Raw genomic sequence first — 130,451 nt, forward strand, 5'->3', positions numbered from 1 at the left:
AGGCCCTGATGAGGCCAGTCCATACAGCTGTGCTTGTCTATGGAAATAAGCTGTGTCCCCCTGCAAGAAAAGCTGGGCACTATTGGTATAAGGCATTTAGCTGAAATTCAGAAGACCTAGATTCCAAACTACTGAAAATTTCTGTGGTTCTTTGGTAGACTGCACGATGTATGCACCTCATTTATTTGTCAGATATCTCCTTTTCCTACCCTTCCTCTGTCTTGTTTATTTACATTCTCTTATTTATATTCTCTGTTGTCTGGACAACAGCTTGTATAGTACAACCTTGATGTCTGCCTGTAAGCACTGCTGTAACATAAATAGATAATACATGGTGAGAAATAATGGTAATAATATGCAAGAAGAGGAAAAATCCCAATAAAAATGAAGTGTAATAGCAAGACAGCCAATATTATCTACCCACGTATTGGAAAATAAGGTTTCTGTATGTTAGGTTAATTACTTTCTTGTTAATATGTAGAATTCTAAAGGATATCCTTATATAATGCCTAAGGGTTCCTGTTGAGAAAATGGTAAAGCTGGTGTTTTTTCTTGAAGTTTTATCAGTTGGTTCTGTAAGTAAATATTTGTTGCTTTTGCTGCAATGGTGTAATTCTATCTATCTACTTTATTTTTAAGGAAATGAGTTTTTAGCCATCTGATAATAGTGATACACAATGCCTGATCAGGGCAAAAAGTTGAAGAGCACAGAAAAAGCAACAGACAAAAGACCTCATGGGATCTGTATGAGGTATAGTATCTGACGTCTTTCTTTGAACTTCAGCAGGACCCATGTGGAATTTGCACTAGCTGCCAAAGCAGAATGCTTTAATTTGAAATGCAGTATAAACATGACAACTGTTACTCTGGTCACAAAGTTTATTTACACCTTTGTTGATTTAAGGCATTCTGGAGAAGCTATAAATTCTTCTCTATGCAAAATGGGGACTCTAGGCAACATTAGAAAACTTTATTTTCTGTCAGTAGCATTGTTGCTTGTTGACCTTCTTTACTCTGACGAAAGTACTTTTATGTAACTATTAACACATATATTTATGCTATTGTGTTTTATCCTAGGGATTATTCTGATCTTAAAAGACTTCAGTCTCTCTTAAATGTTCAGTCAAGCAACGAACAGGTATTTTTTAATAACTATTATTTTTCAATAACTATTAAACATGCTGTAGAATTGTATAATTATAAGTAATGGTGATTATGGATTGTGGCAGTTACGTAGGTTATTGTGTTCCATTATGATTAAACATGTTAGCAAAATCTTGTGTAGTGGATGTGGTGTCGCTTTTTAAAAATTTTTTTTTTTAATTGTTTCATATAGTCAAGTAGCCTAACAGATTTCTTTTCTTCCATGCTGTTCCACAATGTCATGAGGAGGTAGGCTTAGAGGTGTATTACTTACAACATGGTGAAGAGTGGTAAAGAATATAAAATTAAAAAATCAGCATTTTAACTTTAAACAATTTGTCTCTGGAGAGTAACGCTTCAGTTAAAAATCTTCAGGGCATAAGTATCAATGCATGAAACTTACAGGACACAGTAAAATTTCCTTCACCTCAAGTCACTTAGTGAAGCTTGTGTTTGCCATTTGAAGCAAAGAAAACCAGCACATGATGATGTTTGTGAGTCCTTGAGAATGCCTTTCTATCCTGTAAAAAGATATGACAAAATGACGTAGGGAATTGTCCATGTGAGATAGGAGTTACGCACTCCCTTCCTGGATAGAGGCATGGAGTGCTTTTGAGCAGAAAGCTGAAACATCTGAGTTCTACAGCCTAAAAAGAATATGAAGGCTGTGCAATTGTAGAAGTGGGACAGGTAAGAAGCATAGCTAATGAACGTGTGTTGCAGATTCTATTGAGCTTTACTATTATAAATTTTAAAAGACACTGTTCTTCACATTTTATATATCTCCATGTCCTTGTTTTCCAGCCTTGCTTTACATCAGTTTTCTACCATGTCAGTTTTGTTTTGCATGGGGTGTGTGTATATTTAATAATGGCAGATTATAGGTACAAAGTTCAAGTCAGAACTTGAGAAAAGGTACTTTTGCTTCATAACGTTCTTATAAAACTTAAAATGCAGTGTTTGATTCATTAGTACTATCCCTTTACTTCTTAGCTTCCAGCTATACATTTTGAAAGTGGTCAAACCAGTGTGACAAGAGCCCAGCAAAATGTCAAAAGCAGTGAACAAAAACCCCAGGGTCAATGGCAAGAATCAACAGAAGCTGTTGAGCTTGAAAACTTTAGGTAAAAAAAAAAAGAGCTAATATGATGACACTGTGTTGTATCTCTGAACATATCTTAAGCTTCTTGAGGTGTTTAAGGCATTTATATTTGTACTTAAGTGTGTTACTTGTACTTTCTTGTTAACCCACTGTCAGAGATATGAATTATGTATTTTTAACTTTCTAAACCTAACTGTGAATGTTCCTGCCTTTGTAAGTTTCAGACACGTGCTCCCACTCAGCAGAGTGTACTGTTGAGGGTTAATATAGTCAATTTAAATAAAGTAAAGGTTTCTTTATTTGGAAAGCTTATACTATACCATTATAGTAGTCCCAAATTATGCATGAGACAGACTGTTCTTCCATGCTGTTAATGTCTGGAAAACTGAAGTTGTGTTATTCCATTGTAACCGCTGATATGACATTTCTTAATTTTTCTTGCTAATGTTAAGTTTTGGCAATCTAAAATTCTGTTGTGGCAAGATAATCAGCAATTCAGCATTTTTCTTTTTTTTCCTTATTAGCGTGACCTACAAGAATGAGAGAAATTTTAGCAAACATCCCAAACATAAGCTGTTTCAAGAGATCTTTACAGCTTTAGTTAAGAACAGACTTACCTGCAGGTCAGTAAATTGAACACACTCATATCCAAGGAGGGTCACTCTTTCTTGCCTTAAGCGAAGAACCAAGATGCATGGATAATGTTTCATACTGTTTCAACAATATATATGGCATATATGTTTCAACAATAGACCTCTGTGTGGAAACTGCCAGCTTCACATCTCTGCATCATCTCAGTTTTAAATAATCATCACTTCTGTTTTGGCTTTGAAGATTGAATGCTTGGGTTACTGGGACGGAAAAACGAAGGCCTGGGTGTATAATAAAATTTGGATGACCAAAATTCTAACATCTGCTATGTTTCCTTGATCATTTGTCCATATCTCGTATCTGTAATCTATGGTTTGCTTTTCTAATTTCATTTTTATTTTACTGATTTTACTTGTATTTTATGGACTGCTGCCTATATATAGAAAGATCAGTGGCTTTCATAAAATTCAGATAAGTTTATGCTACTGTTCATATTTATTTGTATTAGTGTATATAACAGGATTAAAAAGGGAAAACTCTTTCTTATGCTGCTGTCATTTAAGCAAGGAAGAAGTGCAAGACCTTAAAAAAATAGGGGGAATAGAAAAAGATTATCGCTATACACCACTGCAATGTGTTGTATTTTTCCTTTTTAAAGCTCAAGTACATTTTCTGAAAAATCTTAAGTGGTACAGAAGCTTAAAGGAAGAATCCTAGAGCATTTAAAAGTATTAATGTGTAACTGCTAGAACTTACAGAAGTACCGAAAAACCACCAAAAAAATCACATAGTTTGCTTAGACCCTTTTTCAGAACTAAGTAGGGAACTAGGGATCTCATCTTTGATTATCTAAATAGCAGTGAGTTTAAGACAGATCATTTAAGTGATTTGTAAATCTGGTACCTCTTTTTTTGTAAGTGAACTTTATCATCTCAGTACCCACCCAGTGGGATGTCAGTGGCTCAGCTTCATTTGCCAAAAATCTAAGAATAACTTGCATTGTGTCTTCCCAAGTTCTGTTTATACATTGTGCCTTACCTCGTTCATATTTTGGTTTTTGTTTTCTTTGGTACTTCTTGATGATGATATAGCAAAACCAGCTTTGTGTTATAAATGAAAGCACTCAAGTAAGGTTAATGAAACAAGCAAATATTAGTAGGTATGTTAACCCCATAAGGTAAAGTGCAGTTACAAAGGTGATTTAGTTGCCCTTTATAAATATTTTACTATGGCTGTGATGGTGTCCTCTCTTTGGAACTACTGCCATTGCATTGTGTCAGAGCCTTAGAAACTGTCACCCTCATCTGCATTATGCCACTTCTGCTGGCATAACTATGTTCATTGGGGTGCAAGAAAAAATCACACCCACTTATTGGCATCACTGTGTCGGCAGAAGTCCTAGTTGGAGCTAGTTCTGTTGACAGAAAGCTGTGATCAGCTTAGCTTAAGTAGTTTGGATAAGAAGTATAACTAAGCAGGCAGAAAAAAGCCTGCTGGCATATGCTGGATATACACTACTAGATACTAGATACACACTACTAGGTTATCTAGTAATGTGTATTGTAAGCCTATCTATCATAGAAGAGGCTTTCAAACATTAACCAGGCTCAGAGAATTACCGTCCCTGCTAATGGAAATGTGACAGATGCGTTGCTCCATTAAACTTCTGTCAAGAGTCAAAACTTTTTGAAAGAAGAACTTTGTAGAACCATCGTGGTAGTGATCTTCAGGCCACTTTAAAATCTGACCTACAAATTTTGCCTACCAGTATATGGTTGCTGTTTTCTTTCCACGGAAGTTTTGTGCCATTCTGAAGTGGCCAATTATGGAAGCATACTGAAAAATAGTATTACTTTGGGCAGAATATTCGCATAGAAGGGCTGAGGTTTTGTTAGTATCTATTTGCAAAACATTTATTTTTATCAAAATATTTTTAGCCACTGGCATTGTTCCCAACTGCAAATGATAAAAAGGGAAGAGAACTGCCACGTCTCATAGACTTCTTCCATTCCTTGGAAACTTGCCCAGATACTACAGATTCTATCCTCTCAGTTAAAACAACAACAAAAAAACCCACTGCAAAGATGTCCAATTTTAGGTTTATTGTAAATAGGAAAATGGGGACGTATACCTTCAACAGACAATGGAAATAGTGATTCCATTACGGGTATTTTATGCAGGATTGGATGCTTTGGATGCTTTGTGCAAATCTGAGTTGTGTTTTCTGCCAAGTCTAGTCCTGGGGAATTGCATGGAGAAATATAAAAGAGGAAGTTCTATTTGAAAATATAATCCTTTGTCAAGAACATTTAAACTAAATAACAAGTTATTCCAAGGACTAATGGTATTAGAGTTTTTAAAACCCAGGATAAATTATGATAATTCAAAAAATTATTTCAAATCTAGCTATTTTTATTTCTGTAGCACCCATGTGTTTTTTTAAAATATTTTTATATAAGTTTATTTTGTGCACTGAAGTTTGATATGTGGTTTCTCAGTGATTTTGCCTTTTTGGGCCTTGATCCAAACACTTCAAGTAAGTTTATATCAAAGCATGATCAGTTTATGCTTAGAGATAAGCATGTACTTTCCTGCATCAGTTCAGTGATAATAAGTGATAGCTGTCAATGTTCATATAATGAAATAAATTTATTTAAAGCTGTTACTATGTTTGAATATAAATCGTATTAAAAGTTCTGTAGTATAGTATGTTGTACAGCTGTTGTAGGTCACTAATCTTCTAGTTGATTGATTCCTGAATCAAAGTGTTTTATCTAAGTTTTAAGACTTTAAAATTGTATTTGGTTTATGTTTTGAATATTTCTTTCACAGCGACTGGGTTAATCAAGCTCCGTCCATCCATTTTCTTAGAGTATTAATCTGCCTGAGATTACTAATAAGGGATCCATGCTATCAGGTCAGTATGCCAATATACTGTTTCTTGCTTGGATGAGAGATCATGCTTGGATGCATATAATCATCATGCATATGAGTTGTTTTGATGCATGTGTATAAAAACGTGCATTCTTATGGATGCATACTTATTATATGTATGTACTTATATTTCTATATGTGAAGATGTGATTTGCAAACAAACAGATTCCAAGAGTGAATTTGCACTGTTACTGCATAACTTGCTAAATTTGTGGTATTTCTTATGTAGCGCCTGTTGTTGCTAACCCTAACAAAGAACCGGTAACTCTCCATAACAGATGGCTTGGTCATTGCTGTGAGCCCTAGACTCCGTACTTGACTTTGTCATATAGATATGTAAAATTCCCATAATGTAGTAAGTGAAGAAAACTGAAAGCTGCCTATTCCTCCTAGCAGCCCAATGCTCTGAACTACAAAGAACTAGATTTTAATTTTATTCCGGCTATTATAGTTGTTATTCATAGGACTAAGCCTCAGACATCTCTTAAGATTTTTTTTTTGCATGTATTTCTTTTCTGTATGTTCCAAAGCTTATGCTGGTTCTCCAGTTTTAGAACCTTTAAAAATTTCACTTTTGTGTTTTTATTAGTCTACTTGTAAGTAATTCTGAACTTTGAAGGTGCTAAGCATCTCCAGAATCCATTGACTTCGACCACCAGAGTTAAGGTTTCTCAACATTCATAACAAACAGAGCATTTATATTCTAGTGTTCTCTCATTCTAGTGTTTTCTGTATTTTGACTCAATTTTTTTTTATTTTTTATTTTCTTCTAGGAAATGCTCCACAGCTTGGGTGGGATTGAAAATCTAGCTCAGGTAGAATTCCTCATAGTACTTTTGTCCATTATGTTGCATGTCAGTGTATTATGATTAGAATGAAATACACTGTAAAAAGCAGTGTACATATATTCTTGGTTTATGGAAAGAAGCGAGTCTATTCCTCTGTTTGCGCATAAGCAGTTGGTGTGGTTTTTTTTCACTGGTGCACAAAGCAGCTCTCCTTATAATCTAGCAGCATTTAACCCAGGATTTTTAGTTAGGAGGCTTAACAAATGCCTCCTGAAGTGGGAGAATGATTAGAAAAGTCAGCACAATTGGTTCAGTCAAAAGAAACCATAGGCTTTTGAAGGAAGATGAGTAAAGTCACCTTGAACTGTAGCAAATGACTTTTCAAAGGTAAAAGCATAGTGATAGAATGTTGAACAGGTTTAAATTGGGGGACTACAGTACTATTGCATTACAAAACATTATTGATAACTGACTGCTGTATTGTTATTGCTCTGTATAAATACTGCTTTACTCCTGGGTTTTTAATACTTGTTCATCAGTGCCAATTTAGCAGTGAGATATGACATATCTTGAATATTTTTGAAATCGTTGGGAGTTTTCTTTCTGGAAAAAAAATCAGAATTTTTATAACAAATGTATCTTTCTAGAATGCAGTCATCGTTCATTAATATTTATGGAGCCACCTGTATTTCAAAGAACCAATAGTGTGCTATAAGCCCTTTGGTCAGACAATCAGCTGTTTGAAATGTCCCTAAAGTTGCAGGAGTTAAAGATTCTTAATTTCTAATGGATATGGTTCCCAGAGGAACTGCTTGGCATTTTCCAACGCTTGCATGTCATTAACGCTTAGCCCTACTTTTTGAAGAGCTTGCACAATGAAAAGTGCAATGGCCTGCTGAGACATTGGCAACATCTGCAAGTGGAGTCCTCTGCGGCAGGAATCCAAATTGTATAATTGATAATAATTTTTACTATGCATGTGTTGCTGGCATAGAGAATTTAAAAAGTCATGAGATGCAATTTTTATGATTTCTGAACTTCTGGGGAACTTAATCTTTTGTGTCCTTTGCAGCAAGATAAAATTGTTAAATGGGTTTCCAGCACTTTGAAATGCAGTTTGAAAAAAGTTATAGCCGAGACTTTAAAAAATCCCTCAGAAATTTGGAAGGTGACAGTTATTTCAAGGTGAATTGTGCATCCAAATCTTCTTGTCAAATCACAAGTCTAAAGTCCTCCATTAGACTATTTTATACAGCATTAAAAACATATTTTTTAATTTTTTTGGGCAGTTTCAGATAAAAAACTGTTCTCATTTTTAAGTGTTCTGGGGTGTTTCAGTAGAAAACACTAATAAAATTATTATTACCAATATTACTTTGCATAGTAGTGTCCTCCTTGTGTGAGTTTTCTTTCTAAATTGTGTGCTACTACTGTAGTTCTAGCCTCTCTGTACCCTCTGCTTGAAACTGCTGTAGTTTCCCTATACAGTGTTCTCAAAATTTCAAAATGCCACCATATGTAAGATCAATATATAAGTGATGCCACGAATCATAGCATGATTTTATGTACTAACAAATATTACATCCTTGTGATAATTCTCGTTTCCTGGAAAAATATGTTTGACCAGGTAGTTATTAGGGTTTTTAAAAAAGATTGGCCACCATTTCCCACCAGTTGGCTATGTCCAAAAAAAAAACAAAGAAAGAAACGCCCCCCCGCAGTTGTGTAGGTTTTGTAGAGTCTGAGCCTGTCAGCTGTGTGGATTAAAGATCCATCTGGCTGTTCCAAGCAGTGGCCCAATAGTAGATGCTGAGGGAAAAGTTTGAGAGCAGAAACATGAAGTGATAATTCCCCAGAAAACTCTTATCAGCCTCTAGTAGCTAGCAAAGAAGGGAATTTTGGCCCTAGAAGTAGGGTCGTTGTATTTGATAGTCTTCAGTGGATTTTCCTATTGTGGAATTTTACACTTGCTTTTTGAATTCTCATACTTCCAAGATCTCTTCTGTTCCCTGACAAGTTTTACAGCAAAAGTATGCGGGATGTTGCAGGCTTACCTTTTTCGTGAAACAGACGCACCACCTACAGGCTATTTCTGTGCATAACACGTTAGGTTTCTGAATTCTTAAAACTATTTTTAATGGTATCCTTTATTTTTTCCCCTCTACTTGTAGTACATGGAAACAGTAGCAAATGGCTATCTTGATTACGGAGAAGAGCAGCATAATGTAGACAAGTTGGTCAACATGACATGTAAGTGTTATAGCTGATAACAAATTATCACTTAGAACTTTATGGATGAGGCTTAAAATGTTTAAAATACTTGAGATGGTCATGAAGTAAGATATTACTAGATTCATTGTAGGCATCATCACACAAGTGAAAACTGAAATTGCTGTGGAGAAGCACATCTTCGTTTTGTACATAAGTAATATTTCCTTAGGAAATTAATACCTCTTTATGCACTGAAATAGCAGAGTAAAATGAGCTAGTCATGGTTCAGAGAACTTATCCAGTGTTTTGCTTTATTATCTGATTAGTAAAATGAAAAATATTAAGTGATAAAGCTTCAGTTTATGTGACTTCCTTTGTTCCATAGACATTTTCCAAAAGCTTGCTGCTGTTAAAGATCAAAGAGAATGGGTTATAGCAAGCGGAGCACATAAAGTAAGTCCTTTATGAAACTGCTAATTATAACCAATTAGCTACTTAACTGAATGACTTATGCTTTTCAGATTTGATCTAGGTGGGATTAGGTTCCTTACCTTGTCAAGCTTGTAAAGTAAGATAATCTCAGTTCTGTGTTTTACAGTATTAGTAGTATCATAAAAATTATTTCTTGTATGTAAGTTAATTGGCCTGATGCATGGTTATTGGTTCTTTGAGATAAATAGGTCTTAAATGTTTGGACTAAACTCGTTCATGTAAAAATTAGTACTCACACTGTCCTGAGCTACATGTTACTATGACATAAATTGTTTTATATAATTTTTTAATATAAATATATTTTTTATTTACATTTTTTGTGTAAATTTCTGCTATGATTTTTCAGTTATAAAGTGTTCTATGTCTAAATGGAACAGTGTCAACCTAGACAGTGACAAGCTGGATATCCCTTGCTATACATTACCTCCAGTTTAAGCATCTATACTTAACCACTGCTGATTTGTGGCCAAACTGAGAAATAGTAGAGATCAAGATCAGTATAACTCGTGCTTTGTGATTCTATTATGCTGCAGTAAAGCATTGGCAATTGTGATCAGATAGTATCGGACAACACATTTTTAGAGAATCTAGATAAATATGAAATTTACTTTGATATAAGTCATTAACAGAATATATGCAGGGCCTTAAATTACATACTGTATTGTTAAAATATAAGCTGAAAATTAACTTTTTGCTTCAGGAGGCCTTGATTTAGAGTTCTGAAGTGTTTTACACAGGAACAGATTTTTACAATGGTATATTAAGTTGGACAGATGATTTAGCAGTAAAGAGAGATGCTAATTGCAGTTTGAGAAGAAGCATCCTTGCTTGTCCAACGTCTGGGTGTATATTTAAGTGTACTTAAACTGTACTTTAAATGTGCCTAAGACTTTTAGTGTATTGTGTAAGGATTTGGTATCTTAATTTTGACTTTTCAATAAATATATGTGTTTGGGTCATAAAATAAAAGAATATAATTTATATTTATTTATCTTGTTTCATGTTTCATTTTCCAGACCTTAGTAAATTTGTTATCTGCCAGAGACAGCAATGTGCTTTTGGGTGCCCTCCTTGCTCTGACTAGCCTAGTAGAAAGGTAGGTTCAACTTAATGTGCTATAGTTCACAATAATCATTTTAATGTTCTCTCTTAATACAATATTAAAACTGCTGTTTATGAGGAAGATCTTTTTTTCAAAATAAGGGCCTTGTTCTGTGAAGGTCTATGAAGTGTGCTTAATTTTATATTGAAGCAGTAGAAACTAAGTAGAAACTTTGGTCCTTGCAGCAGACTTCTTGCTCATGTGGAGAACTTTGCAAGACTGGAGTCATAGAATCTCTCTGCAATCCCTATGCAGGATTCTGTAATTCTTATTGACTTCCTGCATATAAAAATTTTTTATGCTGAGCTTAATATAACAATGCCTCACAATAACCAGCAAGAATATTGTTGAGAGTAGTAAATTATGAAAGCATACACTTAAATCCATGTATATGTATCCCCTCTTCACTAATGACCATTTTAAATAAAGATAAGACTTTTTTTTCCCGGTGTAGAGGGAAAAAAAGGAAAAGGAAGATACAGCATCTTTCATCCTTAATAGTTTTATAGAAGAATAGCTGCTGCTTCTGCATTATTGTTCTGCTGACTTCCACACTTGTATAACAATTTTATCTTTTAAATGAAAAATTATAAGGAAAATTACAAAACTGAAGAGAATAGATACAATTCCTTGAGATCAGTAGAAATTTATTTACTAAGATTTCTCTGGATTTTCTCTTTTCCCAAATTAATTCTATTTCAGTTTAATCTTTTTAAATATCAGTATTAATTTAAATTATGTTATACATACATTTTCAACTTCCATTTAACTTTCTTCACAGAATTAAATGTGTTACATTTGGGCTGGGCAATAGTGTTTGCAGTATATTACAAATATTCATGGAAATTGTATTTGATTCTAAAAATGTACCTAATGTGCTTAATTTCTAGTATGAAACAAATGAAATAAATTTGTATCTTTACTTTTATGCATTCACATGTACTGTTTTTGTACTGGGAAAATTGGAAATTGTTGCAGTGTCGCTCTTGAGCTAGCAGGTTTTTGTGGCTTTAAATATTTGTGTGCATAATATGATATTATTACTTAAGACTTGAGAAAAAAATAATTAGTCAAATGTATGAGGAGGGAGGCTAAAGAGAAATGTGTTTTTTCATATAATTTAATTTGATAGAAATGCCAGGAATAATCAATTTGTAGTCCAGAATGTAGGGAGAAGATAAGTGAGCTCACCATTGTTGAGAACTTGCTGGTGATATTACATGAATACGATTTGCTTTCTAAAAGGTGAGACTTCGCTTGTAGATTAATTGTATTAAAATGTATTTTGACGTCTTCATTTAGGGACTTGTTTATTTAGAGGAATTAGATAATGTGCCACTTTAATATACTTAAGGTGAAGTTCTGATACCTATGCATTTTCAGTCAGATATTGATACAGGAAAATATTTTCTGGTAGTTTTGTTATAAGCTGTCTCCTCTCTCTCCACTGATGGCCTACAGCGAGGTGCAAATAATTTGCAATGTTACCATAAAGTGACAGCAGTCGCTTTTCTTGGTGCATGTCCTCTTTGCTTCTGGCAAACCTGAGTGGTTAGATGGAAAGCACACTGAACTCTGACAGTTCCTGGGATGCCCAATATAAACTAGTAAAAAATTGCAAGAAATATAGCTGTTGTAGTTTATGCCAGAGGCTGGGTGAGACCCCATATCCCTTCAATCAGAAAATCATAAAGGTTCCTTCAGTTCTTTAAATGTCCTTTCATCCCAGCTAAGCCTGCTAGTTGAGCATAGTATATCTGCATTTCAGTAAGAAACCAGAAGACTCTCAAATTTGATGATATGTCACTTAGACACATTTAAAATTCTGAAGACATTTTTTAAATTTCATGCTTAATTATTTCACATGTAAATTATTTTGCATATGACTAAAGATAAAGAAATTGAATATGCCAAAAGGTTTTATTTAGTTTCTGGGTTTGCGATTATTTAGATTATAAGGAAACCAAAAGTTTGTTATAAAAACTGGAATTTGAATGTAATGGGAAGCTGATGAAGTTCAGTGTTAGTTAAGAATAATTTTAAATTCAGATATGAATCTGAATTCATATGTTTCGTCAAACACACATGCAGCTTTTTTGCCTCAAGTGGAAATGGAAATTCCTAACCGTATTTTCTATAGAAAGTCCACCTTAATTGGAGTGAAGTTAATGAAAATCTTGTACAAAACTTTTAAATGAGCTATCCAATCCCTTTTGTAAACATAATATTCAAACCATACTGGAGAAGAATCACGATTATTTGTGGAGTTATTCTGATTTCACAGTTGGACTTTACAAGTTCATGCAGTCAGTGCTACTTGTAGTACTAATGCCATTAAACAAGAAGGTGGTACCGTGGATGACTGCAGTCCACCTGGCCACCTCCATCCTGGCTGTGTATGCTTGGCTGCCTATGCTGATAGTCAAACTCAATATGAATATAACTTCATCCTTTGTGCAAATTTGGACCTCCTCCTCTTTCTTTTTTTTAAACAGTGACTTTAACCAGTTTACAGTGACTTTAAGCAGTTTTCTTTAATTTCTTTTTTTATAGGAGGTCTCTGTTCTTTCTTAAACATTTGCTGTGGTTTTTTTCCCTTTACTAACTGACAATGCAAAGTAATGATGGAGTTATTGTTAAAATTTCTTGCTGGTTTTTTTTATTTTTAGGCTCACAGCAGAGTTGCTACGTCTCCTCTGTGCCGAGTCACAAGTCAAAGAGCAAATAAAAATGTATGAAGGAGTTCCAGTCTTGCTCAGTTTACTCCATTCTGATCATATCAAACTTCTATGGAGTATAGTCTGGATTCTGGTACAGCTTTGTGAAGACCCTGAGGCTAGTGTGGAAATCCGAATTTGGGGTGGAATCAAGCAGCTCCTTCATATATTACAGGGGTAGGTTTTCAGTCCTCAACATTGTGGCAATTATATGAGACTGTTTCATATTTTAAGATATATTTGACCAAGCCCTGTTTTATCAAATAGCATCTTTGTTTTGTTCAGCTGTATGTGATGTCTGCAGGAATTAAAAGGCTATTTAGAACATAATGAATAAGCAGTATTTTTTTTCAGCTCTGCATATTTGTCATGGTTTAACCCCAGCCAGCAACTAAGCACCACACAGCCGCTCGCTCACTCCCCCTCTGGTGGGATGGGGATGAGAATCAGAAGAGTGAAAGTGAGAAAACTCATGGGTTGAGATAAAGACAGTTTAATAGGGAAAGCAAAAGCCGTGCATGCAAGCAAAGCAAAACAAGGAATTCATTCACTGCTTCCCATTGGCAAGGCAGGTGTTCAGCCATCTCCAGGAAAGCAGGGCTCCATCACGCGTAACAGTTACTCAGGAAGACAAACACCATCACTCCAAACATCCCCCCCTTCCTTCTTCTTCCCCCAGCTTTACATGCTGAGCATGAAGTCATATGGTATGGAATATCCCTTTGATCAATTGGGGTCAGCTGTCCCACTTTGTTGTACCCCCCTCCCAGCTTCTTGTGCACCCTCAGCCTACTTGCTGGTGGGGTGGTGTGAGAAGCAGAAAAGGCCTTGGCTCTGTGTAAGCACTGCTCAGCAATAACTAAAACGTCCCTGTGTTATCAACACTGTTTTCAGCACAAATCCAAAACATAGCTCCATACTAGCTACTATGAAGAAAATTAACTCTACCCCAGCCCAAACAATATTTCATTGTTATCTTAAGGTGTTTTTTATATTTTCAGTGTATAAACTAAATAATGAATAGATTATAAATACGTCATTGCTGTCTACTTATTTTCCCTATTAATCATACATCCATTTGGTGAGCTAGAATTGTGAATATAATTGATGAACGTGATAAAGGAATTTTCTGTTTAAAGGCTTGTTTGCTTTTTCAAAGTGTATTAGTGAAAATACTAATTTCACTAATTCAGTGAAAAACATACAAATTTTCAGAGCATCAGAAATGGTTAACAAAGATATGTTAAGCCATTTTTTTACACTGTAATTTGATTTTATTGTTTTTCAGGGAAAGAAATCTTGTTTCCGATCGCTCTTCAATTGGAAGTTTATCTAGTGCGAACGCAGCAGGGAGAATCCAACATCTTTATTTGTCAGATGATTTGAGTCCTGATGAGATGCAAGAAAATATTTTCTCACTTCAAGCAGGTAGGTTTATAAAGCCTAATCCTCTGTTACGTGTTTACTTACACTTGCACAAAGGGATTAAAAATATTTCAAAACTGAAATTGTAAACTTTTATACCTGCTTTAGGGAGTGGGAGCACCAAGTCAGCTGTGTTTATTTCTAAATGTGCAAGACCAGTACATATTTTCAAAAAGCACACTTTTTTAGAAAGAAGCAAAGGTTAAAGTATTATGTACATGGGAATCATATATATTTCTTCCACCTCTAAAAACATCTCATTTTTTTTACTTTTGTTTTTAGACTGAGATTATTTTTATTTGATCATATTTTTTCCCTCCATTCAAATTTACTATGGTAGATCAATCATGAAGTGGTTATGATGGAACTCTTTCAAAGTAGTATTTTAAAGATTACCAGTCAGGCGAGAATTTCTCAGTAGTTATGAAGAGAATCCCTTTTAGAGGAGATTTCTCAATAAGACGTCAACTGTCAATTCTGAAATGCCTTCTGGAGGATCATGTCTTTTTCCAGTCACTATAGAAGGACAATGCAAAATATCATACTAGGATTACATGACCCTTTGCAGCATCTTCCTGAAAGCTGTAACATAATACATGAGTTGAATACATTGAATACTTCATCATGAACGTTACCTCTGAAGAGCTGGTAATGTGAAATAAATTGCAGTACCAAAAGTATTGCCAGTGTGCAGCATATTGCCGGGTTACTTCCGCCTTCCTTAAGAACTCCTAAGAAAGAGCAAGCACTGAACTTACAGAGGTATTTTTTAGTTCTGACTGAGTACTTGTTTTTATTTTTAGCCTTCTGTATTGGGTGTGGGCGGCAAGGTTTTGTTAGCAGGGGGCTTGCAGAGGTGGCTTCTGTGGGAAGAAGTGAGGGTTTGCCCTGTGCTGGACACAGCTGGTTCCAGCTGGCTTCACAACAGACCCACTGCTTGCTAAAGCTCAGCCCATAAGCGAAGCTGGTTGTGCATCTGTGAAAACATTGTTAAGAAAGGGCAAAAATGCTGGGTGAGCAGAGGAGGAGAAGAAAAAAAAATAAAGGGGTGAGAAACAGCAGTGCAAACACCAAGGTTAGAGAAGAAGGAGGGGGAGGAGATGCTTTAGGCACTAGAGCAGATTCCCCTGCAGCCCACGGGAGAGACCTCGGTGGAGCAGGTATTCATGCTGCAGTGTGTGGATAGGACCCATGCTGGAGCAGGGCAGAAGTAGAAAGGAGCAGCAGAGTGGAACTGTACTGACTGTAACCCTCATCCACTACCCTCCAGCGCTGCAGGAGGAGAGGGTAAAGGAGTTGGGAGTGAAGGAGTGAAGATGAGTCTGAAGGGAAAAAAGAGGATGGTATGGGGGAAGGTGTTTTTTTTTAATGTTTTGTCTTTGGTTTTTTTGCTATCAAAATTATTTTGATAATTGGCAATAAATTAAATTATTTTTCCCCAAGTCAAGTCTGTTTTGCCTGTGATGTAACTGGTAAGCGACCTCCCTGTCTTTATCTTGACCCACGAGCTTTTCCATCCTATTTTCTCTCTCTGTCCTGTTAAGGAGGGGGAGTGAATGAGCAGCTGGATGGGTATTTGGCCCTTAGCTAAGGTTAACCCACCATGCTATCTGAATATCTTTATGAATCTGGCCATAAATGTTACATCTGAATTTTTATTCTAGCTTGTTGTGCTGCAATTACTGAACTGATGCTCAGTGAGACTAACGCTTACCAGGTAGTACAGGTAGGAAGACTTTATTCAGTTAAGTAAGGCATTATAGTTTATAATTTGACTTAATTGTTCTTATTTGTCACTATCATTCAATTAATAAACAAAATGCATTTGAAAGGGATTGGAAAATATGCCGTTATATAACTGTAGTATCTTTGTTTCTTTATATATTTACACACAGAGACATATACACAAAGATATCAACATATGTATGTAGTTGTCTGGGAGAATAAACAGCTTTATTCAGACAGGGTTCCTTTTGGTTGGTATCGCTTGCCATGCTTTTGCCATATTCAGAATAGGATAGTAAATAAGAGTAATCACGGAATTAACTGAGAAATACAAATTCTGAATTTCATGAAGTTTATTAAAACAAACTCTGTGCAGCTTAATATTGGTGCGTTGTTGTTTCACAAACAATTTCTCTTTTCCTCAAGTTTGGTATTTCTGAGATAACTTCCTGGCATTCCATCCCCAGGGTTGTGTTTCTAAACTGCATTTTAAAATGTAATATTTAAATCAGCTAGAATCTATGGTTCTGAAAACCATTCTTAAAATCCCTGGTGTGTACTCCAGATATAGTCAAAGACACAAATATTTAGGACGTTAATACCAGCTAAAAGCGGTAGCCGGCTCTTATACTCTAAATGTTAAGTCAGTGATCAAAGCCTTCAAGTTAGCTTAAAACCCAACTAGAGGTATTCCTAGAGGAATCAAGAGAACAAAGAGCCTTAAATATGACTGGGAAAGAAGTTTGTGTATATTTCAAAACTATTGGTTAAGAGGAAAGGAATGGAAGTAAGTCTAGAAAAAAAAAAATTTCTATGTATATTAAGTACTGAAATTGCCAATAAACCATACTGATTTAGACAACATTTTATCTGAAAAATATAACTACGTACGTTTTAGGCTGAGTCTGGTTTCATCAAAATAAAATATCACTTATTTAAATTGGATATATTTTGAAAACAGTGTAACTCCTCTTGGACTTGGGAAATAAAAGGCTGATTTTAACATAGAGTTTTCCTGCATTGCACTAGCAGTGTATGATAACTGTGGTGTCAGTAAATTGCTTAAAAATTGATGGGACGCTGTGCAGGTTCAAGCTTAACTTCTTCCCCCACTCATCCTGTTAAAAGACAATGACCTCTCCCTTTGTCAAAACACCAGCCAATGCCCCCCTTTCAGATCAGGACATAGCTTCAAGCATGTTCATTTCAAGTGGTGTTCCACCCTACAACAGCCTCTTTCATTTTAAATCCTGCTTCTTTCTCTGTGCTAATATAACTGAGAGTTGCATGGTGAACAAGATGAAGGAACTCACTTAGGTTAAAAACAGATAAAGGAAGAAGATTTGCAGCTCTTTCAGTTATGCGCTGAGAAAGTCAAGCTAAGTGACCTCTAAAGGTTTATCTCATTCAGTGGTAAAGACCTCTTGGTTCAGGCAATTGAGAACCATTTACTTCTGCCGTAGCTGCCCTCTACCTGTCCATTCTGTCTCCTTGTCTCAACTTACAGCCTCGATAGCAGTTCTGGTAGCAGGCCAGAATGTGTTTATGACTCAATGGCTCTACTGCACAGCCTAAAACTTAGCTCAACTCTACCTTCATGAACAGTTTAAACAAACATGTCAGGAACTGCAGCAGAGCCTCTGCAGAGCTGACACATATTCCCTTCAACTCTGCTAGAGAGGAGAGTAGTATCCAACAGGGAGCTTGCCAAGTAACTGAGAGCAGTACTGTAACTAAATCTAGCAGTGCCCATCTATCAAACCAACGCGATGGATACATTAATGGAGGACACAAGTATGGTTACATGAAAATGGAAGCTGAAATACAGTATGGTTTTTACAAAATCCTACTGAAGACACAGATGTACTCCTCAGACTATCCCTTCTGGTGTTTCTCCAGTTTATTTTTATTGTGACTGGATTTTTGGTTCCTGACAGTTCAAGATATCCACATGGTGACGGGAGATCTGTTGCTGCAATTTCCTACACCTCTAGAGATAGAAGCATTGCTTCATTATCTGTTCGTAAGCTCTCTTTGCAGTATCAGTTTAAATGTTAACAATGATTTCATTCTTATGTACATTTAAGTCATTTGAGCTTATAATTTACGTGTGCAGTAGGATGTTGAGAACTTGTCAATTGGTATTAGCTTCTGATTTATCTGAAGTAACATTGGTTTTTATTTGTGGTTTCTATGCAAAGGAGTGCTGTTAATATTGACCTTTCTCTGTTTCCAGGCAAATGGAATATATATAATAGCAAAGCTGATTTTACCAAACAAAGAAAGGAATGCTGAAAAAGCTAATTTATTACAGGTAGCTCCCTTTATTATCATTGCACACTGAAAGCCCCAAACAGTCCCTGAGAATTTTTTATAATTTTAAAGTTTATTTTAAAGTGCAGTAAAAAAATCTTACTCAAAGGGGAAAAACCCCCCACCAAAACAAAACCAGGAATAACAAATGGTCCAGGAACTAAAAGTTAAATAGTGACTCAATTTCTGGTGTTCTGATCAACTTTGTTTCTGACACGACATATAGTGTAAAGGAAAATGAGTGGTTTTTTTGTGATAATCTCTCCTCCACTTTTTCAGGCTGCCCAGCATCTTTTTAGTGCCTTGTTATTCACTAAAACTCACTGTAGATTTGATACTGTACTATCTGTTTCTTTCTGGAGCATCTTACTGTGGCTGTTAAATAAAATACAGGAAAACATCATGTGAAGTAGAGCAAATTTAAATGTAGGATAAATACAGAGCTAATAAGCGTAGAATGGCTCTTGTTTTTGCATGTCAATACCCCCACAAATGTACTGGTTTGAGTCAACTTAGGCTAAAAGTTATCAGTAGTAACTAATTATCTATAGCTCTTCTCCAGCCTCTGTGAAATGGTATTGGTGTCTCTCTAAGCTATAGGAAAGTCGTGGTCTGGGGTTCGGGGATGAACACAACTGCTGCTGCTCCAGTTGCTCTTCTGTGGGCAAGTGTGAGGAGGTCCTTGGCACAGGTGAATGCAGTCAGGATCCTGTCTTTGTTTTGGCATAGCCCTACACTAACATGGCTATGTAGCTACTCAACTATCTAATCAGGTAGACATGCCTGGATAACGAGGGAAGGCATTTCCACAAAAAAAAAAAATTAATTGTAGTGTCATCTTTCTCATCACAGTTCTTCTAGATTGGGTTTGGAGTGCAGATTCAGTGCAGTAGGTACCTTTCTTCTGCAACAAGGTTTTATAGTGCACTTCAGTTAGATCAGCTTAAGGGTGAGATAGATAAAAATATTCCTAGAGGGTATATGAAACTAACATGGAGTCTAATAAACTCGAGCATATGCTCAGTACAGTTGCCTTATACAACTGTAAGGAGCTTAATTTATGCCCACTGAGATTTTTAGATTCCAGCAGAATGTGTTGGAAATAACTCACAAGAGATACTAAGCAACTGTAGTTGTGTTAAACATGAAGCCATGTGAATTAGTAATGGAGTTAATGATCATATATGAAAACTAAATCTCTTTCAGGCAAACAATAAGAAACATATTTTTTTAGGAAACCTTGTTCAGATTCTCACACTATCTGTATTGCCTTTATCATTGTTACTGCTATGCAATACAGTTGCAGCTATTGGAATACCCTTTTTGAATTTCATAGGCATTTTTCATAGAACTCTTGCAATACTGGTCTGGTTTTGTTACTGCTCTATTGTCTGTGTTTTCAATGCTTAAATTTTCAGCTGCTTTCTACCATACTATCTTAGTGATCTTACTCCATTAGTTCAAGGGTGCAGTGATATCAGTCATTTATTCTGCATACATACCATACGTAAAAATCATCATGCCTTAGCTGAAGAATATCACAAATGTTAAATATTAATCTCACAATACTAGTGTGAGAAAGACAAATATTAGTGCCATTTAAAATATCTATTTATCTCATTATTAATCTATTATCATGTCCCTTCACTGATGGGCTTTCTACAGTAAGGTCTATGTATAGTCTCTAAAATGAAAAACTTTCAAGGTAGCAACTATGGCCCAGCCGATCAGGGTTATTTTGTACAGCTAAGTTGTGACTGTGATTCTCAGTGGAATGTTAGACGTCTCCTGTGGTGGGACGTTTACTTTGGACTGAGAAGAAGCATTGTCTGTAAAAGAGACAGCTTCTTAGCAGCATTAATATATGTTCCTTTTCTGTGAAATTTCAAGTATCCTGCTTCCTTCAAAAGTAGCATTTGGCCTTTACTTTCTTCATTTAATGCATTGTCTATATATTGAAAGATTTGTTTTTAACATGGAGATTAATTCTGCAGTTATCACTAAGACACAGTTACCATTGTCTAAATAGGGATTATCACTCAGACGCAGCTACCAGTGTCTAAATAGGGATTATCACACACTAATGTTTTAGTCACTGATGCAATAAAGTAATTCTAAATTATGTTAAAGACATTTACTATTTGCAGTGTTTCAGATATCAATACCTTATTTTCCCTTTGGCTTACTTTATGTAATCATCTTTCTTTGGTTAGCCACATATTTGCCATATTATTGACTCTTGATAAACGGAATTAAAGATGAGTTGCATAAAAGCATACATATTAACTACCTGCCAGTGGCTGTTTTAAAAATAAACTTTCTTCAGTAGAGATCATATCGAAACCGAAGATAGAAACTGAGGTACATAAAGATCTCTGTAACTATGATGAACTTAGTAGTAAAAAAAAAAAAGTTGACCATTCTCTCTTTCTCACTTTTCTTTTTTGTTCCCTGTTAGAACTTATGGTGTTCTACACTGCATTTTTCAGAAAAAATGCAAAATGCTGTTTCTACTGCATCGTTACAAAACCACTGATTACATTTACCTTTTTCAACATTGGAGAAGAGAACAGGTCTCAAGTCTTGAGCTATCTGCAAATAAAAAGAGATGATTAAGACTTAAATGTTCCTCAGTGTGTACTATAGCTATAGTCACCCACTTCTTTTTTTTACTTTTTTTTCCTTAAATGGTCCTGTCTACTTTTAAAATACAGGAGGAACTTAATATATTTTTACGTTCTTCATTATCAGGTTAATAATCGATTAGTCATTTAAGTACAAAGTTTACTGATGTGTAAAGTCAAGGGGAATCTTTGACATTTATCAGTGGCTTTTCCGTTTGTGTATAAATTTGTCATTCATTTAAGTATTTTTCCTGCTGTAGTGTTATGCTTTCAGAGCCCTGAGATTTCTCTTCAGTATGGAAAGAAATCGACATATCTTTAAAAGGTATGTTAACAAAATGTTTTGAGAAACTCCCTTAGGATAGCTTTCAAAAGTCTTCAATCAGAAAGACAGGTTTTTAAACTGTCATTTATTTTCAACAAGAAGAAATAGTAATGGGCAACTTCTGTCCTGTCTACAGCTACGAATAGCCATTCCTGCACTGCATCAGTGCCAGCCTACAAGATTTAGATTTTCAGTGTGGGGACTTTGACTGTATGCATGCCAGAGAATCTGGCTCTGAGGGGCTCCTTCCTCCCCCGTGAATCAACATTTTAAATATGTTGAGGACAGATTTAATACTGTTGGAGATAAACCATACTTTTATCCTGAAGATTAGCAGATGCAAGTTACAGGCCTGGATAGTAGCAAGTAACTGGGAGCAGTAAGTGTTTTCTCTGAGCCCTCCAATCCTTCACATGGGAATGACTGTATCAAGCTGGTTTACTTAGAAGTGTTGCTGAAAGATTTGGATCAATAAGGAGAAAATGTCTTTCATCAATTACCCATTTTTACTAGTAAGATGACAGTTTCACCAGGTTGGCCACAAAGCCCATGTAAAACGTAACAGTTTGATTTGTGGGATTGGGATAGTAATTACACTGCCTAGGAGGTCTGCCTGTCAGTAGTCACATAATGCATTACAAGAAGGAACTCAGATAAAGTGACGACAAGCATAACATAAAATACTATTAGAAAAAAATAGGAAAATGACTGGAAACTCAGGAGGTGCATTGACTTTAAAGAGGCTTATATTTGTTTGGAGAACTGGCATTTATATTAATACCCAACCCATGGAGGCTGAAGTCTGACTTTTGAAAGATCCTTTAACTCCTATGTATGTAATGTTAGAGGGTTAATATCTAAATAGATTAGTAAAAAATAAGTGTATTATTTAGAAGGTTCTCAAGTAAGTTTTAACAACAAATGTTGAAAAGTCTCTGCTGTAGATTAATAGCTACTGTGTACACTGTTTCTAAAATTTAATCAAAATTTCAACCTTTGTAGACTTTTCCCTACTGACTTGTTTGAAATCTTCATTGATATTGGACATTATGTGCGTGATATCAGTGCTTATAAAGAGTTGGTATCAAAGCTAAATTTATTAAAGGTAAGTAAAAACCTGCATAGCTTTAAGAAGCTGTATTCTTAGCACAAGAAAGGCATGAAATATTTTATATTTTTTTACTTGTCATTTAATTTATAACCAGGAAGATGAATTGAAGCAAATTGCTGAAAGTATTGAGAACATGAATCAGAGTAAGGCACCTACAAAACATATAGGCAATTACGCAATTTTAGAGCACCTTGGCAGTGGAGCTTTTGGAAGTGTATATAAGGTAAACTTCCCTTTTGATATTAATTTACAGGTGTGAGGGGAGGCTTCATGAAGGGGGTCTAATACCTATTTTAGGCACTACCGTCCTTTGAATTTCAGTAGGGGAATGCAGGTCCAAAAGGGCCTTTATGGATCTGGGCTTGTTGTTAGTATTTACTGTGATTTTGTTTGTCCCCTCTTGTATTTATAAGATTGACCAGCGTATCTCTTTTACTTTCTTTTAATTCCTTTCCACAAACAGCATTTCTGTCTATTGCAAAGGCTAACAAATCTGTGTAAAACCACAGAAATTCGAGCTTGTTTTATCTGAAAAGCAACACTGGGCACAGTGTTACTTCAAACACTGTGGCAAGTTCAGCAGTGTACTGCTAACCTGTATTGTGGGGCTCCAGTTCTTTTGACTAATCACATCATACACAGAAAAAGCTATGATTCTAGCTTTTGTGAGACAGATTTGGACTTTGATAACTAATCTGATAGCCATAATAATATCCTTTCTATCCCCATCCTATATTAATTTTACAAGGGTTTTATCTTTTTCATAGGTTAGAAAACATAATGGACAAAATCTCCTGGCAATGAAAGAAGTCAATTTACACAATCCAGCATTCGGAAAGGACAAAAAAGACAGAGACAGGAGTGTGAAAAATATTGTTTCTGAATTAACCATCATCAAAGAGCAGGTATGTCTCATGGACTTTAGTATGGGCATTCTGCTGTTAGCATTATTAACTGTGAGTTCTCATACAGCAGGGCTTGCAGCTGCTGTTACTATTTTTGTCTGATCAGTACAATATTGTCCCCTTTTACCTGAATGCTGCCAATATTGAAAACCTTCTTACCTGTGGTGTTAGCAGCAGTGCAAATGCTTGATAGTAAAGATTCTTACTTTCTGTGGTGGCAGTATTTGAACTTTTTTCAGGGATTCTGTAAATTAAGATTGTGATAGAAAACTCATGAGTTCCATTTAATGAATTCTTGGGTTTAAAATACAGTAAGAAGATAGTCTTTTTTTGTAATTGAAAATTAAAAAACCAGACTGATCATTAGTGTTCTTATGCTAAGAAAGCCAATACTTTGATGCAGGCATAATTGCCCATCTTCAAACTTCATTTACTTTCTTTCAATTATTAAGGGCAGAGTGGATAGGAATCATGCTGTATTTTCCTCCTGGTTTGCTCTAGTAATGTGCAACACCTCTGTGTTTGGGGTAGCAGTGAAGGTCTACTGCACTGCAGTTTGTAAGCAAGTTTGTGGAATCCTTGTGGAATCCTTCCTTCCAATGTGTAGCTAAATATTATAAATACTGTGCCATCAGTTTAACTATTCTAAACATCCAAATTTCTTTCCTCATTGTAGCTTTGTCATCCAAATGTTGTACGGTATTATAGAACATTCTTGGAAAGTAAGTATAAATGCAGAGAATTACCACATTGTACATAATGAAGAAATAGAAATACATAATAAAAGCACTTACAGCTTGGAAGGAATGCATCAAATTTGAGCAATAAATGGTAGTGATTTCTTCAAGAACTGTTGAGTTCAGACAGGCTTATATTTCTTTAAAATTGAAAAAATGATGAGAAATAATATTTATATTTGTTTATCTATCAGTAAAACTAGATGCAATGTAAACATGTAGAAAGCATCATTCTCATCCTATAGAGTTAAGGATCCAACATTTACAACTGGAACGCTAAGAGGGGAGAAAAGCTATAGTGACTAGTAGAGTGAATGATATAGATAGCTCAGCCATATTGCTTTAATTTTCTTTGTTATAAAGAATTAGCTACATACACCTACCCACTGAGTGAATTCCTTATGCTGCTGTGATATAAATTGCGGAAAAAATAGAATAACAAGGAGTAGAACTACGATTAAAATGTATTTGTCTGTACAAATAAATTTTTAAAAAGTGAAAAATAACGGCTTGTAAAATATATTTTAACCTCAGATACTCTATTTTCAAATGCCTTCTGTATAAATGTAATGTTCTACTAATTCATTTTCTTTTATGTAGATGACAGATTGTACATAGTCATGGAGCTCATAGAGGGAGTGCCATTGGGAGAATACTTTCACTCTTTGAAGCAAAAGCAACAACAGTTTACAGAAGAAAGAATATGGCATATATTTATCCAAGTAAGGGCCTCCATTTTTTTTGTTACCAGGACTTTCCTGCATGTAATTAGTAGCACCGTTCATGTTTGTTAGGCTAATAAATGACAAAGTAATGCTTATTATGTTAAGCACTAATATCAATTATGAATTTAATTTTTTGTGCCATTATTAAGGTTGTAGTTAAGAATCTTTGTAAGGCTCTTTCTGTTTGTTTTTAAGCTTTGTCTAGCTCTTCGTTATTTGCATAAAGACAAAAGGATTGTTCATCGAGATCTCACTCCAAACAATGTCATGCTGGGGGATAAAGACAAAGTTACAATTAGTAAGTAGAACTACTTTACTTGAAGAGAATTTCCCATGATGTACGTGAGTAGAATTTCTTTACTGAAACTCTCAGAAGGTTTCAGATTCCCGGGTGTTGGTCACCATACTTGGAATAATATATAAATTATTATACTGTTGTGTAAAATGATTGCTAATGCAGATTTTGTGATCATTGCCACCAGGTGTCATCAGCCATGACTATATTTTTTGCAACTATGTATGTCAAATATGACAGAGGAGATGATTTAGCCCTAAAAAATTGAACTATAGTTATGCTTCAAAGCGTGTTTTTATTTAAATCAGCAAGAATATCGAGATAACCAGATTAGATAACAAGTGCTAATGAATGTATAAAGTACAACAGCTGTCTGTTCTACTCCGGTTGCAATTGTTTAGTACCCATCAGTTGTTCCCAGTGATCAGCTGCAGTGAGGTACTATTTGTCTAAGCCTGTAGTAGTGAATATTCTTGATGTATACTTCTATAATCTCCACAGTGTGGAGGAAGAAGCCTAGGCAGGTTTCAGGATAGGCTTTGAAAGCAGTATATGTGTGAACAGTACTCCAAAGTATGACAAAGTTTTACTCTTTCAGTGAATTAATACAATCTGGTACACACAGCAAGCCTTAAAGGCAATTCAGATACTGTAGTTTTTAAAGTTCTCAGAGAACTACTGCATGCTTTCTTACAGAACTAAATAAACAATTTGAATACTGCAAAATTGTTGTGAGAAGTCTTGGTGCAAAAACCAATCTCTCTTCTTTAAAAATAACACGGAAGTGTAGACATATGCACACACCCAACCACAAAACACTCAGCTACAATAGGCAAATATATTTAGCAACTGTTACTTTATAGTAAATATTTATACCTGATGATGTACGTACTTAAATTCATTCATTATTAAATTGTATGTGCTAAAAAGCTCTGATTCTTAGGAATGATATAATTTTGAAAGAAGGTGATTTAATGGAGCATTTGTCCCTGAGTGATGAAAATAAATATTCAGAATATTATTTTAAAGTATCATATAGTTGTATTTTATATCAATATACTGCCACTGAGGGGCACTCTTGTCTTGTTTTAACACCTTTGCCTTACTTCAGGTCCAACCTAGATACATAGATGTGTAAATATACTTTCAAATGTAAGCTCAAAATTGCCCTTCAAAAGCATTTCTATTTCTGTCAAAGGTTTACAGGAGTTGAGGAAAATCGGAAAAACTGAAACTTACTTTGACCATTTCTACAGTGATTGGTTCAAAATTATTGCAATATTTAAACAAACACTTACTTTATTTAGTACTTTAATTAGTGCCAGTGTATATTGAATTTTCGGAGGGTGCTGAAGAAGTTTTATCTATTACGTCTGAATTTTACTGAGCCTTGTTGTTTTACAACCTTAATGAAATTAAGAATAATTTACTTTCTTTCCAGTGATAGTAAATATGTACTGTATCGGTGCATGCTGTGGTATTATGCCTAACTCATACAGTCCATGTATGCCAAAGACTGGAGCATTTGCAATCTTGATAATTATATCTCACAGTATTTGTGGATAAGAGTACTATCCATCTGAGAATTTCAAGTGGTTCTAGATGAAAGTTAATGCAAGATGTCAGGTGAAGGTGGAAGCGTCTGCTCAAATATTGAGGAACCTTAAATCTGCCTCTGCAGTGAATTTAACCTGTCAGCTTTTATAAAAGGAGAAGGTCTGCTCTAAGATCTACTCAGAACTGTAGTTCCATGTTTACAAGCTGCACAGTCATCCTGAAGAGAGAGTGTTCAATTTTCTGGAGTCTTTCAAATCTCAAAACTGTGCAAAACTTGTCTCGATCTAACTAGAGTAATATTCCTGTGGGAGCAGTGTTGTGTGACTATGTCATTGAGATATGGCCTCTGGTGGTCAAATCATTTTGCTTCATAAAAGAAGCTTGTATATCTCATAATACTGCTCTCTTTTCTTTTCCTCAATCAGTCCTTCTGGAAATAGTAACTCTTGTTAATCTTTTGCTATGAGAATCTGCAGACTGACAAAGACAGTTTATTCCTCTGTAACTAACGTTATTCAAATATGTTGTCTTTAGAGAGGTGCCTTAGTTTTGGACTCTCATGGTAGATTTTGATTAAAAAAAAGAATAAAGTGAGCAATACACTGGAGCAAAGTGCTTCTGTAGGCTGACTTTCATTCTGTGCTGTGCATGGCTATGCAGCAGCCCCAACAATGAACTACTTCAAGAAAGTTCTGGGACTCACAGGTAGGCATTTCTCACCATGCATGTGAGAACTGAGCCACTCATGTTCCAAATAGTGTGGGAGACATTCCCACCTTGCTGTCAGCACAGCAAAAAATAAACCTGCTAAAGAATTACGCTTCCTTGTCCTGAAGTCATGGAGAAATTGCTACACACAGGTGGCCCTTGTAGAACAATTCCAGCAGAACTTGGTAGGCAGGAACCTATGGTGAAAGGTGGCTGAAAACTAGAATTCATACAGGCAAAGAACTCTGCTACCGGCCTGGTACAATGTAATATTAAGCTATGAGGGGCCTTTTCTAGAAATGGTCTCTGAATATCATCTCTATAGGTTTTACTGAAAAAAGAATACCTGATGTAATAGTGGGAAGAATTTTTAATCTGTATATTCACACTGTATTTTCTTTTTCTTAAATATTGAGTGTGATCAGACACTATCCTTATCCAGGTCTTTGTTTATTGTTTTGTTTTTGAACTTATGCAATATACAAATGAAAGTCCTAAGCCCAGGAGGTGCTTCATTCTAATGTGAAGATTATATAACTTACTTTGCATTTCCTGTGACATCTTTTACACATATCAATTAAATCTGAATTATCCCAAGCTTTTTCAGGCTCTTTTAAGTCATTTGTTGTTGCAAATGGAAACAGACATTTACAATCTGATCCTAGCCAGGCTAGTGGTGATATAAAATCTCTGTTTCTGACTGTAGAGAACTTTAAGCATGCTATTGTTATGTAGTCTCTGGAACTGCCCAGCCTACTCATTTGTTCTGTTTCATCTCTGACATAAATTTGATAGGAAGGGGACCATAACTACCATCTCTTATATGTTGGTACAGCATTTAATCATAATTGGTTGAGCTACAAATGCTATGAAAATACAAATATTAAATCATGCTAATCTGCAATTTCATAAAACTTCTCCTTCTAAATTGGTAGAAAAGTGTTACTGAAATTGGACATCTCTGATCAGGTTGAATGTCTGATTTATAATTTCTGACACAAAAAAAACAGTAGAATTTTAGGCACAACCTGAATGAAAACTGTTTTGTATAGGGTTTTAGAGATTCATTGAACCAATATTATCTGTGGCTTTCAGTTTAATTTGCCCAGCTTTTTCATATAAGACTGAGAAGTTACATTTTTCCGAATTTAAAATGTGACTGCTCTTATTACAGGTATTTTTTACTGCAGCTGCATTTTGTTTCTAGCACAGCATATTTCTGTCTAGAGCTCCATAGCTGCATCTGTTTGTAGGACAAAACAGAAGACTGTATATCATCACTTTTCCTCAATGTCATCTAGTTGCAGTAAGGTTTAGATCTTGATGGTCAAAGAGGGCCATGTGGAGTCACTTTGACATCTTTCAGGTCTGATATCAAGGAGAGTTGTGAAGGGTTCCACACGCTCTTTTTGGTGGCATGGTCTGTTAAATGTTTAGTACACATGATACAATAGTAGCAGAAAGGATCTGTATGGAACTGAAACCTAGGTTTATATAGCAGCAGAATACTAGTTTTGAGGCAACTCACCTGTCTGATATACTTCTAATCATAGGAAGCAGCCATGAACTGTCAGAACGGTGAAGCGAATGAGTCTTGAAAAGTTCAAATAGTTGCTGTATGCTGGAAGAAAGCTACCTGTTAATTTTGTAATTTAGAATACTTGCTTGTTGAGTGCACTTTTTAAAAGACACATTGCCTCCTCATTCTGTGCCATGCCCAGAGAAGCAGTGGCTGTGAGATAAAGTAGATATAACTAGTGTCTGTTGTGTGTTAGTTTTCAGATTCACTTTGATCAGTGCTAGTTTTTTTGCAGATTATATGGCTCATTTAACCAGTTTTCATCATCAGAATTGCTACCCTTCATATCAAGATTCAAGGAAATGCTTGTAGTACTGGACACTATTGATGGATTAATAGCACAGTCGCATCTCTCCTCAAATCTCAGTTCTAGATGTGGACCAATGCTAAAGTTTTTAGTGCAGAAGTTACAAGCTTCACAAAACTGACAGGTAGTAGACTGCGTTTATGAAGCATTGATATTAGCACACAGAAAGGAGAATGATAGAAGAGTTAGAAAGGTGTATTTGGGAACGATGAGAAATTAATTCTGTTCCCATTCTATTGATGGAAGAGAGTAGAATAAGTATGTACTACTGTTGATTAAATTGCAGATTATCTTGATTTTAGGGTATGCTTTTATGGAAAATAAAATTAAAGTTCTATTTTTATCTTCCAGATCACTGTAACTCAGTAAGTTGCTGATAAACTTTCTTCATTACAGTTGCAAACTTGCTGAAGAGAAACAAAATGATTTTGTCTCATCCTGAGCCTTTCAGGGTAGAAGAAGAAACTGTTCAATGAGGATACAGTGAAAATCTGACCTGAGTAGGTCTGAAGTTCACATATGTCATGAATTTGATACTCCATTCATCCTCCTTTTTTGCTTTCTTTTGGTCTGTGTGCATATTTGATTTTAGGAAAAATTAATGGCATTTTCAAATAGGGTTCAAATATAAATTAAGGCAACAAATGTGCAAATATGAGATCACTGTTGTTAAGGTGTAACATCTGGAAAATTTTCCTGTTGTTTTTACTGTAGAAGATCAATCTACTAGGTGAAATCTTTGGGAAATAAAATGGCAAATGAAAAAACAGTTTCTGTCAATAAAAGGAGAAAAAAACATTGCACGTACCTAAAATGCTCATTTAAAGAGACTGCTAAGATTTAGAAAGTTTTTGTAATTCAGCTATTATGAAAGAGATCATTCTGTAGGAGGTTAAGATACTAGTGAAGTCAGCCTACTCATTTTTTCATAGTTCTCTCTTCCCTTCATGTCCTCTTCCCCAGCATGTTAATGTTTTCTAAAACAATCTTACTTCATTATCACTTACTCTGCTATCCTAAGCACAATGTAAACAAGTGAAAACAAATGAAGAAGGGTGTTTCAGAATCTAAAGGATTATGACTGTATCATTTTGTGTTAATTTTTCTTCCTATTTGAGGACTGTCTTGCATGGTTGGTTGACTATCTTTTAACGAATTAAAAAAAAACCTCAAAACCGTTTAGTTTTCTGGATTCCTGATATACAGAGGAAAAAACCCTCAAGGCTTAATGTTTACAATCACAGTACAAAATCTAGTCATATATAATAATACCATGGAGAAATATGACTATTGGTAATGAATTGTTGGTGAAATTGCCTGTCTAGTCGTAGTTTATAAAGATCCATCTAATGGTGAAAGTTTGTTAGTTTTTTTTTATTGTCTCTGAACAGACTTAAAAATAATCTTCATCTTCAATGAAGGTTGTCAAGCTTCCAACCATTAGAGAAATTAGCTGTAAAGAAATTATGTCAGTTGAGATTGCACAGTAGACAAAGCACCAAAAACTATTACCATGGAAATTTTATTTTATAAAACTTGTTTGCTAGATTGGTGTACCTACCTACCATTCCCCTCAGTTTACAAACTGTCATGTATTAGGACGGTACAATAAATTGTAGTGGTGATATGCATGTAATTCACATGAACCTGAAAAATTTAAAGTATTGTTTAAAACTGGAAAAAGTATCATATTTCCAAAATGACATGTGCTGGTGAAAACAACTACTATTTTGCAGCAACAGGCAACTCTCTTTTTGGGGAGGTAAATGGATCTTTCAGCTAGTGCCATTAAAGCTGCAAGAGTGCTTCCTCATGGAAATGTGTCACCTACTAGCATTTTGGTTTTTCTTCAGCTGTACTACAAAATAACGATTGTTTGTTTTATTTTTAGTCCAAAAGGGGTAATCTTACTTTTCAGGAAGGTGGGACAATCTAACAGTCAAAATGAGGGGGTTTGTTATTTTGTGGGGATGAGGGAGTTGCCTCTCTAATGCCAATTTTATTCTTGCATTGCAAGACTACAGAGGGCAACAAGAATCCTCTGAAGTGGTAGACAGTTCAATGATTTTAGGACTGCAGTATCAGGTCTGGGGCTGTATTAAAGCAGCATGAAACTAGCCTAGAAAAAGGGTAACCTAAACTCATCAAGACCCAAGTGCCATATGAGCTGGTTTCCAGAGACTGCAAAGTCTCTAAAGACTTCCACTTTTCTGCAAAAGAGGGGCAGGACTGGTCTTTTTTTATGGCAGAGGGTTACTAGCTCATCTTTCTCGTAGAATCTTGCTCTGAATCTAAGATGGGTTTATAATTTCCCCTTTGGATGGACTGATGCAGCATGCATTTCTGCATCCTGTTATTGGCGGTGGCTGGATGACCTGCCTGCCCTCTCCCTTCCTCCTGTTTTATGCTGTCTCTTTGCCTTTGCTCTTACCAGCCTTTGTTTTGGTTCATCTAACTTACTGGTTTACAAAGCTTTCACTGGCCTTCTCGGTATGATTCTCTAAGGGCTTTTCTTTTCCATTTTTCTCTGGCACCTTTGTTCTACTGATATTTATCATGGTATTGTCAGCACTGATATAGTTCCTTTCAGCAAGTACTCACAACACTTCTGTTAATTGGTAGGTTGCTTTTTTGTGTGAGAATGGAAACTGTAAGAAAATATTTGGAAGCTGTAAGTTTTGTATTTAATTCTGAAATTGGTGACATTTGTGATCAGATGCATCTGCATTCACACAGATAGGTGTGAATTGGTTAGGTCTAGCTTATGAGGAAGGGCCCATTCCTGTACTTAAGAGCTATGTCTTAATGCTTGGTGTACCACTGGATGAATTAATTGTAGTAAATCGAGATGTCTCAGGAAGAATATTTTCTTTAATAAGTAGGATTTTGAATTTGAGGAGTGACCAATGAGATCATAATATAAGAATCACTACATCAGGTCAAAGATTTATGTAGGTCTCTGTGCTAAATGCTGACACAGTAAAGTTCATAAGAAGTTGAGCAAGTATTGAGTTACCTTGCTCTCACAATTCCGTTCCAGCTTCTAAAAGACATGCTGCTATGGTGTGAAGCTGTTTGAGGGCATTACCAAATATGAATTGTCGCAATGAGTCCTCATTAATCAAGCCTCAGTTCACAGCTGAAACAATGAATACCACTTAGTTGGGGTCATCTTTATATTTGGTCATGTGTTCATTTAATGGTAGGGGAGGCAGGCCTCTCGCAGTTCTCAGAAATGATTTCATTTGTTTGTTAGTTATTGTAGCAACTTTCGGCATCAAGTACCAAATAAAGAATCCTGGAGTATTAAAAGTTGTAGACCAATTTATAAGCTGCAGACAGATGCCTAAATAAATTAAAAGAAGCAATTTCACTAGCTTGATACATTTCAACATTTGCCAGTTCCGTTCCATTCAATTCTGTATTATGGGCTTGAAAAAGCTAAGAAAAAGCATTTATGTTTAATGTAAAGCTGATTGTACTGTGCTTTACATTCCTTAGCTCTGGCAGCACCAGCTGTATTTAGAGGCTTCGAGCTGGTGTCAAGACGGTTTAGCAGAATTTGGAAGAAGTTATTGCCTGTGAAACGCATTTTTTCCCTCTGTTTCTGAGGACCTGAGCCTAAAAGGAAGAGAATATATTTACTCCATCTGGCTGATTTTTCCCTTGCTTTCTTTTTTCCACATAGTCACTAATGTTGTATTAAAATAGACTACTTCTTCCAGAACAGAGATATCCAGCTCTCCTCTTCCCTTTCCTAAATCTTTCAAACACCAGGAACTGAATTTCTTGATTGATGTAATGTCTTAATACTCTTCCTTCATAGACTATTATGTGAAGTATTCCAAAGGATGGAATTTAGAATGATTCACCCCAATTAATTCAGGGAAGTATCAACATTGCAAAGAACTCTGGTCCTTTTGGGATTAATATTCCCTGGAGTGAACTGCCTGAGGACTGTTTTAACTCAAGGGCAAAAGGGAGGCTTCTCAGTGATCCTGTTAATTTAGCATTCTTTCTACTTATATTTTCCAAGCCCTGCAGAGCTAGTCCTTTGAACATTTTGTTCAAAGAAAAGTGATCTGTGGCCTGGGTACCTAGATTTGGCTTTCTTATCAAAGGCCCTTTGTGAATAAGAGATCTACTCCTTTTCAGACCCTTGAGGCTTGTACTGAGCAAGAGCCAACAGAAACTAACTTTTCTTACCTGATCTGCAGCTTTTTTTGATGAGTATAACCATTTGGAACTAAAATGTTTATAAACTATCTCACTGTAAAAACAATTGGAATAGGAATGCTATGGGCTCTGTCCAAGTAGAACAGGAGCCTTAAAATATTTTAAACAATATTATTTATCACACAAATCTTCCCAATTCTGAAGTAGTATTACAATACAAAATATATTAACAGACTTTAACAAGTACAATGATTTTCTCTTGCTCTCTGTGCTTGGATTTAGCAAAGTACAATGTATCTTAGCTGCACTGTTGCGTTGAGGCAGCAGTAGAGTATTGAATTGAAAAAAACAAACATGAACTGTTTGCATGGAACTTAGATTAAAAATATCTTCTCTAAAGACTGTGTGTGACAATTTTGTGAAAGACTACCTGATAATTACACAAAAGGCACTTATATTAACATAATTGCATGATCATCTAAATCTAAAGCTTTTGTCACAAGGTAATGCTGAGATTCACCATTATTTCTTACCAAAGGCAATCTTTGAACATGAACTATTCAGATATTAAACCCCCCGTATTCCTTTGAAATTAAATTTCTGAGAAAGTCCGCCCTTCCCAGCTATCATAATTTGAGGGAAAGCGAAATAATTACTGACTTCATTACATTTTTTTTTCCAATAATCTGGGCATTAGATCACTGCTTATCAGATACTTACCATTTTCATGCAGTTGATCGGAATATATTAATATATTAAAAAACCTGAAACTGGTCAGGTTTTTTCAATCCAATCAGAGTATTGGATTGAAAGCATCAGAGGTGTGTTTGTAGTATTTTTAAAGCTGGTAGTCCTGATTCAAACGTAAGTTGTTGATTAATGTGGAGACAGGAAGACAGTATGGTTCAGTACTGCAAAATGTAAAAGATAAAAAAACCCCAAACCTCCCTTCCACCCTCCCCCAACTTTTCAGCTGTTGTGAACCAGCACTGATTGTCATGCAGAGGGTGGTTATTGACATGTGAATATTTTTTTCTTTATTGTAGCTGACTTTGGGCTTGCAAAGCAAAAGCAAGAAAACAGCAAACTTGCATCAGTAGTGGGAACCATTCTATACTCATGGTAAGTACTCCTGTATACAACATTCAGTCCAGTGACTTCCATCTTCACGGTTACTTTTTGGGAGCAGACAGGCAAGTTACAATGGAGTAAGGAACAAGGTGCAAGTTACCCACCACAGCTACTCTGCAGTAGTTGGTTGCCTGCCTATTTTGCTGTTGCCTATCCTTGCATATGGCAGCTACTGTGGGTTAAGTTGGTGCAAAAATGAAGTAACTGTGGTTGTGTAGTAACTTATTCACCTATCTATATTCTTATAGATAAAGAAATGTGTTTTCAAGTTATAAAACGATGTATGTAAACAATAAATTAATTTTAATGGCTTTTAATGTAATTGTGACTTCAATGGTCAGTTACATTGTACATGTGGACAACTTACCTTCTGAAAAATATTTGAAATTGGTGCTAGTGGATTTGGTTTGGATCAGTAGGCATTTGGTTTTAATAATTGAACTGAAAAAATATTTTCTGGAGTTTGAAATTTTCAATGGTGGAAAAGCATGACACACATTGTTTGCAATTTAAGCTTAGTAAACACATAAATGACTGCTCTAAAATTTTGCCTTAGAAAATACATTATTCAGGCTGCTGAATGAGCTGCAGTTTCCTTTGGCATTCCATTTGTGAGCAAGCCAAAGTGAGGAACCATATTGTGTTAAATTGCAGTACCAACATAGCTACCTAAGTTCCTAGGTTACTACTGACTTCTGTTTTGTTTTCTCAAAAGCATGGAATAGAAAGCATTTCCTACCCAAAAGGTTCCCCTCAATGTGTAAACAGTGTATGTAATTGAGAGTATTATATGCATGTCAGATTCTCTCAAACTAAAGTAATTGTGGGCAGGACAAAGTATTGATTTTTGTGTTACATAATGTATAAATAACAAACATGCCTGTTAATTGAGATTACGGTATTGCGAACAAAAGGGAGCAAATGTGATCTGGGTAAAAATCTAAACTGTGGAAAGCACAAGCTCAGTATTCATCTAATAGCAGCTGATGTGTTCTGGGCCTGCCATTTAAGCTGAGAATTTCTGTTGATTGAAATGCTAACATCAGAAATCAGTTAAGGAATTGCTAATCTGTTACACAGTTCTGGATCTCTCTCTTTGCTTGCAAAATTAATGGTTAAGCTTTGCCTACCCTAACTACTGCTTTATTAAGGAAATATGTTTACAATATGTTCAGCTGAAGCCTTGGATATCCAAATATTTCTCATTCCACCTTCTTTGCAACACCGTTTTACATACAGCTGCTGTTCCCTCTTGTTAGAGTCACTCTGTTGCTTTTCATTAGTGTCCAGCTTTCTAAGGTTAGAAGTTGGTTTTCTTCTTTTAGGGACTTTCTGGTGCTCTTGTTCCCGCTACTATAAATTGCCAATTCTAGCTCCTGTAAATAAAGCGAAGTTTATTTGGCGTAAGGAATAGAAAAAGAAAACTACAATGAATGACACATAAACAAACGAGAAATGTTGCACAGTCTATACTCTTAACATTGTTTTCTGTTTTCATCAGAACTTTTAATTTACAAAATCCCTGCCAATAAGGAGAAAAACCTAACAGAACATTATATCCCAAGTAAAACTGGAAGTAGTTTCATCCTGAATTTCTTCTAAGACCGCTCCACTGGCTTTTGTAGAAGTTTACAGGTCTTTTTGATCTCAGTCTTCTTCAATCTTCTTTTCTGCTGTGGTAACCACATGTGATGGCCATATACCTGCCAGAATGCTTGGCCTGCGTGCTTGTAATAAGTAATTAAAGGTTCCAAGCTATCAGGGGAGCTACTGGTGGCTCTTCCGAATTAAGAGGGAAAGTCAAGAACTCAGGCGTTCGGCAATTGAATATAATTCATGTTGCCATCTTTGAAATTGCTACTTGTGATTTCCTAGTGCCAGAATGATAATGATTGACACTTAATCCCTAGAAATCGCTAAATCCTAAAATGGCTTCAAGAGTGGGTCCTTGTAATGTGTTAAATATTTGATTCCCATACCTTGAAAACTAATGCATATGCTGTTTCTTAGTGAGCAAAAGTAAGGTGATTGCAAAGCTGCCTTAATTGGTTCCCCAAATATCCTGAAGCTTACAACAGTCTGTGAGTGATGCTGTATTTGGTTTGCTGATAAGGTTTTGGTAGTGGGGGGTCTACAGGTGTGGCTGCTGTGAGAAGCTGCTAGAAGCTTCCCTACGTCCAATAAAGCCAATGCCAGCTGGCTCCAAGACGGACTTGCTGCTGGCCAAGGCCGAGCCCATCAGTGATGGTGGTAGCACCTCTGGGATAACATAATAAGAAGGAGAGAAAGTTGCTGCACAACAGCAACTGCATCCAGAGAGAGGAGTGAGAATCTGTGAGAGAAACAGCCCTGCAGACACCAAGGTCAGTGAAGAAGGAGGGGGAGGAGGTGCTCCAGGTGCCAGAGCAGAGATTCCCCTGCAGCCCGTGGTGAAGACCACGGTGAGGCAGGCTGTCCCGCTGCAGCCCATGGAGGTTAATGGTGGAGCAGGTATCCACCTGCAGCCCGTGGAGGACCCCACACCGAGCAGGTGGGTGCCTGAAGGAAGCTGTGACCTTGTGGAGGGCAGGACCTGTGGACCTATGGAGAGAGAGAAGCCCATGCTGGCAGGACTTGTGACCCCGTGGGGGACCCAGGCTGGAGCAGTCTGCTCCTAAAGGACTGCACTCTGTGGAAAGAACCCACACTGGAGCAGTTTGTGAAGAACTGCAGCCCATGGGAAGGACTCGATGGAGAAGTTTGTGGAGGACAGTGTCCCATGGGAAGGGCCCCATGCTGGAGCAGGGGAAGCGTGTGGAGTCCCAACCCTGAGGAGGAAGGAGCGGCAGAGTCAACATGTGATGAACTGACCACAACCCCCATTCCCCGTCCTCCTGCGCCGCTCAGGGGAAGGAGGTAGAGAATTAGGGAGTGAAGTTGAGCCCAGGAAGAAGGGAGGGGTGGGGGGAAGGTATTTTAAGATTTGGTTTTATTTTCTCATTACTCTACCCTGATTTGATTGGCAATAAATTAAGTTAATTTTCCCCAAGTCGAGTCTGTTTTGCCTGTGATGGTAATTGGTAAGTGATCGCTTCCTGTCCTTATCTCAACCCACAAGCCTTTCATTGTATTTTCTCTCCCCTGTCCAGCTGAGGCGGGGGAGTGATAGAGTGGCTTTGGTGGGCACCTGGTGTCCAGCCTGGATCAACCCTCCACAGATGCACAATCTGCGAGTGATAGTTTGGGGAGTTAAGTGCAATAAGAGTTTGGTGTAATTAGTTACGTGCCATCTTTTTCAGCTCCTCTGAAATAATTGATTTGTTTTGTTCAGTTATAACTGGGCAGAGAAGCTGTTGATGGAAATTTATTGTGCTCTTGTAAACAACAGTTACAGGTAAAGTGTCTGCAGGTTAGATCAATCTTTAGAAGTGTCAGGTTCCAAACCATGCCCCAGTGGCCTTCAGGGTCACAGAGTTGTAGTTTTCTTATCCTATCTACATTCACTTCTTTTTTTTTTTTCCTTTTAGATTCTGTCGCTGATGTCTTTGGGTCTTTTCACATTTTATAGGAAATTTTTATTTGAGAGTAGTGTTCTTTAGATTTAAATATATTCTTTTTTTTTTTAATGTTTGCTTATACCACATTTTTTATTCTTATATTCTGTCTTTGTATATGGAAGTTCACATCAGAGCTAGAACTTTGGCAGTTCTTTTTCTACCTCTTTGTCCAGTTATGTAGATGTAGGCAAGAAGATAAAACATCACTTACATGTTGCAGTCTCTCAGTAAGTGGTCTTTTGGGACATCTCTTGTCAGTTCTATTCCACAGGCAAAATCATGGAAGCAGCGATCCTTGCCTGTCTGCAGTCAGAAAAGAGAACAAAGATACAGTACTGATGTCTCTGTATTTAAAATGTGTGCTTGAGTAATATTTAAAATGACAGGCTAAAGCATTAAAGTCTTCCCAATGTCATAATAATTTAAGAATGTTAAAAAGGCTTTGCAAACAGCTGAATGCTCTGGATGCCGCCTTCAAGGTACTTGGCTAGTACTGTGTGTGATAGTGGGCTTTTTGATATGGAATCCTGTTCGCAAGGAATGAGGTGAACTGATTTGAGTGTTTTAACACAAGTCATGAAGCAGAAGTCAGAGCCTGTAGACTTAATCAGTGCTTGGACTAGATTTTTTTTTGTGTTTGGTTTTTTTTTGGTATGATTTTAGTAGATGTGAAGGGCTATAAAATAATCAAAATATTGGGAATGCATATCTACCAAGAGCAGCAGTATTAGTTCCTGTACAAAAAAAAGGAAATGAGGAAGAGAAAGAGCTGTGAGACAGCATTGTCATTTTAGAGTGGCAGAAATCGCCTTCTTCTGAATTGACAGAATAATAGGTCTGGGTAGTTTGAGTTGCAACCCACCCTTCTTGGAGCAGACAATATAGTACAGAAACAAAATAATAAATGTCAAAAGTAGTGTCTGATGCTTATTGTTTAAATTTGGCTATGCAGCATTATGCAGAGTGGTTAAGATAAAAACATATCACTGTATGTACCAAATATGTTTGGGTTTGGGGTTGACTGCATCAATTTGCTAATGCAATTTTTTAAAAACTGTGTCATAATAAAGTAACAGTAGATACTGTTTTATATTTAGTGAGGGGCTTATACAATTGTGCTTTGTAATTCTGATGGTTTTTAATTCTACTTTGTACTAGGTTTTATTCTACTATCATACAAATTAAATTCCTTTTAATTGGTTATGTCCTTGAATTAAAAAATCTAGCAATGTGTATGTTTAGAATACCAAATGTATTAAATGGATGTGTTTACACTTAATACATTAAAAATTGTGGAAAAGACTGCGTAAGGGAATTGATAATGAATTCCGAAGTCTTTTTCCAGCTCATAAGTCACCAGAAACAATCTGCTCCAAGTTAGTGGTGACAGAGTCTTTATTATCCTGCTGTCTCGGAGGACTTCCCAGAAAAGACACAGCAAATTGTACATGGTTATAGAGACTGATGTGTCCTTTCATGTATACATACCATTTCTTTGTTTCACAAAAAGGATATAAATAAAAGTTAGGAAAGTAATGGTTACGATAACTGCTTTTGTAATTGTATATGTATACAGAAATTTTAGAAAAACTCTGGGAAATGAAGTAAATTTTGAGATTGGGATGGAATAGCGAATACCATCATAATTCCTTGAGAACTTGATTGGTCTTGAAAAGCTGTTGGGGAAACTGTGAAGAAGAGCAGACCCCTCAGGTATCATTAAGAAGTAGGTGAGAATGTTCTACGTTAGTTGGCGAACTAACTTGATCTTTCTGAAACATAATTTTTCTAAAATGTTGGAAAACTGATACACAGAACAATGTAATGTAAGCTTTGGCTTTTTGTGCTAAAGTTGAGGTTTTTCCTCTTTGTGGTGTTTTGAGGAAACTAATTTTTGTGGAAATTAGAGGTACTATTTTACTTGTGTCACTCATCATCTCTGCCATGGAGGAGAAAATATTCCTTGATCTTAATTTGTTTATGGACTACACAGTCAGTCTACATACTATGTATGTTACCCAAATTTCTTTTCTAGTATTGGTCACTGCTTCTATTTATAGCCATATCTTGTAAGAGCACTGCATAAATCAATATTGTGATACGATTTCATGCAGAGATCTGCAGTAGCTGTTTTTTCTCATTGGTTATTCTGGTGACATGATAATATTTTCACTTCCTTAAAGCATTTTTGTGTTGGAAAGGGTAATTTAAGATGGGGGAGTGTGTTGTACTTTCATATGTACTTAATTTTTAACCAGCTTTATGATGCTATATGATCAAACTGATTACCAGTTTTTCAGCAGTTCTTTCTTCCTCCAAAAATAGCCTCTGAACCATTTCACCAATTTCAACCAAATTTAAGAGTTTAGGTTCTTTCAATGTTTGTGAAAAATTGGTGATGGATAGCGAGTAGAGAAACAGTTTAATCTTTTCGGTGAGAAAAGTGTTTAAGCTCAGCTGAAGTGTTACCTTCCAAATAAGTGGCAGTTCATGCTGTCATGTGACAGTAGTTTGGTGTGTTTAGATAACCAAGAGAATAAGAAACTGATGGTACTGTGGGGTGAGGGAGAGTAGAAAACTAGTGAAAAACTGATCTTGCTTTAGTTTTGCTGTTCATGGAACAGCTGGCTCCTGGAGAGGATTTGCTGATTTCATTAGAAAGGTAACAGAAGTTAAATAATCCTTTCAGTATATTAATACACCATTTTTATCAGAGGATCTTCTGAAAGTTGATTAATACTAGTATTCACTCTGCGAATGAAACATAGCAATGAAAAGTAATTGTGATAATGTGGTGGTAGTTTAGGAATAGGTTTATAATAACACGTGTCAGCAAAAAGTCCAATGCAATTGGAGATGGAATCCACAGGGAGAGCATAGCTGAGGACAGGCAGATTTTACTGTCTCTATCTGTATGCCACAGTGCAACTCTGCATAGAATATTATGTTTCATTATGGACATACCATTACTAAAAGGATAAGTTGGATGAACTTCAAGGAAGAACATTATAAGTAGTTGACAGAGATTGACTTATAAAAAGAAGACCAAATGGTTTAACTTTATATAATTTTTATTAAGTAACAAGTGTGACTAAATAACAGTTGTCACCTCACATTTGAAATGTACTTAGTACCACATCCAGTATTACATAGCATTATACATGGGAGTAAAACTGGAAATGATGTGAAACAAAGTAAGAAAGCGTGAAGATATCTCTATTTATCTCTGGAAAAATGTTTCAATGGAAATGATGGAAGTCCCCACCATACGACATAAATTAATACTAGAGAGGAGAGAATGCAAAAAAATCTTGGACTAAAAGAAAGCAGGCCACTTTGGAAGTGACATGGACTAATTCATACAGATGTTTTTTTCTATCCTAAGAAAAGAATTGTTTTACTCTTAGAAGTAACTTAAAGTCATAGCATAGATTTTCTTGATGAAAGGGAGTGTGAAAACATACAGGTTATTTTCTATACTTGTTTTCTAACTAGTTGATCTAGCTTCTAAAGAGTTACTTTAATGCTTGAAAAAAATATAAAATTAGAAGTATAGTATGTAATAATTTTATAGACTCCGTGATGAATTTAGAATGCTGTCTGAAAAAAAAGAAAGTACTATTCTACCAACATAACAGATTATAAACCAGCAATGTACTTCTTGAAAATAATTCTTTCTGTAGAACTTGTATAACAATTATTTTAATGTATATTAATTATTATGTTTTTTTCCCTCAATGGCTTAAGACTTTTAATTTATAATCCCTTTGGAACAGATAATAATAAAGAATAAACACTTTTTATTAGAATAAGATTAGTCATTTCATCAAACTATGATGAAATTATTATATATTATGAGCTTGTAAATGTCTTTTAGTCCAATTTTACTGGTAATTGTTTGCTAGAATTATTCTGTTTTAATTTTTTTTCAAGTAATGTCAAATGAGCTACATCTAGATGAACTGTGTTACTTTGACACCTGAACTGCGGAAACTTGGAATACTTTTGGTGGTTTTTTTTCTGTTTTTTTTTTTCCCATTCTATTCTATCTTAATGTCAGCCATATTGGTATCTTGGCAGATCCTTACTGTTTCTAAATCTTTACTATTTCTTGTTCTGTTTTACTTTGCTGCTCAGTATATGGTGTGCTGTTTCAATTTCTAGTGCCATTATATGTCATCTTGCTGTCTTTGATGTTTCCTTAATAGGACGTTTGCTGTTTTACCATGTCTTTGGTGGTCACTTAAAGCTATTTTCTGTTTTCACTTGGGTCTTGGGCTTTAGTTTCTGATGTGGCCTTTGTTCAGTTGCTTGTTTTTTCATAGTAGCCAGATTTCAAAGCTCTGTCAAGGATTGCTACAACTCCCTTAGTCTTTCCTTGGTTTCTTCCATGTCTTTTATACTATTTCTTGGGTTTTTTTTTCCACAGCTGAGTTTTTGCGCAGAACGATGATTTTGTTGTTACGATAACTTTAATGGTAGAATAAGTGACAGCACATGCCACTGTAACAGAATAGAGTTCTTTGACTCTATGTAGACATTATTAGTGGCCATGTCTCATTAGAGAAATGTTAATATTGGATTTTTAAGGGTCTGCTTTCCTCTTTTCACCTTTTCCTATTTTGTGCGGTAGTAGATTCACTGTATCCTTCAAGGAATGGCAGGCCAGCTGCAGCTTAAGAATTACTGGAGGCAGCATGAGGTATGCTAGGCATCCGACTGAAAGAACAGCCACGTCAAGAATTGACTAACAAGTGGGAGGCTGAATATTTGTAATACTCTTCTAGCATAATTGAAATAAAGAAAATAATTAGAATCAGAAATAGGATAGACATCTGATTAAGAAATGCTATAAAGGGGCATTGATGCTTTCTAAATGAACAAGAGGTTCATGTTTGAGTCATCTGCAAGCAGAGCAGCCAGTAGTCTTTCCTTCTGTTTCCTCTCTCACCATAAGTGACTGTATTTTCTGCTTGAGATGCATTCCTAGGCTTATCAGGGTCTTATTTAAAATGGACATTATGGAAGAGTCTGTTTTGAATGAAAGAGCGGAGAGGTAAAAATAAATTATTTGCTGATACTTGAATAATTTTTGTGGGTTTAATCATTTAGAGTTAAACTGCCTTTAGTTATGTTACTCTGTCGCGAGTGAGTGGTTTAGAGGCCGCTTAAAGAATCACCGTCAAAGAAACTAGCAGAAAGTGATTTTAATAGAGATTTATAAAGGTGCGACCTAATAGAATTCAATGGCAAGGTTCACTCTATTACTTATTACATGGGTGAAACATACAAGGGAAAATCATCTAAGGGTTTATATTTCAGGGACAGTCTAGGTTTCATTCACAATTTAGCAACACTTAATTATCAACTAATCATTAACAAACTTTAGTAACGCCTAATCATTAACTATTCAATATTTGCAAAATAGGTTAGTAAGTCTACTACAATCACAACTTAATTACAGATTATGCTTACTATTAGTTCACACACACAGAGAAACATATATATATATAAAAATATACAGAAGGTATACCTGTTAAAAATTCCCCTCGATTTCAGTGAAGAAATACTCACGTCGAATGTCTAGGCATTCCTTCTCAACGGGCGAACGGTTGAGCTTCGAAAGGGACTCTTCCAGGACCCAGTGGTCCTCCGAATATCGCAGGCCTGAAAGATCGCAAGCTCTGAGAGGCGTCCCACTCAGAGGGAGATGCTGGGTGCAGCCCGCTGCGGTCCAGGAGAGCTCAAAGGGCCTCACTTAGCACCACCGTTTATAGGTTCACAAGATGGTTGGCTTTTAGTCATCTGTAAATTTCCACCCTGGCCACAGTCCCAGGTGGTAATTACTAAAGAATTCTCAAGGTTTCGGTGTTGTTCTGCTGGACACCTGGGCCTGACAGTGGGAGTATGTTCCCAGCCTCAGCTATGCAGAGTTTCTGATACAGTCAAGGAGCGCTCAACTGCCAGACTCAATACACCAAGGCCGAGGTTTCATGGAAATTTCTGAGATCAACAAGCGGCCCAGATCAACAAGTGGCCCAGGGAAGAAAAGGGGGGGTATGAATGCACCACCACATACTCACATTGGCAACTGGCATTTTCCATACCTGGAGTCCTCAAACTTCTTGATTATGGCTGGTTATTGCTTACAGGAGTGTCATAAGAAGGTTGAATTTAAATGCCCCATGATTTCAAACAGATATATATATCTGCATTTACTATCCTGCTGAAGAAAGCTCTTTTCCTGGGTTACTACTCAATGTCTAGGCTCTTCACAATTTGAGCTGCACAAGCAAGGGTCAATGATTTTATGACTAAGGAGGTAGTATAGCGTTATCCAGGGATGTAGCAGTGAATTAGCTATATGATCCCAACGGCAGACAAGTAGTCTGTGTATTTTTATAGAGATCAAGGTGCCCAGTTATTAAATTAGGAGATGCAGGACTGTGTTGTAAATGTAATTTGTTGGTAGGTTTTGTTGATTACTATTTACAAATTAATGTGTAACAGTATTTTCTTTCTACTTCCTATCTCAAGAAGAGTTGATAAAGGCTTTAGTTTATTCCTGGAAGGAATTTTAGAGGTGATTTAGAGAAGAAAACTGTGGAATTAAATGTTTTTCTCATCACAGGATCATGTGACAGTTCAGTTTACATCACTTGTCCTATTTTGCTTCTGGCCTGTTTCTCAAGGGTGCCCATTACTGTGGTTAGGGAGTGAGCTCAATAGAATGAGGTGATATCTCAAACCTCCTCCTTCCTTCTCTTTAGTCTTTTCCCAGTTTCCCATGTAGCCTTACTTTTTCAGCTGATGTTTTTAAGTAAGTGAGCCATCAAGCAATAAATTATTTGTTTAATATTAAAATATATAACAAGTTATGCCTAGATTATTATGTTATGACTCTGTGCTCATATTTCATCTACTGACTTTCGTGAGGGTTTTTGCAGGCATCTGGATCAACAGACTTTATTTAGATTTGGGAATTTTAAATTCTATGTAAAAGAAGACAATGAAGTTACCATCTTATTCAGGTAAAATCTTCAGCTGTCTGCTTTCTTTTTTCTTTTACATTTAATCCATACTGAATGTGACTGCTAGACAGAACAGTAGTTACTAGTTAATTATCTTGTATATTAGGTTCCAGCAAATCCAAATACTTGCAAAGTCATCTAATTCATACCTTACTGTCAGAAACAAGTTACTGTCAGTAACAAGTCTCTGTGTGGCTGGGATTCATCTTGCTTATATGTAGTCATTCAAAAACTAGGCATCTTAGTCAAGTCAAGCAGCTAGAAGACTACTGAAAGTAATGGGAAAAAATAGACACTTAAATAATGAATTTCATCCCGTCTATCTTAAACAGCTATTTTAGGATGAGATGAATCAACCACTTGATGTGCCTGTCTCTCTTTTGCTGCAGAGGGAGCTGGAGCACTGGCTTAGCATAAATCTAGCTTATAGGAGTTTAAGTTAGGTGATAACACCTTATATGAAATCAGTTATTCAAGATTCAGGTTTATTTTAAAGTAGTTGTAGAATTGGATTTGCTACTGCTTGTGGTCATCTTCTTGCAGATAGTTATTTTTCCATGTTATGAGTACGTTTTAGAATATGAGTGTTTCAATTTTTATGTACATGGATAGCACTTTGCCACAACTTACAGATTTATCTACAGCATTTCTGTTAAAACTGACAGCTTGACAATCTGCTAGATCTTTTTGTATGAATAAGAACACCAGATGTGTGGACCATGCAGTGAGCTTGCCTTTAATAACATAAATCAAAAATCACATTGAAGGGAAATGAAACTTACAAACTTATTTTGTAAGTTTCATAATCTGGTTTATACTTCTTTTTGTTTTCGACTTTGTTCCATGATGTGTCTGAAGGAATAATAGGTATAAATTAGAACTTTAATGTGTTTTTCTGTTTTAAGCCTCCCAGAGGCTCTGTATGTAATACTGGAACACTAAACTACATATTAATGATACTTTGATTTGGCCTTATAATTTACTCAGAGATGCATATGATAATCTTGAAAATTCAGAAGTATAAAACCAGTTGAAAGAGCTATGCACATTTTGAGCTTAATTAGATCATTGTTGTATTTTCATTACAGTGTGAAATAATAATAATAATACATTACAGTAATAATAAGACAACTGAAGGAAGAAACAGCTTGCTATAAACATCACCTTTTCTGATAGAGCCTGCAAGGCTTTTTAATTTGTCCTTGAAACGAGTTTTTAAAAAAGTAAAGGGCTAGAAACATGTAGTCGTTTTACACACTGACTCAGAGCAAGTTTTTTTCCAGATCAACAGATACAGTGTGTAGACAAGAAGGCCAAATTCAAATGGAATTGTATCTTTATGGGATATTTCTACACACTATATTTGTGACTGTATCCTGATGAGGGGAAAAAACATTGCAAATAGGCGCTTAACTTTTTTTTAAAAAAAGTATATAGAAAACCTTCAATTGAGGATAAATGCACATAAAAGCCCATGAAACTCCAATACTTGCGGTCTGCTTGTAAAGGGTACTTATATATTGATAACCTTGGCCCTTGCATTATGTTGAGAGTTCTCCTAATTTTTGTTGCCAGTGTAAGTCACTAGCACTGTAAATTTTTATACTGTAAATGCTCCCCAATTGCTGTATTTCTGAAATGAAATATTCACAGAATACTGTTCTGGCTGCAAAATTCTCGAGGACCAAAATGTATCTTTGAGTAGTACTGTGTATATATGTATGCACATATACATATGGACACACATAGACATGCACACACATATATATAAAACCTGAGATTGTTCATACTTGTAGAGAAGTTAGTTCAGTTTAGATAGCATGAGGCAGATACTGTCATGCTTTTTTTAGCTTAATTCTTTGTTCCACATTGTCAAATTAAGCATAGATTGGTTTATCCAGCTAGCAACACTGTTTCTGGCATAACTATATTTGAACAAAGTTGTCATGTTCAACACTTTCAACGTATACCTTACGAGAATTCTTGGCAGCTTTCTTGTTCTACCTGCTGCCATTGATACTTAAGCAGAAGACTTTGAAATTGCCCAGTGGTGTCCCAGCAGGTATGCAATTGCCATATCTGGGAATTCTTGGAGCGTGTTGTTTTCTGTGTATTCAAACATGAGAAGGTTTAGATATGGATGTCTCTTGGGCAGCATACTTGGTGAACATCAGTGAAATGTATCCTTCAGTTTTAAAGATACTTTTTAAAAAGATACTGATGCAATGAGGTGCTTTTTTGCTACTGCTCCATGAGATTCAGAAAGAACTTGTTTTCAGTAGTGCTAAAGGTTCATATGTGTAAAAGCAGTGAAAATATAAAGTTGCCACAAAAAAAAGGTCTGTCAGATAAATACATGAATCTTTTCTAACTCCCAGAGATATATACTCTTGCAGGAAAAGTACAGAGTTCAAAGATGGGAGAACACATAATAGTTGAATGTACCTTGCTTGTCTTCTACTTCTGAGTATGAACACAGAAGTCCTCACAATAAAATTCTTCTACTCTTTTCAGCAGCTTTTTGTATAGGCTTTATTCCCAGAAAGAGGAACTGAGAGGAGATATTCTGAAGCTTTTTATACATTTTCTTGGTTTACTTATATTTTGATTGACTAAATTTTTCTTACTTAGCAAAGGTAAAAAAAAAAAGGTTCCGTTGAGCGTTATGAACTAAGGGTAAAGTTGAAAGTTTCAGTGGAAGTTGCTTTTATATATATAAAGCTGTCCTCTTGGCAGTTGTATTTAGTATCTCTCTTCCCTAGAAAAAGCCTCCCAAATTTCTGCCAGTACAATTTTTTTTTCGGGCTGTGATATGAAATGTGTCTATGAAATGATTCAAGGGAAAAAAACCCAACCCTGAAAAAAAAACCCCAAAACAGCCATACCACTCCTCGGCCAACACAAGCATTTGCGTAAACTTATGATGATGAACTGGATTAGAGAACCGACCTGGCTAAAAAATAATTTAGGTTATTTTTCAGGTGCGTCAGGTCTTTGGTCTGATGCATAATGCAGCTGTAGAGGTACTTGTGCTGGCACAGCAGAGCAGACAGTGGTGGTAAAGAGCGACTGGGATCAGCAGGAGCAAAACAACATCTTGGCTTACAATATTTTTCAAATATACAGCCTAAACAACTTACCACATGTGAGGATGTTTTGGCCTTCACAGTTTCTGCTCTAAGTTTTGCTGCGGAAAAAAGTAGGTATGAGTGAGTCTTTGCACTTAGGGATTAGGAAGAGGAACTTGTGCTTTGAACATGCTTCTGCCTTGGATGTTTAATGATTTAGGTATGAAGAAGATTTTTGTTTGTTTGTTTTCGTTTAACAAAGCAATAGGAGTAAAGAACAATAGAGTAAACTTTTTTAAAAATGTCATTTGATTTGTATTAGTATGTGACATGGGTGAATTAGAAGTGAATTGCTGGCAGTTTTTCATGTGTTCTCGAATACTGTCTTATTACACTGCTAAAGGCCATAAATTATTTTTCAAAGTTAATATATTTGGCATCTCTAAGCAATAATGTATAATGTTAGCACACAAAAAAACTTAAAGGTTTGTAAATTCAAAGAAATACAAATCAGTTGCTGAATGTTAACTGGATGTCCATATCTTTATTTTCAAAACTGTAAAATAAAAAACCCAAAAGGTGGAGTCTAAAACATCTGCTTCTATTTTAGACAGAGACACATTGAATTTGTGCTGAAAGAAAGCAGTAGGTTAGTGATTTCATTAAATTGTTGATGAACAGCTGTGTAGCTGAGAGCTACACTGGTTTATTACTGGGATCTTGTTTTTATGCATTTTTCAGTGCTCATTAACATTTCAGGTTTAGACAGACTACACAACTTTACTACTATTTGCAGTGAAAAGTGTCCTTCCACATCAAACCAGGCTTTTTTTTTTTTGAAGATTTTAGTAAAAACATTACGGGAGGTATTATCATATAGTCTGCTGTATCCTACAGTTATTAGTGGCCTGTCACTGACCTCAGATTTGCCTCTCTATAGACTATATGAACGTAGAGCAACTTCCTGGGCAGAGACAGGCAATGCTTGGACTAGAAAATGAAACTGTTGAGATTACACTGATGAGAGAGCAATTATACACATGAAAGTTACCTCTCTTAGCTGACTTCACCCATTTTAAAATTACATTCCCCACCTCGTGGCAAGTGGATTTATTACACCATAAAATTGCAAACTGAAGGTAGTAAATTTCTTCCCTACCCCCATACATTTTAAAAAATGGTGGAAATTATGAATTTTTCTATAGGCGTCAGCAGAGGTTTAGGATGCCTGAAAAGGTGTCTTTTGTGAAGAAGAAATTTTAAATATATATATAAAATATTTTACAAAAATATTTAACATAATTTGTAATGGGAAAATGTGTACAAGTTAGAAGACAATGTAATAAATTATAGAATTACTTGGCAATACATTTCAAAATAGAAAACTGTGAAGGCAAAATTTTTTAGTAGTGATTGAAAATCCTGTTCCAGTTCATCACTCAAGGGATAGACAGAATATCCCCAAAAGGCTTGTGTTGAATTCTTCTTGTAGGTGAGAAATGCAAATAGCTTTCAGCAATGTTCATAGAAGCTCCTTATTCGAACTGTCAGTTTTGTGGCTCCTGTTTCTTCTTCCGTTGCTTTTAGTGGTAATTATGAAGCTATAATACTGAATGCGTATCTGTAACTTACTCCAGAGAAAAATTGTGACAAGCAGCAACTGCTTTTCTCTTTTTCTTTTTTCCTCCTTTGAGATGATGCTGATGGTGAGCAGCTTCTTTTTTTTTTCCTTATCTTCCCTCCCCCTCTGCCCCCCTTCCTGTGATTCAGAGAACTGATTATAGAGTAGATCTGTGTTTTTTTCATGCTGGTCTCCAAATACCCATAAATTATCCTGCAGTAGTTTATTATAATGAAAAAGGGCCACCTGGTTCATAGAAACTTAGAAATGGTGCCAAAACACAAGCATACCCTTGGTTTTTTCATTCTTTGGACTGAAATTGGTGATCTTGGCCCTTTTCTGGCAAAATAGACATTCATTGAAACAGAAGAGATTCTAACTTGATATAAGGCAAATTTTTTTCACCATAATGCACCTCAAATACTGTGTTCAGTTTTGGGCCCTTCACTACAAGAAAGACATTGAGGTGCTGAAGTGCATCCAAAGAAGGGCAACGAAGCTGGTGAAGGGTCTAGAGCACAAGTCTTATGAGAAGTGGCTGAGGGAACTGGGGTTGTTTAGCCTGGAGAAAAGAAGGCTGAGGAGAGACCTTATCACTCTCTACAACTACTTGAAAGGAGGAGGTTGTAGCGAGGTGGGTGTTGGTTTCTTCTCCCAAGTAACAAGCAATAGGACAAGAGGAAATGGCCTCAAGTTGCACCAGGGGAGGTTTAGATTGGATACTAGGGAAAATTTCTTCACCAAAAGGGTTGTCAAGCCTTGGAACAGGCTGCCCAGGGAAGTGGTTGAGTCATCATCCCTGGACGTGTTGACGTAGTGCTTAGGGACATGGTTTAGGGGTGGACTTGGCAGTGTTAGATTTATGGTTGGACTCGATGATCTTAAAGGTCTTTTCCAACCTAAATGATTCTATGATTATAACAGTCAAATGTAGAAGAGGCTGTCCAGAGAGGTTGTGTAGTTTTTACCTCTGAAGGTTTTCAAGACACTACTGGATAAATCCCTGGTTAGCCTGGACTGGAGAATGGCAGTCTCATTTTTATAGTGAATTGTGATGGTTATAGGTGCAAAGATTGTGTGAATCTCTTCCTCTACTTTGCTTTGATGAGTTCTGCAAGCAATTAACAAGGCTATCCATTGCAAGCAAGTAAGTATTATTTTATAGGTATCTTAAAAAAGATATCTAAATATCTGAAGCTAATAGAAGCTGCAGAGACTCTTCTAGTATTTGGGACCAAAAAAAAAAAAAGGTTTATCAGTATATGGCAAACTTGTGTACCATCTCTCCTACTGTCCTGTCTCCAACAGTGGCAATAAGTCAATATCCATAGGGAAGGAAGAATGGAATGAGCATATTTGATACTTTACTAGCCTCCAACTATTTTCAGCTGAGTTGCTTCCTGAACTAGATATGGTTCCTAGGCATAGGAGTTTTGTGTTTGTGTAACACGAGTGTTTGTATAACCACTACCAACAGCAGGAATCTCCATCAAACTGTAAATAATTAACTGGAGGAATGATAAAGACTAAAAGCAATAACTCTGTCATTGTTAAAATCTTCTGCAGTGGTGTATGCTTCTTATTTATTTCGTCTTTCATTATAGCCATCACCTCTTCTGGGAGTTAGTCTTGAAGAATCACTCTTAATTTAATTAATCCATAACTGTCTAGCTGCAATCGTGTCTCATTTGAAAATACTCCTCATACTGTAGGATGACATATACCAGCTTGTTCTTACATCTGTTGGAAGCACTTGGATTAACCAGTGAACACTGTACCAAGGCAAGTCATGAGTGGCTTACTGAAGTTCTGTGCAGCTTGGAAAATCTTCACTGATTGTGTCCCATGTAAAGTCATTCTGATAGTATTGACAACGTATCTTAGAAGCTTTAGAAGCTCTAGAAAATTAATGCTGTTTTGAAAACATCATTCCCTCAGGTCCGCCTTTCCTCCCCATCCAAATTCAGGACTTCTTCCTTCATTTTGGAACTTCTATCCACTAATAACTAATGTGAACATGAGCTAATCCAGTGAGGATAGTCATCTTTCATATAGGTATGTGATAGTACTAATGTAGCAGATTCAGATTGTGACAGTCTGTTTGTAAATCTCTGTTAAAAGTATTCTTAAATAAAAACCATGATAAAATAACATCAGTGAGCAAAATTATAACTGAAAGCTTAATTGCAAAAATGTCTCCAAGGCCATGTAGAGATGATTTGGTGAAATGGTACTGTTTTACGAGTAGCACAAATATTGACAAGATTTGATTTTATCTTTTTTTTTTTTTAAATCCTAATTAAAAATGTGGGGTAGTATGGAAAGCCATCTTCTGTATTTTAAACAGCTGTTTAATTTTGCAAAGTAGTTCAGAAGGAAAACCAGATAACTCTTTGGATTAAGCAATGGCTTAATCAAATTCAAGACTCATTTTAAGGCTGTTGGCATAAAACCATCTTTTCAAGGATGCTGAGAATTTGAAAAATTATTCTGTGGATATATTTCTGTGTCTTTCATTTAGAAGAATTTAGTCTTGCGTTTGTTATGGACATTTGTTCAGCGAAGGACTCTCCTATAGTTAACATAATGCTGCTGAAGTAAGCTTTTTCAGCTTGAATATGTAATTTGGAAATGAGCAGTGATTTGTAAACCTAGAGGAAAACTGTAGTGATTATATTGAATATGTTAGCTGCAAGAACTAAATGACTATAAGTATCTTCTGCCTCTTTTAATATCCAAGACTGTGGATATCATAGAGTATACCATCAGTACCGGCTGCTTCGCGGCAGTACGATCAGCCCTTGGAGCAATGGAAATGAAATTCTTTATCAGCTCTTAGAGTTTCTCCCTTAATGTATTTTATTTTGACACTGAATGCATTTTAGAATGGGGACATCTGTTTGCTAAAAATTTAATTGGTGCCACTGTCCTATTTCAGCCAATCGAGATCTCTTAATCTAAGAATTAAAGCAAGAATCCCACCTTTACAAATAAACGCAAAAACGGTCATACCAATACTACACCCTTAAATTAATTTTCAGTGTTTGTGGCTAAGACTGATTTTGTAGGGTTTTTATGGAATAAAATTCAGAGTCTGGTTCTACTCATTATTTCTGGTCTTGACCAGACAATGACAGTTTATACACATTTGTCAACTGAATTAGACAAACCATATGTACTCCCACTACCCTCCTGTTTGTGGGTGGCTGCGTACAGGGTACTTTCTCTGCTTGGCATCCTCAACAGTGCGGATCCAAAAGATGCAACTCGACTGCAGAACTGTTTTACTAGTCAACAAGTACTGTACCCCACCCACATTTCTAACTAGCAGATGGTGAGGCAAGCTTGTAGAACATGGTAAGGGATTTCACTACATCTCTTAAAAGTAAATAAATAATATTTGAAAATTCTATTTAAAAATCTAAATTACAGAATTAATTAGCCATGAAAGCATAGCATCATGTAAGTATAGGATTTTATATTTGTAAAACTTTCATGGTCACCTTAGAAAAATATTACTTCAGTAATTTAAAGTACTTCTGAAGCATAAGACAGTATTTATTTAAGGTATTGGTCATCCTAATGCTCTAAATATCAGAGACTTCTGACTAAAGACAGTTGTTCTGGAAGAAAAGATTTAGTAGTACTCTGCTGCAAGTCCTCCTTTTGTTTTTAAAAAAACAAAAAGTGGATTAGATACGCATTTAGAACAAGAAGACTTTCGGCATGAATAAGCAGACTAAATGACTTCATTAACTTCAAGCTATTATGCATTTGTGTGAAACCATGCTAAAACTACAACCCTGTCAGCACTGTATTCTTTCTGTGATTTCCAAATCATAGTAGTAACAAATTTCCTAGTCATCAGCCCAATGAACTGCTGTTTGCTCTGGACATCAAGCTAGGTTCTTCCCTTCTGTTCAGATTCTGCAGGCCAGGTCATGGTTGCTTCTGTTTTGCTCTCGACTGTATTCAGCTTATTCTTTCTGTGACTGCTATGCAATTTTTTGCATAGGTACATAGATTTGGCTTGAATAATCTCACTTTGGGATTTTAATATTATTTAGTAATTTAAAATTAATAATTTATAACTTTGTGTCTCTATGCATGAAAATTATCACTAGAATGAAAGATTGTAAAATTCAAGTCAGATTCATTTTTCTGAATAGCAGCATGCTTAGAATTTACTAAGACAGGGGCTTTGCCTTACTGAGCTCACCATCTACATGGTAAGTTGCAGTACTGATGTTTGCTCTAATAGACACATTTAATATATAAAAATGAAATTTCCACAAAGTCCTCTAATGAATTAGTATCACAGTGAGGAATAAAGATAGTCTGATTATAGAAATGGTATTATGTTCTAACACCATGTTCAACATCCTGTATTGCCCTCTATGGTTATGTAATAGCAGCAGCAAAATTCAAGGAAAATTGCTAATTAGGTTTCACCCAGGAATCTGTATCTTGCTTGATCAATTTTATCAGAAATGTCTGACCTGTCAGTCTCTCTCACTTCCCTACACTATGACTTCTGTTCCGACTTTCTGCTCTGTTAAGATCACTTAATTTCTCTTCAGCATAATAGTTTATCTAAGGGACCTCATCCCATTTATTTTACAAATCTGTTTTCTGCACTTTGTACATATAAGCAGCACACCTTCTAGCAATATACTTTATCCAGACTGCATCATTAATTGAATTTACACAGTACCTCTCAGCGCCAAAATAAGGCATTTTACCAAAGACGTCAGCAGTCTAATCATGAAATTGATATAGTGGTTCCGAATTCTAAGCTGAAAGAAAACGGAAAACAATTTGGTTTTCAAGTTGATTTTATAGATGAAAGAAGTCAAGTATTTTTTATATCTCTGAATAATTACAGAGAGAAGATGCTAAGTGAAAAAAACCACGTTATGTGATATGACCTTTACTTACTGCTAAGACTTGAACTCCAACATCAGAATTCCCTACTATTGTAAATAATTATCATCCAGATTTATGAAAAGTGCTGAGGAAATTAAGAGATGGAAGGGGAGTCTGCTTTGTACTGAGTCAAAACTGAAATTACTGCCTTCTTCCACTTGCTTCAAATGGATCTTTACAATGGATTTTTTAATTGTTATTCAGCTGGCTCTTGAGTGTCCATGTTGCATCCTCACAGGGAATGCATTACAGCAGTTTTAAGAGGTTGAAAATTATATAATGAGAAAAATTTGTTTACTCACATTAATAGCAAAATCATATCCATTAGCATTCTAAATATAGGAATCTTATTCAAATCTTTGTGATATCTGAATTACAAAAGGTTTTGATACATTTATCTGTTCTCTAGTCCATTTTATTGAAATGCCATCATTGTAAACAAGTACTGAATGCTGTAGTTCATTTGTGTTCATTAAGTCCAGAGACATTATAACATGAAATGAGTTGCAAGGACAAGTGAACAAAATTTAAACCACTGGTGTTGTGAGAAGAACTACAGTAGAAGTGGAAAAGCTATTAATTGTACTTCCACTTAAAGAATTTGGCTGGTAAAGGAAATAAATGCAACCTTTTGAACATCATTGTATGTGCTCTGAAAATATGTTGTAGTGACTAACTAAATATTGGGTGTTTTTTAAAAAAATAAGCCTACTTCTAGGTGAATTAATTAAACATTTGTGGGTTGCATTGCTTTTTACTTAGCCCTGAAGTTGTAAAGAGTGAGCCGTATGGAGAGAAGGCTGATGTCTGGGCTGCAGGATGCATCCTTTATCAGATGGCAACTCTGAACCCACCGTTTTACAGCACCAATATGCTCTCCTTGGCAACTAAGGTATTCAGATTTGCCAGATCAACCTACCAATTATTTCTGCATGTGTTCACTAGATCCATGAGAGTTTATGTTTAAGGTTATAGAAGCATAAACCTCTCTGGTCTGATGTGTGAACGAGCACAAGTGTTTATCATTGTGTAAATTGCTATTTTGCCATTCTAAATGCAAAAATTGCTTGTAAATGTTAGTATATTATTACCTCTCAGACTAGCATATTTTTATCATTGCATTTGGTGATAGATCTGTAAAATTTCTTGATGTACTATAATACTGGATTTCCTATAGCATTGTGTATTACTCCTTTGGATGTGACCACAAATAAAAATAAATCATTGTTTGCTTGGTTTTTTTAATGTTTCCCTTATTCAGATATTGTAGCCCTTTGATCTACAGTGATTATGTATGTTAATGTGGATACCTGATTAGAAGTGCATTAGACATTTTGCATTAGAAGATACGTTCTAAACTGTTTTGCAAGTTAGAGCTGATGATGTAATGCCCATCAGGTTGTTTCAAGGAGCAATACTTATCATATAAGATCTTCAAATAAATAATGGAATATTTTTCTTCAATTAACTGTAGATTATTTATTTTGCAGATAGTAGGGGCTGTGTATGAACCTGTGCCAGAAGGGCTGTACTCTGAAAAAGTGTCATTTACCATTAAGAGGTAATTACTCATCTAGTTTTATTTCGACATCCTGCTGAAAAGATGTTTTGTTTCGTATGTTTCCATGTGACAGTTTGCTGACTTTAGCAACTGCCAATATTTGTCTCTGAATATGAAATATCTTCTGATTTAAAGAAAAACAGAGGTGTCTCCTTACCCTGCTAATAACATATGCAATATAGTTGCATACATGCAACTGGAAAACTCATGCCAGTATAGTCAGCACATTTATCCAACCAGTATAGACTTTATACTCAGTGCTGAACAATACCAATGCTGTAGTTAACTCCCTACACATCAATTTTTTCCCCCATGAAAATACAGCATTTTGAGTCATTTTGAAGTGCAGTTTATGGTCAAGGAAGTAACCCTGTTGCAGTATGTTACTTATAGATCACTGTATGATCACATTCATAGTTTTGTGTGTTTATTTGACTGATAGAAATATGTTTCCCACTACCTTCTAATCCTTTTAGCAGGATAGCAGAGATAACAAAGCAGAGATAACGCAGTAATAGAGGAAAAGATGAGCCTGTATTTGTTCCACTCACTCATCACATATTTCTCTTAGCTACGGTTACATCTTCCTGGTGATAATGTAATGTGTAAGGCAAAGTATAGAGAGTGAATTGGTGCACTTCTATGAGATTTAGCTCCCTTGATTTTTCCGTTTTAGAAAAACTCCACTTAGCACAAAAATGCTTTTTCTTTCTCACTCAGATGTTGAATTCTATCTCTAAAAAGCACTTTACTGTACAAAGACTGTAACATTTTTATACTCTGTTTTATTGTACAAAAGGGTTTCTGTTATTTAAAGACCTTGAGGATGAAGGACAACAATGGAGAGGATAGGAGCTAATATAACTAACATTTACCTTTAAGAGTCCTGAAATGAATTTTAGTATTTTAAATATTTACAGATAATTGTAGTTAGAATAACTGACTTTATTAATTCATTGCTCGCTATTTAAGAATAATATAGTAATCCCAATGCATCCAGAAAATATCTTCCAGTCACATCATATCAGTATTGATATGTATTGCATTCTCTTACAAATTTTAAACACATCTTTTTCAGTGACTTAGATAAACAAAGTTATGTGAGTGTCTGGCCTTCTGTCTTTTCCTTCTTTTCATTCCTGATAATGATGAGAAACTCTGTAATAGGAAGTTTTTGAGAGTTTTTCCAAGGCCAGCTATTGAGTTATTTATGATTGCAGATACTGTGACTATATTAAACAGGTTCACTGAAAGTCCCATATCATCATGAGACTGGCTGCTATGGAGGCTAACTGATTTAAATAGATGATTAAATACGTATTTGCATGAAACTATTAAAATTAAGTTTTCCTATCACGTAAGAATTTTTCTGCTTATTTTAATAGCAGTGGGAATCATAAAATGTTTTTTAAAAAAATGTTGATTCTCTTACTATGGGTTAATCCTTAAATGAAATATTATGTTTAGGTTTTGGCTTATGCTTTCTGAGATATTTAGAAAGAATAAAGAACATTAAAGAAAAGCAGTAATAATGAGATTTTACTTATAATATAGCTGAGGAAATATCAATGGAAATGAAGAAGTTCTTTCTGAATGACTAAAGCAAAACACATATTCAGAGATGAATGTCATAAATAGAAAAAATAATTTATTGATAATGATTAGAAAAAACATTGAAAGCTTCATGTTGCAACTGTAAATTTGCATTTAGTGTTATTATTATTATTCAATATTATTATTAAAATACAGTTTTATTGGATTAAGCTACTAAAGAAAGTTCTGGAATCATAATCGTCAAAGTCTTTCATAGTCGAACATCAATCTACTCAGTGTTTAGACATAAATAAATAATTTCTTTCTAGATGCATGGGAAATGGATTTAGGATTTACCAGAAATCTTTTATAGCTCACATCGTTCTTGGAAATTTTGACCCATTTCAGAGGATTAAAATAAAAAATTAGAAAGAAAAAATCAAACAGAACATTTCTTAAGAGTGAAAAACTTGCATCTGTTTAAAGGAAATATAAAATTTTAAGTAAAACAGATTAACAAAGTTATGAAAATTACTGAGACGAATCAACAGATTTGAGCAAATTTAAACAAAAAAGATTAAAATCAAGAAGTTCAAGTACTGTAAAACATCTTCAAAACTGCTACTTTACCTGGCAGTTATGTTTATTTAGAAAGTACGGTTTTAGAAATAATAAAATCATTCTGTGACACTTTCTTTAAAGAAGGGTGTTGGGTTAAGTGTATCTGTATGCTACCTGGTCAATAGTACTCTGCAGGGAAATCATAGTAAATTATCAGATTCACTGGAGTTAACAGATTTAAGACAGTTTATAGTACATGCAGAACTGTCCCTATCGGCTTTTATGTCCTACACTACATACAAAATATTTTGGGGATTTAAAAATAGGCCTAATAGTATATTATTACTGTTACTAAACAGCTACCTAGGATGCCTGAAACAAGAACCATAGAACTGTAAAGTAATTTAGGTTGGAAGGGACCCCCAGAGGTCATCTAGTCCATCTGCTCAAAGCAGATACAATTAGACCTGGTTGCTCACTGCTCAGGGTCTTGTCTAACTGAGTTCTGAATATCTTGAAGGATGGAGATCCCACAACTTCTCTGGGCCCTCTTTGGTGCTTGTCTGCCTTTATGGTTAGAAGCAGTAGCAGTAATAATAGTAATAATAATAATAATCCTTATATCTAATCAGATTTTCCTGTGTTCTAACTTGTGTCTATTGCCTCTTGCCTTATCACTGTTAACCTCTGAGAAGGATCTGGCTCCATCTTTTCTATACCCTCCCATTATGTAGATAGCAATCAGATCTCTGTATAGGTGGCCCAGGTCCCTCTGACAGCAGCCCTGCCCGTGTATCAACTGATCCCTGTAATTTGGTGTTCATGAACCTGTTGAGAACACACTCCATCTCATCATCTAGGTCATTAATAAAGACATTAAACAGTGCTGGCCCAGTATCAATCTCTGGAGGATGCTACTTCCAGCCACCAGCTGGACTTTGTACTGCTGATGACATCTCTTTGAGCCAGAAAGTTCAGCTAATTACCTGCCTTATAATCCTGTGGATCCTGTGGGATATTGTGTCAAAAGGCCTTGCTAAAATAAAGCTACCCACAGCATATGCTGCTCTCCCCTTGTCCACAGAGCCAGTAATCTCAGCATAGAATGCAATGAGTCTAGTCAGGTATGACTGCTGTTTGGAAAATCCATCCTGGCTGTTCCCAGTCACCTTCTTGTCCTTTGTGTGCTTGAAAATTACTTCCAAGGGAATTTGCTCTATTATTTTTCCAGAGACTGAGGTGAAGCTGACTGGCTAGTAACATCCTGTATCCACCCTCTCACTTTTCTTGGATATGCATGTGATACTCAACTTTTTCCAGTCTGCAGGAACCTCCCTCTGATCCTTTCAGACATGATGAATAGTGGCATTGGCCAGTTGCATCAGCACCCTCAGGCTCATCTCATCTGGTCCTGTGGGCTTGTATATGTCCAATTGGCTTAAATGCTTTCTCACTATATTTTCCACTGTGTGGTAATGCTTCATGCTCATGGATTCTACATGTAGGCTCAGAGATCTGGAACACTTAAGCTCAAAGTTTCCCAATGGAAATGGAAGCAAAAAAGGGATTGAGTGCCCCAGCCTTTTCCATGTCCTTTGTCTCTAGGTTGCATAGTGGGTCCACATTTTCCTTAGCCTTTCTTCTGTTGTGAATGTATTTATAGAAGGCCTTTCTTCTGCCTTCCACATCCATTGCTAGTTTCAACTCCAGCTGACCTTTGGCTTTCATAACACCACCCTTTGGGCAATATCTGTATATTCTTCCTGTGTAGCCCACCCCTGCTTCCTACATGCAGGAGTGGGCTGTTCTTGTGCTTTGAGGTGTCCCTGAAGATTAGCTAGCTCTCCCAAGCTTTCCCTTTACCTTCCAGGGTAGTCTTCCATGAGATTCTAGCAGAAAGATCCCTCAATAGGCTGAATTCTGCTCTCCTGAAGTCCTGTGTTGTGACCGTACAATCTGTCTTTCTCACTTCTCTCAGGATTTTGAACTCCACAGTTTGATGGTTGCTGTAGCCGAGGCTGCCCTTGTCTGGTTCTTCCTTGTTTGTGAGCAACAGGTCTGGCAAAGTGCCTTTGCTAGTTAGCTTCTGAATCACCTGCACCAAGAAATTGTCATTAACAGATTCCAGAAATCTCCTGGATTGCCATATTACAGCCATATTACCCCATCAGCAGATATCAGGGTGATTAATGGGCCCCAATGAGTAAGAGTGCCTGCAATGATGAAGCTTCCTCCATCTGTCCGACAAAGGCTTCATTGACTTCCTCTTCATTTTTGGGTGATTTATAGCAAGCATCTACCACAATGTCACCCATGTTGGCCTGTTCCTCCTGTTCTTACCCATAAGCTCTTGACTACACGCAGCCAGGTGTTGGACTGCAGGTTGCATCCACCCTGACTTGAGTCTTTCCCCCTCACTGGAAGAATTGAGGAGAACACCACCTTGCCTCCCTGCCCCTCACACTTGACCCCAGTGCTCTGTAGTCACTTTTGGTATGTTCAGGTTCAACCCTAGTGTCATTCGTGCCCATATGAATGAGCAGTAAGGCATAATAGCCCAAGGGCCAGATAAGTCTTGGTAGTATTTCCACAATGTCCTGAATCCAAGCACCTCACAAGCAACAGGCTTCACAATCATCAAATCAGATCAAGTAGATGGGTGCCTCTCTCAAATGACTGTCAGCTGCTGCTGCTTATTTGTGATGTAGACATTTGATTCAGACTCACCTAACTGTGGTGTGTCCTCTGTTAGGTCTTGTTCTTCCTCACCTGTTCCCAGGTCACTATACCACTATATCTGTAGGCACAGGAAAAGCCTTCCTTCTGTTGGCAGAAGTCACAAGTCTCCAGCCTACCTCCTCTTGGGACCCTCCATCCACTGCTCCTTTGAGGGTAATCTCTAGGTTTTCCTCCTTTGCATTGTTTGGGGGTCTCGTCTCTGCAAAGTCTCTGTAACAATCTTGTTCTCCTGTAAATACTCCTGACAGCACACTCATCTCCTTCACAGCTGCTTTGTCCAGCAGTGCAGCACCTGGACCAGAGCACAGTCCCCACAGGGGAGGCCAATGTCTCCCCCAGTCCCAGGAAGAGGCACCAGGTACTCCCTACTGTGTCTGGGAGTGCACAGCAGCAGCCTCCCTTAACAGTTCTGTCTGGGTCGGTGCCTCTGAAGTGCCAAGGATAGTTGTTCCAGCTGATGCCAGAGACTGTGCTCTGTGGTGTGTCAACACCAAGGCTGCACAGTGTCAAACTGTCACACACAGGCTTGAGCAGAGTGCTGGCAAGCATGACTTGATAAATACCAATGGAGAAATGCTGTGGTACTAAACAGTTTTTTAGAAGGAAGTAATTAGCTTTCATTAGAGAATGTTCTTTCTGTAGATGCTTGACTCCTGATGCAGAGGCACGTCCAGACATAGTGGAGGTCAGCTCACTGCTGTCTGATGTGATGATGAAATACCTGGATGTTTTATCTACTTCTCATCTCATGTTGGAGAAGAAACTGGATCGGGAGAGGAGACGAACCCAGAAGTACTTCATGGAGGCTAATCGAAATGCAGTAACCTATCACCATCAGCTTTCCATTTTATCACAAGTAAGCACATGTATTAGGCTTTATTTTTTCTTATTGTTGTTTACCATATCTGAGAAAATAAGGTACAACAAAGCAGAAAGTAAATCAAAGTGAAAAGACCCATCCTCTTAGAACATTTTTCCATGCAGGCTCTTTAATTTATTTTTAAAGAGGTATTCATTATTTTTTTGTGGACATGCTTATGGAGGAAAAATAACGGTATCTTAAAACCCAATATCATTCTATGTTGGAAAATGGCATTGTTATGGAGGTACTTGCAGTTTTGATAGAATCTAATAATGTTTAATTATTACTGCACACTTGTGAATGGTTTGTGAATAGGAGAATATACACTTGGCTAGGGTGGAACAAAGGGATAATCTTGTGTATGATTCACAAACAATGACACCTAGAAAATGGAACCTGTGCAAAATTAATTTTTAATTACAGATTGCTAAATAAAGAACAGTGATGCTGATAAGGTATTTGCTAATGCTTTCTTACTGTCTGATACGGTTCTGCAGAAATACTTCTTAAAATTCTTCCATTTGCTTCAGGCTGGGTTTTAAGCACTCTTCATGAAGGACATCAATATTTCACAAAATGAACCAAAATTGTATATGATCTCAGAGAATTTACTTAAAAAAATACAAGGACAATGCTTTTGTGTAGTAAAAGCTCACTGTGAAAATTATTGTTATGGTAATTATGAAGCAAAGTTATAATTTACACAGCTACTCTTGTCTGTTCAGCTATTGTATCTCTCTTAGAGATACAAAGATTCCTTTTATCTCAGGGCTCAGTAGTTTGCACTGAAGAACCTCTGTGTAGGAAAAAGTTTTTCAGGAACACCTGGTCCCAAACTCATGGATTTTTTTTTTTTTAATACGTTCTTTGTCTTCACCTTCCTGGCCAAACATAAGATTTGTAGAAATTATTAATTTTTTTTTTTTTTAGTAGTTTTTTGACCTGACAGTCCAAGGTCATTATTTGTGTTATACCATTTTTTTCAATAAAAAGGATGCCAAGAACTTCCAGAAAAACCTCAACAAACCACTGTCATTTGGAATGTAAGAGATGCTGGGATGAAAGAAAGATACAGAGTGCAGTTTATAACTTAAAACAGTATAAGCAATTATTTTCCATGGTTTTTGAGTTTTCTTACCCTACACATTTGGAAGCTTGTTGTATGCCATTATTTTTTCATATCTTGATATAGTTGTTCTCTTGCATAACTAGTGAAATTTGCAAAAAAAGGTACTATGGATGCAAAGCTGCTTGATTTGGGATTTCAATGCAATTATCCTGTCTTTGAGAGAAGAGTGCCCTATTCAGACACTTGTGTGATATGATAGAACTAATAGCTTTACAATGAAGATAGAGTACTTCTGTTTTGTATAAATACTTGAGAAATACACCTATCTACAAAACGAGAAGGAAAATGTCTCTGTATTTTGGGGAATAATGGCTAGTCTTCTCAAGGAAGGAATGCTGTAATTCTAGTTCCACTCCAATGGATATTTTATTATGTATATTAAAAGAAACAGGTACAACAGGAGGATCTGACAAAGATCCAGAACACTACAGAAGCTGAGAGGAGTATGGCTCGGTAATGAGAAGTGGGAGACCTAATTGTGTGTCCTTGCTGTAAATAAGATATAGAATAAATCAGGCTTGGATCTTTCAAATTTCAGAGGAGTGCTACAGGGCTTAGAAACAGAAGGAGCCATGTTGTTTCCTTGTTCCCAGTATTGTAAGAAAATTTTACGAAGTTTATGAGGATTTCTAATAAAGAGGATAATTATTCCTGAAAAGTTTGACTTTTGAAAAAAAGACAATATTCTGACTAAAAGTACTAGGAAGAATTTCAAGCAGCTGTTCTTGAAATAAAAACTCTATGAGGTATGGACAACCTAATTCATCTTAGTCAAGGCCCCAGCGATTCCATAGCCAGGTAATTTGTCATTTTTCCATGATGACAGAGAATTCGGTGTTTCTGCCATATAGTTCAATGTTTTGTTAAAGCCAGCTATCTTATACTTTGTTTTCTCTCTACTAAAATGTACTTATGGCCTCCTTTTTCATCCCAGTTGTGTCATATAATGTTTCTGAAATAAAGAGGGTACTATCTGTCCTGGTTTATGGAACTAAGCAGCAGAGATCTTTTGGAGCCAGAGTGGAATCTGTTTTATGAATAGTTTAAGACCAGTATGGAAGCTGATATGCAGGCAATTGAAAGGCAGGTCAGTAGATGATGTTGGAGAAGTGTAGTTACCTTGCCTGGTAAGTATAGCATAAAATCCATGCTTGAAAATAATCCTAATAAAAAAGAATCATTATCAGTTCCTCACATAAATTCTTATCTTTCCTTGTTTTCCATAGAAATTGTTGTTTATTTAAGAACAGAAGCAGATGTGTAGGGATGAAAGGTGTTTAGTAGAGTTAGTATGTTCAGTTCTGAAAGGTTAAGATTGCTGACATAATACAGAGTACAGAGGACCAAAACAAGTAATAATAATAATAGCAGTAATTATCTCTCACATAGTACCTTTCATTTCAAGCTGGTCAATATTGTATTTTCATGCTCTGGGTAGGAAAAGGAGAGAAAAAAGTAGTTTGTGTAAGGTCACCAAACAGACCAATAGCAAAATTGAGTTTTCTGTGTTCCAAGCCAAATCTGAGTCTCAAAATAGTAGTTAATTTAACTAATAATGGATGTATCTTTCTAATATTTTCCTTTAAAGAGATGGGAGGGTAGCCAAATAATAATTTGATTGCTTTTTTGAGGTATATAGATTTGAAAAATTTAGACATTATTTTGGCTGTTTGCAAAAAGCTGAAAATAAGTCATTTTTATTACTTTGGAAATATGTATTTGAATACATGGGCATCATCTGTTATTGTTTCATTTACTGCATATATCCTGAAGTGTTTTTCACTTAGAATTAAGGCTTAGAAGCCCTTGATAAGCCAGCTTCTTCACATACTGTTTGACATATAAATAGAATAACTTTTTTCTCATTGCCAGATCTTTAAGTGTAAACTATCAATATACCTAAACCAATATAGAATGATGAATATTGAGATCTGTCCTATATTTTGAATGTGAGAGAGAAAGCTGTAAGCTTTATAATTGGAGGCTGTCAGCTAAAAATATATAACAAAATATGAGCCTTTCGTACCTCCTTTTGATAGCCAGGTAGTCTATCATGTCTGCCCATTTTTAGTATATTCTTTGAGAGTAAATTCCTTTTCTCAATTTTTGAAGTTCTGATCTGTGCATATGGCACAGATGTTCTATCACATTCTTTCTCTATACCGGGTTTTTGTAATACTGTGTTCTTTGGAAATTTAAGCTTATTTTAATTTTTGTATTAATAATGTCACTAGAATACACATTTTATTTTTAAATCCTTATATGCAAATCCATGTATTCAAATGAAGTTCCCAAACATGCAGAGTAATAGGAGACTAAGATGCTTAGGTAGTGGAAAAGTAGGTGCAACTTTTGTTTCTGAGTGCAGTGCGAGCTATGGAATGGCTTCACATCCAGCGTTTCTCAGGGCTAATAGGCTGTCAGAAATCATTAACAGTGCTTGGTCTGAGCTGGTCCATTTAGGTCACCATTAGCTGAGTGCTTTGTCCTAATGTTCAAACACACAAGAATGCTTATTAACAAGGTTGTTCTCTGCATTTTTCTGTTTTCACACTTGAACTGGTAAGTCTTACCCTAACCCAGCATGCTGAAGAGCATGGCATATAGGCCCAAGGTGAGTCGTCTTCCATCTAGGGTTTTTAGCTGCAGGTCAACACTGGCCCTCCCAGACCTGGATCTGCAGGTATGAAGGTATTGCACTTCTGGTGGACTAGGATGCTACTGCTAGGAGACATATTCTGATTATTCTGCTTGCAGGCAGCTTGGTTACAGCCTATGCTAAGAAACCTGCCTGGCTCTCTCCCTTGCAGAAGCAGTTCAACTATTTATTGGCTGGAAATAGTGAAAGAAGCAGTATAGCAGTTTCCAGACCTCTAAACTGAAGAGCCTGGCCAGACCTGAAGTGGCTGATGCAGTTTCCAGTCTTCCATCTGTGGCATAAACCTTCATAATCCACCTGTAGATAATTAAAAGTAGATTGTGTTATGTCTTTTCTAGATTGGTTTAGAAACATGAATGGTGTATCTAAAGTCTTGAGAAACACTGGGATTTCTTTGTATGCCCTTTCTATCACAAAGACCCTAATGTAAATAATTGTGAAGCATTTTGTAGGAATACCTGTAAATACAGAGCATGCTACTGCTCCCACTCTTCTTTATCCACAGGAATGGATTTTCTTTATCCCAATCTTTTTCTTCATCCACAGGGATGTGTGGCCAAAGGGGAAAGGGTTAAAGCTCATGGTTTAAGAATCCATACTTCTGTAGCAACCCTGCAGGCTACTGGCAACTCTTGTAACTAAAAGCAGCCATCAATTTCCTCAAGTTTTTATAAGAAATGAAGACAGGATCACAGCTCTCTGAAAGGCAAAGAAACACAAAATGATTTAACTGCGTTTTCACCAAGTCATTTCCCCCATACCCAAATTCAGTTCTGCACTGTTGGCAATTGTTGTGCAAACAATCATGTTAGTTTCTAAGCATCGCCACCTGCATTACAAAGTAGTGCTTAATTAGCAATTCAATTTGAATTAATCTTTTTTTTTTTTGTTAACTCAGAAAAAGACATAAAGATTGGATTAATGTTCATTTTAAGTTCCTCTTTCTTTGTAGCTCAATTCAGCCAATCAATGCATAAAAAATTTTTTTTCTTAAAACAACTGTGTATGAATGCAGCAACTGTGTTTGTATTGGTTGAAGCAAAGAGTGTGTTTGATTATAAAACACTTAGGATGCAACAGGTTATTAATATTGCAGCAATATAGTCCAATCTTTATCTTAGGTTAGAATATTCAATTCTTATTTTTATTAAAAATTCATTATGAAAAAATTTATAAAAAAATTCGGGGGATAGTGCCTGTCTGTGCACTGCTGCATGGAAATGAATAAGGACTTAGGAATGTCATGAGAGCTTAGCATTCCACAAATTGTTTTCTTCTTCCACCTTTCACGCCATTGATTTTGTTCTGACAATATTCTGTTTTGGCATTTATGTAGCAGATACTGGAATTAAAGTTTAAATGTTAGAAATTACAGTTGGTGTGATAAAAAGAAAGTAACCTTTTTAGATTTATACTATTTATGTTTGGAGAATAAAATAATTATGCAAAAAGTGTTTTGCAGGTATAATTTTTTAACAGTTGCTGACTGTAGGAAATAGTCATCACAGCCAAGTTAGTACCTGTGAAAATGTATGATCAAACTATTAAGGACAAACCCATAGTATGTTTAATTCAGCTTCAATTTGTTAGTGTATCAAAGTACTTTAATAGAATCACAGAATATAAGGCAGGAAGAGTTGTCAGAGATTGTCTTGTCCATCTCCAAACCTTAGAGCTACCTGCCGTGCCTGACAGGTATTTGGCCAGTCAGTCATTAAAATGTCAAGTGATCGAAAGTCTTTGCCAAGGCAAACGATGCCGAATTAGGGGACAGTTTGGAACCAGCAGAAATGCAAAAACTGTCTTTACAGTCAGCAATCACATATCTGAATGAGTCTTTTTTTTCCATCCGAAGATAACATCTGGAAAACCATGAGGATGTCTGAAGCACTGTCAGAAGATAATTGGAAATCCTGGGCATACCCGTAGCTCATATACACTGTGCTATGTACTGTATCTGCAGTTAGTCTGATGCTTTCAGAAAATGTTGGTCTTGCTTTGTGTGCTTGACAGAGTAGATGTGTTGTGTATGTCTTGTTTCCAGGAGATATTAGATGGACATATGCATGTGCACATATGAGATGTATTTGACACTTGGGATTTTCAGACCCACTCTTAAGTGTTATATAATTGCTCTGAAAGCACTAAGTCCAGAACGTCCCCAGAACACTGCATTTACTGAGCACATTCAAACCTGTTACATAGTGCATGAACACTTATTTCTCTCTGCAGAATCCCAGATAGATGCAATAGTTGAACACTTAATTACTGTTAGATGGTCTTAAAGTCTAACCTAAATTTTAACTTGTTGCAGCTTAAGCTGCTTACTTTTTGTCCTCCCTACAGTGGAAATATACGAGAGTTATTTCTTTTCTCTTATATCTCCCCTCCATAATTTTTTTCTTTGGACTGAATAATCAAATTCCATCAGTCTTATTTTGTAACTTGTGTTTTGTAGACCTCTGATTATTCTCATTTCTCTCCTTTGCTGTCTCTCCACGTTTTTTAAGTGTAGTGTTCAAAACTCGACTCTATTACTCCACCTGAGAACCTTACTGGTACCAAGTAGAAAGATTACACAGTTCTTGGAGGTGATTCTCTTTATACATACCAGGATGATGTTTACCTTTTCATAACAGCATGGTATTGTTGAGTCATGCTCTGCTTCTGATCCACCAAAATCCCCATATCTTTTCCTGCAGAGGTGCTGTCTGACCAATCCTTCCTCAGTCTGTGCATTTGTACAGTTGTTTCTCCCTGCTCATAGAACTTTGCATTCTCCTTATTTAAACTTCATCAGTTCTTTCAGTTTCTCCAGTTTGTCAAAACTTTGTTTGAAACCTATTGTCACTTGCATTGACGCAACTCTGTGTATGATGTATATGCTGTAATATGATATATGATGTGAATATATCACAGTCTATGCACATTTAATAGTCAATCTATCTCATTATGCAGATTATCATTGTAATTCAGTGACAACATTGAATGATTTTGGAACAAGGTCAGAAGGGAGCCTGAAAAATTGTGCTTGCTACCCATTGTTTAACAAACACTCAAAGTAGTTACCAAGTTGAGTACAATATTTATGGTCAATTGTACAGCCAACTGATCGTGATTTTAGGTCGCACTTCCCTAGTTTTCTTGTAAGATGTCATGAGAAACGTTGTCAAAAGCCTTACTAAAACCGTTATAAATAACATCTGCTCCTTGTTCCCAGTGCACAAGAGCTGTTACCCTGTTACAGAAAGAAATATGTTGGTTTAGTATGTTTTTTTTTCTGACAATTTCATGTTAGCTGTTACTCATTTTATTGCTATCTTCAAGTTTTTTACTATAGTGGAAGTAATTTAATAGTGGAAGTAGTTCTATTTTTTTTTCTTGAAGTAGAAATTCAATTGACTAGTATAATGCTGTAATTACTGTAATGCTGTCTCTAATAAAGAAGATTAATTAAACATTGTTTGCAAATGCCACTAGAGAGCTCTATATTTCTTGAAGACAGAAAAATTAATCTTTCTGGACAGCAATATAGCAAAAAAGAGCTAAACAGAAGATCAATAGCTTTATTTTAGTTAAACCTTGATGGTTGTTTTTTTTTTTGGACAGTGTTAATTTCAATTTATAAAAGATTAGATTCCTATTGGAAGTCAAAAAGACCAAGTTAGGTTTCACTTCTCCAAAAATAAAGTATATCTGATTTTACAGTGATAATGGTGACCAGTGAAGAGAGAGACAGTGCAAGTGTACAGGATATGGATGAAGAGTCTCATCTTCTCTGAGAGAAGGTTTTTCTTCATGGCTGGGGTACAAATTTCAAGTTTTTCCAGAGAGGCTTTTGCTCAGTCATAAAGATGAATTCTGGGAAAAAAATTTAATTGGTTTATAATTTGAACATTTTTGCACAGGGTCTCTTTTCCACTTAGATTTCCTTTTGATCTGTGTTCGTTTATACTAGAGTTTGTTTCAACAAAGGTGGTGAACAATTGGACCCATGGGAAAAATGAGGTAGTAGTTGATCATGAAAATGTGAAAATAAACTGGATCAACTGATGAAGTCTCCAGAAAGATTTGTAAAATACTGGACTCTAGAATAAAGTGTAGGTATGAGCACAGTTCAAATGAATATATATCGAACTCATGTTTCAATGTTTGTGATATTTTGAATATCCCACTGTTTAATAGATTTCTTCAAAGGATGAGTATCTGTCTTTCTGCCCATCTGAAAGAAGTCTCTTCGAGGATATGGAAGTGGTTGTTTCAGGGTATTGGAGAATACTTTCTCCATGCTCTTGTCACAAAATTATGTTCTTTATATCCTTATATTCTTACGTAGCTCCTTATTGTCCCACTCCAATGTTGAGCAGAAGTGGCATTGAACTCGCATCCCAGCCTCTTCCAGTCCATGTACTTTTGTCCTTCTAAATCAATCAGGCATCCTACTGAAAAGAGAAACAACAGTATATAATCTCACTTTTGGAAATTATTAGTTGTTGTCTAGGTAGGGCAAAACATATCACAGTAAATTTATATATTACTCTCAGATTAGTAATGAAATACTGTATTTCTCTATGCTCAGATATTATGTAAATGGACTAGATTTTATGTACAGACAGGTTATAGATTTACGATTTATATAACTGCTGTAAGGCTTTAGGATACAGTTCACTTATCTCTGAACAGTTTCTGTAGCAGGTGTGATCATTATTTTTATCATGAGGTCTACAGAATTCAGTTCAGGCATTTCAAACAGGTTTTCTTTCTTGATGTGGCAGTTAGATCTGACACCAATTGGTAACAGCAGTCTTTCTGATCTTTTTTTCCCTTAGCTCCACTTGATTTACAAGTTATTGTTAACAATTAGTCATCTGAGTGTGATGTTCAGTCTTGGCAATGTTGAAAGGAGTTTTAAGTTTGAAATGTCCATGCAGTTTGACCCTTTTCTCCCTTTACTTTGTTTTCTTTGATATAGAACAGGTGAATTGGTTCTCTTCAGTAATTGTGCACTTACTGTTCAGGGCACAATAAGTGTGCTCTTATGTCATGACTGGACTACTCTCTTTAAGTGAGCTTGAGAGTCATCCTTAGTGGTTGCCATGCTGTGCTACACTGCAGTCACTGCTATTGTGGCATCTTGCACATAAGCTCAGTCCAGTATTTAAGTATAAATTGATCTTTTCCCACCCAAATTTAAAGAGAAAAGCTTGACAAGCCATCTCTTACAAGTTAAGTTATAGTTTTGGGAATAGAACAAAAGATGGGGAAATAACTGAAGCAGACCGTTATGCAGGCGGAGATATAGTCAGTGCTCAGGGGTGCAGTTAGGTTTCTGAAGGAGGAAGGGTTTTCAGAATGTACCCATTCTGCTGTGTCCCAATAAGGTCAAAATACTTCATGGGAAAGACTATTGTCTTAGATACAGGCCAAATTGTCTTTGACGCACTTGGTAAGAATATAAGTACTTAGAAATGTATTATCTCCTGAAATTACTTTAATATTAAATATACTCATTTGTTTAATCTGATATGTTTATATAATTTATCTCCTGTTCTCCTTTATCACACTTTGCTCTGACAAGATACAGTAAAAAGAAGCATGAATTTATTTACACACAACAGAAATAATATGAGAAGACTTGGAACAATATATAAAGAGATCATAAAAACAGTCTATTTTCAAAATATGTTGCATTAAAATAGAAGCAATAACAGGGATCGGGGATCTCTATTCTTTCCAGAAAAGCTATAAACAATGACAACAGCAGAGGCAGAATTTTGTAGTCATTAAAGAACCTCTTGCTACATTTGGTCAGTTCAGTCTTGGGGAGTCTCTCTGGCATCACATCATATCAAGTTCACTTCATATTTTACTACCATCTTTTCTATTTTCCAGAACTGGTCTGCTGTTTACGATCTAAGCGGGAAGAGAGTAAATCTACCATTGTTTGTATTTGGGAACCTACTATCTTTGTCCAGTCTTTTTTTTTTGTGTGTTGTTTAGTATTTCTTTCTGGTCTGGCATTTGTTTCATTTTTTTCACTTTCAGTGCTTGTTATGAAAAGACCTTCATCAAGAATGAAGATGCCTTTTATGTAAAGGCTAGAAATAATTTGTTTAGATTAAGAGTTTGAAAGTTCTGCTCTAAATTTAGAATCAGTGGCTGAACCAGGTATGATGTAGTCCTGGACTAACAGCTAAGTGGGAACAAAAAGTGCATTTTTATGTGTGTGCATTTTTATGTGTGTGTCTATACACAAGTGACGCTTTCATTTGCAGGTTTTCTAATGAGTGCTAGATAAGGATAATATGTAACATTTCCTTTTTGTTCTTTATCGTCAGAAAAATTACGAGAAGTTGAGTCTTCATAGCAGCAGCAGTGGAGCAGCCAGTTGCAAAAGTGAATTTTCAGACAATACTGACCTTCCAGCTGAAAGTTGTCAATCTGCATGTGGAAAAGATGAGGAAAGAGCATATGAAGCAATACTAGTAGAGGATCACAGCACTTTAGAGAACTCTGAGAAAGGTAGTCATTAGCAAAAGAAGCATTAGGAGTACTATTATGCTGGTCAGAGTGGGTTAAAAGCTACTTTGCTTTCATTTTTATGTGCAGATATGTTCTCTGAATTAGATGATGAGCGGGATGTATTGGACAACTCAAGCAGCTCCAGTTCAAGTCATTTGAAAGAGTCTGCTATTGGTAAGATTCCTTAAGAATGAAGTGTACACTGCTTTCAAACAGCAAAGTAGTTGTTTATTCCAAAATATTAGAGTATTTCATGATTTGTTGCAAGTTCATTATCTGTTGTGGGTCCTAAGCAAAAGAAAAATAAAATAACTCTACCTCTGTGGCAGCCATTTCCAGTATAATACATTTTGCATCACATTTTCTTTGTGTAGCTTGTCCCTATATTTTGAAGTAATGCCTATGAAAACTCGAAAATTTCTGGGCAACTTGACAAATAAGTTGTTTTTAGATTTGAAGCACAAGATAACTAGCGTTGATAAGAAACAGAAGGAAGACGGTGAAAACTTCTGTCTCAGTAACAATAACACTATACAAATGAATAAATGGAGTGCCCTGGGTGTAAAAAAGTAAATTGAAAGAGGTAGGCTTTAGCTGTCTAGATGAATTGACTTAAATGGAATTGAAGGGATACTTAATGATTAGATTTGAACTAGGAAGGGATTATGTGACAAAACACAGCATTAATTCTGCCTGTAGTTATTTATAGTAATCAGATAGGAAAGCACCACCTGTGTTGGGGGTTATCTTAATTAATAGTTTTTTGGATTATATTCTAAATACGAAAATAAAAAAAAAGAGATGTGAAACATCTGCAACCACTGTGAGATACCTGCTAAATTCTGAGCTACCATTATCTACCTATTAAATGGGATGGGAGTCTGATTAGAGGAAAATCAAAGATTGATATTAGAGCTGAGCAAAATTTGAGATTTCCATTCATCCCATGAAACTCTGACAGAAAATCTGTGGATGATTAAGCTGTCCTTTTAAAAGGTGAAGGGAATGTAGTCTGAAGATTAACAAATTTTATTGTTTCAGGGTCCCAGACTTCAAAAAAAACATAGAATAACATTTCTTTATCTTAGTAGTGCTATTTGCTAGCTGGGTTTTCTTCAGATTTTGGCCCAGGTACTGAAGAAATATGACTGCTTTTAATTGAAATGTCTAGCCATTAGTGCAGGGTAAATAAATGATTTGATAATTCTACTTAAAATCCAATAATATGATTTGCTAATTGTAACTGGATAGCCTGCCATTCTAAAGGCTGGAGGACCTGTGGCTAGCCAGCCCTGAGTTTGTTATCAAGGTTTTTTTTAAACAACAACAAAAAAAAGGCAAAAAAAAAAAAAGCTTTTTCTTTGTTACTTTCTTGTGCTAAGAGAGTAACAAGAGAAGCTTATAGGGTACAGGGAAGCCTAGTCTGACTGTGGGAGGGGGCTGCATAGAAGGAATGTCTTGAGGAAAAGCAGCTTGCGGAGGCAATGTTCTATTTTGCTGTTTATACTGAAGAATAACACACTGTGCATCTCCCAGAAACTGAATTCTTTGTGGGCTAGTTCAGCATTGTACACAGACATTTGAAATCTTTGTGTGGTTTGTAACTTGCCACACCCAAAGTGTTATTGGTAATGATTTCCTTGTTGTTAATTTTTCTTTGTTAAGATTTGGACATTTAAAAAAATCAACTTTTTCTAATATTTAGAATTTTTTTTTTTGCCAGATTTCCATTGATTTAATGAAATATTTTAACTGGAAAGATCCAGTCAGCTCCTATTAATCCCAGGAACTTTAATCAGCATTTCTAGAAGTCATTGCCCATTTTCCTCCCAGCATAGAGTTTAACTGGTATACAGATACTTCAGGATTGCTTTTTCAGAAAAATAATTCTGCAGTCATACATTCTTAGATCACCTGTAGTTTCTACTTAATGTTGAAGTTAGCATTGTAGATCAGTTGTAATTAATGCTGGCAAATTTTTCTTCTTTTCAGGGAAAAAAGAAAAGATAGCTTTTTAAAAAGTATTATAAATTCAGGATACTTGGGTATTGCTTGGGTTATGCTCCATTCGTTGCTAATAAATGGCTAACAGTGTATGAATTATGAGCCATGGTTTTGTCAAGCATGTCAGCATTACAGGGGAAAATGTGACCAACTTTCATCTAGCTAACATGAAAGTGTGAGTTTCAATTACGGGTCTATTGATCAAGGTGTTGAAAGGGTTTGTCTAATCATGCTGCCATCACATCACTTTCAGAGAAAACATGATCTGCAAATGAAAAATATTGCTCTATTTTAAAACTGTGGTGGTATTTTGTAAAAAGGTGTGATATACTGAGTTATTCAGTGGCACAGAAAGTGGTATGCATGTGAGTGACAGTCTAATAGTGGTTAGCTTTTTTTATAGTCCACTAATTGCATAATATCTTTAATAATTTTACATACCCTGTGCTTTTCAATTATGCTTTAAGAAAAGGATTATTGTTCTTAGTCTAGACAATGTAATTCTACAAGATCAGCTCCTTTATCAACTCCTAAGATTGCCAAATGCAGGGTATGTAGATTCTAGAATAGTTGTTTATGCTACTTGAAATGATTAATCCTAAAGGAGCAAGATTCTGCACATTTCAGAAGCATAGAGGCAGTAGGGGGAGATGCAATTTTTTTCCCTGAAGTCCTTATAATTTGAAATGATAAAGATTGACAGAGGATAGGGACATATTGAGTCAAAAAGCAACAAAGAGTGATGGCATGATTACAGCTTATTAGTTGCATTATTTTTCTTATTTTAAAATTAAGAAGGTTCCCAACTTTACCTTAGCTTAGTCATATTTAAGGGGTTTTTACTTAGTTTTGATTTACAGTGTAACTGTATCTGCATGGTAAACGAAATAGCAGGAAAATATGTGGTATCTTTTAGTGCATAGTAGTCCAGTAGAGCTAGTATGTTAGCTGGGTGAGAGAGAGTTTAAAAGTTTACTCTATGTCTGGGAACACTTTTTGGAAAATATTTTTTGTTTCCTTGAATCATGTTCATTTACACTGCAATCAGGACAATGCCGTAAATACATTGAAAGATTAGTTCTGTGTAAAATATGCTGTTAGAAAACTCTAGTCCCTAGGATTTTATGTACTTGCCCTCTGACCTTCCTCACAATAAAAATGTAAGTATACAATAGGTCCCTTTCAGAATTGCTCAGCTACTAGCTTTTCTTGACGCTAAGAAGTCTCAATGCACAGTCCTGTTGTTGTAGCTGTATCTTGCTTAGGAGTTTTTCTGTTACCTCATAATTTAATATATGTCTCCAGTATTTGTAGGAATCTCTGAACTTACCTAACTTATGACCAATAAGCAAAGACGTTGAGATTCAGGGCTTGTTTTCTTGCCAAAATTTCTGCAATGCAATCGTATTCAGAGTTACCGTGTAATGAAGAGACCACAGATGTGCCAGAAGAATATTCTAGTGATGTAACTCTGGAAGCGTCTCCTATCACTTTCTTTGAGCTTTTAGAAAAAACAACTTGTTTACACAGTACCAGGACTTGAGTCTTGTGCAGGTAATGTTCAAAGTAGTCAAAAGTATCCAGTTGAATAACTGGGGATTTTTGGAACTAGGATACTCTCAAAATAGGAACTCTGCATGTTGTACGTAGCAAATGATTGGGCTCTGAGTTTAGGTCATCACTTAGCTCCAAATTTAACTATTTTTGAGGATAACAACAAACACATTCAGTAATGTCACTTGCTGTCTGGAGCTAGTAGTTTCATTCAAAATTTGGGCTTAATTACAGGCAGCTACCTTGTATCTTGCAAGTTCTGTGATCATAGAGTTGTGTGTTGTTTTTTTTTTTTTTTAATTAAGACCAGTTGTATTCTTTGGTGGATTTGATGATTTGAGAAGATATTTCTTCTTTACATAGGACATTTAGATAGTTTAGTAAGTCTTAGGGGTAAGATCTTCTCACATCTGTTATATATCGTTCTTTAGCTTGTGAGGGGAAAGCTTAGGAAATTTGTTGAAAATTATTATTGCATCAAGAAACCCATAATTTGCACAATGGGCTGTCTGTGAAGAATTTTGGAGATCAGTGTTTTTAGGCTTGTTTTTTCCAGTTTGACTTTCTCTAAAATTTAGATTTCTCTTGAGACCTCAGTGAAATGGGACTTTGTTGAAGACATCAGCTAGACAAGATCTGCCAAGACCTGGTTTTCCTGTATAATGCTTGAGTTAAGCTTAAAGTATGTTTATGGCAACTTCTATTGCTGTACATGTAATCACTGCAAATGAGCAAAAAACTTAATTCTGTTTGCTCTGCAAAACAGCTTAATTAACATGATTTGGACTGTCCATTCCAGTGTACAGTGATCTAAAGGGCAGCCTACTAAGAGTATTTTGTATAAATAAAGGTAATTTGACCTTTCTCCTGAAAAGATCATTAAGCTGTCATTCAAAAAACCACTTCAATTGCTTCCATTTTATTCAAGGAGATGGATTGAAGTTTTCTGCTAATATGAAATCTTGATTCAATTTTCCTGTCAGTCTGATAAAACTTGAAAGGGTTTTCAGAGGGTTTTTTTAGATACCAGTGAAGTGAAAGTGAAAGCCAAAAAGTTACTGTCTTCCCAGGTTTTTCTGAACTTGTATCATGTTATAAGCCCTTTTCTTGAAATTACATGGTTAGATGCCTGCAAGAGAAAAACACTAAACTGTATATTATAATGTATTTCTATGGTTTGCACTGATGTCAATGCATGTTATGAAGTTAAAGCCTTCGAAGTTGCTTTAATTACATCAGCTGTTAAAGACCAAAGTAGCAGTCGGAAGAATGCTTGATGCCTCATTTGATATATATATCTTCATAGAGCTGTTCAGAATAGGGAGGCTGATGAGAATCAAAAGCTTTGGCTTTTGTGTGTCTTTCACATTCCAACAAGGGTGGGCACAAAACAGGAGAGAGATGGAGGATTCATATTTCATTTTCCTTGAGATCACCTTGAACTGGGAAATTCCCTCTTGCAAGGCATTTGCACAAAACATATGTTGCCTTGCTCTTCCTATCCATGTCAAAAAGGAAATATGGTCCAGGTAACACCCTGGGCTGAACTATGCATTATGTGCTCCATGACTTATGTTAGTTAGCTTTCCTATGCATCTGTGTTGTTTCTTACTCCCTGTCTGACTTTGTATGATTAGCATAACTCTTACACAAAAGACTAAGGATTATAACTAAAGTAATTAGTGTTCATGGGTGTGTGTATACAATGTTTTGATTAATGTTACAATGATTTTTAGATGTCCGAGTCTCCTCATGCTTACTTATTGAAGAAATTATTTCAATGTATTTTCATACAGACTTCTCGCTCAGTTGTAGCTGCTCAGTGGGTCTCTAACAAGATAATAAGCAATAAAAATGGCACTGAAGGGTGTTGGCTATTGTTTACTGATATTCTGCATCATGATTTTTTTAGCGTTAATAAGTATTTTCCTAACTTTAGCATATGAATCAAAAAATATTGCATCTCTGCCATGTACAGTGAGTGGTGAGACAGACTCTTTGGTGTGAAATATCATGCACTTGTAAATACACTCATAAGATGGCAGATTAACAAGTCAAATGTGGTGAGTCATCAAACTGATCAAGAAAATTTGGATATGAGCCCTTTACTGATAGAGAGACCATTTATTTGAAACAGCCAAGGGGTATAGTATTTCAAATCAAATTTTGTATATGAATGCTTTGAAAGGGGAGCTGTTTTTAAAATTCTAGCAAACAGCTGTGTTCGAATTTAGCTTTCTAGCCAAGAGGCTTCTGTTACAGATTTTCTTGCATATATTCCCATAATATATTACAGTTTTTGTTACAACAGAGCATTTGAGGTTGTAACTCAAAATCCTTACCCCACGCAACATGATTTAGGCTTCTACTTTTGTATTTGTATTATTGTGTTTGCATCTTAAGCAGGTGAAATATCTGTTCCTTGAATAGGCACAATCATATTTTTTTTCATTTCCAAAGGCCTTCTTTACTTTCTAGACAGTGGACACTCTATTTTCCTATCTATTTTCCTGTCTCAGTGTTAAAGTTAATTGAAATATCTTTGCTTCTATAAGGGCCTAGTTTATTTGCTATTACATAAATCAACTGCTCTTATCAAACCTTCTTTTGGGCTAACTACTGAAGAGTTCTAGTATCTGTTTTGCTAGGCAAAGCAGTAGCAAGGAATAAAATACTGTTTCTTTTTTCTTTCGTTCTGTCTGTCTGTGTGTCGTCTTTTTAGGGGGACAGATTTGGCCTAAAGATGTATAATTTCTTTTGATTTTAAAATTAATTTTGTGTGACAGATGTCAGCCTCCTTCAAGATTTTTTTTTTTAAATTCAGAGGATCTCAGAAAAGTAGGAAAAATAGAGGCAATATATTTCAGAGCACAACAGAAAGTATGTTTGAACACAAAGAAAAGGTTTGAGACTCTCAGAAATGTGTTTGCTCTCTGAAAGTCCTCTACTGTTGCTATAGAACTAATATAACTGCTGTAATAAGACCAACAATGGGAAAACTAGTGTAAGTTTGGTATAAAAACCTTTTTTTCTTAGCTACTGTTTGAGTGATTAAATGCCTCTGTTCTTGTTTTATGACAATGTTTGTGATGTTACTGCTGTGGAAAAACATCTCATGTAGACAAAGATGCAGGATATTATATTAAAATGCATTAATTTTACAGGAAAATTGTTGTAGAATTTCCTAATCTTACTACTCAGACCTTCAGTTAGCCAAAATATCTTTTGATTTAAACATACACTTTTTCCTCATTCAAAGTGAGATACCATTTGTAGGAGAGAGTCATATGTCAAAATTACCATCACAGGAATGGTTTTACAGGAATGTTTTAAGACAAATGCTTAAGACAAATACTTGCTTTAAGACAATGCTTTCCAAGTGCATAAATAATAAATATATCATCAAACATTACCCCTCCTTCACATTTTCTGGCACTATGCAATAAATGACATGAATGTTTGGGTTCACTTTTATTACTGATTAGATGTTTGATCAATAACTGGTCATACCCCTGTCTTCAAGGTCTTAAAATTAGGGGGATTGTTTAAGAAGTAAGGTATTGCATATGTAGTAGTTTGAATAGTTAACTAACAGAATGGTGGCAATAAAACTCTGGTAGAACAAGGTTTAGACAACCCATCAAAGGTCCTCTGAGAAAGTGGGTGAATGTCCTAGCTTTTTATCCAGACTAGAGAGAATATTGTGGCTACAGTGGTAGCAGTAACTGAGGTAGTTGTTTAATGCAAACCCAGATACATCTTCCATGGACATTGTTGTGGTTTAACCCTAGTCCGCAACTAAGTACCACACAGCTGCTTGCTCACCCTTCCCCCCACTCCTTGGTGGGATGGGGGAGAGAACCAAAAAAAAAAAAGTAAAACCCGTGGGTTGAGATAAAGCCAGTTTAATAGGACAGCAAAGGAACAGAAAATAGTAATAGTAATAATAATGATAAAAGAATACACAAAACAAGTGATGCACAATGCAATTGCTCACCACCTGCTGACTGATGCCCAGTCTGTCCCGGAGCAGCAATCGCTGTCCCCCGGCCAGCTCCCCCCAGCTTATATATTGAGCATGACGTCATATGGTATGGAATATCCCTTTGGCGAGTTTGGGTCAGCTGTCCTGGCTATGCCCCCTCCCAGCTTCTTGAGCACCTGGCAGAGCATGGGAAGCTGAGAAGTCCTTGACTTAGTATAAGCACCACTTAGCAACAACTAAAACATCAGTGTGTTGCCAACGTTATTCTCATACTAAATCCAAAACACAGCACTATACCAGCTACTAGAAAGAAAAATAACTCTATCCCAGCTGAAACCAGGACAGACATCTACAGTCAGCATATGTTATTAGTTTCTGTGGAATTCTGAAAGTATTTATTAAAATACTGTGCAGGGCTGAGGTTTTAGTTATGATGCAAGCAAAGTTTTGATACATCAAACAGCAACTCCATAGTTAAATGGGGGTTCGGAGTTTTTTTTTAAAAGTTATTTTGACACCATGTCTGGGAAATAGAAAATATTAACATGATGTATGTATATTTTTTTTTTTACTGCAGAGATAATATTTATGCATTTGTTTCAGGTATAATTAAAGGAAGTTTTAGTGCTTCTGAAAGACAACCTCAGATTAGGTAGGTACGATGTATGTTTTTAATATAGATTATATAATTGATCATTGTTATGATCAACTCCAGTCGGTCGTTTCACAGTGGAACAGTTGCGTGATTGCCTTCACAAAACGTTTCCTTACTTATCATTACAACTTCATTTTATCTCAGCCTATGACACTTAGTCTGCTTGAGGATATTGTTTGAGGGTGATTGCACACAGAAGCTTTACATGAGTAATTTGAGGACTGGCATTAAACTGATAAATAGTTTTAAAAGTGGACCTTGCTACATCAGCTCAAACTGACATTAGTTGGTTAGGCAAATTCTGGTTTTGCATTTTTAAGTGGCTATTTTTCTATAGAAAAAGGTATTTGTGCATTTGATAGTGTAGAGTAATGTCCCTTCGAACTCCTCTAGACCTTCTATATAAAAGTAGATATCTATTTTTGGAATTCTGGAGTCCTTCTCATTTCTTTCAAAAAGGAAACAAACCAAAACAGAATATGGCATGGCTATCCCCATTCTCCTTCTAAAGGTCTTTCCTTTTTCTTCTTTTATTTATTCAGAAATGCATCAAACACATTCTTACCATTATTTTTTCTGATCTCCTTGGCACCACTCTTATTCATAGATTCTGTTCTTTGTTTCTTCATTTCTGCTTTTCTTTCACATCTGAAAAAACCCCCAAATCACTCTTGGCTCCATGTGCCTCCTCAAAAATTTTTTTCTCTTACCTTTAACTTAACTAGGTAAGTATTTATGGTGACGGCATTGATTCCTCTCCCCTGTTTCTCCACAGACCCTGTTTGATCCAGCTTTTACTTAAGGAATGTTACCGTAGCAACTCTAAGCAAGCTGTTTAATGACCTCTTCCAAGTCATAGTTCCTTTATTTTCTTGATCTGCTATTTACTATTGGCGTTATCTTTGTCTTCTTAAAATCATGTTTTTCTGACTCTTCTGACTCTACCCTTTTCTAATTCTCCCCCTATCTTTTGAAACTATTCTTAAGGACCATACAGAAGGATACTAGTTTATCTATATCTAGAAGTATATCTGTTCATCTAATTTCCTCTGGATGTTACACATGGCTTTATCACTGATTCTCTTGTCTTTTCTTCTGCATCTTGTCTTTGCGTGTACAAATGTGTCTACTTATTCATCTACCTGCAAAATCATGCTGCAAATCATGAATTTATACACCAGATGCATTTCCTTCTGTCTATACCAAATTTTTGCTCATCTCTGTAAGATCTCTTCATAGCCATGGGGCCATACAGTTAAGTACTACATAACTAAAAGGAATGTCGTAATTACCTGTACCTGAAGTCCTATCCATTAGCTCAGGCATCCTCAAAAATAACACCCATCCTCACCAATACTTTGACATCTGAGCATCTGTTTTAACTTGCACATCTCTCAAAGTTCTTGCATTCAGAATATGTCTCACTGTTCTGCCTGGCACCTTTAAGATATAACCTTTCATATCAATATACACTGCTAAAACTCTTGCTTGGATTCATAAGGCTATCATGCAAGCAACATCTTTCCTGGTTTTGATACGTGCATTCTAGTCACTCAAATGCCCATTCAGAACACTGCTGCGAGGAATATTTCTACAGCCCTACCTTCAATTCTACAGCCCTGCCTTCAACCTTGCCATTTTTTGTGTGTATCCTTTTACTGGTTGTGCTTTTCCTATCACTTCAAACACAATACTTTATTTTTGCTTTCAGAGTTGTTCTTAGCATATCACCATCCAGTCTGTCACTTACCACTCACTAGCTTTCCAGTTTCAGTCCTGCTGCAGTCAGTAATGGCAGCCTCCTAATGCTTGAGCGTTGAAGCAAGCACATTTGTTTTTTCTCCATCTCTGCCCCTCACATAAACATTTGCAAAACTATCTCCTTATCTTTCTTCATAACTACTCCTTGCAACTGTAATTTTCCCTACTGCCTAAAAAATATAGACAAATTCTTGCCATTCTAGGGCTGTTGAGGCTGCCATCCATCAGGACATCATATTGGTTCTTTCAGTCCCCCATCTGTCTGTATCCATTTGTTGTTGCTTATCTCAGCTGGTGAAATCTGCAGGCTGGGACAGTGTTTGTGTTGAGTATCAAGCAGAAGCTAGCACTGAAACATCTGGACTTATATTTCTGACATTGAGATATTGCTGTCCTGGTAATGTTATATTAATCCCCCCCCTCACCCCCCCCCCCCCCCCCCCTTATTAGTACTGTATGCATTATTACTCCTGTTTTTATCCGCTAGACAATAATTACTTTATTCTCTATGTTTTCCATCCATCAAATGGGTTAATTGAAATGTCCTTAAACATGTACAAATGCAAAATAATGTGTAATCTAGTGGATTATTGAGTTTTCAATATTAAAATCCTGTCTACCGTTTTTGTATTGTCCAGGCTAAAAACTGAGCAGGGAAAGCAATGGAGTCTAACTTTTCTTTAGTAGAAGTCATGCTATTTTGGACACATAAAGCCAGCCTTCATGTGACTTATAAATACATAGTTAAAAAGTAGTGAATTTGGACAGATTTCCTTTAGAGGAAACATGAGAAGGAGTCAAGGAATACTGATATTTCCTCTACAGTCATTGATGCCAAACACAATTAAAACGACTTTTTTTTTTCTCTCTTCTTTTTTGAAATAATAATAGAGATTATATTGAAAGTCTGGGATCAAGACTGCGACCAGGTAATTTTGTGCTTGCAACAAAATCAAACTTTAACTTAAATTAAACCTAACAATTTCCAAGTTTTTAAACCCTATTCTCCTGTGCATATAGAGTGTCTCCTCTTTTATTTCTTCAGCTTTACTGCCTATTGATCTGCTCCTGAGAGTGCCTCCATGCATGCGCAGGGCCCACACTAACAAAATTGAGGATTCATTTGCGACAGGGTGGCAGTCTCATAGTCTTCCAGTTGTAGTTCTTTGCAATATGAAAAATTATGGTATTATGTGATAATTATATTTTAAAATGTTGGAAAAGGACATAATTACATTTCAGATACAAATATGTTATCTGAAATATCCTTAAGGAATTTTTTAAAAATATGAATTCCAATAGTAAATCAGTAAGACCTCATTTTTATGGTCATTATCCTGCCTAAACTTCTGCTGAATGCAATGGGAATTTCTCCTGTGAAAGGAATATTTCACAGAGTCCTTGTAAATTATCATGTATTTATACATCATCATTGATGAAACAAGTTTTCCATTTGAGATACTTTTCTCTCTTATTGAGAAGCTTCACATACTGTAAACTGCTAAGCTGTGATTTCAGTATGTATATTGTCTGAACTAAATAATATTTGAAAGAAAATTATTTTGGGCAGTTGAAATATTAATTGTCATAAAAAAGTACTTTTTGTCTATACTAACTTCTATTTCACAGCTTTTTGATATGAAAATTGTCTTAGGAATTTTAATTATGCAGTACAAATCAGATTTTGCTGTCCACTTTTGGCAGTTTTCAATGCTGTTTACTGAAGAGTGCCGTTATAATACCAACATACAGTTTAAAACCACTATCCAGCCATAATGTATCAGAGCTATAATGATCTGCAGACAAACACTTCTGCCTTTGTTAATATTTTCAGTCCTGTGCGTAATTTGAGCAAATCCGGTATCTTTTGTGAGTAGTGTTTTCCTTTTGGGTAAAACTCTTAAAAGTTTTGATCAAGTCCTCAGCAGCCTATTCACACACACATGCCTCATCCCCCAAATAATGCTATCGTTCTGTATTTTAAAAAAATGTAATTGTGGAGTGGTTTGGAGTATACGGACTTTATGGGAACTCCTAAAGTTCCTAGCTGAACATTGGGTCTCTAGCTGTCTTTGAAGCACATAGACATTACAAGCAGACATTACATCTAGTCCTCCTAGATCTGGTAAGTCACATTGTTGCTGTCATACTAGAAAAGAGAGAAAGCACTTTACACTGAATAACAGGGAAATCCATATTATGTCCTACTCAGCCCTTTCTGTTTGCTTATATAATTCTAAGCATATTCTTCTTAAGAAAAAAAAAATTGCAGAAGACCCGCAAAAGAAAGGACACTCATTTATTTGCCTTTTTTTTGTAATTCAAGCCATTGACAACAAAGGAGAAGTCAAATACCACAGAACAGGGAGCAGTGAAAAAGGTAACATATGAAGGAAGTAAAGTTTTTATCAGTGTCCTAAGAAAAACTGAAAATTCCTAGGTTGTAACAGCAAGACCATACTATTTATTTTGGGATTGAATACAGCAGTGTTGAAACAGTTGGTAGAGAGGTGAAAATGAGGCAAAAAGAGCTAAATCAAAATCGCTCTTCTCATGGTATATAATTTTTTAGATTATTATAGCATGGCTTCCACTGTCACCTTGAGCAGAAAGACCAACCTAAATTCTTCCTTAAGTGGCTCAGGGGAAATGCAAGACTACTTTTCCTCTTATTGATTATTAAGAGGAGACTTACGGAAAAAATGTCAAGCTGAATTTCACTTGCCTCTCTCAACCCATCTGCCACAAGGCACTGCCACAAAAAATCCGACAAGAGCAATGATATCATTATCTTCCTGATCCTACTAGAAATGTCTCTCTGTGATATAGAATGACATTTTCTGTATCTTTTGTTTTCTGTGAGAGCATAGCTCGGAGCTGGTTGGTCCCTAGACACTTCAGTTTGTGAATGTCTCTCTTCTACTTCTTTTTGAAGTAGCCAGCACAGAAATTCAACAGGAAAAAAATGATAATAGTTCAGTTGTGGGCTAATTAATTTTGGTATTTGGATTTCATCTCCCTCTCAGTAGAATTTTCATTCTTGATGCCAGATGACTTTGCAAAAAAAAAAGTTTAGGTCGATGTAAATCTGTACATAAAACTTTATGATCCTCAGGGTGTTTCTGTATGAGGAAATTTTAGAATATGGATCTAAATTAACCTCTGAAGTGTAGTTTAGAGATAACTGTATTTAAGAGAGATACTGGGCTGCTGGCTGAAGCTCAATACTTGGATCTAAGCTCTTTGCTTAGCTTCCAGGTCTAATATTCAACTTGGGAAGATAATTTTGTTAACTAATGTTCTTTAGTGGTACACTAAGTGTTTTATAGTATCAGTCTGCTGATAAGCTTTTATTTAATCTCTGGGTCTGACAGTATGTATGACTTAAATATACAAGATTAAAAATAAATAACGACTGATTTACCACATAAAAATTCAATAATCTGATTTAGTTTTGCTCTATACTCTTTCTCAGCAGCGAAAACATGATAGAGGAGCACTAGGTAAAGAAGAATCAAGCTTCTGTTTTAATTTTTATATTTAAAATCTGAATGACATTTTGTAAATCTGCACAGTTTGTAGAATACATAATATTTACTTCTATGTCCTAATTCTATTAAATTACCTAAAGCTTGATCAGCAGTATTTCTCTGTTGGTTCTTATGGCTGGAATTAAAATTATTCCATGGAACACAAATAAATTATTATGTCTCTTTTTAGTTCAATAGGTAAGTTCATAATGCTCTTTAGTTAACAAAATATAGTCAACCTTTTAAGTATAATATTCACAAATTAGTACTGAGCTTTGTAAATATTAAGTAATGCTCACTCATTTAGGTAGTCAAGTGAATTTGGTTTTGCTTTTTATCAAGCTGCATTTGGCTAGTCTTTTTCAAATATCTCATTGAATATGGCAGGAAACAAATCACATGGATATTTGATATTACTTGCTGGTAAATTAGGGCAGTTTTGCTTAAGAAAAAGAGTACAGTCTTTTAATCAAGCTACTTGTACTACAAGAAAAAATGTACCTACAGCAGATAAGTGTATCTATCTCAAATTCTGGATGACCAAGACTGTATCTGATTTAATGGCTGTTTGTGGTTAAGTCCCAAACAGTACTTCAGTGGGGGAAATAAACTTTCACTTCCAGCTTTTGTTTTCAATTCTTGATCTCAAGAACTAAATATTTTCACATAGCTGATATATTTTTTTATCTGATTGTAACACATAGAAGCAAATGAACAGGTTAAAATTGTTGTGTTAAATTTATTTTGCTGAAAGAAAAGCATAGTTTCTATTCATGCATGACTTCCTTTGCAGTGCTTTTGTCTATGAAAAGTATACATTATGTATATGGATTTGCCTGACAGAGAATGGTAGTCTAGCTTTAGAGGAAGAGGAACAGGTTTACATCTACTCACTATTTTCATAAGATAGGAAAAACTCAGCTTTCTCGCTCCTTGCCATGGTAATTAATTCACACTTATCTAAATAAAATCAAGAATAATCTAATAAAAATTATATGAGGAAGCCTAAATGTTTGAAGTACTGCAATATTCTTAATTCTAAAGTCACGTTTTTCCTTTTAATTCCAAATTGACTCTGTTCCTTACTTCTGAGTTTGTACTACAAAAATGTAGTGTCATTGTCATCGGATATGATGGATGCTTTTTAGCAAGGATCACATTTGGATACCCAATTAGAGAGTTAAGCACTAAAATATAAGCCTGTGTGTGCACTGTGTGTGAATTTGTGTATGCATCTATTGTGTGTGTTGTTAGGTAATAGCTAAAGGAAATGTTCAAATACAATGTGCTTAAAAAAAAGTTTTTTTTAATATTTGTTTTAGAAGAAAATATTAGAAACAACTTATAGGAATGTTACTTTCTCAAAGTGCCAATACTTTCTTATTGTGGATCTCCAACTTCGTGATCTCGTAATTAGTCAATGAATATTTTATCTTCTGATCTGTTTAGTGTACAAGTCTACTTGAAATGTTAATGCCTAGAGAAATGATATGGAGAAATATTAAGAGACACAACACTTTTCAAAACTGATAAACAAATTTAGAAATTAAATATTTTAATTTTTTCTTCAAACAGGCCATCTTTATATCCCCTATAATATGGCAGGGGCAGGGGGGATAAAATTTTCATTATATATAGTGTGTATGTAATGTGCATAGTTCATAATTACATGCATATGTACATGGGAATTGAATCTATGCTAATATTTTGTGGTTTGCTTAACCTCATGCATTTTTCTATCAATATGTAACTAGCTTTGCATTTAAAATTTTTTAAACCCCACTTTTCCCTTATGTTCACAGGTCAACACTACTATTTTTATGGAATTTATAAGCAAAACCAATATACAGTCTGTAATACAGAGCAATTGTCTGTATTCTTTCCTTTGCGGGGAGAGGAATTTTTACAGCATTATTCTTTGCTTAGCATTGATGTTCTTTTATTCTAAACATGAAAAATGCCGTTTATGCACTTTATGATGGTGTCATTTTGATCATGGAGAATGCTGGTAACGGGTCCTTTCCACAGTCTCCATCAATACATCCTTCAGATAGGGTGATCTTTGATGGGGAGGAATTTATGACAAAGAACAAAAACCACCAATTTTCTGATGCAAAGTAAAGAAGACTCAAGAGATTCATAGCTTCTTGCACGTTTTCTTGAGGTTTCTCTCAAAACATGCTCTTGCTAGATGTTGGAAACAAAAAGTAGCAGTGATAAAGCAAAACACATCACTATGAAGCAACATGAAAATATATTTTGATAAAATTGTTCTCCAAATGGTCCGTATCGCACATTTTATTGTAATTCTTAGGGTAAAATGAAAATAAATTTCATAACATGAAAATATATAAGAAATAAATATCATGTGTGTTAGTCTATGTAAAAAAAAAAACAGTTAAAATAAGAAAATTCTGTTTATCATATCTTTAAATTTTTTTTTAATAAATGTGGGAAAACTTTTATGATTAGTGAGGTACATTAATACTTCTTTTCTCTTAGAGTAACTTAGAAGTGAATCAGAGAAAGGGATTTTCTTTTGAAACGTATTATCAATTACATTGTCTAATCTTCTAAGTTTTTAGATTATCCTTTTTTTGTTCCCAACACTATTGGAAAAACAAGTCATGCATTAAAACGTAATATTTACATCTACGGGTTTTTTTAAACAGTGTAAGCTATTAATGTATTAAGGCAACAAGATGAGCTGTCCTCCTGATTTTACTGTTGTCATTTACAGCATCAGCAGGAATTGCTGTATCACAACGGAAGGTGCGTCAGATCAGTGACCCTGTTCAGCAGATTCTTATTCAGCTGCACAAAATTATCTTCATCACTCAAGTATGCATTACTGTTGCTTCTGACATTCTATACTTTTTAGTTATTTGCTGTTGTCAAAATGATGGTACTGCAAAGTGCTGCTAATTTAGTCACTGTTCTTTAAAAACAACAGAACTTGACATTTTTGCAGATGGCAGGGTGCTTTAAAAATATATCATTTAAATAAAGACTAACCTTGAATATTAGTATGTGGAGGATGGCAATAATTGAGTCATATGAAAAAATTCATTGGCTCACCTCAGAAAAATGGATTGTACAGTAAATTATTTTTACAACATTCTGTCATGCCAGCAATATGAATATTTTAAGTGACTTAATACCATATACTGACATGGAGAGTACACAAATTGCTTTCTTCTATAGCAATAATTTCTAAATAACTTCTAAGTAATAATTTTTATTATCAATAAATAGTAATAATTTCTTGGGATTTCTAGTGCAATAGTTCAAATCCTGAATGTGTTAAATATTTTGAAATGTCAGGTCTTTTTCAAACTTAAGACTTGTTTTAAAATTAAGTTCAACTGTTTCATAGTGAAAGAGAGTTAAAGTTATTTCATGCTGATTCCAAAGCAAAAATGGAGCTGATATAAATCTGTGTTGAACTCTCAACTAAAAATGTGACAGAAAACTTTTCTATTCTCCAGAAAGATGGCTGCCATTCAGTTACTTGCAAAATTTTCTATTATTAAATAAACATCTTTTTATTTTCCAAAATGAAGTGTTTATACTTGGAAAGCGATGTTTATCACCTCAGGGGATTTCAGATTGCTGAGCCAAATTTGTATGTTTTTGTTTAGAACAGAATAGCATAACTGAACTTGGGTGTTTTTTACATGTCTTTTTATTTTAAACTGTCAAGCTTATCAAAACAGGTAATACACAAAATAAATTATCAGGGACAAAGAAAACAACTGTTATTTAAGATAATTGGAATTAATTGAATTTATTGCAAGAATGATTTCCTTCACCTGCTAACAGAAATGAGGCAGTTCAGTCTTTACATGCTCTATTAGGAGCAGGTCCAAGATGCTCATTAGTGAACCTACCTTCTCTGTTGAAGAAGGTTTTCTCAAGTGGCCTACTAATTAATGCAAGTTATCATAACATGGATGCCCGATAACTGAGAACTAACAGCAACTCAGACTTATTAAGAATTGACCACCAAAGCAGTAGTAACAACTTCGATGCTTTTGGTGTCACTTGGTTTCGGAATGGGAAGGCGGAGAAACCAGGATCCATGCCTGTACTTGTTCACTGTGTACTATGTGCTTCTCTTGTACTTGTTTATGTTCTTACAAATCTAAGGTAGAATATTTTTTATAATACATAGCTGTTTTCTAAAACTCTGTTACATATTTCATCTGATAATTCTAACCTGAAGTTTACAAGGGAGAGTTCTTGCCTGTTAGTTCTTGGCTGCCAGCAGCCTTCCCAATCCAGTTTCCATGGGAACAAGCGTCGGAGTGATCTCTGGAAAACAATGTAAGAGAAAGCTTTTTAAAAAGCATTATGTAAATCCTTGGCATTTTTTTTTTTAAACTGATCTGACATCTAATTTTGTTAAAACAAAAGTAAAATTGAAGACTAGTGCCTGAGGCAACTCCGAGTTTCTCATGCAGTGGACTTGTCCTTCACCACCTTTGCTTCAGAATATCCCAGTATGCCCATGGTACATTAACCACACACAGTTCATTGCAGTGGCATGTAGTCTATAGAGTATCTTGCAGGCCTTTCCTAAGGCATCATTTTTTTTACTCACTTATAGGCTAAGGAACATTCAACATTTGACTTAAAGCATATGTGTAAGGCCTTATCTGCATGAAAAGAGAGTAGTATCTCTCTGTAACAAAAAACTGTATGCAATCAGATGTCTGATGAAGTCTTTTATGCTTAGGATGTAACCTTGATCCCTGGTTTGCCAGAGCAAATCAGGACTCCTGTGAGGCCGATATAGCTGTTCCAGATTTATAGCTATCTAAGAGCAGTAATTTGTTCCAATGGGAAAAAAAATCTTTATAATGTGTACTGTGACAGTGTTTGAATGTGAATCATTAGTGGTCAAACCTTCCTTGAGTAGTCAAAAAGCTTCCTGAATTCAATGGGGTGGCACTTTGTGAATGTGATTATAAACTCTATACTAAATGGTAGAAAACCATAGTTTTATAAACACTGTCTGCAGGTATAAGCAACTACACAGAAACAGCATAGGAGATCCTTCCAAAAGGGTAGTACATACTACAGAATTGTCATCAGACTGGGTTGGTGTCGGTGCATGACCAACAGCTGAAGCTTTACACTTACTGTTGGAGCATAAAAATGATATTAAAGTCTCAAAGAGCAAAGGAAAAGACCTCCTTTGAACTCTTTTTTGAAGACTTTAAAACACAATAAAGTATGATTTGTGCTTTTCTTTTGTAAATATAGTTGAAAGATGTTTACTTTTTCAACCAAAAAATACAGAAGAAAAAGTATATAAAATCAGTATATACAATCAGTTTTGCTTTATAGACAAGTGCAATGTAAATTACCTCCCACAGGGAGCTTCTAGCAAAAGGGACATTCTGAAGTGTATTAAGATGTACATAAGGACCTTAAAAGAGCCTGTTAAAGCTGTGAGGAAGATTCACATTAATTTCTACACACGTTGAATGAAGGTCTAATCTTCTTGAAGTTCCATTAATTTCAGCCGGAGTGACTCATTATAGACAACATGAAATCCAGTCCAATATTCTATGGGCTTCATCTGTAGAAAAATGTCCTAAATGCTAGCACTTTGATCAGGAAGGCAAATCTAGTATTACCTGTATTAGGCTTGTTATAATGATCTTTACCTTCAAGGCTAGAGGGACTATATGATATCCCAAGCCTAACAGAATGGGCAAACTAAGGAGCATTATTATAATACGGCATTAGATCAAGTCTTGTACTGTTGTTTCTCACTGTGCTATTGAACATCAATATTTCTTTTTGCAGTGTAGCTACTTTTTTCAGTAATGGTACTGCTGATTAGGTCATCTTTATGGGAGGTGTAACTCAGTGGTGAAAACATCTCTTTCTTTGTCTTGTTGTATAGCTCCCTCCAGCTTTGCAATGCAACTTGAAAAGGAGAATCATTGAGAGATTCAAGAAGTCCCTCTTCAGTCAGCAGAGCAATCCTTGTAATCTGAAATCAGAAATGAAAAAGGTGTAGTACACCAATTACTACCTATGGTTGACTTTGTCTCTTCTTCTGTTTGAATTAAGCTATTGATATTAATATCATAAAAATATAAGATTCCATTTTTAAAAGGAAATAATTAGAATGTTCTCTAGCTATCCTTTATTTGGAAAATCTGGAGGCTTCTTAAGTAAGCAGTTTCTACAGGTTGATTTCATTAGAACATTTTTTTGTAAATGGAAAGGACCTGCTAGCTGCTAATATGCAAAACCAGACTTCATCTTATCAGAGCTCAGAAAGAGAAGAGGAAGGAAAATGTAACTTTTTGTGGCAAAGGCTGATAAAGATTATGTAAGCTTTTAATTTATGTAAGCTCTTCTTAATTTACTATTAGTTTCCCAGTATTATTCATGTTTTGGAATGTATTCCTACTAAAGCTATGAATTTTAAGAAAGTGCTGTTCCAGGATGTCTTAATATAGCATACCTTGGTCCCATTGTTGCATAGTGTGTCAGAAACAGTTTAGTGTCATCAGTTCAAAAATACTGCAGATTTGCAAGAATGGCATGACTAAAGAACCATGCCTGCATGTTTTCCAATGACATGCTGGGCGCTCTCCAACAGAGGAAGAGCTAACGACCAATATCGGAATTTCTAAATGTTCCTTCAAAATCTCCTGAGAAGACTGTAGTCAGCAGAGGATCTGAAAATGACATCCTTGGCATCTGTGTACTGTGGGAGATTGTGAAGCTAAGATACTTCATTTTTGAATTGATGACAAAGCAGTTGTTAGGTATGTTACTGTATCTGAGATTTGATGACAAAGATAATTTCTTATCACTCACATAATTCCCCTGTGTAACCTAATTTGATTGTCACCTACTTGCAGTGAATTGTGGAATCTTCTAAGTCATTGTTTGCTATGGAATGGACTGACCCCAAATGCTAAATCCTTCCTGTACTTTTGTAATAATTAATCTGAGATCTTAAGCCCCATGGAAGGTGGCTACTTAGTGTTTACATTGGTTTAGATTGCTAGTACATTTGAAAGATAGTTAAAGAGTTTGCCTCTCTCTGAGCCATCCGTTTCGTGCCAATTTGCTGTCCTGTAAATAAAACTGGGATTTACATGAAACAATTCCTGTATTTCAGCCATAACATTAAATCTAAGGAAATATTTGCTAATCGTGTATTGAATTGATGTTTTCAGGAAAGGATGCCCAAAAGTATGCAAGAAAAAGGAAGTGTTTATTATAAAATTAACCTAATTTTCAAATGCTCAGAAATAAAGGAATGTATTTATTTGTAAGTTTATAAATGTTATTAACTGTAAAATTGTGTTAGCTTCAAAACTATTGGATTTAAACCTGAAGAAAAGGAAAGAAATACACTATTTAAAAAGTAAATTGAAGGTGTTTGAAATGCTGAATGCAATTCTGGGCATTTCTACCTTGAAGGAAATAGTTATAGAAACTATTAATAGAAAGCAACAATAAAAAACACAGTTAGAAGGATGGAGAATCAATAAGCATCAATGAATAAATGGTACATATGTTATCAAAATCATCACCATAAATATGTTGGGTAACATGGATATCATTTGAAGGTAAAAGTAAGAACTTAAATAGAGTAAAGAATTAGGTTGAACTTTGCCAGCAAGTGTTGTTATGAGGTTGTGCAATTTCTGCAAATAAAATTTAAAAATCATGGGGTTTTAACTATGCTGAATTAGAAAACCTAAATAGAATAACAGACAAAAAGATTCCTCCACTGATTGGTGGTGGGGTAAAGGTCTTCCAACAACAGATATTATTCTGTTACTGTAACTGTAAAACTGTTAACATGCTGCAGAAATGCATAACTGGAATTTCTCTCCTGCCCACAGAGATATTTTCATGTCAGAGTAGATATTTTCAAAACTAGATGTTTTAAAGTTTATTGTCAGTATTCTTGTTCACATAATCAAGTAGCTGAACTGACTTTCAGGTTTCAGAATCCCTGGGATCCCTCTAAGGGGAATTATACCACTTGAATATGGACTAACAATTTCACTTGAAGCCCCAGTTTCGAAAACCAGAGTAATTGGCTGTTTCTCTCCTAGATTCGAGGGAGTACACTTCCATGTTTATCTTCACACAAATGTATAGTTTATGACATTTTATTCAAATAGTCTAAAAAACCTCAGTGCTTTATACTAAGTGCAAATTGGCAGCTTGCAATGTTCAGTCAATGTTTCTAGAGAGAAGGTAGGACATTCATAATTTTGTTCACCACTTTTTCATCAATCTAAAAAGTATTGAAATCTCCTTTGACTTCTGATTGCACTGGGAAACGTAGGAAAGCGTAAACTGCCTCATAGAAGTCTGACGCTTTGGCAAATGGAAAGGGTGGAGATTTCAAGTGTCCTTTGCTTTTTTCTCTTTTTTTTCTTCCCCAGCTGCTGCAAGGTTCTCCTGAATTGATTGAGCCCAACTTCTTTACAGCGGATTGGCATGTGGTACTTCTCTCTTCAGGTGGAAATATGTTGCTTCCAGATGATAGAAAAGGTAAAGAAAGCAACAAAACCTCTATAGTGGCATATACATTTCTAATAAAGTGTATGGTATCAAAGCAGAAGGAATTGCTGCTCTAAGATCTGTCTTTAAAGACAGTAAAGTTATGTTGACCATACTGATTTTCATTATTAGGGTTTTGTTTGTTTGTTTGTTTGTTTGTTTTTTGTTTTGTGTAATTCCTGGTAAGAGATGCAGTTTACCACTGATGGAACGTTCTACTAATTCAAGAGAGTATACTTTGGAATTACAAAGAAATATCAAAGATGCAAATAACACATGGTTCATCCATGAAAATCAATAGAAATGTTTGTAACTGAAAATATCCTACTTAGGATTTACCTGTCCTTGCATGTGATTTTTGAAGAAACTCTGTTTAAACCCTATGTTGTTCTTCTGTCATATTTGAAACAGTTATACTGGGATGATTTAATTACCTAACTAGATCAAGCCCTACAAACTTAAGGAGGGAAATGCTACATGCTATAGCACATCTATATAGTGTAAAGTGTATATGTATACTTTAGAAAATGAATAATGTCAAATATACTTTGGATTAGTGACAAATAATGAACTCCACCTTCAATGAAACCTACCATCACTGGCATCATCGAGAGTGGGCAACCACAATTCCTAGTTCAGAGATTTGTTTCATCATATGCCTCTCTGTGCAATGGACATAAGGGAAATGTGCAGCCTGTATTTTGGTATTTGTGCCATTTCCATTCTTCTAAATACAGGAAAAGCTATGTCACAATCCATGGACTAGAGGACATAGTAACATTAAAGATTGTGGTGCCAAAAAGAAGGTGAGAAACTTTGGTTTTCCTGGCCTTTGTGTTGAAACTGGCATATCAGTTCCACAGCTTATTGCAAAAAGTGAAAATAATACCAGGTGTCAAGGGTGATATCTGAGTAGGAAATGAGTCCCTAACAATCACTTTAAATATGAGCTTTATTTTGATCCCGGAGACAACAATGCAATTTGATTAGATGCTCAGTTTCTTTAGTTTTTGAATCTCTTAACCTGCAAAAAATACTTTTGTCCTCACAAATTGCTGCTGACTGTGTGCCCTTTCCACTATAAATTGTAAGTGGGGAAGAATAAGAAAGTTGCATTGCTGTGTTCTGTTACATTAAGTATTTAAAATATTTTCCATCAGTTAAAACTCTTTCAAAATGTGATAACATTGCATGCCTTAAATGTTCACATCATGCCATAAGATGCCTCCCACCTTTGCAAGGGGTCATTGTGGTCAGTGGAATAAGCTGCTGATAATCAAGCATCTCTTTTGTCATTATATTTGTACTGGAATTGCTAAGAAACAGATGAGGGAGCATAAACCCCAAATTCAGTAGTATAACATTACTTGCCTTTTACTTGAAGGTATTGTTGGCACTTCTGACATAGCAGAAGGGATGACATATGAACAGTTGCAGGTAAGCTATAAATATACCTATATGTATTAATTTATTACTTTTAATAAAAATAATTTACTGAAATGAATTTCTTTTATCTTGTAGACTCTAATTGAAGAGGTTCTAGAGGAAAGTGGTTATTACAATTCCTCTTCTAACAGGTAAGTCTGTTCAATTTAAAAAGAAAAAGTTAATTATGATGTGCTAAACCCAAATGTATCATGTGACTGTTTACGTGATTGCAATTTCACTTTAAACTTAGTGCAATACGTGGTTTATTATAATACATGGATGAATGGACTGGAAGAAATGTACGTGGGACATATTAGCTAATCTAAGCAGGTTTTTTGGGCCGCATCTGTTTTCTTCAGTCAGATGCTAGAGTGGTACAAGTTTGGCAGCAATTTCCTCACATTTTTCCCATATAAAATCACAGCTGAACAAAAGTTTCATTTAAATAGAAGTATATTTTATTATAATACTCTACCACTACAGGGTTGAAAGGATGAAACTGGCATATTTAGTAGAATGTTTGACTACAGCACAACAAGCAGAATAAGAGGTTGCAAGCACAAAAGTGCAGAGGATGAAAAAAAATTTAATGGTCTTTGAAACTAGGCAAATGCCTTGTCCTAGAGATGGCATATCTTTCCAGCAGGAAACCTTTGAGGAACACAAGAAAGAAAATACATGAAAAATGTCCGTATAGTCCACAACATAAGCTTAGCATTTCTCATTCTTTTTACCTGCTAGCCTGTTATTTAATATCTCAGATATTCTTTAGTGGGAAAAAAGTTCACTACTTCCATCAAGTAATGTGTCTGTTCCTTGTCTTTGCAGTAATCAACATTTTAAAGCCTGGGGGACTGCAGTTAGGTTTTCTAAAACAAATAAACAAACATTTACCCCCCTCCCCACCCAATACGGATATTAAGAGATTTTAAGAATTTGTAGTTCCTGGTGCTTCAGTGATATTTTTCAGTTATCTATTATCTCTGCAAACTTTTCCGTATGGATTGACTCCAGCTTGAAAAGTTCCAAATGTTAGTCTGAATACCATTATAGGCTACTCATTAAATTGGAATTCCAGCTTACAAGTGTTTTGCAGCTGCCAGCTGTAAATATTGAAAAATCATGATTCAGCACTCCCAAAATAAAATAATAATTCACTCTTTAAACCTTCAAGGTATATCTGAATCATGTTTGCAAATCACTTTTGCAGCCATGAGGTCTAACAAATTTGTTTATAAGTGTTTTCAAGTATTTTAAATTTTTGTTCTAATCACAAGCTCCCAAGATTTGGAGCTGTAGAAAAAATATTACACAACTTACAAAAAAAAAAAAAAAAAAAAGGCTCTCATTTCTAACATCAAGATCTAGCGAGTCTTATTATAAATGTATAAATGTGTTGTAGTTGTATAGGCATTTATCTCACAAACAGACTGGCAAAAAGCATCTTACTGTAATTAACTGTAATGAAGCAGGTTTGTGCAGAATATGGACTTGAGTATTTTACACAAACTACTATAAAAATAAGATATCTATTAATGGAAGTCATAGAATCATAGAATATCTCAAGCTGAAGGGACCCATAAGGATCATCAAGTCTAACTCCCTGCTCCTCGCAGGACTACCTAAAACTAAACCATATGACTAAGAGAATCGTCCGGACGCTCCTTGAACTCTGACAGGCTTGGTGCCATGACCACTTCCCTGGGGAGCCTGTTCCAGTGACCAGCCACCCTCTCAGTGAAGAACATTTTCCTAATGTTCAACCTGAACTTCCCCTGACGCAGCTTCATTCCATCTCCTTGTGCCCTATTGCTGTAAATGTAATCGCTGAAAGGTAAAGGATGCTTAAAGATTGCAGGCAAATATGCTAGTATTTCAACATGTAACATAGGAATGCCACAGAAATGCACATAAGACTAACAGCAGTAAAATAATTAACATTCTGTTTTTCCTGATTTATTCAGGACTACTTATTTTTCTGCTGTGCTGGAATTCCCTAGAAGGTAGTTATTCTGTAGAATCTTAAGTTATTTTTCTACATTTTTGGAAATGTTATTTTAGATGAGACATAAGAGAATGTTCTTCATAGCCACATGGGATGACAGTGTAGTATAGGTGTTCTTCTCTATGCTATGTTTATCCTGCAGAAGGAAACAGGGGGAAAAGAGCAAGCAGTACATTGCCACACATAGATAAAGTCTGGAGAAGGCCAGTGAATGCTCAGCATCCTTCTTCACATTGATGGATGTGCTATGTGTTTGATTTTCCCAGGAGCACAGGAAAGTTGAAAGTCACATTGTGTTTCCCCTGAGCCATGCAACTTCTTCAGCAGCATGACTCTGTTATCCACAGTCAGTGCTGATTTGTGCTTTGTTCATGGGACTTACAGCAAAGACAAAATTGATTTTGGAGTGGGTGAAAGGAATGGAGTGAAATCTCCTTATAGGTATGAACTTAGAAGTTTAGAAGTATGTTGTCTAGATTTGATTTTTTTTTCCCTCTTGCTTAGAATTGTTAATGTGTGCATGTAACAGCTATTGTTGTAGACTTTGACCCACTCCACAGCATATGTATCATTCTAGCATGTCCTGGCGTTAGCTGGCAGATACAAAATAGCCATACTGCAACCTAGTTTGTTGATCTGTCACCAGCAACAACATGTGCCCTTGATTTTTCACTATGCTTTCGAATCCTATTATCTGCTGTGATGCATAATTATGTTTGGTTCCCCTGTCACTATTACATTACTTCTTTTCCAGACAAGGTTCTACTCCCAAATAACTTATTATGTTTCCTTCTCTTCCAGAAAATTGACAGACCATGCTTTGGCCTTGGCTGTCAAAAACATGTCTCTATTTCAAGAGGACTTGCCATGTTTTCTAAAATATGCTCTGCTCAATGCCATTCAGCACTTTCAAAACTTAAGCAATTTTTTTTTTTTTTTGCTTCTCACTCTCTCTCCAAATGGCCAAACAGTCCCGTTTCGATAGCTGTCCAGTATTGAATGATTCATTTGGCTAGCAGACATGCATCATCAGGCTTCGCCTCAAACTCTCCAAACAGCTTAAGCAAGCTAGAAGGACAAATCACTCTCCCAAGCTGCACTGCAAGTCACTTATCAGTGTCCACCATTATCTGGTTTTATTCCACCATGCAGAATTTGGTTTGCAGCCCTCAGAGCAACATCCTATCAGCCATTCTTGCCTAAAACTGTTTTGAGCCTTGCTCTACTTCCTCTCTTTTATACACAGTGAAAGATTTCAGAAGCAACTGCAAATTTTCCAGCAGAAACTCAGTACCTCCTGTAGCTTTCCTGGGATCCCCTTCTTAGAAAAATGTTCACAGAAAAGCTTTAGAAAAAACTACTAGGAGTAATGAATATCTGTATCATGTTTGTTTTAGCAACATATAGGGCAATACATCTATTTTTAAACTTTCTTAGCTTATTTTAAAAGCTTTTAGTTTAGATTGAGTTTTTCAGTTTCTAAGATGTGTAGTTGTAATGATGCAGCATGTGTGGGGCCTTCTCAATGGAAACAGCATAATAGTGGTTCTAGCAGGAAACAAATTGCTTTCCCTGCTGCCCATAATAAGTTCCTAGCTCTTCTAATAGAAATGTGAAAAAAAGAACTCAAAAGTCCTCAGAAGGCACATCAGAACACCACAAATTGATTTGTGAAGTTGCAAATTTTTAAAGATGTTTCTTCATTTTGGGCCAAATTTCTTCATGATTTCTGACCAAGTTAATTTGACAATATCAGTTCTATATGTTGTAAGGCTACAAAGTGAATTCTGTTTTGGAACAAAAAATTCCACAGCTGCTATGCAACAACATGGGACATGTGTGCTATTGCTAAAAGCACTATTAAATGCAGAATAAACAGCTAGATAGCGTATAGCGTAATAATCTCCTACCTCATCATGGAGCATACTCTATAGAGAAAACATTCTGAGAATATTTTTTCTTTATTTTCATTTTTGAGGGATTTGTGTGCATTGTCTGTCTTTCCCATCGCTGCTGCCCCTTGCTGTGCCCCCAAAATTCCAGGAATATATGATGGGAAACCACACCCTAAGTGAGGCAATGACATGAAAATTGTAGTAGGACGAATAAACCGTATACAGGGTTAAAAATGATTCAGGCAACTTGATTGGGTGATGAGAGAAACATGAATTCTTTAGAAACTGAGACAGATTCATAAGAAAAATGTCATGCTTCCCCCCCCCCCCCCTTTTCATTATAATAGTAATTACTCTCTCAATACCAGTCATTTCATGGGGATTAATGACCAGCTGAGGATAATGACCCTCAGCTTTATCTTGAATAATCAACTTGTGCCCATTTGTCACTAATCTCCTGAAATTACTCAGCACTCCAATTGTATTACTTATTTATACAGAAATTTGGTAAACATGCATTAAAAAAAACCCTGTAATGTTTCAAAATTATTCTATTCACATCCATTGTGCCACTCTTTCTTTTTTTTTCCTTCTGATTTAATATTATACTGGACAAGAGGCAAGCTCCTTGTTGTTTGTGAGCCTGTTTATGAATAGGACAATGAATACTGGTTTCAAACTTTCATCATGCTTTTTGATATTGAAGTAGACAGGTAATACCCAAATTGATGCAGAGATCTATTTGTAATAAATTGCATTAAGAGACTTAATCCAAGCAGAAACTCAGTTATATGAAAAAAGATTTGTTATAAATAAACAAAAATAACAATGGTCAGAGACAGGAGTTGTGTTCAGCTGAGTGCTGTAGCTCTGTCATGGTTTAATCCCAGTAGTCAGGTCAGCACCACTCAGCCACTTGCTCACTCCCCCGCAGTGGGATGGGGGACAGAATCGGAAGGCTAAAAGTGAGAAAACTCATGGCTTGAGATAAAGACAGTTTAATAGGTAAAGCAAAAGCTGCACACACAAGTAAAGCAAAATAAAGAATTCATTCACTACTTCCCATCAGCAGGCAGATGCTTAGCCATCTCCAGGAAAGCTCCATCACGTGTTACTTGGGAAGACAAGTGCCATAACTCCTAATATCCTGCCCCTTCCTTCTTCTTCCCCCAGTGTTTATTGCTGAGTACAATGCTGTATGGTATGGAATATTCCTTTGGCCGGTTGGGATCAGCTGTCTCCCCTCCCAACTTCTTGTGCACTCCCAGCTTAATCGCTGGTGGGACAGTGTGAGAAGTAAAAAAGGCCTTGATGCTGTATAAGCTGGTGTGTTACTAACACTGTTTCCAGCACAAATCCAAAACGTAGCACCATACAAAATTCCATGAAGAAATTTAACTCTATCCCAGCCAAAACTAGTACAAGCTCATATGACCAGAGGTCTTTTTGAGAGAAATGTTGTTTCAACATTAGTTTTGTAGGAAAAAAAATGGTTGCAATGCAAGTAAGAATAGAGGAAACAGTCTTCATATTCAAGTGCATATATTGATATGTTGTCACTTATAATTTTCATAACTTTGTTCAGTTCAATCTTTTCCATTGTTATTGAAGTTTTAGAATTAGAGAAGCAACCATTCGTGTAGTTAGAAAGATCTATTTCATGAAGAGGAGTACTATCAAGTGTGGCTCTAATGATAGCTATACATTTTTAACTACTCAAAGAATAGCTCAAGGTATTATTCACAGAAGGGTAATATACCTCAGGAATGACAGCAAATTCTGAATTTTGCCTGTTTGAGGCAGCTCTCATTTGTATTGGGTCTATGATACATGGGTACCTCATTCGAAAATAGAAATGCATTAATGGAGCTTTTTCTAGCTGCAAATTCTTACCATGTTATCTATTTATTCTTCAACATTAATGCACCTCTTTAACTGTGATACATGACTAACGGATTCAAATTTGTATTTAGCTTGGTTAATGTTTTCTGATGTTCTAGAACATACCAAACTAGATAGTAGATGAAAGTACACAGTTCCAGTGCTCCTGGAATCTAAAGTGGATTTTTTGACTTAGTGATATCTAGTGATTTAAGACATTTTGCTATTTTTTATTCTGTTCTGGCACCACTTCCCGCTAATGTCGCCTGGCATTTTCTGTTAATTGTTTTCTTCTTCCAAATAGTTTTCCATGTTGATTCTCACTTCTTATGTCTCACACATAGAAAAGAAGACTGTTTTGGCCAGCAATGTTTCTTAGAGTCATACCAGCAATCTGTTCATTTGTACTTCTCCCCAAGGAGGTAAAAAAGTCTGCCAAAGCTCAGCAGTCCTTTTTTTTTTTTCCTCTTTTAAACGTCTGTGGCTGCAAGAGTCTTTGAACTACCCACCTGCAGTTCTGACGGCTATCAGCTGAGGGTCTGTGTGCACCGTTAAATGTGCTGCCCTATTCCCACAGACCAGCATTCACTACATCTTTTGAGTCAGCTGTCCTTCCACTAAGAGGCAGTATTGGCCTACCTTTCCCAAGTCACAGATTCTATAGAAATTAGAAAAAGGAGACGCAATGTGAAAACATGGGGTAGCAATTGATCCTAGCTTCAATTTCATCCAACTCCTAGGGTGAGGCAGTGACTAATCCTTGTCACATATTGATGAATATTGAGTGTTCCAATGACAGTAAAATGTGTGGCCAAGAGATGGGTTAAAAGACACTTGCTGGATAGAGTTCACCACTGCACATGGTAATAGCCACACTGCAGCTTTTCATGCTTGCTAGAGACATAATTTTTACAGAGTTGTTACAGCCGCACCAATATTGGCTGTACTCAGAAGATACATGTGCCAAGACTTCCTGTTAATGGTACAGCGGAGCTCTAGAGAAATAATGACTTAAAAACCAGGGAAAAAGTATGCCTTAGATCCTAGGGTATTAGCTGCTGTGCATGTCAAAATCAGGTGGCCAGGTGTGAAAAACTTACTGCTAACTGGATTTTTAGAGAATTGCAGGAATGTTCTGGTCACTTCAGGGTTGGCCAGTAATCCAATGACACAGAAAAAAGATTTGCATTTTTCTGATATTACAATATCATAACAAAACACACTTCCCACTTTGGTTAGTAAGTCAGTCCTTTTTTATTTTAGGCTTTTTTCCCCGTGAATCAGAATGATAGGAACTGTAGCAGAAACTGTTTATTGCTCTAGCAGTTAGTCAGCATCAAGACTACTAGATTTGGCTAGCATCAGGGCTGCTAGGAATAAAAGACTTAGATGTAGAACTTAGCTGTAATTCATGAGATTGCGTTGTACAGAACAGAGAAGCGATCCATGGATCCATCTGGTGCAAGTACCAAAATAATCTGATCATGTGGTAGGACTGTCATTGAAGCAGAATCTCTCCCCTCACTCAGCTGAAGATTCTCTTTAGCAATGCGATATGTGGAAAGGTGCATTTCACCTCTTGTTTGAATAAATGAAAAAGCATCTGGCCTGAATTTTGGCTGACTGGTAGGTACTGAGACATTGATACAGTTCAGTGATAAATACACAAAATTAAGTGGTCTCCTGACAGTGGAAATGCCTGAAGTCCACACTGTCTGTAGAAAAAGTGCATGTTTATGAAGCTGTCTGTCAGCATTTGGACTGTGGGAATGACTGTTTTCAACACTAGGCAGATGGCTCTGATCCCTTGCAGAGATCACATGCCCTGAGCTCTCAGACGTTCTTATATGAACTTCCTATCTTTGAGTAGAAGCATCTGTCGTCACAGACTTGTTTGGCTGAGATAAGATGGGTTTGCTCTTGCAGTTCTGAAGCAGGTCTTTCTACCAGTTTGAGGAAAAAATTTACTTTGAGACTGACTTCTGTGTGTCTGAGATGTCTGCTTGGCAGAGTTCTTGTATAGACCATAGATAAAGTCTGTCAAATAACATCAGATAAGAAGGCACCTTCCTACTCAAGGTGGTTCAGAAAGCTTATGGTAGTCTGGAATCATTCTTGTGCTAGCAGACCTGTATCTTATACAGCTGCTGTGAACTAAACACTTTCAGTTGAAGTAAAGAGGAATTTTTCTTTTTTTGTTTGAGGCTTTAATGGTTTGATCCAGCTAGGGCAGTTTAGCTGAGAAGAATGTAATACCTTTCCATGTCACAGAAAGACACTGTTGAAAGGAGTTTTGGGAATTCTTAGGCTAAGTGAAGACAATCTGAAAGTTTTCAAAGAAATGGAAGACAAGATTGGCCTCAGAAATCAGGGCCATACAAAGATAAATTCTTTTTAACTGTCTTAAGATATCCTTCATGACTGCGGCTGGGGAAGGAATTGCACATTGTTATATAGGTAGCTGTTTTGATATAGCGGTGTAAGATACAAAAGCTTTTCTAGGATGTCAGTATAGTACTAATAGGCACAGCATTCCTCTAAATACCATAGTTGTGTCCCTTGTCCTTGAAGACTGCCTTTTTGCTAGCAGAACTTCTGTTTACCGATAAGGGAAAGTCAGATCTGCATGTTTCTGACATGGTACTCCATAAAGATAACTCTTAGGCCTCATCAAAGTATCAGCCTCAGTTTTGGAAGTTAATTTGAAACCTTTTACTTAATTTTCAGATGATTGGTCTTAAGTAAAAAGAAGGAATAGCTGTTTGTCTTATTGGGATTTTGTATCTGTAAAACACCTTGATCTCCTTGATCTCCTGAGTTTTCCATATTTCCATGGAGTCCTGTAGCTCTAGAAATCTGTGCCATGGAAGGAGCTGAAAGATTTTAGCCTTTACAGCACTGGATGAAGGCATTGAAAACATGAAGCTTTGCCTTACATTGCTTGCCCATATTAAAAAAATTCTGGTGATGTTTTCTTTATTAACTTGTGTGTAGAGCAAGGATTTCAAATTTGGCCAAGGAGGTACCTCTTTTGTCACAGATATGACTTTTACCATTCTCTTAGAAATTTGTGCCAATGTAATCAAGTTATAATTTTGAAAAATCGTAGTAGGTATATGCTTAATGGTAGCCTTAATAGAGCACTGAAATATTGTCAGATCAAGTCCAGACATCAGAACAGAAAGTGAGTCTGTCTGATCATCTTAAGTAATGCCTGGGCAAAGAAATCATAAGTAGCAACTGATAAGATAGAGGCTGGGAAGTGAGCAGTAGATACATACATCTGATACAGAGCCAAGAACAGCAGGAGACAGAATGTAGGAATCCTGGAAAGGAGACTGGTATGGGGAGAAGAAAGAACCACCTGTAGCTGGGACTTACCAGGTGAAGAGAATGGTTTGCAGTAAGGGCAGATGGTAGAAAGGGTAGGCACACAAAACAGGAATCAAGCTCAAAAGCTCAGACAGAAGGGGATCCTCTGACAACTGGAGTACTTGAGTGCACACTATTCTTTTTTATATTGTGAGAAAAGCGTGTATATCATTATCATCTGGTGCTGGTCCTCACAGAAGGATAGCTACCCGTATCTGCTACAAGCTATTTATTATCTTAAAGAGCAGAGTCAGTGCAGTGTAGTTAATGGTTTCGATGAGCTGAGTTGGTGATATCATATAATGAAATTCCTGGAGAGGGGTTAGTTTACAATGTAAAAATTAGGAAATAACATACACAAAGCTTTACATTAAATATTCTTAACTATATAGCAGAGGTTCTGATTCAAGAAAGACATAGTAAGTACTCTTCGTATGAATCATGGTAAATATTTTAGTTTTGTGACTACAGCCAACCTGGCTTCACCAAGGGCAAATCATGCCTGACTAATCTATTAGCCTTCTATGATCAAATGACTGCACCAGTGGAAAAAGGAAGTACTATGGATCTCATCTATCTGGACTTCTATAAAGACTTTGATACAATCCCAACAACATTCTTGCCTCTAAATTGGAGAGATATCAGTTTGATGGATGGACTGTTAGATGGATAAGAAATAGAGTGGGTGGCCACATCCAAAGAGTTATAGTCAATAGCTCAACATCTAAGTGGAAACCAGTAAAGAATGGTGTCCCTCACGGGTCTGTACCGAGACTAACACTATTTAATATCTTCATCAATAACATAGGCAGTGGGATTGAGCACACCCTCAGCAAGTTGGCAGATGACACCAAGCTGAGTGGTGCAGTTGATTCTCTTGAGGGACGGGATGCCATCCAGAGGGACCTTGACAGGCTTGAGGACTGGGCCCATGCGAACATCATGAAGTTCAACAAGGCCAAGTGCAAGGTCCTGCACCTGGGTCAGGGCAATCCCCAGTATCAATACAGACTGGGGATGAATGGATTGAGACCAGCCCTGCAGAGAAGGACTTGGTGATACTGGTGGATAAACACTGGACATGAGCTGGCAACGTCCAGTGTCCAAGCCAGCGCTTGCAACCCAGAAAGCCAACCATATCCTGGGCTGCATAAAAAAAAGTGCAGCCAGTAGGTCAAAGGAGGTGATTCTTTCTCTCTACTCCGCTCTTGTGAGACCTCATCTAGAGTACTGCATCCAGCTCTGGGGTCCCAGAAACTACAAAAAATAATCAGAGGGCTGGGACATCTCTGTTATAAAGAAAGGGTGAGAGAGTTGGGGTTATTCATCCCGGAAAAGAGAAGGCTCTAGGGAGACCTTATTGCAGCCTTTCAATATTTAAAGGGGGCTTAAAAGAAAGATGGAGAGAGATTTCTTGCCAGGGCCTGTAGTGGCAGCAGAAGAGGCAATAGTTTTAAACTTAAAGAGGGTAGATTTGGATTGGACATAAGAAGTTTTTTACAATGAGGGTGGTGAGACACTGGAACAGTTTGCCCAGTGGAGTTGTGGATGCCCCATCATTGGAAGTGTTCAAGGTCAGGTTGGATGGAGTTTTGAGCAACCTGGTCTAGTGAAAGATGCCCCTGCCCATGGTAGGGGGGTTAGACTGGATGATCTTTAAAGGTCCCTTCCAACCCGAACCATTCTATGATTCTGTTTTTTGCACAGGTACAGTGCCCCATTAAGGATTATGTTACCCATATAGGTGGCTGAATGAAAGCTTGCTGTCAGCCTTCAGTCTATGTGGTTTTTTTTTTCTTATGTGTACTTAGCTTTACAACTTTAATAACAATCTTTCAGCTTAGGGATTTCTATCTACATGTGTTGAAGTGTGTGCAAAACTATAAATTATTTTTCATATTTTTCCTTGCCTTACTACTGGAATACTTCCATATCTTTTAGTACTTCAGTAATCAGCATAACACTGCTTCTTGAGGGATCATGTGTATAGAGGAATGTTTGAAAGGGCTTCGGATATGTATACATATTGTATACAAATAGTCAGGGAAAATTTCAGAAAAGGTCTTACTCTTGGAATGGAGACTAGTGGAGTTTTGAGACAAAAAAGAAACACCTGTTTTCCTTTCTCACAGCACTGATTATGAGAAAGTCTTTACATCATATTTTCACAGAATAATTATAACAATATAATACAACTTGATTATGAGGCAATTTTCACCTATAAAAAGCCAACAGAAGCAGCTCCATCACTTTCTATGCTAATTTTCTATGTAGCAGGCTAAAGAGGAATTAGAAAAGGAGAAAGAAGTGATGTTAAAGACTTTCTTTTAGCTAGTTCTCCACAGTGCTGAAGTCTCTGGAGATGTTACATCAGCAACGTAAGTTAAAACTGGTCCACAAATACATTATGTTGCATTCAGGCCTCATTGATTAGCTGTGGGAGACCTTTGCACCACGCTGCTCTAATTCTATTTGTGTGCAGACTAGTCCATAAATTTTGAGTCAGAGGATCATTAGACGAACTAATTCCCTGTGTGTAGCATAAATGATAGAATTTCACCCAGAGATTTCCACATCGAACTCTGTTGTAAACTCTGAACTAAAACATTTCTTCTGAGGTTCCTTGTCTTTGACATCATGCATGTAGATCAGCTTTCTGGTGACTGAATAGTGGGGAATTCTTATTTACAACACATACTAACTACCCATTTTTCCCCCCAGGTCTCTCTACTATCCGAGGAGAACAAAGAACTGTCCAACAAAAGAAGAGAACTTGTAATTCTGAACAAAGGGTTCAGAATTGTTCCTAATGAAGTCAACCTGCCTGTACTTCAGCTGAGGCTGGCTGATTACCAAAGGGGCAAGCTTTGCTCATTAAAGAGCATCCAGATAGAATTCCAATGTGGGACAGCTTCAAGAGACCTCACGTGATATTTCAGGATGATACTGTTAACTTTAGCTTTGTTTACAGCATAAGCACTTTACAAAAAACATTAGGAAAGATGCTTCCAGATTTATACATTAGGAGGAAAACACAATTGCCAACAGTATATATCTTCTATTTTTGTAATTTTTTAAAAAGAATTGCTGCATAGTCAGCAACGATAGTTCAAAGCCTGTAACCTTATTTATATCAACGTATGTCTTCTATGGGAAGAAAAAGAGCTTTGTAATACGACCAGACAGAAAATATATGTAGGTTCACTGTACCAGAATTGGAAACAGATTAAACACCATCAGTATGGTTTTAATATTTAGAAGGAATTTCTCTACTTACGTTTGGATGGTAGCAAATTCTAATGCTGGTATGACATGTTAATAGTTGTTATTTGCAATTGGCATAGCTTCTGAAAGGATTATTATTTTAAAAACAGCTGTTTTTACTGCTATTTCAAAATGTCTGTATATTATATGTCTATCTTTAGGCACACATTTATATACATTTTATATACACATTCATTTACTGTTTAACAGACTAAGTAAATTAAATACATGCTTTGCTGCTAATCAAAACTGTAGTACTTAAAAGCACTTTCAGAATTTCAATATTTATTCACTCTGTATTAAATGGAGTTAAAAATGTCTCGCTGCAGAAGCAGAGAAGCTATTTTTTGTCTACAGTTTAGTAAGGAATACTTATTAAGTACAAAGGTTTTTCTCTACAGTTGATACTGTGACAATCATAACTGTTGAAAATAACCAGAATGCACTTGGTGATATAGCTCTACAAACTCTGTTGAAAATTATTAACATTATGGTCATCCCATAATTACTCATAAGTAATTTGATACAGATGTATGTTGTATACTCTTCATAGTCTGGCAAAGGTTTGTTTGGTTTTTTTTTCCAGTGGTTTGTTTGTAACTATAAATAGCTAACTGGCATTCATTTCTTAACAATTCAAGTGTATTATTTCACCTATAATGTGTGACTTCGACATCCTGAATTGTGAAGCAGTGAAAAAGGGCCCAATGGGCAGTGTGAAGAAAAAAAAAAAAAACCAAAACAACACTATCCTCTTTTCAAATATATGTAATGTAGAAAGTCATCAGGCATTATCTTTGCATCTATACAATGATACAAAGGGGCAGGCGCACTGTCCTCGGCAGCCGCCGAAACCAAACGTGCACACACAAAAAAAATCGAAAAAAAAAATCATGTTGGAAAGTAGTGATAGCAAAGGTCTGTTAAGTGTCAAGACATATGATTCTTAAGGTACCACCAGCAGGTAGTTACAGTTTCCACCGTGAATCACCATAGATGATGCATTTCCTGCAATGTTACCACTAAAAATCAATTCCTATTCTAGTTCAGAGTGTTAGTTTTGCTTTGCTAGAATGGAGAAATGGAACGCAGTATGGTTAAATCTGATGGATTATAAAGTAAATCCACACTAGATATGGCTGCCAATGGAACTGATTACACTGATATTTTATCCAAAAAGACTTCATTTAAATTAAACCTTGATATGCTGGTCCTACTCAAATTGCATATGAATTCTCATAATAATTTTCCATTAAAATAGTGTAAAACCAATTTATACTTAGAGTAACCTATTTTAATATATTTTTGCAGAAATGTCTTATAATTTTAAATTGTTAGAGTGCATTGAATGCCTTAGAAATAATTCGGACCTTATTATTTCAAGCGTGTTTTGAAGTATCTTTGATAATATTTTGTCTGGATTTGTGTGATAGTGTGATTGTGTGATAGTTCATTCATACTTGATGACATTATTTTTATTGAGAGGTAGAGTATAATTAATTACTCTTATTGTGTTTCTCTTCATGTCTTTTTAGTGCTGTTAACTTTGCAGCAAATTTTGTGCTTGTTTTTGTGACTGTGAAAAGTGGAATACTAGCTGGGGGCCAGCAGAGGAGAGCAGACTTCTCTCCAGTAACTACAAGATGAGAAGTGGATTGGTGGCATGTACAGCTGCAACCACCAAGGCAAATCAGAGCAGGGAATTAGTGGTCTTCTCTGTTTCTTTCCTAGTGTTCACTGGGATATTTTTTTTTTCTCCCTGGCTGCAACTTGAACTGACTTGCTTGCTGTCATAGGAAAGAGCTGGTGCATTTTACATGTAGGGCAATTAACTGCCACAGAAGGTTCATTATCTAAGCTGTTAAGTAATTTATGGCATTAGTACATAGATGTTCTCCACTGAGATCAGGGCCCATTGCGTTTCCTGTTGTATGAAAAGTAACAAGAGCCAGTTCTGCCATGAATAATTTCCGTATGGCTAAATTCTGTATAGACAATATAGATAAAGCATATTTAGGGAAATAGGGAAAGCAAAAATAAGTTGCCCAATATCATCCAGCAAATCATCAGCAAACTTGCGAATGGGACCTGCATCTCCTGAGTTCCAGTCCAGTGTATAACTGGTATCCTTCAAGGTGTGTATCTTTTTTTCTTGTATGCTTGTAATCTTTAGTGTAACCTGTGCAAAAATCAGAGAAACAGGCATAGCTGTACTTATTATTTAGCTAATTAAAAAAGATTCCGCAAAGTTTGATACTAAAAATGTTGAAACACCGTACTAAATTACAACTAACTTTTGATTATTTGTGAGTTAATCTAAACTGTGACTTATGTAGGCCTTTCCTTCAGTTTGCTTGGCTGCAGTGAAGTACCTGAGATTATGTAGTATTCTGCCTTCTATTATTCATACTTGCACCTACTTTCTACAGTCATCTGATTACAAGTACTTTCTCAGGAGAATGCACTGAGTGTGTATTCTGTAGCCTGATTACATATGTTTTGCTCTATCTGAATAATTTCCCAGTCCCCTGTCATATCCCTGAATAATCAAGTGTTGATATTGGATCAAATCATTAGTTTTATTCCATAAGGAGAATATTCCAGTCAGGGAATAATGTATTTAAAAACTATTTCTTACAGTCATTGTAACTTGTAGAATTACTGCCTGATTATTGGTATTTCATATCAAGAAATTTGACAACTAGATCATAAACTTATGGAATTATGTTAATTAAAGAAGAAAGGCCAACAACATTCCTTGCTAAAAACAAGAAAGCTTCTAACATTGACTTCCCCAAACGGAATAATATACACAATTTTAGCATGTATGAATTCTGTCCTGCTTTTAGGAAGAGCTGGCAATTCTGAATGACTGCATTTCAGGAGATGTGAAAAGAGGAAACCACTTGAGAATGTTTGGTTTTGACTGTATGAATTCGACATGCATTTGAATTTAAAAAATTCTCAACTGAAAGTTCCATCATTCAATTTGTCTAGAGAGACAACAGCAATTGGAAAGAAAGGTCTTCTAATTAATTTTGTTTCTTGCAGGAAGGTAAATCATATGAATCCTCTCTGTTCAACTGTTCTTAACAGGAGGTGGTGAGAATCATAATGAGAAAACTAGTTATTTTAAAATATTTGACTTTTGATTCCTCAAATTTCCTACCAAACTAAAAACTTGCATCTATTGAGATTTTGCTTCCATAATTGAACTAATTGTCCACTGTCATATTTTGACCTAACCTCTTTCTTTCCCAGCACCACTGTGTTTGTAATTTCATGAATTAGGACAAGTTCCCTGTCTTAAACTGTAAGTGGACTTACTCGGTTTTGCTCAAAATTTAGACTTACCGTAGCTTCAGTACTGTCTTTCACCTGCTTCCATCTCCATTTGTGCAATGTAAGCAAGTATAGATAGTGTTGGGAGTTAGCCTCAGCAATGGAATCAGTAGTCTCCTACACTCAAAATCTTGTTTACAGACAAAGAGGAAGCACACATTTTTATATATGTGTATATGTGTGTGTATATATATAAAATACATAACCATATTTTTTTAATTAGTATAGTTGAAATCTTAGCAGTCTAATTCAATAATCATTATTAGTCTAGCTCTGTGGCAGAAAAAGAAAGAATAATAATGCAGTTAAAATTGCTTTACAAACACTTCTTAGCTTCTCCCCATTTTGGGAGATTATAATCACCCTTTCACCACTCCTCTGTGTCCCAAGGTCAGTGGTTTTGTTCTGGTGGGGGTGTTACCGTGAGTTGTCAGCATCTAGAGTCCTATGCCAGGAGAAATAGGATGTTCGTACTAATGGATCCTTCTTCCTCACTCTAGGATCCATCACTTGGGTTCATTTTTATACATTCCGGAGGAAAAGGACCTGGGGGTGCTGATTGACAGCCGGCTGAACATGAGCCGGCAGTGTGCTCAGGTGGCCAAGAAGGCCAACGGCATCCTGGCCTGTATCAGGAATAGCGTGGCCAGCAGGAGCAGGGAGGTGATCGTGCCCCTGTACTGGGCACTGGTGAGGCCGCACCTCGAATCCTGTGTTCAGTTTTGGGCCCCTCACTACAAGAAGGACATGGAGGTGCTGGAGCGTGTCCAGAGGAGGGCAACGAAGCTGGTGAAGGGCCTGGAGCACAAGCCTTATGAGGAGCGGCTGAGGGAACTGGGGTTGTTTAGCCTGGAGAAGAGGAGGCTGAGGGGAGACCTCATCGCGCTCTACAACTACCTGAAAGGACGTTGTAGCGAGGTGGGGGTTGGTCTCTTCTGCCAAGTAACAAGTGATAGGACAAGAGGAAATGACCTCAAGTTGCACCAAGGGAGGTTTAGATTGAACATTAGGAGAAATTTCTTTACTGAAAGAGTGGTCAGGCCTTGGAACAGGCTGCCCAGGGAAGTGGTGGAGTCACCATCCCTGGAGGTATTTAAAAGACGTGTAGATGAGGCCCTTAGGGACATGGTGTAGTGGGCATGGTGGTGTTGGGTTGACGGTTGGACACGATGATCTTAGAGGTCTTTTCCAACCTGTATGATTCTATGATTCTATGATTCTGTGATTTGCTAACACACTTTTACACCTTTGCCATTTCTTCATTGGTCTGCAGCTCCATGATACATCTGGATTTATAATGTATGGTTCATTTTACATCTACTGGATACTGCTTCTTTGTTCTCTTAGCTACCCCTAAACCCAGTTTTGTCCAGGTCTGCATTTTGTTACTGATCGTGGTTGAGTTGTTTATAGTCACCAGTGCCAAGTCTGTGCCTCATCTCTTATCATCCCATACCTGTACTCCCCTATACTGCATCCTGTGTCTCCACTCCTCTGCTATCAGGTCTGGCCTATATCTCTTCATATCACATCATTTTGTTAGAGTCATAAGTATCTCATTCTGCATAGAGTAACTGCTTTTTACTGCTATCTATATAAAACTACGGTTGTACTATACAAAGATAAACAAAAGTAAAACAAATTAGAGGTACGCAGCTGGTCAGTTAGAGGAATTGCAAACACAGCTATGGCAAGTAAAACAAAGCTGCAGGTACATCCAGACATATTCAGACAAAGCAAGGCTGACAAGCCTCAGGCCTGAAGCCTTGCAAATTCAGTACGAAGCTTATGGCCTGTTGTTAACAATGGTACTGCTGTATCGCAGAGCTACATGATTACAGCTTTCAGGACTTTTCACTCTTGCTCCTGTAGCCTGTGTGCTGCTCTTAATGCACTCAAAAGGTGTAAGTCATTAACACAGTGGCAGTAGTGCCATGTGTCTGGAAAGAAGGCCTTGTTGCTAAAGTATGGTCAGTACGGTCTAGCTGATGTGTGATCAGCAATATTCATTTAAGAGAGAAAATGTTTCAGAGCTTGCCAAAATGGTGAATTGTAGTTGCTGAGTGTGTGACCACATGGCTGAACAAGTGGTCAGATAGATGTCTGTCGGAGCAGCAAACAGTGCCACAGCAGGATAAAAGGAAATGGTAAAAACAGCAGATCCACCATACAAGACAGAAAATGATGTGGTCTGAATACTTAGGACTGCCTGGGCATCTGGTGCAGCCTATGCTGCAGTGCTGATGGGTGGGAAGAGAGTACTGGCTTTGTGAACTGAGCAGAACGTGCCCATAAACCGTGGTGTTCCAGCAGCCTGTGGGTTTCTTGGATCCTTGATAGCAGGGCTCCATGAGGGATAATTTGACTATTACTGCTTCTGTCTACTGAAAAGATCATGTTGACTGTGAGGACATATTATTGAAGGTTGGTAGGTCAGATAATTTGCTCATCTTTTCTACCTGGTCCCCAGGCAACATAGAGATGGAGTTGTCCCATAGACTACCTTCCTGAGTTTCTTCCAGAGTGTAATATGTATATGTTCTACAAATACATAAATACAATAATTGAAATAATAAATACAGTCATTGAAACAATGTTTATTGACTTAATTTACAAGAGTTTTTAAAAATTTGTTTTAATTAACAGTATCTGGAATCAAAGGTTTACATTTCTTTAGCTTGATCATGACGAGTAATTCTTTACCTTTTCTCAGACAGGTCGTGATACGATGGAATTATATAAGATGATGAATGTTGGTAGAACATGTCAGTTTGATGTAGTGGGTCTGATCCTCTGGCCCTCAGCCAGTGACACAGTATATGCCTGAAAGGTTATGTATCTAGTATCTGTTGTGATTCATTTGTAGTCCAAATGCAGCCAATGAAAATAAACTGGAGACAGCAGTGTGCCAAGCAGAAGCAGGACTGACCAATTTTTCACCTGTTAGCAGTGGTATTCATGGTCCTCTTCTGAAGACCTGTAGGAGCCAACAGCAGCACAATAAACCCCAAAGGCTTTTGTAAAGCTCTACAATGCGATTTGTTAGTCTTAAATTATGTTGTGCTGAATGGATCATTTCTGCAATTAGGTTTATATTGCAGAGAATAGACATTAAATAAATGAGGGAGGTATAGCATTCTGTAACTGCAGACAGCTATTTTAAAAGATATTTTCAGTGAGGCTTAAATTAATGTTGACCTATTTGTCATCTTTCCTCCTCTGAGACAGACATTTTCCATGCTCCTTTACATACAGTTTGAATACCCTCTCTGAATAAGGAAGCCTGGCAGTTGATTAGAGCTTTGCCTTGAGTGACCTGCCCACTGTCTTTCAGAAGGAGTTTTTCCTAAGAGTTCATTATTAAATGATGATGCAGTAATAGTGGGTTTTTTTAATATTGAAAAATAATTATAGAATGGATCAAAATAACTGTTCCTGACATGAAAGAGTAATTGGCAGTGAAAACTGCTGTGTTCCTGAACAGGTTAATCGACAACAGACTTATTTCTCATAGCCCTATTCTCAGCAAGGAGTGACTGCTGAGAGACATGCTGGTGGAAATCGGTGCGTACAAACCCTTTTTTCCAATAGGAAACTCACTTTGTAATCAGATTTCCCTAGGTGAAACTGAGTCTACTTGACAGAGCGGAATTGTTGGACAACTATTGAAAAGGTCCACTAAATGCAAAACACAACAGTAATAATTCAGCACTGTTCTGCTGAAATCACTATACATTGTGGCGCATTTTGAATATCTGATCAAGCTACCTCTCTGCAATTTCGTTTGTTGAGACATGAGACTTCCCATACTCACTAAATACTTATTATAAGGAGGACAACCTTATTCTTTCCAAGAATGAGAATCCATTAGTCTCCTTCATGCATTTTCTGAACACTGTGACCTTTGCACTGGTGCATCTAGCTCTGAGGTCCCACACAGAAGATCAGGATACATTGCTCTAGAATCGGAGGATCAAGGAATTCCTGCAGGGGAGGAATGCTTGCAGCTTTTTCTTACCAATGTAACATAGAAAAACATGTAATATGTCTGCAATATAGAGCTAGAGCAGTGAGCAAACACCCAGCACACTGAGACTGTCCTGGTGAGTACTCAGGTGAGACTTATTTTGTTGAAGCTGCCACTATAAAGGCATTTTGGAAGTTGACTGTGCCCTTTCGCAGGATACCTGGAAAAGATGTACAGCTTCCAATGAAAAGGAGTTTTCTTAGAGTTATTGGTAGTGGAAAAAGATAATCTCCATATAAACCCAAGCTATGCCCAACCATTTTGGTATCCAAGCTTTAATTCTAATTTTAAATCAATCTTTTAACCTAATCTTTTATCACCTTCTGTTTCAATGGCTTTATGTATTCCTGCCTTGTTTTTGTCAGCCTATGAAGAGAAAATAGCATACTTATATGTAGGGGAGAGATTAATTTCCTCAGGTTATTTTCCAAGATCTGTTCTTTGATTCTGTGTATTTCTCTGTAGCTGCACTGTTCTTTTGTACACCTCAGAAAGATCTAGAAGATATTGTTAGTTCTTCAGCCGAACATCCTTGGCAACAAGCTGCATCTTTTCTTTAATGAAGAGGGGTTACCCATCTTTTCTGAATGTGTGTTTGTTTCCCCTATCTGGCCTCATTCCTGTTTATCAAGACTGCACATTGCAAATGTTCACTGTTTGCTGCTTCAAAGAGACAAGCTCAATGCACTGCATTCAAATAAACTTCAAAAAAATCTTGAAGGGTATCCCAAAACATGTTTCACCATAATCTGTAAAAGAAAACACAGTGAATTTTGGACTGAATTTCTGTAATCATCACTATAGCGCATACTGCTTTTTTTCCCTAAAGCAAAGGATATATTTCCGCTTCACTAAAATGTGTTAATTGCTTGACAGTAATTATTCTACATGTTAGCTTCATTACCAAGTAAAATATTAAGGCTTAAATATCCTTAATGGTAGAGACTAATATCCTGTTAGTCATTTGACTCGCTTGTATGTTTGTAAAAAGCCTTCAGATTTGTTAGGTGTTTTAATACCATTCTTTTATATTTGAGGAAGCTTTTTGCAGGTTTTTTTCATTCAGTGTTAGAGGGAAGTGAAAATTATTACTGTGGGTCACTGGGATGCAATAGATGGAGAAGGGGGGAAGAAGACTAGGAATCATGGTAAATGTTTTGAAATTTCATTATTACATTTGAGAGTTCTGTTTAAATGAGACAAGACAACTGTATTTTTGTAACATATGGGAGAACTTAATAGTAATTTGCATTCCCGTACAGCTTTCCATCTAAGGCTCTGAAGTGCTTTATAAACATTAATGAACTATATCGCTTAGCACCCAAAGAAGGTGAAGATTAAGATTGTCATCCTGCAGATGCAAAAGCTATACAAAGAGACAGAGAAGCTAGCAATAGCTTAGCTCTTTTACCTATGGACCAAAACTATGGTGGAAGTTTTTGTTGAGTGAAATATCTCATATCATGGCTTGAGAATTTGTTATGGCCCTATTTCACTCCAAGCTGTAGGATAAAAGTCTCTTGATTCTTTGACTTATATTTTAGCAATTACATCATCTTTCTTCTCTCAAAATGGAGATCTTACATCTAAGAATATTCTTATAACTATTTACTTGTTTGAAAAAAGAAGCTTTTCTATGTGTTCTGAAGAGGAAATAAAATTTAGTTTCTATGAGCTTGACTCACTTTCCAGTCCTGTTACTCACACCACAGTTAGTCATTTATTTAAAAAATAAAATCCAGAAGCAGAAATGTAGTGATATACAGCTGCGTTTTGCCATCATTCCTAGCTGTGGTTGATGCAGCTGATTGCGCGGATGTCCTAGTACTGCAACTAGCAAACTTAAAAAAAAAAAAAAGGACAAAAACTGGAGTGGTGGATAGGGGTGTGCAGATGCAGCTTTGGAGAAAAGGACCTGGGCCTCCTGGTGGACACCAAGTTGAACATGAGCCAGCAATGTGCCCTTGCTACAAAGAAGGTGAATGGCATCCTGGGCTGCATTGCGAGGAGTTTTGCCAGCAGGTTGAGGGAGGTGATCCTTCCCCTCTGCTCAGCACTGGTGAGGCCACACCTGGAGTACTGTGTCCAGTTCTGGGCTCCTCAGTACAAGAGAGACATGGACATTCTGGAGAAAGTCCAACAAAGGGCCACAAAGATGATGAAAGGACAGGAGCAACTCACATATGAGGAAAGGCTGAGAGAGCTGGGACTGTTCAGCCTAGAGTAGAGAAGGCTGAGAGGGGGATCTCATCAATGTTTATAAATACCTGAAGGAAGGGTGCAAAGAAGATGGAGCCAGGTTCTTTTCAGTGGTGCCCAGTGGCAGGACAAGAGGTAATGGGCACAAACTGAAACACAGGACGTTCCCTCTGAATGTCAGGAAAACTTTTATTACTGTGAGGGTGATGGAGGACTGGCACAGTTTGCCCGAGGAGGTTGTGGAGTCTTCATCCTTGGAGGTATTCAAAAGCTATCTGGACATGGTCCTGTCAACCAGCTCTCGGTGGTCCTGCTTGAGCAGGACAGTTGGACCAGATGACCTCCAGAGGTCCCTTCCAACCTCAACCGTCCTGTGGTTCTGTGAATTTCCTTTATGAGCTTATAGCTGATCTGCAAAACCCAGAAGTTTAGAACTGGTCTGCAAAACTCAGTTTTTAATCACTGCTGTGGATGTCAGCATTTCCAGTTATAACCACAGAGTGTTCTATATACAATAGTCATGAAGGAATATGAGCCAATCCTGCAGGCTGACATTATGACAATTTTTTCGATTGTGAAAATTCTAACTGCATAACAGCTCCTGTGTGACAGTCCTTCTAGATGGTACTGACTAGACACAGGATGACTTTTTCTTTTTTATTTATTCAGTGGTAAAAGGGAAATGATACAATGCTCCATTGAAACAAATAGATAAAATTTATATGGATCATGCAATGTGTTATTTAAATAGGACTTCCTTGCAATAGTCATTAAATTTGTCTTTTTTCCTTAGCTTGTTATATCCTAAAAAACTTTCTGTAAAGAATTGTGAGAAAAAAAATCTACAAAAGGTAACATCAAGAATTCTGGCACAATTTGGTCTTTTATTGCTGATAATGTATTTTTATGAAACTGAAAATAACCCACAAATAAAGGTGCATGGAATTGGTAGCATTTCAGAGGGCTGAGAGAGAAAGATTGCCCATAACCTGCTGTCCTGGTTTCAGCTGGGATGGAGTTGATTTTCTTCCTATTAACTGGTATAGTGCTGTGTTTTGGATGTAGTATGAGAAGAATGTTGATAACACACTGATGTTTTAGTTGTTGCTAAGTAGTGTTTACGCTAGTCAAGGACTTTTCATCTTCCGATGCCCTGCTGGGTGTGCGGGGGGCTGGGAGGGAGCGTGGCTGGGACAGCTGGCCCAGCTGGCCAATGGGCTGTTCCATACCATATGACGTCATGCCCAGCATATAAGGCTGGACGAAGAAGAAGGAAGGGGGGGACGTTCGGAGTGATGGCATTTGTCTTCCCAAGTAACCATTACGTGTATTGGAACCCTGCTTTCCTGGAGATGGCTGAACCCCTGCCTGCCCATGGGAAGTAGTGAAGGAATTCCTTGTTTTGCTTTGCTTGCGTGCGCGGCTTTTGCTTTTCCTATTATCATGTCCATATTATTATGTCTTTATCTCAACCCACGAGTTTTCTCACTTTTACTCTTCCAATTCTCTCCCCCATCTCACTGGGGGGGAGTGAGCGAGCGGCTGTGTGGGGCTTAGCTGCTGGCTGGGGTCAAGGCATGACACCTGCTAAAGCAATGACCACAATATGAATGCTTTTCTCCTAATCAACTTTATTTATTAGATAGGGGAAGTATGGCAAAGCAAGCTGTATCTCTGTATTGAAGACAATATTTTCAATATATTAATAACAGGTTTTGTATTTATGCTGCTTCCTTTCGTATTGCTTTCATGACTTCATTGTTTTTCTTCTTTTTTTGTGTATTTCTTAGAATCTCAGAGATGGCATTAGGGGCATTTGGAAACATTCAGCTCTAGTGATCCTGTAGAAATGTGCTCTTCGCAGTGAGTGTTGGGATGTACACAGGGTGCAGGCTTCCTGTCTTCCAGCCGTGCTGCTTGGAAAGTGTCATCCATTGGTACACAGCACTCCCTGACTGTTTTTCTTGATGAATTGTATGTTATTTGATCAGTATCTACGTGTGCTTGGGATCAGAAGTTAGGAAATTCATGGCAGGTATTCTTTCATTCTTATTATTCAGTGAAACCGTCTATTTTACATGATGCATGAAACAGGCAAGTAAAATCTGTTCTCTGTGTAGTTTCAATCTCTTATCTTGGAAATTCACAACTACTGCAGTATATACTGCCTTCCTCACACAAGCACCTTTCCCTCCTCATTTGGCTGTACTTTGTCCACTCAAGCTCTTTATACCATCATTAATTTCAGATCTGCGTAGTAAAAATCTTTCTGTGTAATTCTTCTTTCTAAATGTTTGGGATGTTGTTTATTTGTTCACTTCTTACTTATAATAGATATGTTGCTGAGTCAAAAGATGCTTACTTTGTTCTCTGTTACTTGAAAAACTGCAGGTATTTCAAAGTGCCATCAGATGGACTCAAAACCCTGCTGACAGTCATACTCACTAAAATGTCAGGGGTTTTATTCACAGAATTTAGGGACGTAACTAAGTTTTCTTAGCACTCAGTGAGGCATGAAATTTTATTTATGCCTCTAGAAATGTAAGTTAGGTATACAAATGCTAACCCTCCAATTGTTTTGGATTTTATTTTACTTGCTAATACTGACAGCAATGTCTTTTTAAGTGTTGGCTTTCTACAAATTCCTGTTAGTTTGTTAGCCTGTCCCTCAGGTGCAAATGTGATAATGTCTTCTAAACACAGTCAGATTTTTGGTTTTCCTTTTTGATTTCAGACAGCGTCATTCACTTCCTGACTGTTAGACTTTTTATTTAAGATGCATTATCCTGAAACATTCCATGAAAAATGTGTTGAATATATGAATTTTAATACATTTCAGAGACTTAATAGGTATTAATAGAGCAATAATACCTACCGTAGCAGGCACAAACTGGATTTGTAACTTTACAGCTTGTAAATTACAGCCAATGTACTGAGGGCAAACACCATTAAGAACATAATTTGAATACTAAAGGGATTGTGTTTGCAATCAGGACATCTGCCAAAACCATATCCAAATATGCGGGGGTCCTCTACCACACTTTTTTTGCAGCATGCATTTATACAACTCCTGATGTCTTCATCTGTCAAATTGAATTAAATATTTTAAAGTACAGCCAGAAAGGTAATTACTACAGGAATACCAGATTCAAATACAACTTAAGTGAAGGTAATGTTTGTAAAAAGTAGTCTGCCAACAGCCTTGGATATAGAACTTTCTGTCTATGTGAGCGGATGGAGGGATTCCTGTCCTATGTGGGGCCTCACAGAGAATCAAGAGAATTAGCTAGCTGCTTTGCTACTCTGTTTTCAATCTCTGACATGGAACTACATTGGCTTGAGTCAATCACCTGTATAAGAACATCTTTGAACTCAGTGTTGCTTCAAGAAGAAAGTGATCTTCCTAGCTGGAGCTTGAGTGTGGCTGAAAATCAGAAGGGAGAATAATTTGTAGTTTATAATTTCCAAGGGTTTCTGATAGTTTGTCTGTTTTGGGATTTCTGTTAAAGGAAGGAATCTAATCTTCCCAAGTCTTTCTCTGACCCCTGTATGAAATGCTGTCATGTTCCCAACCCTGATAACATCCCCAAACACTTAAGAAAAATCCCAAACCCAGAACCTAATTCCATGTTGATAAAGAATTTTGAAAAATGATTGTGGTAAGAAGGGGTGAAACTTGAAATGCAAGGTTATCTGTCTGCATTGGACAATATGCCTAAAAAGTGATCTAGAACAGACAGACGCAGAGAACATTTAATCTTTTGCACAAGTAGAATTTTATATACGTTCAGTCCTTGGTTTGTCTGATGCTACTACCAAGAAGGGGCTGCTTTGCATCAGTTCTGATGGTAGATTTTGATATATGGTATCTATCAGTGGGGAACAATTTCTTTGAACTCAAAAGAAATTGCTTCATGGAAGCTGGACATATCAGATCATTAACAGATCATAGATGGTAGATGACAGCCACTACTTATAAAATCTGTTCTCAGAGAAGTGACTGAGAATAGAAAGGCCGATTAAAAAGCTATGGACTAGTCATCACAAGCTCAACAGCTGTTTCACATCTTCTTCTACAAGTCATGAGGGATTTTAGGCTTTAATTTTCTTGGCATACAGCTAAAATTATTGAGTTTACTCTCTAGGTGATTCAAACACTAATAATTTACTGTTTATATGTTTGAATCCTGCCTATGATCGTGTAACATCTTTTGTTCCTTTCTGCAGTGGCTCTTAGGTGCATCCTACTCTGTTTCCCCCATTTATTTTATATTTTGTTTCTGTTGCTCTCTAACAATATCTGTTGTAGTGAGCTTGTAATAATTTTCACCAAAAGTGGGCTGGCTGCTCAGATCTCTTACAAGGGCTCCACAACAAAGTGAAAGCCTCGTGCTCTGTGGAACCTTCTCACAAACCAGCTCTTTCACACCTTGAGGAATAACGGGCAGGGCTGTTTCCAAGTTGTGTGATATTGATGGATGTCAGCATTTCCAAGGAACTTTCCCCTTGTTTCACAATGACACTTTTAAAACCAGTTTTATACATTTACATTACACTAAAGAACCAGCCAGGGCCTTTTGGCCCAAAGTGTGCCTACCTCCACATTTTACCTTATTGACAATATGAGGTACTTAGATCACCACTTGCCAATTATATTACCACTTGCCTGACAGTAGACTTGAACACCGATAGAAGGGGACAGGAGAGGAGATGTCATAGTGTTATTTCAGTGTCAGGGTGTTTTGTCTAGATGCTCTGCTATGTTTTATCTTTGGGCTTTGTTTCAGGCTCCCACCCTAGTTTCATGCTATTCACCCTATTCATCAACCTTATTTTTAAAGCTTACGTAGAAATCATGGCAACTTATCAGAGTGTGAACCTGCCACTTCAGCTACGCTACAGCTCTGTCTGATTTACAGAGAAAGCATCATTATACTATACACACGCTGTGACCAGAGCAGAAATGCCACTGGTGCCTTGAAGCTGAATGTTTGATTTGGAAATGACAAAAGAAGGATTTTCTGTTGTTCAGACACCAAGAAAAGAGAAAGAATTCCTATCCTAGAAGGGTGGTGGACAAAGAGCAGCGTATTTGCTTTTACCTACCATAGCAGGAGCTACCCGGGAGAATCAGAGGCCAGAACAGGAGACCTGAATGAGGTCTTTTTCTGAGGCCTCTTCTGCCTCCAGTCACAGCCAGACTCCACTCCTGGGTTTCAGTTATCACCCCCTAGTCCTTCTATGGATATGGGAAGGACCAGTATCCCGACAGAAATAAATGTGCCTTAAATCACTTTAAGGCTTTTCAGCCCTTTCAGATTCCCCCTAATATTGGTATGTGAAGCTAACTCATGCGGTACATTAGGCAACTGTGGATTAAATTAGAGTGATCTGAGAGAAAAAAATTAGATGCTAAGGAAACATTCTTAAACGAAGTGTTTTAAATGGCTCAAAATCTTCAAACTGCTGCTGAGCATAGCTGGAAAACTAATTTGGAGTTTCATTTGTTTCCATTTTCAGAAATGGCACAGATTTGGCAGCCATGCTCTAATGTTAATGATTTAAGGGACTTACACCTTGCTTTATGAATGGAATTCAATCCAGCCTTTAGGCCGATAGGCAATTACTGGAACCGACATTTGCATGACCACACACTTTTAAACTCTATATACATCGTAAAAATGCTAAGGGGGGTTACAGGGAGACAGCAAACTCAAGAGGAAATCCTAATGGAGGAACTGCATGATGATCTTTATCTAAGCACATAGGTCATAAAGTGCAGGAGGAGATATTTGTAATATTTGCCTCACATTAAGAAGGCGTCAGGTCAGGGAATGAAGGAGAGCTGAATATTATTGAAGCAATCAGACTAAGAGTGACCGAGTCCAGTAAAGTGGCGCCTAAAATTAACAGAATGTTCTGAGAGCAGCGATGGCAAATGGCCACAACTATTATCCAGGTAAGTTTTTGAATGTGGTAGCAAAAAACCAAACTCTTGAAAACCTGGAACAAAACAAAGGAGTTTAAACTTAAAGTTCTGAAGGATCCATTCTTGATTTCAGCAGTTGGTGTTCCCCCAAAATTTTAGAAAAGTGATGTTCTTGGTTAATATAAAATGGTATGAAATGTTCATATCCTAGTTTTGGTAAATCTCGTTTGCATGTGCAAAGAACAGAAGAAACCTCAAGAAGACTACTGTTGATAATTGCATTTTTTTTTAACTTACTATGCCAACTTTTTTTCTCACTGCCGTCTAACAGGTTCCACAGAAGTTTTTCCTGTCTCTCCAGTGCAGATCTGCTCTGGATCCTTCTCTTTTCCTTCCTGTTTATTCCTATAGGAAGTATTAGACATCCTCTTAATAACAAAAGTGTTGGATTGAGATGGAGCTTTCTCTCTCACATGTCTCTAAATTGTTTTCCTTTAGTTATGTGATGTCTGAATTGTAGCTTGATGTCTTCACATTTGAGTAGTGAATGCTTGTCACTTATAAAAGCAGAGTAAGATGGAAAGGAGAGAAAAACTTCAACAGGAATGGTAAAATAGAAGCATCTGTAGTGTGTTTTCTGTTCTTTAACCCATAAAGCCACTTCTCAAGCCATTTCATGTAGTGTTTAATCAGTGTTTAAGTTATTTTTGGACACTCATACTGCTTTTTTAAAGGAAGGGCTTCTATGTGCATATAGTTATTTTGGAAAAACACTGCTGGATTACTTGCAAGTGTGGACACTCCTTAATGCGGAATAGGAGTCCCTCATCTCTTTTAGTTTAAAGTATCTGGAAAGGAACAGCTTTAACAATATCCATGTACATAAAAGCAATGAAATATAATTATATCCTGTAGCGCGTTTGCTAGTGCAACTGGTGTGAGACGTATTTTCCCTTCTTTCTTTCTCTAGATCAATAGGATCATTAGAATAATAGAAAATCTGGAAAGGATTTTGGGATTGATTGTTTTGCCTCGAAGTAGGATCAGTTAGACCTGTTTAACTTCTCACAGATGATTGTGTATAACCAATTATTTTTTGGATTTTTTGCAAGTTTCAAAGGTGAGCCTTTTATCAGTCTCTGAATGAGCAAAATCTCAGTTGTTCTGGGATGGAGAAATGATAACCAGATAGACCTGCTACCTGTAATAATTTGTATTCACTCTCTTGCTCTAGTTGAAGTGATGTTGGTAATTCACTGACTAGTGGAGAAGCTTGACAGCCAGCCGTTATGCTTTGTCCTCACTCAGAAGTTAGGAAGACTCAGGCTGCTGCCTTCTGGGGTTACTGAGCTGTTGTATAATATTTGCAATTGTTCTGGACTCTGTCAACACCCCTGAGGAGGTCGTGTGACTGGAAACACTCATATTTTAAGACTTGAAAATCTCTCCATGTGCCCTAGCCCACTATTTCACAATTGTTAACATTAGGAAGTTTTTCTTGTTGTCTAAGGTAAGCTTTCTCACTTTAAAGTGAGAAATTCCTTATTTATTATCCTTTTTTTGACGAATATTGTTATTTTCCTCTTTGCAAAAACTTTTTATATTCTTGAAATCTATTTCTGTGTTCTTCTCGGTCATCTTTAGGCTGAGAAGTTTGACTCAATTTTTTATTAGAACCCACTGTCTAAAAATATTTGTGCATTTAAAGTCTTACTTTCAATGCGAGTTTTACCATTGTTTTCTCTGGAAAAATGTACTGAACCTCACTGTCAAATTGTTATATTTTGGGTATTAATGAGCCCCTGAAATGGATTTTAACATTAAACAGTTGTTTAAAAAAAAGCCCTCTCTTCTTACATGTCCATATCGAGATTGTCAGCTTTGAGGTAGACACCTAAGTATCAGATATGTAATTAAAAATCAAGAGAAAGTTGGTGGCCATAATCTTCAACTTCTGAAATAATCTTAGCCTGTCTGTTTCACTTACCTTAGAGGCTAGATCTTGCTTTCAGATTTGTCATCTGCTGCAATGACATGATGAGTCAACCGTGCATTCTATGTTGTACCTAATTGCACTTGTCTCTTGTCCTTTGCAGATTGTCTCCTTCTAGATAGTCTGACACATAGTTTCGCAAGCATCATTTCAACACATTTGCAGATAAGTATGGGTCCGTGACTTCAGGTAATGCTGCTGTGTTCTAATTACAATAGCCACAGCGATATGTTAGCTGGCCTTGCACTTCTTGTTCTGGCATTGTTCGATTGCTCACAAACTGTAAGAATAGCTCTTCAGTTTGAGACAACTCCTCCTAACTGTCCCTGTAAAGCACTGTGTAGGTGAAGAAACCTAACTAAGCTCCTCCATAGTGAACACCAGTAAAAGAGTTCATTCATCTGTACCCCTACAAGTGTGCTCTGTTACACCCCCATCACCCATCAGCCCCACAGAGCCCATGATCCAGAAGCCTCCTGCTTCTCATGCATTTGAGAAAGATGTTGTTATTAGCCATTAGCAGGTTGCTGCTGTTCTATCATGTTCTATACTTCCAACATGCCAAGACTAAATGCTGGGTTTTGGCATGGATGTGACTTGCTCTTTTTGAGATTTTCTTTTTTTTACTTCTAAACTTTGTAAACTTTTTGCTGTCAGTTTTAATTTGTCATTCTAAAATTTTTGTTGACAGTGGTTTATATTTAGTCTGAACTTGTACTTCTGTTCTGTTTGTATACTCTGAAAATGTCTTAATCTTTTAATCTTCTAATAAGTTTCCTTATTATTATATAGTTCTATAACCCTTTTTTGGGTTATGTATTCTTTCAGTGACAGATTTTGACTTGCGTCCTAAAAATATGTTGAATTTAAATAATCACGATCACTATGTCAGTAGCATTTTGATCCAAATCCAATAGTGTATTAGGAAACAATCAAGCATTGCTTCTCCTCTTCTGGACGTTAGTTGTTCTGAGGAAATGTAGTTTAAATGGTGTAAAATTGTTTCTTTTGCTCCATTGTGACATTTACCCAGTATGTATGGAGATAAAACTCCTCCATTATTAGTCTTCTGCACTTTTTCTCAGCCACTCCTCTGGATGGTTAAGAATGTAATAATAATAATATTCCTTTTCAATTTGGGGCTGGAAAATTCAGTCTATATAGATTCAGCACTTCTTATTGGTGGTGTTAATATTTGTGTCCTATTTGACTCTCAGCTTTCTTTAACATATAAATACTCCTTCACAGATGTCACTACTATGTCATTCCTATATAATTAGTTCACCTTCAGTATTATCATGCACCACAGATTATACTTTTCACTGAATTTTTGAGATATCATAATTATCACATACAGCCAAGCATTTCAGTCCACCACCTTATTTTTAGGTTCTTGCAAAGTAATTGAAAGAGTGATCTTGAGCTGGTCTCCTGTATTTATAGATTTACCATAATGGAATTTTTATTTTCTGACACTGTAATTCAATATTACCTGTTAGAATTTTTTCAAATTTTATGTTAAACTTTATTGGAAAATATAATTTCTAGTTTAATCCCTCAAATATCTGTTACATCATTATGTTCTCCTTCATGCCTGTTAGGTTTTTTTAAGTCTTAACTTTAAAAACTCTTCTATATTGTTTTTAATTTCAAATGCGAACAGATTATTTCTCTTGTTTTATATAGAGACATTTCTTTCCTTATAGGCTCCATCTATCCCAAGCTTTCCTAAGTCATAATAAATTAAACCCACTCTGTCCGTTACTGTTTTCTGAGTTATGCCTTGAGTTAACTCAACAGGACCTCTCTTCTTTGTCTGGTCCTAGTTATGGTACAAGAAGCACTTCAGAAAAATGCTATCACAGAGATCTAAGCCTTGAGCCGCCTCTTAGTAGCTCTGTTTTTGTCTTGAGCAACTCTTTCCCATTCCCTTCCTTCTCACTGCACTATGGTTCCTTCCCACGGCCCAGGGAGTTAGAATTGTATTGTCCTCTCTCCTGACCAGAGTTCCTGTTGCATCCAAGTTTCCCATACTGGCTTGCTTGCTTTTGGCCTGTGCCTGTATACTCTTAGCATAATATACATGAGCAGAAAAGCTTGTAGAGGGGTATCTTCCACCTATGAGTTTCATGTAGCAGGGATGTTTTGCTGGCTGCCCAACTTGGGATGGGTGCCAACAGTGGAGATGTCATCCCTCGACCTGATTGTATTCATTGCTCCCATAATAATTCCTTGATTACATGTTTGTTCTCTTCTAGGTCAGTTGCCAACTGGGTGAATGTAGTTCACCAGGAAGATGGAAACACTTAGGAAGTGAATAGATAGAAAGATCAGAAAATCCTTGAGTAAGTGTGGGAAAGCACTAGAAGTTTGTAACAGCTGAGGTCTGACACCCAGGAGTCAGCTGGCAGTACAGAGAGTAAAGCCGGGCAGGCATGCTCAGGTTCAGGGTGCATCTTAGCACAAACGAAACGATTTTCTTATGGTTGCTTTAGTGAAGCTTCTGTTAAAGCCTTGGCAACAGCCCGAAGTAAGTCTGTGTTGAAGAGATTTAACTGCAGTTGGTACAAATAATCCTTATGCAACAACTGAGTCAGTGCATGAGGGAGGAGTGCATGTTTTTCACTTGTGTATACAAGAAAGAAGGGAAAAGTCTCTCATCTTTTGCTCACCCAGGAAAAACATTCAGGATGTCAGTGCCTTGTTGCTTGTACTGAATTTTATTTGCAGTGCTGCCTCAGAAGGTCTCTGTACAGTAAAAACTCTTATAATCAGTTTAGGATTGCTTCCCTGAAAATATAACCTCTGAACCTGCAAGTTTTGTTTGCCAGGAGGCGATCAATGCGTGGTCACTTGAAATCTCTCTGACACATGGTTTATGGTTTTTCCAGTGTGCTTCAGACAAGCATTTTCATGCATTGTGAGGCCTGTGCAATAGAGAGAAGCTCAAACCCACACTCCTGAAAAGGCATTTTTTTCAGCAGGAAAAAAGGGATGATTCTAAGTTGTAATCCAGATCTACATCTCAATCTGGAAGCTTGAATCTATTTTACATGCACTGACCCCCACACTAGCTGAAAAGATTTATGTTTCTTCAGGACAAATAAGGGTCAATGGTTCATTTGCCTGGTTTTTTTTTTTGACAGCCCCTGACCACAAGCAGGCTTTTGCAGTTTGCTCACAACAAAACTTCACTTGCCTGTGTGACCTTGTCGACCGCTGTCAGAACGTCATTGCCTCTGACGCTTTGCTTCTGAAGGTTTTGTTGTGAACTGGTTATTGAACTTCTCCTGCCACTGCCAAGAGATCTGTGCTTGTGAAACTGGTGACATAGACAGACGTCTGTCACCTGTGCGCTGGGGAAACCTTGAGCCTAGCAGGCCATGAGTGATCAGAGTGCTTAAATGAGCTGTGACAACCGTGTAGTGTAATGGCTGTGGCTCTCTGCTCCGGCTGGCAGGATTGAGGAGCTCTGCAGCATGCAGGGGATTTTTTCCTCCTGCACAAGCAAAACCCTGAAAGTGAGAAGCACTCTTTGTACTGCCTTGGGACTCAAGACACTTAAGTTTCATTTCTTTCTCTGCTTTTTCATTATTACTATTAACATAAAACAATATCATTAATGTGGTTAACATTTCATGTGTGCACATGCCATCAGCTTGCCAAGACTCAGAAGTAAGCTTTTATAGCAACTGCTAATTGTTCTTCCTTTTAGAAATCTGAAGAACTACTAGTGAAATTAATCACGGCATAGCCTTTTAAATTTTATATAATTCAATATTAATTAGAGTTAATAAGCAAGAGGATGGATTGAGGCATTGTTAACAGGATACAGAATCTTTAAGCCCCTATCTGAAAGTCAGTGTTGCTTGCAGATTAATGAGGTGGTTTCTGTGAATGGAATCTGGCAATATCATTGCAGTGTCTCTGGCAATATCTAGAGTGGATACATTTTGCGGTTCACTTCACAAAGTCTTTATTATTTGTATTCAGAGACTGGCATGAAGACCTCCCATGGAAGTCGGGACATAAGTTGGGATGGTGCACCCTGCTGTGTAGTGGAACAACTGGAATGCTGAACCTCAGAGGTTGGAAGCACTTGCAGGATCTATAGGTTAACCTGTGATTATAGACATGCCACCTCCAAATTAGCTGCCCAGAGGGTAGGCTGAAGAGGACTGGAATGGTTGCAAAGACATGTCATCTTCACTGCAGATCAGAGTTTGTAGAGCCCTGGGGAGATAGGAACTTCTCAGAAATTTTTGCAGTTCTTCTGTGGGTGAAAGGAGGTTCCCTTGGGTATCAGCTTAACAACTTCTGTAGGCATTCCATCAGTTTGAGAAATAACCAAGAATAGTATGTACAAAGATAGCAAAGGAGTGAAAAATAAGGTTCTTGTCAGCGAATATATTCTTTTTACTATTTTGAATTCTACAGGTATTGTTACTTCAGCTGTCACCACAGTATCTAAATAACTTCCAGCAATACGTTAATATTTGTGAATAGTCTCAGTCAGGAGTGGCTTTCTTCTTCTTTCTTACTCTTTTCATTCTGAGAACTGAGTATATATTTCTGTAAGTAAAAAATGGAAATGCAGTCT

At 36.5% G+C, this 130,451-nt stretch overlaps 1 protein-coding gene across 1 annotated transcript; it reads left to right on the plus strand.

The window, feature by feature from the left end:
• The first annotated feature begins 677 nt into the window (after positions 1-677).
• On the plus strand, positions 678-96,097 carry NEK10 (NIMA related kinase 10). Its single transcript, XM_075143387.1, has 34 exons — positions 678-751; positions 1,078-1,138; positions 2,137-2,267; positions 2,770-2,868; positions 5,669-5,753; positions 6,544-6,585; positions 8,730-8,808; positions 9,155-9,222; positions 10,278-10,357; positions 11,522-11,608; positions 13,033-13,257; positions 14,369-14,508; positions 16,170-16,231; positions 18,467-18,544; positions 21,428-21,492; positions 22,495-22,597; positions 22,698-22,826; positions 23,371-23,508; positions 24,185-24,230; positions 24,846-24,967; positions 25,166-25,268; positions 34,639-34,714; positions 55,668-55,797; positions 56,396-56,466; positions 61,942-62,155; positions 72,288-72,471; positions 72,559-72,645; positions 80,618-80,666; positions 83,322-83,359; positions 88,668-88,801; positions 91,878-91,988; positions 94,399-94,507; positions 95,901-95,953; positions 96,038-96,097. The coding sequence occupies exons 1-34, from the start codon at positions 678-680 to the stop codon at positions 96,095-96,097; spliced, it is 3,333 nt and encodes a 1,110-aa protein (XP_074999488.1).
• The last annotated feature ends 34,354 nt before the right edge of the window (positions 96,098-130,451 follow it).

The sequence above is a fragment of the Calonectris borealis genome, chromosome 2 (genome assembly GCF_964195595.1).
Source record: "Calonectris borealis chromosome 2, bCalBor7.hap1.2, whole genome shotgun sequence".
NCBI classification, from domain to species: Eukaryota; Metazoa; Chordata; class Aves; order Procellariiformes; family Procellariidae; genus Calonectris; species Calonectris borealis.

What these genes read in the sequence shown, in the direction of transcription:
- NEK10 (XM_075143387.1), top strand. Translation starts at nt 678, where the DNA reads ATGCCTGATCAGGGCAAAAAGTTGAAGAGCACAGAAAAAGCAACAGAC. An exon ending in GAAAGACAACCTCAGATTAG is followed by an intron (nt 80,667 to 83,321) that starts GTAGGTACGATG and finishes AAATAATAATAG; the next exon opens with AGATTATATTGAAAGTCTGG. An exon ending in TGACATATGAACAGTTGCAG is followed by an intron (nt 95,954 to 96,037) that starts GTAAGCTATAAA and finishes TTTATCTTGTAG; the next exon opens with ACTCTAATTGAAGAGGTTCT.